The sequence below is a fragment of the Paralichthys olivaceus genome, chromosome 16, assembly GCF_024713975.1.
Source record: "Paralichthys olivaceus isolate ysfri-2021 chromosome 16, ASM2471397v2, whole genome shotgun sequence".
In the NCBI taxonomy this organism is placed as follows: domain Eukaryota; kingdom Metazoa; phylum Chordata; class Actinopteri; order Pleuronectiformes; family Paralichthyidae; genus Paralichthys; species Paralichthys olivaceus.
The window spans coordinates 21,137,890-21,264,423 of NC_091108.1; the positions used below are offsets into that span (position 1 = coordinate 21,137,890).

The 126,534-nt window shown below is 40.2% G+C and overlaps 1 protein-coding gene and 1 long non-coding RNA gene across 2 annotated transcripts; both read right to left on the reverse strand.

Moving 5' to 3' along the window:
* Positions 1 to 5,887: 5,887 nt before the first annotated feature.
* On the reverse strand, positions 5,888 to 82,279 carry LOC109640994 (cadherin-12-like). The gene is made up of 13 exons (XM_069511711.1): positions 82,069 to 82,279; positions 56,016 to 56,648; positions 39,562 to 39,686; positions 36,661 to 36,830; positions 33,054 to 33,173; positions 31,277 to 31,444; positions 30,973 to 31,160; positions 20,944 to 21,197; positions 18,476 to 18,612; positions 16,361 to 16,482; positions 15,966 to 16,080; positions 11,580 to 11,831; positions 5,888 to 6,801 (listed from the first exon to the last, which is right to left on the reverse strand). The coding sequence occupies exons 2-13, from the start codon at positions 56,310 to 56,312 to the stop codon at positions 6,188 to 6,190; spliced, it is 2,562 nt and encodes an 853-aa protein (XP_069367812.1). The 5' UTR covers positions 56,313 to 56,648; positions 82,069 to 82,279; the 3' UTR covers positions 5,888 to 6,187.
* Positions 82,280 to 108,622: 26,343 nt separating this feature from the next.
* Positions 108,623 to 111,263, reverse strand: LOC138405080 (uncharacterized). Its single transcript, XR_011238764.1, has 2 exons — positions 109,550 to 111,263; positions 108,623 to 109,395 (listed from the first exon to the last, which is right to left on the reverse strand). It is a non-coding gene; the product is annotated as an uncharacterized lncRNA (long non-coding RNA).
* Positions 111,264 to 126,534: the final 15,271 nt, after the last annotated feature.

A 126,534-nucleotide genomic window follows, 5' to 3' on the forward strand; every position in this document is an offset into this window, starting at 1 on the left:
GAAAAAAGGAAAATGTTAAATGTTTAGCCAACATGCTGCAGCCTCATGTCTGCATGTGTGTCTCTGGGTGCTCTGGCTTCCTCACACAATCCAGAGGTGTCATCTGGTCACATTGTCAATCACAAAAAAAAATCACATAATTAGGTTATTAAAGGTACAGTGTGTAGAATTTTGTGATATCTCGTGTTGAAGTTGCATGTTGCAGCTGAACACCCCTCACCTCACCCTCTCCTTCCAAACATGAAAAAGAACCTGTGGTAGCTTCAGTTGTCATAAAAACTCAGAAGGTGTTTAGTTTGTTCAGTCTGGACTAATGTAAAAATAAAGTATATAAATATAAAGAGCAGTTTCTGGTGTAAAGAAAACTACAATTCATACGATTTAGTTGAAACGAACTAGTGAAAACATCAATAGTTTCCTTTCACCTAAATCTTACACACTGGACCTTTAAGATTTGATTCCGATTTTTAGCAAGCAGGGCACACGCACATTTTCTGAAATTAAGAAAAGGGTTTGAAAATAGGTGCAATATTTCCAAGTGTTAGCTTTGCTTCTAGTGGGCCCAAAGTGCAGAACACAAACACAGCAGATAGATGGTAATAAAAGCAAAAAGTTTATCGCTGGGGCTGGGGCGTGTTGGCGCGAGAACAAACAGGTGGACGCTGCACAGCTGGTTCTGTGACAAAAGGGAGCATGGGCTAAGTTTGCAGCAAAAAGCAAGGCACACAAAAATCTCACTCGAAGATAGAAGTAGAATCACTAAGCCGAGATGTGTTACCTCACTGGTGGATGGATGAAGACTGCAGAGATGAGCTGGGGTTTTGTAGACTGAGGAGAGGTGGAGTGGATGAGGAAATGAAGCTCAGCTGTGCAGGTAAACAGGAGACCCCCGCCCAGCTCCAGGTGAGTCACACAGGGAAGGAGGTGAACAAGAAACAGCGGGGGAAGGGAAAACACAGGGCAAGAAGAGGAAGTAGAAAACCTGGTCCTTACACCAAGTACATCTGCACTCGAGAAAATGTTTCTACATATTGATAGATTCATGCATTTTAACACCTTCAGAGGTTAAAAATAAATGCATCTTTCACCAATGCTTCTATATGCAGAAGATATCACACACACCTCTCATTCACTGTCAGTAGTTCAGAATCTTGTCCAAGAAATGCAGACTGGAGGAGCCAGGGATCAAACCATCAACCTTTTTAGTTAGTGGACGAACCTCTCTACCTCCCGAGGCATCGGCTGATGCTGATTGATAAGTAATTTTATAGTCAGTAATATTGCTTCTGATACCTCTCATAGAGGTCAAAATAAAGTATTGACACTTGCTGTCATCAATAGTTCTTCTTTTCATGAAACGTTTGTGAGCGTGTTTGAATTGTAGTAGTAGGTCACCAGTGTTTTGGTCGCCCCTTTACATTACCGATTAAAAGGGAACAAGATGGATTGGACCTGTTCTATTAGTTCTCTCCTCTTTACATGTATGTTTTATGCTGAAACTTTTTAGTGAGAAATGCATTAATGAGAGGTCTGAAGGAAATATCTGTTGGATCTGATGTAACCCATTTCTGGGATTCTGATTCAATCTTCCATTTTATTGGCAGATTTAAATCATAAGCTGGGTCTCAGTTCTGGGGCCACATCCTTCAGTCGCTTTAATTGACGACCGATGCAAGTTCACTCACATGGAAGTGCATGCTTCACAGTTCTATAACTACAGATGACTTTTTATTCCAGTCAATCACACCTTCTCAAACTAAGCCTTTTCATTTTTACAATGTGATACATTAATTTCAGAGGAAATTCAAGGACTTTATTTAAAAACCTATTAGGTGGCAGGTGACCCGCAGACCGTCTTCACATGAAAATAATTATCATCACCGGTGGCTCAGATGATGGACTGGCATGTCAGAGACTTCATAGATCATTGCTTTGTAAGTTTGTTTTACCTCATTTCTTGTAACAATGCCAGTGAGAGACACAGTCACATTATCTCTCTCTCTTTCTCTCTCTTACACACGCACATAGATATTGACAAAAGGGCAAAGAGCACTACACAGAGCTCTACATCGATGCAACAACAAAGAAAAAATGCTAAGTTAGTTTTGTAGATGAAACTACATTTGGCCAGTCATCTTGTTGATTAGCAACATCCGTTTTCTCTTCAAAATCAGTTTGAATAATTTGGGGTTTGGCTTGTTTTTGGCTGCTTGTGTTTCCTGACATGCTGGACTTCATCATTATCTATAGAAGTGATGCAGGGATGATGATGGTTGTAATTAAGCAGATGTGTGCAGAGGGCTTGGAACTTCTGAACACTGCTGTTCGTGAAATGCTGCGTGTATTATGGAATCGCTGTGGCTATTTTTGTGCGGTGAACCTCTGCATCAACGTCTCACTCCATGAGAGAAATTGCTCAATAAGCTAAAATCTGAATGCTTGGGAACTTTCTTCAGACCATTTTTATTTTCAGTACCAGAAAACTCCCTCTTGCATTGACAACGCTGAAGCGGTTTTGCTTCGTCTTCCACATTTTCCTCCAAGTACAGCTCAGTGTGCTGTGCTTCATCCGGTCCTCTATTAAGTCGGCTGGGAAATAGATTTGACCATCTTCAATATAAATCCAAAGGCATTTCACATCCCATATATCAATCTTTTCCCCATCCCGGCATGTTCTGATTGGAACGATCATACTGGGGCTATAATTTACCTTCCGAATCAAAATGAGCTCAGGAGTGAATTGACGCCATCCTGCCAAGCTGACTGTTATCCATTGTCACAGCTGAGATCGAGGCTTGATAAAGTGAAGGTCATCCCCACTGTCTGAGGCTATCAGTTACGCCGTAGCAATCAACAAAATCTATTTTCCATCACAGCGGCTGCATAGGAGAAGATGGATTTGATGCACATAGACAGGTATTGATTTGGCAATTTCCAAGGGACAAACAAAATGGCCTCCCAACTGTTTAACTGTTTTTATTTGCCTCAGAGTAATGTCTCAGCCCTGGTGGGAGTTTCATATACCCTTTAATTACAAATGAGTCTTTTGGATGGGTTGTAGGTAAATGGCAGCGTCAGTGACTGGAAGCTGTAAATTTCTGAAATAACAAGTTATTCAGACGAAAGACAGCTGATGTCCAGCTGTCTAAACTCTGCAGTCCATATGAGACACAATGAGACAGCTACTATATATCCTAAGCTTAAAACTGGTAGTTAAACACCTGCTGTCTGTCCTACTAGCTGTACTCCATTTAAGCTTGAGACACATTTCTGCAATACATTTGCAACACTTTGCTGTTCTGGATTACCCATCTACAATGTTATCGAGGTGTTATTGTCCTATTCACCTTGTCGGAAATATTGTGTCAGGAAATGTTTCACAATAAAAGTCCTGTGAAGAGATGGAGGGTTTGCGTTCACTGAAAGGAAGTGTTGAGTTGGTATCAACAGTAGTTAATGTAATGCATTAACTTAAACTGGAACAGATTAGCATGAGCCCTCATATGTAAGTACGGCAAATTCTACTAATCAAACAGAGGGAATTAGAATTAAAAACATGTTACCTTGTGTAGGAAATCCAGCAGGTTTCATTATAACTGCAGTAGCATTTGTTCCTGGTCTTCCTTAAATGTTATTGTACATAAAGCAGTATTCCATTTATTTAACCTCAATATGATATTGAGTGTATCATATATCATATTGAGTGAGAGAGGATGACTTGGACTTCCTAATGATGATCTTGTGCTGATAGAAAACTGAATTCCCTACTCTACTCTTTTTTATCACTTTGCATCATGTTCGCTAGAGGTCATGTCCGATGTACAGTAGGGATTCCTGGTCACACTGTGCAGTCTGGTCTGAGGGGACATAAATTAAGACATGAAACTGCCTGAGCTCAAGTTTAATGCCTTATGGAAAGTGCAGTAATATTAATTTGGCCTTATCAATTAAATTGAGTGTGTAGACTGTGCACAGGCTAAACACGTGTGTGTGTGTGTGTGTGTGTGTGTGTGTGTGTGTGTGTGTGTGTGTGTGTCTTTGTCATACACACACACACACAGTCCTGCTGCCTGCTTTCAAAGAAAGTGGAGAGAAGGATGAAACTGAGCAGCCTAAACAAACAACATCAAAAATCAAGATTTCCTTTCATAAAATCGACGAGATGGAGCGTCAGGCACTTCACCAATGAAAGTAGAGATCTGTTAGGTTGAGAGAAAAGCAGGAGAAAGAGAGAACAAAACTGGAGAATCTGGAGACCTAAAGAAGTTGCAGAAGTGGAGCGACCCTGAAACCCTCAGCACCACAAAGATTGCCACTCTTATTAAATGATCTTATTATCACCCAGCAGAGGTTCAGGAGGGAGCTACAGGCTGAGAGGGATTAAAACCAGGTTCTCCAAGAAGATCTGGAGAGGCATCATTCTGGTGAGGCAGCAGGTGGACAACCTGAAGTGTCGGCTTGAGAAAGAAGTCAAGTCTCACGCAGAGTATCACAGGACAGGCTCTTGATGCAAATCTGCACAAAGGCTGCTGAGCAGGAAATGCTTTTGTGGAGAGGTGGAGGAGCTGACAACTTGACTCAACATTCAGCTCTCACTCAAAGAGGAGAGAGAGGGAAATTGAGCCGCCTGACAAAAAGTATCACGAGAAGACTACAAAAACAATCAGCAGTATAGTCCTGACATAAAGCTCTCCCTGCCTCTGAAACTGTTGAGAATGAGGTGCCTGAGAAGATCCCGAAGGCTAAAAGATGGCTTCAGTCTAGAGGAATATCGCATTGCTCAAGACTAGTGTAGTGCCGGTTCTAAACCTGCCTGTTTGGAATGGACTGTTTGCTTGGCCTGTGTTGTTGCTCCAGGGCTGCTTCAGAGTTTTTCATTGTCATTAATCACTTTTTATTGTTTTTGTGCTGGATGTTGTGTGCAGAGCTTTTTTATAAGCAGTCTGTGGTGCAGAGTGAAGTTAGAAAACTTTTTGTTCATCCTACCTGGTTTATCTGTAATTAGTGTAGTTGTTGTAGTACTCATTTCTTGTTCACATGTGGATTATGTGTAAGTTGATTTACTTAATCGTTTTTTTTTTCATATCAGCAACTTCAGACATCTGTTATTAACTTAAACCCAAGTTCACAACCTTTCAAATTAAAAACTGTTCTTCAGCTCAACATAACACGTCAGCAACAAAATGAATACTATTATAATAATATTATTATTTTACTTTGAAGATAAATTCTGCACTCTCAACGGAAAATTCTCAACATTTCAATAGTTGAATGAAAAACGTTACATCTATAAAAAAGTAAAAAAGCTTTTCCTTATATTCCAAATCCCCCTACATAATGCAAAACTTCACTGTGAAACATTTTTTCTATAAATACGTTATTGTTGTCTGCTGATGGTGGCCCAATGAATATACAGTACCAGGTGCCCTTAATATTTTTACACTCATTCTTATCCTACACTTGGCTCAGCATCTCTCTGTGACCTGTAAAAGAACAAGAATTCTCCACTTCCATCCTAAGTGAAGTCATTTCCCCAGACTGATGACTCAGAGTTTTTCAAATGCACTCTCGTCCATTGAGCTCTGTTTTAATTATCATTCTGTTTTGTCTTGCTTTGCCTCATGGCTGCCATTTCAAAATATTCCCTGAAGAGTCAGTGTGGCTGCAGCAAAAAGTTAATGCAAAAAGATGGTTAAAAAGAAGTAAGTGGCAGTGTTTAAAAAGTAATGAATGCAATAATAAATGAATTAAATCTGTGAAACCCCACCTCAAATAAGAAGATTTATTAAAATAAATGAAACGGTGGACTGACTGAGTGATCAATCGTCACCTTAAGTGACCTGAGCACAGCCTCAAAACCTAGCATTCAAATGTTGAAATCAAAACATCGGTTTGAGATGTTTTTTATTAAGTGACATGAATCAAAAGACATGTAAACATACAGTACCTCAGGCACTTTGAGGAGCTATCAAGTTTACCTTTTCATGCACCTGTAGCTAGACTCACTGCTCTCTAGCTAACTGGCGCTGCCATAACTCTACCTCACATGAACAGTTTCTATCGGCTCAACATCATCTCACATCCTTCTAACCAGTGCCTGTCACAGTAAAAAAAAAAAAACATGTCTAAAAAAAGTAAGCTAATTCCCACATGGCTGCTCAGTGTCTCTCCGCTCTTCAACTTCCTCTCAGCTCTCCTTAGACAGAGTGGGTGGCTGTCTGTCCAGGATGCTGGCCAGTGTTTTGAACGGCTGTCCCCAGTCACCAAGATAACTAAAATCCCCTGAACTGTCAATTACCCATGACTCCTCTATGGAGCTGAGCGAACCCGCCACGGAGCCGTCGCCCTCGTAGGCGTAGGTTGCTAATGAATCGTAGGGCGGAGCGGCATAACCCTTGTGGCTCTCCTCCAACCGGTGTTCGATAAACTCCCTGATCGTCTCAGCATCGCCCTCAGTCGCTCTGCCACAGGAAGGGAGTGGGGCCTTGTCGTTCACGGAAACAATAATGCTGGCTGTTTGACGATGGATGTCAGGTGACCTGACATTATCGCTGCGGCTGGTGAGATGCAGCAGAACCCCGTCCCCATAGCCATTCTTCTCTATCTTGGAGACGGCACTGTGGGATTTGGCGTGCTGTGAGTGTGTGTTGCGCAGGGTGCCCATGTCGAAGGCATGAGTGTCCGCCTCGCCCCCGCCCTCGTCGTCGTAGTGAATGACATTGTCACGGATGTCCTCTTTTGATGTCATTAGAGTTTCTTTCTCTTTGTTGCGCCTCTGGCTCATGTACAGCGCTGCCATAACTGCAGGACACAAAGAGAATAAGGTGATGGGTTAGTTAAAAATGATTAATGCTAGGTGTCAGCATGTTGGAGGTGTCAGCACTTGACAACAACTGTGTCCGCTAGCCGTTTCTTTTTGGAACAAACTTTCCCAAATCCAGTTGTTCCATCATGTATTTTATGAGCTGCTCACAGTTGTAAGTTTCCTGATGGCAGGCTTTAATAGGGTTACACTTCACTCCCAGGTCAGATCCAGGGTAATTTGCTCTGCTCTCAGTTGGTGTCTGCATGTGCACATGATGTGAGGGATACAAACTGCCAAAACTGAGCACAGGCAGCTTTGAAGATGGCGAGAGCAGGAAGCCCTGCTGCTCCCACAAATCTCACAAGTCCTCTTACGGGCACAAAACATTGATTACACTCACACTTGTGTCCTGGACTGCTCTCTAAAGTTCTTCTGTGTTTACTTATCCACTGAGGCACTCTCCCACCTTCTGACATTAGCACACCACATTTCAGATAATGTATGAGGAAGATTTGTGGGAAGCAGTCACTACTTATTCATCTGATGACTTCAATTCCTAACATAACAATGGCTGGCAATCAATGTAGATACTGACTACATCAATATGCTTTCTAGTAGAGGACAATCTTGTTCTGTTTTAGCATTTGCATGATGTTGTGCTGGGAAAACAAATGGCCACATTTGTGCCACTGTTTCACAATTGCATGTTGTAGACAGACGGTGTGAAGAGGATGATAATGAAATGATGCAAACAAGTCTCCAAATCAGCTGTAAATGATTTTTCAAATTTGTTTTTATTTATTATTATTTTGCAACCTGAAATACTGTGTATTTTACTCAAAGTGGTTTGGATAGCAGATTGAAGTTTTAAATCCCCAGCCACATGAAATGGACTACCTCAGTGGCTGGAGTTCACACACTGCTATTTCAATGTAAATGGAGTAAACATTATCCACAGAGAAATACCATCAGTTTGCATAAAGTAAAATGTCTCCCCTCCTGTACCAGGATATTAACTGTTTGTCTAGGGTCTATGGTGAAATAAATATTAATTTGATGTTGTATTTTCGGATCCCAGTAAAGAGTAATTGGGCAACATACTGAACTATAAATGAATGCAGTCTATTTAAATCATGCTGTTACGTTATTTCATGACTTTCAATGAACACAGAAGCCATAATGTCAGACACACACAAGTTAGACATACATTTGTGTATAAGAATGAAAGCCCTATTTGCTGCTAAAAGTCGTCATTGAAAACTATATGCAGATGTGGTGTCACAACCCCCACCCCCCTACCCCATCAGTGCACAGAGAAGGAAAAACAACAATATTCCCTTGGGGTAGTGCATGTGCTATAGAAACTAAACAAGGTCATAGTGTAGACTAGGGTTTGGGCTAATGGGAGCTGCTGATATGCACAGGAGTATATTGATGTTTCAGCATGTTCAGCTCTTTGGGAGACCTAATAGACAGAGTCTCCTGACTGCATCGGGCGTGCCGCTGGAGGAAACGGTACGGTACAACTGAGGGTTGTGAAAAAGCTTAGTGATAACAGTGACACATGGGTCAGAGGGGGCTTTGACTGTGAGGACACACTGTCTGCAGCTTCTCTGTGAAACATCCATCCACTGGAAGCCAAGCGCTCTTTATCGGCTTCTTTTGTGATTCAAGTTAAAACCGATTGTTGGTCCGCCTCACGAGACAGTAGCACGTGTCACGTGTAGCAAGTGTCAGTATAGGAAAACAAACAATGAAAGGCACAGTAGAAAGAGCAGAATAATGTAAAATCATACAGGAGTTTCTGATTCAGCAGGATCGGCAGCAGTGGTGTGTTGTGCTGCAGGTGGGAGAATAATACTGTGTTAGCATTAGAGGGGAATTTATTTAGTGTTGCGAGAAAAGGAGCCGGAGATGGAGTTGTTGGCCTGGTAAATTAATGAAATCTTTCCAGGGGGTTTTGGAGCAGAGAGCTGTTTTCTAACCTGAGAGACAAACAAACAGCATCTTGTTTAGCTCGACCAAAGCGTTATTTTGCCATCAAAATAGAGAAAAAGCATTTCTGTTTAAGAACTGACTAAAGATTCCTTAACACATGTTTAAAATGCAGTAAATATGACACTTTTCAAGCATTGTTCAAAATATGGCATATGAGCAGTGTGGAAAATACAAAATTCCTCAAATCCAAAAATGACAGGATCTAACTTTCAACTAATTTCAAGTTTTACTAAAACAGTACAATAAGAATATAATGTAATCAACACATTTGAATAACAGAATGCCATTTACAATGTGTCTGCTGTGATGTGCAGATGCACAGCACAAGCTTACCAATTCAACTTGAATTTTGCAAAAGCTGCTAACAGTGCTATTGTGAGCTTAAATTGTCCAAGAAGAAGACAAACTACATTCATCAGAGTAGGGTTTGCCAACCAAGAGGTAAATTCACCAAAGGGAAAACAGGTGTCCCTGTGCCATTTAGGAATTATTTAGGACATTTTGGCTTAATCAAATAAAGCAGTTTAGATGTGGTTTGGCTTCTTCGTTTTTCAACCAGTTCTGGTCATGTGTCATGTACAACACAGTTCTTTACTCTTGGATCGTCATAAAATAGCTGCTGCTGAAAGAGATGAGATTTTAACCAAGAAACAGGGTTTTAAACCAAATTCGCCTCCTGATAACTTTATAAGCCTGAAATTCTTGGAGAACATCTTTTCTCGCTGTGTCAAAATCCTGACAGAAAACCAAAAGTGAATTAATCAGTGTTTTCTTCGGAGCTGCTTTGCCCCGTCTCAGGAGACAGGAATCTTTTTGAAAAACATTCGTTCAATTTCTTTTCTGTCAGATTTGGTTTTATTTGTGAACAAGAAGCTCCAGCAATTCTTAAATTGGAGAAAAATACCAATTGTCTCAACTCTGGTCTAGTGTTAGATTACAAGTTGAGGAGATCAGGTGACTGACAGAAAATAAACTGTTGATAAACAGTTAAATTATCTTTTTAGGTATTTTATCAAAACATTGAAAAACCTATATTTGGCCTCTGTTTTATATTATTCTAAAAGGAATGTGTTTAGTTCGTCAGACAAAACAAGCAATTAGGGAGGTAGCGCTCCATCCATCCATCCATCCATCCATCCATCGTGATGCCAGTATTCATTTGGTGTTTTCTAATATTCTGCTCCCAAATTATATATCACTGGCCAGTTTGTATATTTTATTTTTGGCATATTTCTCCCGAGCTTGCTTGCTGCTGTTGTGCTTCTGCCCTGAGGGTAACAAGAGCTAACAGGAAGTTAATAAAACAGTAGGAGATGCCAAGTCGAAGACCATTCCCCAGGGAGGACACAGAGCTGTGAAAAACCTCTGCCATTGTTCTGTTGTTCACCAGGACAAAGAGTTGCTATTTCACCTTTGTATCTATTGAAGGCAAACCCTATATCGTTTAAACATCCCATGTAAAGATGGTCGCACTTTATACATTTACACTAAGTCATGCAGGCTTCCTCTACACCTGCCTTTACTCTTCAAAGTGCAATATTACTGCCAGGAAATATGGAAATGTCTCTTTCTTTCGGGCAGGAGACAGAAGTGGATGTTATGTGTTAGCACCTATTAGCCCATCCTCCCTTCCCTTTTTTATGTCCTCTTTCAGTTATCCTCTCTCTCCACAGAGGACACCAATAAAGAAGGCACAATGCCCTCAGGAGGCTGCGATTCTTCTCTGACATACCATCAGTCAGTCCACACAAACACACACACACACACACAAACACGTGCACACAGAAAGAAGGAGATAGGGTGAATCAGATATAAAGGAGGGATAAAGAGCTGCTTTCACACACCTTTCTTTTCATTTCTTCTTTCTGAATAATGCACCACATGTCTTAAGAAAAATATGTGCCTACACACACACACACATAATGAGAGCTGTCCATTGTGTTTCTTCTGTGGTTGGACAAGTGGTTATATAAATCTCTGCAACAGACTCAAAAATGAAAGGAGATGTTGGAACAAGAACAAAAATGCAGTAAATGAGGAATAATTGATCTCCTCAAAAAACAAACAAACATGATCATTAGAGCATGTTGTGGGTTGTTGGCACCATCTAGTGTAACAGCAAGAGCATCAATTCTTTGGTGAAAGTGCCTCTGCCTGTCATCATCAGGTGAAAGTGCAATGACCTCAAACTCAACAAGAACTCAAATGTTAAAACACTTGAAAGAGCTCTCTGGATATACACTGTGTTTCTCTACAGGCCACTAAACTGACTAAACAGTGTTAACTTACTCATAAAAAAACCTTGGACTATGAACCTTCTAATACACTATTTAAAGGTGGGAACAACATAAGGTACAATTAAAATGAAATACATTAGTGAACCAGGGGAGACATTCATTTTTATGTGGTGTTTATAAGGTATTCAGATTCACATCAGATGAATAGAACATTTTAGCCATTTTATACAAAACTCCCAGATATAGGGGACAAATAAAGTTATTTTCATGAATTGCTTTTGGGGGCATGTGGGGGGCAGAACTAAATTCAGAACAAGTTAGAAGAACCAGGTTTTTCTCTTCTTTTAACATACCGTTGTGTTTTAATTAATTATATATAATCATTAATTTTTAGCTCTGTTTTGGTCTCAACCAATACTCAAAATGGCTTTTTAGCGTCTAAATGCAGCAGCATGTTCTGCAAGGCTCTCTCTAGATCATCTCTGGCTTATGTCTGTGTGTTGGTGTTTGTATATCCCTGTGTTGTAGGCGGAGCTTACCAATCAACAGAGCTACACACAGCAGAATAGCCATCAGGGCCCCGGTGCTGAGGCCCACAGGCAGGAAGATGGCCTCGGCTGAACAGGTCAGCAGAGAGCCCCCCATCTCACAGGAGCACACTCGGATGGTGAGGGTGGCCGTGCTGCTCTGAGCAGGGTAACCGCTGTCTTCGACCACGACAGGAAGAACGTAGACGTCCTGCAGCCGCCGCTGAAAGCCGGAGCGCCTGGTCACAATACCCGCAGTGTTGTCTGGAAGCCAACAGAGGATGATGTAACGTCACAACAATATCCTTGATATCAAGTGTTTGCTGGCTGGCAGCCATCACACCACCGTCTGAGAAATCTGATCAAACCTGAAGGATTGCACTCACAGTATGCTGGATGCACTGAGGCTGAAGTGTTTGCCCTGTAGGATAGGGCTGGTGTTATTTTATATGTTTTACTTCAAATTGGATGAAGAAAAACTAAACCAACTATGTGTTTGTCCCTCAGTTCTTTCCCTACCCTGCCTGGAGTGTGTGGTGCAGGCCACCAAGCCTGTTGGTTTCTACTGAAGAAAACAGCCCCCGATCTATAATTTCATCTTTTGTAAATAGCTCATTTTCTAAAGCAGTTGGCCACTTTAGCATTTCTCCAAGGAATAAACACAAGAAACTAGTGCATTTGTTCCATGTGCTAATTTCAGAAGTTGATTAATCCACATTTGGTGCCCAAGTGAGTATTTATGGGGACTTTAATCAAATAAATAAATAAATAAACCTTAAGTTTCTACAGGGTTGTGTGTACATGCTTATGAAGAATCGGGTCACCAAGTAGAGCTGTGGCTCACTGATGTGTTTTTAAAAGTTTGTGGCCAACACTGATGTTCTATTTTAATGGAGGTATAAGTCTATTAGTCTTATAATATATATGTAATACCTGTCAGCAGGAAACATTGTTTACTTGGCTCTGCCACCAGACTTATCCTTTAAGACAAATGCTTCACAACACAGACTCTAAAGTAAAAACCCAGGAAGTAATGAAAGAATCATCCTTGACCTTGTTTCTAGTAAACGAGCTGATTCTGTCATTTGTCTCAGAGGAGAATGTCAAAAAATAAATAAAAATAAACTGCATCATTTTAAACCTCAGCGGAGACTGTAGCCTGTGCCTCAAAATATAAATTCGATTTTTAGATGCACCACACAGCACAGGAGGAAGCTCTGCCACTTCAACCCTGTCTGCCAGAATTTAAGTTTCTATACAACTAATCTGCAGCAGCAAATTTGTACAAAATATAATTTAGTTCAGAGGCAACTTTTTGTTTTTAATGGATGGAGTGCTATATTTGTGAGATCTCATGAGGTATCATGAGATCTCATGAGGTATCATGAGGTCGTTTGGGTGGATGGTGGACATGCAGAGAGCACAACTGTCACACAGAGACCAGGGCCCTGTACTATGAAGCAGGATTTGGGCTCTTCGAGGTAACTTCAGGGTCAATTCGGGGTTTCTGGTTCTACAAACCTCGTTCAAGTCTTTTTAGGGCAAATCACCATGGCAATCAATGCTAAATGGCTAACCTGTTTCAGAGCAGGTTAAGTTGCAGATACCAATCAATTCCTTTGAAACATGACATCAGCGTTCTTACAGGATCCCGTGGAGCTCGGTGTGCAGATAGTTAGAGTACTATCCCTTGAGATAATGTGATGAGTATCTTTATGAAAGATATAGATTCTCATCAGAGGCAATGATAAACCTTTGTTATCTGCTGGAGCCGAACATTAGCAACCTGACACGTAGGAGCAATGTGCTCCCAGTAAGGGTCTTGTTAGTACATATTCATGTCTTTTGGCCCCGAGTTATTAATCTCATTCTTACATTATTATGGCATCATGGAATACATTTTTTCCCCAAAGTCACCTGGAGGCTCCGTAAATTACACATTTACACAATTTGAGATTTTTTACCAGCTGTTCTTTCTGTATTAAGCAGCTGTCACTTTTGTTTGTCTGGATAATGTGTTTGTCCTCCTCGTATTTTTCTAATTTAACAGTTTGCTCTATATATATATATATATATTCATATGAATTCAGCTATTTTGGTTTCCATCAAAAAGTCCTACATCTATTGATAATATCTTTAGTCAAAGTGCAATAAATTAGAACTGAAGCTACTCTTATGCAGTCGTTCAAGTTGAAACTGAACGTGTTTGTATAGGTTTTACTCAGTGAACACATCATCTTTGAACATAATCTGGTGAATAATTATGTGTTTGGGAAAAGTAATTATCCATTTGTAAAAATAACTTCAAGGAGATATGGTTTGAAGTTAAAATTCTTTTTAAGTAGGAAAGTTTTTGTCCCAGAAAATAGGTTTTCAGAGCTGAAGGTCAATGTATCCCCAAACTCTTGCATACTTACTATGGCGTGCTCTGTATCTACTAAGCCTATACCTTCCCAGCATGCACCACAGCCTCGCATTTTAGGCTGGAGCAGAATATTTAGATTTCAATACATGCACTTAGAAAGTGAACTGAAGAAAGTGTGCTTAAAGGTTTAGAGGCAAAGTGCTTGTTTAAATTTTAATAACATTAAATAACACGCTATTGTTCCAAGAGATACAGGGAAACACAAGAGAGAAAATGTCCTTTGAAATAATTTGCATATTAAATGATTAGATTAAATAAAAAACCTTTAAACTGCTCCCGCATAACTATTTTATTTTACTGATTCATATATATATGGTGTTGCTGATACAGTTTGAAGAAATTAAATCCAGTTTTCAAGGAAAGTGTATTTCTCAATTGTAAGAATCTGTCTGACAGAAAATGTTCTGCGGGGCAGAGACAACCAATGAGAAGAGGAAATGGGATCATTTATAACTTGAACAATTTATGTGAAATCTATTTTGATGCAAATATTCAGCACAAATCGGTTTGCAGCAGATGTGTGTGCGTGTGTTTAGTGTGTGTGTGTGTCAGGAAAGATCTGTTCTCCCCTCAGTGGACAGAGATGTAGCTTGACAAGGTAGAGACCATTAAGGCACCTTGTTCCTGTTACACACACACACACACACACGCTCTAGTTCCCCTCGGTGGCTGCAGGCCTGTGTGTCCAACTCTATCAGACGTGATGCTGACCATACAGGTACAAATATACAAAAATACTGCAGTGCGTGTTTGCTTCCTGTTGAGGTGTTGCAGGGGGAAACAGGAAATGTCAGGGGAGAACTTGCGAGACAAACACACTCTTCACTCAACAGGGAAGGAAATGTATAAAAGAAGATGTTAAATAGCTGCAATGACAACTCTGTCACATGATCATTAAACCAGAGAAAAGCTTATTTGATCCTTCAAGCTGACATTCTGATTCTGTGAGTGGGAAGCTTACAAAAGTTGTAATCCTTGATGCTGCACCAGTGCCACCTACTGGTTTGTTGTGATCCCTGCACATTAATGAATGGAACTCTGTGAAGTGAGTGACAGTAGCTCACAAGAAAGTGTGTGTCACAAAGGAAGCACACATCCGTCTGCAATGAGCAGTGACACTGACTGTAGCACATGTGTAACTTGGGAGGCAATGGGATGTGTTGATTAAAATGTGTCAAGTTTAGAGGATTACTGTGTGCACATAATTCTGGCTCTCTGTGCCTACAGGTCCACAAAGTGTGAAATGACACAGTCCAGTCTGTTTGTTGTGGGATGCCTATATGTCGCTTTGTCTTCCCATTCCTACATCAGAAGCAGGTAGAATTAAACTGGCCTCTATGTCAGTTACTCTGTGCCAACCACTTAGTGATTGACCGCCTGACCAGCCTGGGTCATTACCACATAAGACTGGCTGCAAAACCTCCATACATTTAAACTGTTCACAGGAAAACTGCAGACAGTATCAGCATTAAAAAATAGAATTACTTTGCATTGCTGATTAGCACTATGTTTTTTAGGTCTACTCCATCTTATCAACACTCTTGGGAGATGATTGTACAGAAAATGTGGCCCTCTAAATTACATGACAATATTTTCTTTAGCAGAAGAATAATTTAATTTCATGCAGGTAGACGGGTGAAAAATAAAGTTCATTCAAAGGAAGATGTTTTGTTAGTAACCCTAATAAGATCAGTATTGTCACTGTTACTACACCAATTATGGTAGTATAGAATACAGGATAGTAAATGTATAGTAAATATACGCTATCCATATATAAACTATCCATCTATACACTATCTATCTGAAATAAAACGCTGTATGTGTGGGATCACCTTTTAAATATGACCATTTCAGAGGTTCTCTGATATTTAGATAATCAGCTGAAACTTGCTTTGCTACATTCACGTGATAATTCTCTGTGAACAAACCCTCTCACATTGTCACTTTATAATTGCGTCCTCCCTTTTACTTACTTCCAAAATCTCGCACAGTAAAGTTTCTGTTGCGGAGCTCCTTGGGGATCTTGAAGAAGAACCTCTGGCCGACAGGGGGAAGATCCTTGTCCACAGCACTGACCGTCTGGATCACCTGGTCAGAGAGCCGTCAGAGGGAGAACAATGACTCAGGGAACCCTCGAGAGAAGAGCTGGCAGCTCGTACTAAAAAATTGCTTGTTCAAGTCAGTTGGCTGGAATGGGAAATGTCAGGAGGGAAAGTCTGTCATTGTGTTATATGATAAACCACTTGGCTAAAAATGATTCCTGTCCTAACTGGTGTTGTGCGTAGACATTGTTAATATTTAGCAATTGAAAGTGTTTGGTATGTTATGACATGAGACGGACAGACAGATGCAGCACAGTTCACTTCACCTGTCCGATTCTGGAGTTCTCACACACAAAGGATTCTGAAGGAACAGCCAGCTCAGGTGGAAACTCGTTCACATCCAGGATGTTGACTGTCACTGACACTTTGGTGGACAGCAGTGGGTTGTCTGTAAGGGTCAAGAGAAATCATATATGACTGTGGTAACACAGACAGAAGTATAATGTAAAACATTTCTAAAGAAGCAACACTCAGGCTGAAGTTTGAAAGGAAACATCCACAGGCATCAGTTATTAAACTTTTAATGCCAAATCTTTTTCATAAGGACTATGTTGGTGTGTTTTTTTGCTTAAACTTCCCTTTTCTTCCACCTGTCAACATGTAAGCTAGTTTATGTTCCTTGAATGGAGTTACTCCTCTACTTCTGCATCCTGCTATGTGTCTGGGCTTAGGTCCTGTTCCCTGTGTTCCTGGCCTCAGCCATCACAGAAGCAGCTCTGGGTCAAATGTGCACAGTGGCATTGTCTCAGAGTGAATCAGAGCATCCATGCAAAGCTTTAGCACACAGAACCATACTGTCACTTTTTATTCAAAATGCAAACATTAATTCAGCCCATAGCACAAACCAAGTCATTGATGGCAGTAACTGATAATTAATTGAAGTCAAAGTGGTTTCAATAATCATCGTAATCATCAGACCATTTGTCAAAAGTTAAATAAAATAGAATTTTATCCCTTGATTAATTTTATCAAAACATTTGCATCTAAAGCATTTTATATTAGACGTGATTTTCAGATGCCTGATCTTGATTCATAAAGAACGTGCTATCTTACATTTTACACCACAAGTCACATTGACCCATTTGCACAAGCATTCAAACAGCATATCTGCACACAATGCCTTTTCTCACTCATTGACAGAACTGCTGTCAGAGGCTTTTAGGGTTCTTGCCCCCAAGGACACTTTGGCATGCTGACTGGAGGGGCCTGGGATCAAACCACCGACCACCAAACCCTGCTCTACTTCCTCTGCCACACGTGCCACAAGGAGAATGTTGAAATTGACAATTGAGTTAATTCAGGGGGTGGGTTTCCTCGTCGGAACTTTAATGTTGAAACGACAGTATAAAAATGACTTGATTAGCATTTGTTTGGTAGTGACACATGTATCAAACTCTCATCTAATCAGGGAGGTGCTGGATTTTACCAGTACAGATATTTCTGAAATATGTTTTAATAGCTTTTACATTCACAGTAAGATACAAACTGTAGAGAAAATAGCACTTACTATTCTTACTCGTCATATTATTCATCCAAACCCAAATGTGGTTGCAGTGTTGGCCACTAGATGGCGCTAGACACTAAACAAATATTTTAATTGTCACAGGCTTTCTCTCTCTCTCTCTCTCTCTCTCTCTGTGTGTGTGTGGATGTATGTTCCAGGTATAACTGGACCTAAATCAGTGTTTATAGTCACATTATTGGGTCTCATTCCATTTTACAGTGAAGACATGTTTTACAGCTTAGATTATGGTTATGGTCAGACAAGTAGTAATAGTAGTGTGTTTCTGTGTGTGTGTGTGTGTGTGTGTTTCACCCTCATCTCCAAACACCTGTCAGATAACCTTGTCCAGTCATTTTGAATCATCCTGCCATTTAGCGTGCACAATCTTGTGTTTCCATCAGCTGTGACGGATACAGAGGATTTGTATTGTTGCTCAGTCTAATGAGGAGTAGTTGGCAGGTCTGTGACTCAGCAGCCCATTGCCTCCTCAAGGAGCTTACAGGAGGAAATCATATGGTGATGGTGCACATGGAGTCCGGATGAGTTAAGCTGCTTGCCTGATTTGACTAAATTTAGTATCCAGAGTTGATGCAGCTGCAGCCGCACTCCAACCAAATAGAAAACTGGGGTCCCGATGTAATGGACTGAACATCTCTCAGAAAATGTGCCACAGTGGCTTGTCTTTGTTTAATTGTATATCGTGACTTTTAAACCGAATTATGCAGTTGTATAATTTGACCTTAAAGGACTATAACACACTGTCAATCAAAATCCTACTGGCCACCAATAAAAAAAAAGTAGTACTAAAAACAGTATTAAAATATAAAAACTGCATGCTTGCTCTGGATGCAGGACTTTTGTGTTGTGTAATACTTACTAACTTTGGTTGCCACCACTTTGATCTTGTGCTGGACTGCTGTCTCTCTGTCCAGGTATTCATTAGTGGAAATAGTTCCCTCAACGGTGTCAATGTCAAAACAGCTGTCAGACTCTGTGTCCCATTCCAGTGAGTACCTGCAGAGATGAGAGCAGTCCACATAAAGGGGAACAGGTTAAAGTGGTGAGCTGGGTGCACCATTGTCAAAGGAGCCGCAGAAAAGCTCTCATGTAGCAGACAAACTTTTGTCACAGGAGAACCCATTAAAAACAGAAATGTTTTGCCTTTTTGACAGAGACGTTGAAAGAGAGACAGGAAACAGAGTAAGACACTTGGGGGCCTGCTGGGAGTGGAGCCCGAACCCCCTCACCCCGACCGCTCTACCCCCTTAGCCTCAGGCCCGCTACTCAAGGTGAACATGCATCCTGATAATTCAGCTGTCAGGTCGCCATCAAAATAAACTGCAATTGTAAGTTGATGAATATGGATGGATACGTTAGAGACACCTGTTACTATAAACTATTTACATTAACACAAGAACAGCTGTAATTATTTTAAAGCCAGAGCTCATGTTTATCAAGTTCTTAACAATTAAGTGTCACTTGAGTACCAACACAAGAGCACAAACATTCTAAGACACGTTCCTCAGACGATTCCCTCCTCCCTTTTTCCTCACCCTTGCTGAGGGTTAAGATCCGAGGAGGTTGCATCTTGTTATTTGTGAATGAGCTATTTAAAACTATTTTGATGCAGTGACTGGTCCCTCTCTTCCCATCCAGAAAAAAGAGAATAAAAATGCCCCCCTCACACTTCACATTCAAAATCTTGTCATCATCTTTGACCCTTTGGTGACTCTCAACAAATACATCAACACTGTCGCTTAATGTTGTTACTTTTAACAAAGGAATATTGCAGAACTTAAAGCCTTCCTCTCTTTCAATGACTTTAAGATTTCATATTGATTTCATATTAATGCAAAGTGAGTTTTGCAATGTCCTCCTTTTGGGCATTAGCAAGTCATCCCTGTTTTCTTTTTCAATGGAAGAAGTTTTCTGTCCATAGATCTGTTGGTGGGCGACAGCTGTAATGGCAGGACTAGCTTCTTTCAGGATCTGTCCAGAATTTTCTTTACCAGAACAGAAAAAAACGGTACTGTTCAGTGATAAACTTCAAAACTGGCCAGAAAATCACTGCATAACATAAAAACACAACACCATAGGAAGTCTAATTAGCACATACATCAAGTACCTGGTCCAAATACACAATATGCTCAGGTGAGCAGCATCAACCCTTTAAATCGAGCAACTGAGCAAAGAACAGAGCCCTGCTTCATCAAACATATCGTCCCTTCCAGCCACTCTATAAATAACCCACTCATTTTACTTAACAACTCTTCATTCTTTGAAAGTGGACTAGGTGGCAGATTCCCAGAAGCACGCAGTTATCCTGCATCCTGCTGACAGAGCTACACTGCACCATGGTACAAGTCCAAAGAAACATACCATGAGAGTTTTGATCAAGTAGGAAATGATTTCACGTAAAATATATTTGCACCAGAGTTCCCACCTTTCTGCTACATCTCCAACACATATCAAAACGTCTCTCTCTCTATTTAAAATTTAGTCGTGAGTGAGAAAACCATAAAATGAAGAGTTTTTCTTTTTAATTTTGGAATCTCCTGTTCCAGTTCCTATCCCATTCTCATTTTAGTGTCCCATTTTGAGTGAAAGTTCCTGAATCCCTATTGTACCTTGCAAAATATGTTTTGTACTTAAAACAAATCAGTATCTAACGGACAGAAATCTCCATAATTCTGAGATACTTCAATGATACACATTATAAATTATGTTCTGTCCCTGAGCAGAAGACTGTCTCTCACTGTCCTTCTCTTGACAAAACCAATATCACCACAAGATCCCTTTAAATGTTCTTGATTTTGATTATAACTTCACCACATTTTAAGCTGACATAAAATGATTATATTCCTATTTCCATTTTCTGAGCCACAGATTGATTGATAGATTTTTTTTACTGCTGCAGTCCATGTCAAGAATGAAGTTTCAATCAATATGTTTAATTGGGGCTGAGTATTTTTTTACAGCACAAGAATGATTAGTTGCTTTTTATCTCAAACACAGGATTATATCTGGCCGAATACACTAGAGCTATCGGACTAACTACACGTGTGTGCTGTTTAATTATTGGTCAAATGTATCCATTTTTAAAGATGCCTTAAAGCAGCTCATGTTAAATTCACTTGTGAAATCAAAACTATTGACACTGTAGAACAATAATATTCCTGAAAGGATTCACAGCTCGCCAAAATTGTCTGCAAGTTAAAAGATCAGTACAGTCACAAAGATTATTTTATGAGGCTGTGAATAAACATTGTTAAATATTAACACCAAATCAGCACCACACTATGTTTGTGTTGTCTCGCAGTGCAGGGTGCTGTTAATATTGACTACCTGACAGCGCTGCTGCTGGCATCCAGGTCGTGGGCGGTTACTGAGCCAATGATGTTCCCTGGAGGAGTGTCCTCATACACATCCATGGAGTAGAAGGGCTTGGTGAAGACGGGAGGCTCCTCCATGTCCAGGACAGTCACCTTCACCGTTGCAGAGTCCTTGAAGGGCCCTAGGTGGAGAAAACGGGGGTCCAGTTGTGCGTTGGATGCCTCAACCTTGAAAGTGTACGATTTCTTTGTTTCATAGTCAAGATTCTGCAGAAACACAAAAAGAAAAGAGATGGGTGGACAGGGAGAGTATCAAGTATCATTATTGTAATATAGCTCAGAATAGTATTTTAATTAACATGTGTAATAGTTCAGATATACATTTTACCCTTGTTACTTATTTCCCACAAAAACAAAAAACAACCCTTGTTTTCAAGAATAACTTCTAAAATGAGTTTTGAAAGTATTTTTGTATTATTTTCCTAATCAAGGTTATTGTGCCAAAATTTGATAAATGAATCATTTTAATCAGGCAGTGAGAATATTTGTTACTTTTGAATGTCGAAGGTGACAGCAAATAAACTTTAACATGAGCTGTTTCCATAGTTTCCAATGAGGCACATACAGGAACTTGTCCAAGCAGTGTTTTGACTGAATGCTAACATGTCTTTTTAATTTTAAAATCACTGAAAAAAAAACCTTCCTTTGACCTGCTCACTGTACATTTAGACACATTAAAATAAAATAGGTATAAGCATAAAAAATGACTTTAAATGCTGATCTTCACTATCACAGCCGATGCTAAGGTAGCCAAAACCTTCAACTGTACAATTACACGATAAGCTTCTTATAATCTTAACACAATTAAAAGATAATGTCTCTTTTTCTTATTGTGAACGCAGTTTGCTTCCATATGTAATGAAATGATAATTACACACCTCTCGTTACATTTAGCAGGCACCTTGGCACCACATCGACTGTTACCAGTATTTACCTTCACTCTCCTATTGATTTGCATCTACTTGCTAATGGCATGTAGCTGACACACACTGCTATTGACTGACACCTCTGTGGATAAAGAATTGTTTAGAAACACCTGAGACACCCGATGTGGGCCGGCCTCACTGTAAATCAGTCAGCAGCTGTAACCGTGACTGACCTCTGTCACCATGACACTCATTTTCTTCATTGGTTCTGGATACAGTCTACCACATATATAAAATAGGAGTCTTAATATATACTAGGTTCTAGTGCTGTTCCGATTTTCAATTGTACATTTTACCCAATATAAAACAGTTGCAAGGCAAACCAAAATGTAGTCTGCAGGAGCTGTAGCCCACATAGACTGAGTTAGACCAACACACATTGCAGCCTGTGTCAAGAGCTGCCAAAGCTGCCAAAGCTGCCAAAGCTGCAGAAGAAGAAGCTCCATTAGACATGACAAAGAGATGGGAAGAGAGAGAGAGTTATAGGTTCGTACTCAGCAATTGGATAGGTATCAACGCATTAGATTATGATAACGCTTAGATATGCACAGGCTGTAAAATGAACGTGGCTGCTACTGTTATATAAACTAGTTTAGACTAAGTGATACATTACATTGATACGTAATACTTTTACATTCATGAAAGACTTGCACATGAGCTGTAACAGTTATTCTCGTGTGTTTTTGTCAAGATTATCTATCAGTGTAACAGTAAAGTACCAGAAATGTATCAACAACTGTCTGCACTTATCCCCTAGAGTATAATATGGAGAAAACACCATACAGTGAGTGACGATGTAAAGACACACACATACACACACTGAATTCAATATTCCCCCTTTCATTTCAAGAATGAAGCCGGGATGCCCTGCCTTATTGTTGCATAGCAACCATGACTGCATCCTGATACATGAATTCCTCATAGTAGGGACTTCAAAGAGCAGCATGCTTGGTTACTGATGTCCAATCACTCCGATGAATGCACCACTCACTGATCGATTTGGACACAGAAGGGTCGATTTCCATTCTTCCCCCCACGCCTATCTGTTTGTGAACGCACAGGAGAGCGATGCAGGAGACGCACACTTTGATATGGAAATGTAGCCGCAAACTGTACCAAGACATATTCATATTCATATCAAACTCAGTTTGTCTCATGATGCTGAAGCAAATTCACATTCCTTTGCTCAACTCTTGCTGTCAACGGTATCAAAATAAAACCACTTGGGTGTTTTGGCTCTACCAGAACTCTTCTTTAAGAGGAGAATTGAAGCTCAGTGACTGTCATTGCAACGAATGCTGCAGAGGAGGTGCTTCAAGTTGAGAGAAAAGTGTCTTTCAACACACACAGATCCAAACATGTGCACCTAATCTCCAACCCACACAAACACACATTTAACTCCTTTGCTTTCATCCATGCACTCCCACTGACCTTGTGGGAAACAAATATACTGTTGTTTCCCATGAATATCCCTCCATTGATAGAGAGATAGATAAAGACGTGTGGATGTCCCCCATAGCTCGTACATGTTTGTGGAAACCCTGTGCATCTTTGTGAACCCAACATAAGAGAAAATACTTCAAAAGAAAATCACAACGCAGTGGGAGGTTCTCTGCTCAGAGATCTGGATCTGTTGCGTGTGTGAACCTATTTTGAGCTTGAATTCAGTATTGAGCTAGTTTGGAACAGGTTAGCAGACTGCTAACTTAGTTCTGCAACAACCAAGAGTTGTCCACTGGACCATTTCTGTTTATGGATATGTTTATCTGGCTTTCTAGTCTAAGAGTAAGATTTTCCGGTAACACTTTAGTTTAGGGAACACAATGTTAGCCACTAATACATGAGTAATAAGTGTTAATGATCAATAAGATCTGCATTAAGCATCACTACATATGTATTAGGTATTTATTCAACAATTTCTTATTCTTACTGAATAGGTCATTTATTCTTGACAAACCCTTAATAAGCAGCTAGTTAGTCTTGAGGTTAAGTTGCTGATATATAGTATGGATCAAAGTAGACTCCTAATACATTGTGGCAATATGTTATTTCTCTGTCTCAATTGGTAGTATATTAAGACAGTGTATAAGGAGTCTATAGCCTCTTTATTTTGACCCATACTAAATACTAATAACTTACGATCATGGCCAACTAGTGGCCTTCTAAGGATTTACCAAGAATAAACCAGTTGTTAAGCAAAAATAAGAATGTGTTCAATTAAGACCTAATACATGTATGCAGATGCTTAATAAAAACCTTACTAAGCACTAATAGATATCCTTATTAGTTATGTATTCATGACTAATATTGTGTTCCCTAAACTAAAGTGCTACCGATTTTCCAATATTCTTTTCCTCCACTTTAAAAGCTGAAGTGACATAGAAAAACAACACAAAACATATACAGTTTTTGTTTTTTTTGTACATTAGGTTCAGCAAATTTTACTTTGATTTCTGATAAATAACCTGTCCTCAACAACATTGACAGAAAGAGAGAATGAAAATAAGGATTTCCAAAATTCCGTTGTATTGTTGTAGATGATCTCTATTTGTGTATTTGTGACCTACTGAAGTCATGAAACCATGAACGGCAACTCCATGATGGTTCAAAATGGTGGATTTCAATTGGACACAGCACACCAGCTGAAGAATATCGTTGCGAGGCAGAAACACCCGATGACACAATGATTTGTCCACAACTTAACCCCCCCCACCTGTCAATCAAACATTCTCAAAAACAAGGCTTATCTTGTGGAGAGTGCTGAACACCTTTTGGCACAGTTTTTGAAATCATGCCCTATATTTTTGATTCTGATGGTTCAAAACAATTATCTTACACACTCTCTGTGCTCCCCAGTCTTCTTTGTCAGCACGTCTGTTTGATTCCCGCTCTGTTCCCTGGTGTTTCCTGTCCATGTTCCTGAGTTTCTCCTATGTTTTGCTGCATGAGTTTTGAGTTTTGGAAATCCTGAGTTTCTTTGTGCCTGTCTGTTCCTTATCAAATATTCTTTCTGCACCTACCTACCCTGTCTGACATCTGCTTTTTGGGGTCCAATAAAATACTGCAATTCCCAACTAAAAGAAAGCATGTGAGTTTGCAGAGCGACAAGCCACATTTTGCCAAAATGCAGAGCCCTTTTCCACTTTCACTGATTAGTAAGTGAGGACTGGTCGATAGTGGTTCAGAAACTGTGCTGTAGCAACTGCTGAATCAGTATCACTTAAAAAAAAGAACCTGATGTACAAGTGAATGTGTTTAGCAGTTTGGCAGCTAAATATGCTGGCCCTGTTACTTGACCCACAGTGGAACTCCTTAACATAACAGTGAGGAGACCTGCATCAAAGGGAGGAGAGGTGAGCAAGAGGAGGGAAAAACAAGTTCTCACGTCAATGAAATTCTCAAATACCCGAGCTACAGAGTTTCCTAACTGACTTGAATTGGATTTGTGATTTGAAGATGATTTAAAAAAGGAGGGAGAGTTAAACCCTCTCTTGGATCAATAAAGTTCAGTGTGCTACATCGGGCTGACACCGACTTGTAGGGTTAAGTGAGGGGGAAAAGAAGTGGGCTGATTGGCAGCGAGGGAGCCTGGGAGGATTTAAGTGATTGGCATCGTGCCACAGACAGTACAAAGAAACAGAGTGGAGAGAGGAGAGATTAGGGTCTGTGATATGCTACTTTCCCCATCACAATAATTATATTAGTGTGCATGTGCAACCTGCGGGACCTTGTCTCACTTTTGTCAGAACTGTCTGAAGCTCTCTTTTCAGTGGTTTAACAATGTGGCTTGTGCATGGATATGGTCAACAGTAACATCTTAACAACAGTTAATTTGCTCTATTTATTGTCTGCCTCTTAACAACCGATGTGGTTTTATAGATTCTGTCCAATATAAACACTAAAAAAAATAATTTGGTTTTATGATCACAAGTAGGTCAGAGGAGACACATTCATGATGCATATTGTCAGATGGGAACTGATGAACTTCAAATCATTCAAGGCGTACTTTACTTTGAACTGAGGAACATGGAGCCATTTATTTGCGGTGAGATCACCGGAGGCAGATGTGGAGACACATTCTAATGCACAACTGTGAGCTGAAGAACATGATTTCACGTCAATTGATTGTGAAATGTATTCATTCAAATGGATAAAGCCCGAGTTGCACCAACTCAGTTGAGAGGCATGTTAATATCAGGTGAGAACAGGTCCTCTGACTTACTGATAAAATCCCTTAATGCGTTCTCATGTAATAGCACATCACACCTACAGCTAGAAAGATAGATGCAATTATTCTTATTTTAGTTCAGTGAAATGTGCATGTATAGAGGGAAATTATTGATTGGGTTGACATTAAAGACATTTTTTCTCTGTGTGTGGCAGGAGATGACATTCAGGGTGATGTGGATGAAAAGGTATTGTGATATGCAGAGAACAGGATTGACAGGTCATTCCTATAGTCCACCTCTGACCCTGACAGGCAGACTATATATGTGCAAACTACTGTATATAGGGGAAAGATTTCTATTTTGTATATTTGTAATTAAATGTTCTTCTGAGTAATTGAATGTATTGTATTTCTTATTCTTTTGAATTACACCATATGAGAACAAAAGGAACAATCAAGTAAAACCCATTGGAGAATACTGTTGCTATGGTGATTTGTTTCTTTATGATACATTCTTTTAAATTGTGATTTACAATTGTTAATGTCGTTTTTTCAATACAATAAAACATAGTTTTCTGTATAATTACCACACTCAGTCATGACTCCTATGAGAGGCTTATGTTTCATTGGCAGCTTGGCTTGAAATATGTGTGAATGTACTTAGAGGAGAGGGACATATATATTTTGTAATTCTCCGAGATGTTTGTCTTTTTTGTTCATAGTGCATTGAGAGACAAACTTATGTTAGATAGCATATGCTTTATGGCAGCATGAGTCATTTAACCCGTGCTCAGGTTCCTGTTTTAAAAGCAAACTCTATGAAGAGTTGTATGAAGAGTTTTGGAAAAGGGCAAGTGGTATTAGAAAAAGTCAAGAACCAGAGGAATTCCATTACATGTCATTTAACTTTTAACCAAAGCAACTTAAATTAGTGCATTCATCATCTATGAGGGGCCTGGCTCTACTCTGCCTTTTTCTCCTGGCGTCCGAACTCCTCACATTATCTCTTAGGCTGAGCCCAGCTATCCCACCCAAAAGATTAATCTTGGCCATTTGTCTGATCACGTTCTTTCGGTCTAAGTAACTACAGAGAGCTCATGACCATAAATGAGTGTTGGTTAGAATAACTGGTAAACCAGTCTTCATCATAACGGTCCAGTATAATGGCTATATTACTGCTGACACAACACTGACCTGCCTGTCCATCTCCCACTCCACCTACTCCTCACTCGTGAACAAGACCCCACGATACTTGAAACCCTTCACTTGGGGCAGCAGCCCAACCCAGAGAGAGCAATCCACCATCTTAAAAGATATGACTGGCTAAAAGGCCTGAACATAAATCCCGTAAAAGCAGTAAAGTGGACTGATGGGTCCTGACTTCATGTCCTCATATTGTCACCATATTAAACTGTAATCTGCAGTAAAGTGACTGAGGGGGTTCCTCGGGTACTGTATGTCCTCAGAACACCTGTATGCTGTGGCTCATTACTGAATCAGTAGGGGTGCACTAAGGGCTAAATCTGGTTAGTGAGACAATGAGTGCAGGAGATTAGGTGAAGCAGTCAAAATCGAGTCGGCTGCGTACAGTGCGTCTGCTGAATGAATGTGACATGGTCTGGTCTTCCTATTGTGTCACCAGCTTGTCCCGCTGTTACAGCCGTCTCCTAAGGACCAAAACGTTTTTACGGTTGATTCCAAATTTTAACTAACATGTGTTAGCTGTTTGATTGAGTATGTACATTTAAAATAAGTACTCTGGATGTTTTCTCCTGACTTTTTGCCGCTATTACTTCTTTGAAAAACAGTTTGTCACTGAAGTGCAATGAATCATGGGACATGATGTAAGGATCCATCCAGCGGAGCCTCCGTTGCTTGGGGCTGGAAGGACACATTCGTTGGCCACATTCGGAGGAGCCTTTGAATTGTGACTAGTCTTACCGCTATGACGCAGTCAGTCTACAAATGTAGTTTATGAAGGATGCAGCCTCTAAATTAAGACACAGCTAATGTCTAACCTGTCTTTCAAGTGGTTGACAGAACCATGGTAACATTCTGTATTTGACAGGTAACGTGTCGGCTGGTGCTTGAGACAACAGGAGGATCAGCACTAACGTTCTTATTCTCATCAGAGGAGGATGCCTCCTAATCCTTCTCCACTCTATCCTCTGACATATTCTCCTCTTTGTCATTTTCACTGTCAAATAGCTGAGACAAAAGCTCACTGGCAGAAAACCTTTTCTTAGATGTTATATTTAATTGAGAGTGGGCATGAAGAGAAAGCACACAGAGCACCAGGAGAGATGGTTTCCCATGTCGGCTGAACCATCAGTGGTTCTTGCACTACAGGTTATGTTGGGATATTGGCAGAGAGATGTTTTTTGAAGAATATTCAATTACAAGTTATAGTGATCTCAATATCATCCTAAGCAACCTAAATAAATGTGTCATATGTTTTTTTCTTTTACCAGTTTCTCTTCTCTAATGTTTCATACATATTTTTTGTGTATATAGAAGGTCTGTAAAATTAAAACGCCTGTGGTGAACTCCTCTCTTCCACAGAAAACATTGCTCCTTTGTCAGTAGTTCCACGCCTGGTTGCCTATTCTGGCACACCACTAACAAAGCCAGGTAAAGCAAGAGCGGAGCGCGACATTTCCTACCAGCACTGGATTGTTGTTGAACAATCACAACAAAGTGGGTCAGCTGGCCAATCAGAGAAGACCGAGTTTTATTGGGAGGAGGCCTTAAAGAGACAGGAGCAAAAACCAAGCATTTCAGACAGAGGCTGAAAAGAGGAGCTGCTGCAATAAACAGAATGAGGAAAGTGATCTGTTTTCAGAGCAAATTAATATAATTAACCTGATCATGGGCATAATATATCTAAAATATTATATAAAAATAACAAGTTTGTTCTCCTTTTGATAGAGAAGGATTTGATTAATTTAAACTCTGGAACGTGATTTAAACCATTATTAAAACAATAACTGAATAAGATGATCCTCTTGTGCAAATGTATCCTCCTCTGTGATACGTGAAATGACTTCACAGCATACTTCAGACCTGGTACTACTAAAGGTGTCCAGTTCAAATCTCTGCTTTTAAATTCAGGATTTAAAAAAAAAAGAGTCAGGTCAAATGTTTCACACGGGTGAATCAGATTCTTTAAATGCGTGACAACTTCATGAAAATAATGGACCTGGGACCAAATGTTAGCACTGAAAGCAACTGATTTATGGCTTTTCTCATTTGTAAAATAAGTGTCATAGCTGAGAAAGTTTTGTGCTCGGAAAGTATCTGTCATGACTGTTCCAGTTTAGAGGACAGTCTGAAATTAGCCCTGTGATGTTAAAAGTTTGATGTGATATGAAATGGGTGCTGTGTGCTCCAGAGTGTCCTTTCTCTGCATGTGGATGTTTATGGGAGTGTGATATGAGGTGTTTCTAGTTGCAGCATTAAATGGAGTATACATTTTATGAGTCCTTTTAAGAAGAGCTTCTCCTTGTGGTCTGACTTCCTGCCAAAACCTTTATAAAGAGATCAAATCTGAAACTGAATGCAGTGGTCCACCAGGAGGAAGTGTCATGTTTTCTAATCAATGTTTTCAGTAAAAAGAGAACTGTTGAAAATTGTACCTCAAACAATCCTACAACATCACCACCCCCTCATAGTCTGTATCCTCTTCTTTCCTCCTTCTTCTTCCTGTTACCTTCCATTCTTCCGGATCTCCCATCAGCAGGGGAACCCAGTGGCTGACACTGCAAAGTGAAGGGTGTTTTGTGTGCAGCAGAGTGTGTTAGCATGCCGGCGTGTAAAAGGCATTATCCAGCCTAATAAGCTGGTTCAGTGGAAGGTTAAGAGGCAGATTGATTGGGATCACAGCCAGATCAGCACATTCTTCCCACCCTTAGATCACTGACAGCACATCACCAGTGAAATGCTGATGATTCAAAAATGTGCCTTTCCTTTTAAAGTATTTTTTATAGGGGTCATACAGTCACAAACCGCATGTGCAGTACTGCATGATTATTATTAGCTGTTTTCACTGTGTGTATTTTTTTCATATATTTTCTCAAATTTTCCAATGATTTATAATTCCCTTGTTAAACATATATACTTAGTCATACTTTAGGCTTGAGCACGGTTAAACTTCACACATTACACTGTTGATACAAACTCACCACCTATATCCATTTCAAATTAAAAACCCTCTTGACTGACAGGGCTTTAATTGCGAAAAATCTGCTGGCACAATATATAAAACAACAGATGGGTGGGGGTAAAGACAATAAAGTGTACACATACACCCAAGGTTGTGGAAACACCCAGATTAATTAATTAAATAAAAGGGTTGGAAATTTACATTTCTCTTAAAGGTTCAGTGTGTAGAATTTAGTGACATCTAGAGGTGAAGTTGCATCTTGAAGCAGAACACCCCTCACCTCACCCTCCCCTTCCCAACATGAAAGAAAACATGTGGTGAACTTCAGTTGTCATGAAAACTCAAAAGGTTTTAGTTTCTCAAGTTTGGACGAAAGTAAAAAAACATGGCGGCCTCCACAGAGTAAATATAAAGTATTTCAATATAAAGGGCCCAAAGAAAACAACAATTCATACGATTTAGATGAAACACACCAGTGAAAACATCACTAGGATTATTTAATATTAAATTTCTGCCAACAATCCCTTTCACCTAACTCTTACACACTGAACCTTTAATTGACGTGTACTTTATAAACCGTTAGCAGGATTTTATCCACACCCAGTTTTTTTTGTCAGTGCTAACTATACCTTTGTGCATTAGAGGAGAATCAGCTTTTATTTTTATGGGCAACAGGTAATGTATGTCAGCTGTCATGAGTGTGTGGGTTGTTGTGAGCCTACGTACCCTTTTCAAGACTACGACTCCCTCTTGACTTTGGCCATCAGAGATAATTTCAAACATGTTGCCCTCATCTCCTGGAACAATGGTATAATCCACCTCTGCATTGCTCCCGGCATCCAAATCGTGGGCCCGAATCCGACCCACCGCTGAGCCAACAAGTGCAGACTCTGGCACCCGTAAGTGGAATATACCTGAGCACACGAGAGACTGGTTTAATACATCCATTTCAACAGACAAAGCAGTCAAAGATCCAGAGACCCATCTTAACAATCCAACTAATCAAACGTCACTGCTGAGACGATCTTACTCTTAGCAAAGCGGGGCGGGTTGTCGTTGACATCGCTGAGGGTGATATTGATGGTGGTGGTGGACGCCAGCCCCCCAAGCTGACCTCCCATGTCTTTGGCCTGGAGAAGAACCTGGTACTCCTCTTTCACCTCGCGGTCCATGTTGGCTAGTGCTGTCCTGATAACTCCTAGAGGAGGTGGACAAGCAGAGGGGTGTAGAGAAGTGATTATATTATTGATTCATAATATTTTAGTAATATATACTTCATTAGTCCAAAGTATTACATATAAAAAGTGCCCCCTGTTCATCCACAGAATAGAAGAAGGAGCAGCTTTGTTTCAGGCAAAGACAGTCAGATATTCAGCAGGAGCCAGGACGGAATGGTCTGAAAGGATCCTAGTTTTCAGTTACAGCTAGATTTCTTGGTTTCTTGAGGTGATCAGCTAGAAGCTGCAGTGCTCTGACCAGCTAATCAGACAGAAAACCTTGTATTCTGACATCCTTCAACTCAATTTGCATTTTCTTTTTTGTCAGAGCTGTCTGAATTTAAATTTCATTATATGATGCAGTTGAAATTCAAAAAGCAAAATTTCAAGTGATGACACTAGAAACACACACGTGACAGTATAATTATTCCAAGGCATTAACAAACTCATCAGTCAGTGATCCTAAGTGGTGCTGTGCACAGTATTTGGTAGGAATCTGTACATCTTGAGCAGTAGTGTGAACATATTTGCATCTAAATGTGTGAAACATCAATGTCGGTATAAACTGTTTATACAGATTTTTGCTACAATCATTGTGGCACTATGGACATTCCAGTGAATGTTACTTAGTGCACAATGATGTTCTTATCCACTGGATTTCTTTTGGTGAGGTTGGTACATCCTAGACTTGGGTTACCCAATTATATAATGTATAAATGTTGGTGTCAAAAGGTCAATGCGGAAAAGCTCTGAACATGTTCTAGCTATAAATCGGATCCTTTTAGTGTTGCCTTTCCATCTTAGTCTACACATCTGTGAGAGTGGTTTCTGAGTGGTTCTTTTTTGTGCTGCCGCTGACCTGTTTGGGTATCTACTGTTTTTAAGTGTATTCTTGGAAACAATTGTTTAGGGTCACCCTCTGCTCTACTCAGATTGCGTCAACATGACATTATGGTTATTGTAGTTTCCATTCATTTACCTAAATACACAGGTCACATGTAAATGAAGCTTGATTTAAACTGAAACTGTTTTTTTTTAATGTAATGCCTCTCTGACGTGACACCATGATTAAATTGGAAAGGCTTGTAAAGGTCCCCACTGTAACGATAAACTGGTCTCAGTTGCTGATGTCTCTTTACATTATTTTCCAAGTTTGATACTTTCCCCAGTAAAACCAGCTTTGTTTGAAGACTCTGTGGTTGATGCAGCCTGCGTACATGAAGAGACTGGATGGAGAGGCATGCTGCTCCTCAGGGGGAAAATCAAACATGACACTCCATGTTCAGAGCAATTACTGCTCCGCTGAGATGTCTGTTAAAGGACTGAAAATCTTTATGTTCCTTTCAATGCCTCTTTTAGCAACCAGCAGCATGGACCAGAGAGGAACTCACTCTCAGAACCACTCACTGTGCCCTTACCGGTTGAATATCACGCTTTTGTTAGGAGGGAACACAGCTGGGGGTCTGAGTGGTGGGTTCACGGAGAAGTCACAGATCTGTTATAAAACTCTGTGAGTAACTTTTGGTTTATTGTGGTATAAGTTTTAATGGGAAAGTTCTAAAACAGGTGATGCCATGCTGCTCTCCTCACCTGTCTTGGGGTCCACAGAGAAGTAGGGCTGTCCGTGAAGGATGCTGTAGACGATGCGGGCGCTGTTGCCATATGTGGGGTCATCTGCATCTGTGGCAGTCACCTGTGTCACATAGGCTCCTGAACGAATACACACAGAAATGTCCCATTTACAACCAGCTTATTACACAACATTGGAGCAATGGAGTAAGTTAGGTGACATAGCATAAAGAAAGACAAGAAGGTCCACTAACATTATCAAAATCCTTATTTTAACTTTCTTACTTTCCTGCACATAACCATAATTGTGCCAAAGGGTTTTCACACCTGCACATTAGAGCTCAGATGAATAAGAATAGGTTTTTTTTCTCCTTTGGTTCTTTGGCCTGGTGCACACTTTTAACTGTTTTTATAAATGTCAGACCACAGACATAATGACAGATGTTATTAATGTTATTATCAGAATGCACACTCTAGATGATTTGACCACAGAAAAGCTGTTTATGGGACATTTTTTCACAGTGGAAATTGAAGAGGCGTGAAATCACAAAGAATGGCAATTGCGAGCTTCTGAGTTGTCAGTTGGAGACAATTATTGTAAATATGTGTTTGATATTTTCACATCAAGATTGGGGATCACTCCAACACAATCTGTTGCATTAAGAGTTTTTTTTTAATACCCTCACACTTCAGGATTATATAATCAGCTCCAACTGGCCACTAATCTGGAATGTCCCTGTTAGTCGAAAGGGGCAAATCAGGTCTAAAATCTGCCCGATTATCCTTAAGTGTGCACCAGCCCTTAGTGATTTATTCAGCATATGTGAACAGAATAATTAAACTCTGTCGTGGACCAAAATAACCACACCTGTAGAGGAGGCAGCCTCAAACAAACTGAAGTGCGTTGTTGGGACATGATCTAAACTCGACCCAACAAACAGGTGTACAATAGAAGTATAAGCTAAATAGCTCCTGCAGGTGGGTGTGATTTATATTCTGGAGAGTACAACTGTGGCAGCCTGTGTAGTAATAGCTCCATTTTAAATTGTTTTTTAAATCTTTTAAATCTCCCATGGTGTGTAGTGATGTGTCTTGGTTAACCTTTCTCTATATTTCTACTGGTTGGATTACCAACTTAAATTTCTGATGAGATACCAGCAGAAACTGATGATATTCCCATCAACTGCACTTTATGTTTAGTACTACAACTAATAAATGTTGAACTTTGCAAACGTTACATTATACTGTGCTATCAGGATTGAAATAAGGACACAGGATGAATGGACAACTGTAAACATGTAAATGACTGTGTAAATACGTTCTATTATTAGCCATTTCCTAACAACAGCAATTAAACATCCTGTTGTTATTGTCTCTCAATAAAAAGTACATAGGCCTTTACAGCAGACAAAGAACTCAGCTATAGCCAGGGAATATACAACCAACACATCTCTGCCTTTCAGTAGGCTACACAGGGATTTATTCTGGATTCTTTTTTATCCTAGTGTCTTTAGTATTAATGGTAATGTTTTCAATATAAAACATATGGCTATTTAACTGATCCAAGAAGATCAATGAGTATGTTTACATGGACCAGCAGAGAATGTAGATATATTATGAGCAAACATTACAACCTCCACCACACAATTTTGCTAAATTAATTCTGCAATTTGATAAATAAAATAAATGACGAATGTATTTTTCTCTCATATGGGAGGTCTTACCCTTACCCTGTTAATGCTCTGTGTTCTTACTGAAAATATACCACAAAACAATTTGAACTATGTATCATACCGAATTTATTACGTACCCCACCGCAACCACAAAACATCAGAGCTAGGGTTGGTAATCCTGGAAAGGCAAGAGACTACACTTAAAAAAAAAAATGTAATCTAGAAATCTCACCCACTCCCATCGGCCCCTCTTGACAAGCTATGCCTCCAAAACACATGAAGGTGCACTGCCTGACAACTGCTTAAAGTCCTTTCCTCTACTCGCTCACTGACTTCTGGCTCGGTCATTCACAGTGGGAGCACGGGCAGTGGGCACGAAGGCAGCCATGTCGGTTCGTGACAGATGAGTGTGCCTTATCATTTAAGTTGGACTGAATGACACCACCTTTTTTATTTTTGTTACAGGACTTTATTGATGGCAATTGGGATGTGAAGAGGACTTCAACAAATAAGATAGGAAGTGTTGTAGAAACAACCACCCTACCTTTAAGCACTGGAGATAAATTATTAATATGGTGTAAATATCTGATCTCAGACGATCAGAGGCACCCTCTGAGGGGAAATAAACAGGCAACTCTGGAACAGGCTATGCCAGAACAAGCCATCTTAGGTGTCCTCTTTGCATTCTAATATATTTTTTTATAATATTTTATAGTATATTAGGCTTTTATAGTTAAGCCTAAAGCATGTGCAGTATGAGGCAAGTGTTGAAAGTATATCTGAAACTCTATGACAAGTCGTAGATTAGACCATGTTCTTTGAATTGAGAAAACTCTTCTTAGCAGTGGACTTCTCATAGACAGGATTATGTTTTATTATATGGACGCTTGTGCTGTTTGCTCCCATAGCTAATCTGCTACACCGTTTGTTGCCGTATTTCAGTGTAACAGAGACACACTGGGGTCAAGCTTCCCTCAGAGCACTTTGGTCCTCAGCTGAAGCATTAACAGCTTAAAGCATAAAGACCTTGACTGTTAAATTACCTCTCAGTAATGGTATTTAGCAGACAGATGGGCCACTAAGTCTGGCTTAGTGTGTGTGTGTGTGTGTGTGTGTGTGTGTGTTACAACTACAACTTAATATGTCCAGGCATATTGCAAAGTGAAACTTAACAGGAAAGCTGAAATAAAAAGCCTACACACATTTATTCTGTATATGGATTTCAGATTTTAGAATGTAAGTGCACCAAAACATAGGGTTGGTTACAGGCGGAATCTTAAAAAGATATTTATGTTGTCATTGTTTATTTTTACACCTCCACTGAAACGTCACAGCCCATTCTGCCTCTATGTCCTGTCCTTTTCCACCTGCCCACCAGTTGCTGTTCCGGCTGGTTCTCATTCCTAACCACTGGACCTCCCCACACATATTTTTATTTCCCTTTGTTTCCTCCCTTGTATTTATACCAACTCCTTGTATCCCCAGTTAGTTACCAGACAATTACCTTCTCCATGTAGGTTTAGGTTTTGTCTGTGTTTGTTTGTACGTCTCTAAACTATTCGTTATGCTAAAACAACAAGATGACCTGTTCATGTGTTGTTCAGGTCAGTTTCTTCTGCAGAGTATTCTCTCTTATGTTGTGCCAAGTAAGCCATTTTGCCAATCTGGATTCGAGTGTAGGTTATTTTAGTTTGGATCATTATTTTGAAAGCCCACAGTACACTCATCAAGCAAAGTTCCAATTAATATTGCAACTTCTATACTTGTCAAAAGCATCATCCAATTTGTCCTGGATACTTCACATTTTGCTCATTCTCTGTGGCCTCATTGTTCTTCTATTGGGGAATTGAAGCGGGTCATTAAATATTTATCAAATGTAGAATATAACAGTACATACAGTATATTTAGAAAGGCTTCTTTTGTCCTCTCCTCTCAGCCGCTGACAGCCTTCTTACCTGTTGGGGACATCTCCGGGACACTGCCGCTGTACGGTCCATCTGGGAATCGTGGCTCATTGTCGTTGATGTCCTGCACCTTGATGATGAACTCCGACTCCGGTTCCAGAGGGAGACCTGTGTGGATGTCAACAGCCTGGGCCCTCAGCGTGTAGTAGGACTTTTCCTCCCTGAGAAACAAAATATGACACACAGTAATGAAAATATTTTCAAGCTAGAAAAAGTGAAGTCAGCTGGTCTGTAACGTGATATTCAGGTGTCCACATGTCTTTTTGTGAGCTTGTGTTTACACCAACACTGTGAGTTTTAGCAAACAATACACACACACATCAATCACACAGACCTCAGATTATGCGTTTTCAGTGGATTTGGGTCATGGGAGTCAAGACACTTGGGGCGTGAGTACATGTCTTAGAATCTTATTGTCATGGCAACACCTCACCTATTCACCTCACTACTCCTTTACCTTTGACCTTTAGATATTAATAACTTGAAGTTCAGCTTTTTAAGTGTGTTCACCATTTCAGCAGTAGGAAATATGTCTGTATACGCTTAATGGGAGATTCAAGTTACCCTGCAATTCAAGATAAACTGTATCGTAACTGATGGTCACATACCATTTTGCATTGAGGCAGATTGAATAGAAACTCAGTTTGAATACTTCTGGATGAGAAGAATGATACGAGTATAATTGAAGTCTGACACAGAATATACTTGGGATTTATACAGACATGGCTGAAAGCACTAGTTCTGTTATTACTCATTGAACCAACGTTTTGTTCCTCCTGACAAGTGGAGGAATTAAAGGCTGTTTTGACATGCATACCTCCATGCATTTGGAATTCATGAGAATGGCCCTCCTGTTGGTCGTCTTTGGTCAGTGAGACAGGATTTAGCTCACAGAGGAAATCATAAAAACAAATAAAGCAAAACAGGAATGAAGGCTTCTAATGACGAAATAACATTCTATGTTTTGTGTGTATTTACACACATGCAATATAAGGAGATATTGAAATAAACATAGGCATATACTGTAAATGAGTATATAGACTATTATGATTATATAATCTGTGCTGTACATACCTATGTCTACATATGAATATATATGAATGTTTGTGAATTCTCTGTAGTATATAATATGATGTCAATATGGTATGCAAGTACATATAAAATATAATATATTATACTTGGTATACATTATATAGATAAAGTGCAAGACGGTATGTATGTGCAAAATGACATTTTTATGAAAACTAGTATGAGTAATGGTAAGTACAGTAGTTGATATATGGAGACAAAATAGTGCAGCATTTATTTTGTAGAGTCTGACAGCAGTGGGGATGACTGCAGAAGGGTTCGTTTTTTACACAGTCCGCTTCTGAAATATGCAAGCCAATGCATTTGCAATGTGATGTCATCGTCAGAATAATGTCTTAGTTAAGATGGGAGTGATTGCCGATCTGACAGAACATGTGAACCATAACTACTGTGCATTCGTTGCCTAATTATAACTGTGATTTTTCCATAAAACCCACTCACACCTAACCCACAGAGGATTTTTGGGTTATTTTGTTTACACTGACAAGGGACTTTTTGAATGCACATGTGTACATCTATGAGGCTGTTGGAAGTTTCCCACCTCTGCTCCTCACTTGAGACAGCCTGCTATGTAACCTGCCCTCAGCTGTTTCCCATTAGCTCACTGCTTTGGCTTATTAGTTTGTTAATCTGAAAATTATGCAGCATCTGTCAGTAGAGAATCGTATATCAAATAATACACCATTAACATACTAACATACTATTACAATACATTCGCTTTATTAAACCTAGCTAAATGGTTCAGTTTGCAATCTAGCCAAGGTTACCGGCAGAAAACATTGTATATGCACTTTAAGCTAGAGACAAGAAAGGATGGGGCAATAACTTGGAAGTGGAGACTTTATGCTGACTGTGTTTGCTGTGTCTTATTTCCTAACATAAAGCAAACTAAATGCATTCTGTGATTACTTAGTGCTATACAGAGGTAACGGAGCATAGTGATGCAGAAATACAGATCATATCATACGTCATTTGGTCGGAATGGAATTACAGTGTTCATATTCGATAAAGATGCCTCAGTGGACTGGAAACAGCAGTGCATTAAAAAATAACAAGGGGCTGCATCACTTGGGCCTGTTGCTTTGTGTAGTGGTGAGACAGTAAATATATGACAAGAATATGTATTTACAGTTTTGTATCTTATCAGATCCCTTACAGAATACATACTGTGAGTGTGAAAACTGTGTTTTATGACTCTGTTATGACTGTGACATTCACAAAGTAAAGCTAATGAATATAAATATGTCATTCACGTCACACGGGTAATGTCAGGGGGGCTGTGTTTTATCACACAGAGACATATCATTGGTCAGCTTCAACCAAGTTCTATTTCAAAACCCCCATCAATTTCTATCACTGTAGAGCTGAAGCTCACAGTAAGAGCACTTGAAAAGTGAATTGCATGAGTTATTATCTCTGAAAGGTTTTTATTTTCCTCACTCATCATCATTGTAAATTAAATCCTCATAGCTCATAGAAGGTTGTTGATAGAGCACTGTTCCGCTTCTCTACTGCTTTACTAGATCATTAACTGTAACATTATCTTAATTTTGTCCTAGATAACAAAGTGTCTAGTTCGCCTAGAGAAATAAAATACCTACTTTTAAAACTTTTAAACTGGCATAATATTTTGGACAGAATTGCTAAGTTCATTCAAAGACCGGGAGCATCATGTGATATTACACATAATGTACTGTATTTACAATGTAGATCAATCCTTGTTCATTACTGCAGATGCCAGTAATGTATGTATTAGAAATAAACAATATTACCATATTGTAATTGTTATTTATGAGTACTGACCTGTCAAGCCCCACCAGGGCATGAATATCTCCTGTAATTTGATCGATGGTGAAGATGGACCCAGCTCCTTCTCCTGACAGAGTGTACTTCACTGCACTGTCTCCATGGTCCATGTCTGTGTGGAGCTGCAGGAGGAAGAAACATACACATATGGCTCCAACTGTAGCAGCAATCACTCACAATAAAGCACAATTTATTGCCAAGGTCAATGTCATTTATGATTCTATGTAAATTAATGAGGAAAACAGAGCCTGTGCTGTTTACTAAGAGCTCTCATTAAAAAATAAATAGGGGAAAGATCCAAACAAATTTTTTTTTACACATGTTGTGTTTATGATGGATACATGATACATATATATTTTCCTAACCATAACTAAATAAATGTGTGGCTAAATCTAACCAAACCTATAACCTATGGAACCTATGGAACCTGGCTCCAGGAGTTTAACTGTGTTTTTGATTACAGTTTCGTGGCTGAATGTGTTTGTTCTGTTAATAAAGTCATCCAGTTTCACACCTCACCATGTTAGTTGTCTGATGCCCCTCAGTCAGTCAACTTATTAAACCCATCAGGTGGCAGGGTGGACATAAACTTGCTGAATGGTCTTTTTCTATGCTTATTCCCGGTTGACCACCTACCAGTTACCCAGGATTTATAAAATACTAGTAATGTTGTTTTCCACTGTCCAAGCATTTAAGTAAATGGAAGTATTTTTCTGGTACTTTATTCATCAAATGAAATTACAGAGCGCATTGCAAGTTGTATCATAAAGTGTTACCAGACTTTATTATGAGTTTTAGTCCCTAGTTTGGAAAACCCCAAAAAAAGCCTTCAAACCAAAAAGCAACTGGATACGTCTTCAGACTATTTTCAGACCTGCAGACTTTGTTGCAATGTGTTCAAGCCCTGAAATGACCATGATAACATTTAAATGGTATCATTAAGGTTATTTTCTCTGTTTACTGGCTGGGAAGTTCATTGTGACTTTGACATGTACAATTGGAGTTCGTCTTTGAGCCTGCTGGTGCATGGACTTCAATGTAAGCTGAGTGAGTGCCCGCTCCCACAGCACCAGAGTGGAAACACGACAGATAGATGATGAATCATAAAATGCAGGGCACTCTAAGAGGTGCTACACGCTCTACAGTTGGCTGTGAAATGACACATGCCACATGATAAAGACATGCTCTGTCTTATAGACTCTAGCTCTTTAATGTGAGGTCATAACATTACATGGTGCAAATGATTAAAAGTCAGTGTGTGATCCTCTCCACTGTCTACCCAGGAGCTGAATCCTTAAGAATCATCAGCAGGACCACACTCCAATTACATGATTTATTAATGCAATGCTTCAGCCAGACACCATTTCCCAGCATGCAAACCAGCCAATGTTTAATCAATGTGAAGGCTGTCCTGCTGGTAATTTTCTACACTGATCTCAGTCTAGCAAGAGCAAAGAAATCACTCGTCCTCCTGCTAGATAGCTGACCTTAGAGACTTTAAACAATTCAATATCTAATATTGTTGAAGTTATTAACCATAAAAAAATACATTGTTATATCCACAAAATAATCTCTAAAAGATGCAGTCGTTTTCAAACCACATACATTTTCAACAGGAAGGAGAAGGGATGATTCCCAACAGTGAATTCATTATATTTCTCCGAAAGGGATCCAAACACTGATGTGAAAGGTAACAACTAACCAGCCAAGACCCAGTTGGCTCCGAACACTAATGCGAAAGGACCTGAATACTGATGTAATTTAATTATGATCCAGTGGAGCTGAAATGTTGACGTGAACGCAAATAAGGACCAGAACAACATGAGACATTACACAGTCCTCCATATGAGGTCAGTGCACAGCAGAACTGCTGTGAAATCACAGTGACATGGTCTAACATAGCTTTTGAAAACATTAATTGTTAAATACATACTTGAAATGGTAATGTACAATTCTGGGACATGGAGTAGTGAGGCTTGAGTTTCGTCATGTATATGATTATTTTTAATGCAGGCGGGTTTAGCACAGCTTGACGTGTCCTGTGAAGGGAGTTCATGTGCATATGATAGAGGCTGCAGCAGAAATCTCTGAAGGGTGAAGCCTACGCAGTCAGAAACAATTCTGAACAAGTTCTTATTTCTACAGATCTGTTATTCACACTCAAGACTCTGACATGATTTTAGAATTCTGGAAAGCTATCAAAGTCAACAATATGAATATTAGGTTCATGAAACGAATGAACCGGGAATCGATGGTGGCATGTGTTTCATTTGCCAATGCAGCAAATTGCCAGGTAATGTTGCATTGCAGCAAATGTTGAGCCAGGTTTAATTTTTTTATGGAGCCCTCTGCATTGGGACCCCTGCTGTGTTGCTAGAGTGGCCTCATTCAAATAAATGAGGAGGCGGTTTTTTCCATGTCAGGGCTAATCATGGTGTGAATGTATCTCAGTCTAACCATCCAAATCAAAACAAGGTTTTAAAGAGGAGCAAAAAAGCAAGGAAAGTGCAGATCATCGTGCTCCCTCTGTATCCCTGTGAACCCATTCACAATTTCTCAATGAAACATTTATCCAACTACACTCAGTCAGAATGAGCCAGTTGGTTAGGGAGTATACAGGCAACACAAACGTGTTGGTTGCCTCTTATACTGCAGGAAAGGACAGATCAGATGCCTGGTTCAGAAAGTGGCTCCTCATGTCATTGGTTCATCATTAACTTGATTATTTGACTTGGTCATCAACACCAACTTGATACAAACCACGCCCCCATGTCCCACAAACATTTAAAATAAAGATGATGTATTAGAAGAAACACACATACACACACACAATTCATTGCACAGTTGATTTAAGTGCAAACAGAACTGCCTTCAAAGTTAACATAAAGGGTTGTGAGCTTAAAATCCTTTTGGTTCTTCACACTTGACATTTACTTTGAAGTAAGTGTTTTCAGCACAGCAGTCAGCTTTGAGAAACTTTTAATCGCATTTGCATGCACTTGCTCTTTACTTCTGCTTTGGGAAGCACACACGAAAAATAAAGACATGTCACATAAACGCTTGTAACTTTTAAGATTAATCTTTATTAGGAAAGAAGGTCCAGGTTTGACCATTAAATGTTTCACCATTGCATTGTAGCCGTGCAGTGACACAGTCTGTATGTTTATCTGTCAAATTCTGAGCTTTTTGATTTACTTTAATTCTACTAAACACATGTGCGTGCAACCTCCTGAACTGTTTGTACCCCCATGCTATATTAATACATGCCAACTTAATGAGGACCATCAGTCTAATACGCCCTCATCTGCTCCTTTTCCTCTTACCAAAGGACATTGATTATAAATGGCATCTTTAAATTTCCATAAGGCAAATCCAAGTCATTAGTGAACTACCATCCAATGGTACATAGGATTAGAATATGTGGATATTATCTGTAGAGAAATCATAAATAGACCGCATTTTAAGTGTTTTTGATAATACAATTCCACTTGAATACATTTTTACATTTTCGTTTTTTAGTTGGTGAGCAGAGAGCCAAGCAGTGCTGAAAGGAGAAGACACCTATTAGCTGTACTGCTTATCCTTTGGGGGTCACAGGGTTAATGGAGCCAATCCCAGCTAATACTAGGCAAGAGGCAGGGAGCAGGTCCCACAGCCGACCACAGAGCTCAGACATACCAATTAACCTGCACATCTATGGACTGTGGGAGGAAGCTGCAGTGTAGAGAAAACCCACACAGGCACAAGGAGAACACGCAAACGCCACACAGTAAGGCCCCAGGCGGCAGGTTTGAATACACAACTTTTTTGCTAATTAGTAAAGGCTCAGTATGTTTCTCATTAGACCTGTGTAAGGAAACAGACTCAGCCTTCTGTCTCTGCATTCTTTTGTGTACATTTTGTCAAAGCTTACAAATGAAAACTTTGACAGAATATCCAGCACCACTGGAAATCACAGGGGTTTAGCCAATATCGTAAACAAGACAACCGTAGGACATGAAGAAGAAATTTCAACTACTTTCTGATGAGAGACTTGTTGCGTTATTAAGAAACTACAAGATTTTAGCTTGCACAATGTTTACAAAGTGGCTGGATTACTTAACAACCATGAAAGACACAAGGAAGTATGTGGGCAGTGACATTGTTTGAAACAGATTGATATCTTGAGTACATAAAGGGGGCATGAATGAGGCTCAACAGAAATTACAGTGTAGTACGATCAGTGCCTTCATAAAGACTTTTATCCCACAACTGCTAATCTGCTTTAGTAGCAATGGTATCTAATAACCTACATGCATTTCTCTTATTAAATGGTAAATGGTGTGTGTTTATATTGTGCTTTTTTAGTTTTGATGAAATTCACACCTAGTGCATCTATGGGCAGCACTAATGAGGGGCAATTCGGGGTCCAATGACACTTCAGCAAGCAGATAGAGAGAACTGGGATCAAACTGCCTACCTTCTCGTTACCCCTCAGACACAGCCATTATTATAAATGCTGTTGTTATTAGTTCCTCACCGAAATACTGCAGTGGTATTGCACTGTCAAAAGAGCCAACAGTGGCTAGCTTGTGGTCATATTTAGTGGCTGAAGAGCATGGCCTTTTTCTCAGGGGTTGGTGAAGACCAAACCGAGGTAAAAGGTGGATGTATACTTGACTCACATTAAACAGGCGGACAAAGACGTGTCTCTAAATAAATACTAATATTGCTTCATGTTTACTAATGCATCACCTGCCAACCTGATAAACCTGCAGACAAACCCACCATTACTTCCAATAATTGATTCTCAGGGGACTGCGTCCTGGCATTAATAAACTTAAACATCAACTCTTCATCAGCAGCTCTGATGCTCAGATAATCAGTAGCCTCTCAAGCCAACAACTTCCATCAGTTAATCTTAATCTTTAATCGGTCTGTTATACTTACATGTTTGTCATGACAGACATATTAGAAATTGACACCATTGATTGTAGGGATCACGTGGAATGATTTCAGAGGTGAGCATTGGTATTCTTTGGGTGATTAACTGGAGTTGGAATAAAAACATCAATTTGTCTGACGTCTTTATTAGTCTATGTATCAAGGACCCTGGTTTTAACTGACCCATTCCATTATGTTCTGATACTTGTGTTTTGACTTGCTGCATCCATTTCTCTTTTACTATAGATGCTGCTGCGGCTGTTATTAGTTACTCACCCAAACACTGCAAAGTGGCCAAAAGAGTCATGCTTGCTACTTATGTAGGCTGACGACCAGACAGTATGCTCCAGAGTGGTCATCTGGCCTTATACCATGACAGATGGAGGTGTCACTGCAAAGGTCAGGCAGGCATACTGTATGTAATGAGGGAAATGAGGTGATATATCTTCACAACCCCAAAAGGCCATAAGAGATACACACACATCCAGCTAATACACAAAGAAACATGCAGTCTCTACATCGTGCCTGCAGCAAACCAACAAACCAACTCTGCAATTTCAGGGAAAGTTCAATATGAAGATAGTAGACTGGTGTGACTTTTCACAAATCTTCGAATGTTTTACATGTTTACACATACAGTATAATCCAATACACATCAATTGATCATCAATCATAGCACTTATGATTCGTCTTAATCTGGCTTGAGGTCATGGTTTAGCCTACTTATCTCATCACATGCTGAATATAAGGTCAATCCAGACAGTTTCAGGTATAACAGATGTTAAGGTTTATGAGGCAAATTATGATTTGTGTATATGGGCTATACAAATAAAATTTGATGATTTGAAAAATGTTTGGGATAAACTAAGTAAGCATATACTTGCATGTCCCTTCTAAAACGTAATAATGGTACTGATGATAACTAATAACATCCATTTGCTGGGGTGGTAACTTCCAAAGCTTAAATCCCATGTGAGAATCATTGTCACTCTATTCATTGGTGAATCTGTGTCAGGAAGCGAACACAAGATAGAGAAGGTCCAATCTGTTCAAATACCAAGTCACAACCATGTACTTTGTTGCTTGTCAAAGTCAGACCTCAAGTCATTCTCTGGCTGAGAGAGGACGTTTCTTCAAATGGACTCAAGAATAAATTGATTAGTATTTTAGACAAATGTCTAACTGGATAAAATGATGTCTCAATGTATTTACCTTTATTTCCTGGATTTTAACCCTAACCGTTACTACTATTTCCCCAACCATATTGCTTATCCCATAACCTAACCCTAATAAAAAACTTCACCCATCTCTTAACCTCCTCCAATGTTTTCCTATTCAATTGAAACAATTTGCCATTTGTGGACTTGTTTTTTTCCCCCATACTGAATAGAAGTCAACATAACTTAACTGTATGAACCGATTTAGGTCCCTAGAGCAAGATAAGTACCTAGACCACACACACCCACACACACACACACACACACACACACAGTTCTACTGGGCTTGCACTCTGGAATATATAACCTTATTTGTCACAGATGACCAGTGAAGAGAGAAATCCAAGGAGCTTCCACCTCAGTCTATACCCAGGATGTATTCAGCTGCATGTCAGTGTACGTGAGCATGGCACATGACTTTTCCACAGATAGAATTCTGTCTCAGTAGAATGACTCTGTTCGGCCCGAGGTAAAAAAAAAAGCCTTCCTCTAGGGATGTTTATGCAATGGAAGAACAACCCTGTGAGTTTCACAGCCCTACTTACTCTGTCACAACTCGCCATTCTTCACTCTTCTCTCATGATGGATTTCACCTGCCTGTGATTTAAAGGTACAGTGTGTTGAATTTAGTGACATCTAGTGGTGACATTGCATGTGGCAGCTGAAAACCCGTCACCTTACTCTCCCCTTCCAAACATGACAGAAAACCTGTAGAAGCCTTCAGTAAAAAAAAACTCAAAAGGCGTTATGTTTTTCCTGTCTGGACTACCGTAAAAAACATGGCAGCCTCCGTAGAGCGGACCCCCTCGATGTAAATATTAAGTATTTAAATATACAGGGTCCCTTCTGAGGTATAGAAAACAACAATTAATACAATTTTGCTGAAACTAACTAATCACTAGGGTTATTTTATATTCAATTTGTGCCAATAGATTATTTTCTCCTAAATCTCACACACTGAACCTTTAAAGCAGTTCTGTAATTAAAAATCCCAATAAGTCCACAATTGTTTAGGTTTTAATATAATAATATAATAGTATTCACTTTTCAGAGAGCGTTCCATTTAGAAGACCCGCTTATTTATGTAATTATACAATCTACCATCATCATGTGGCAGCAGTGACATGTGTATTTCAGTTACTTTGACCATGACATGATTGTTGGTGTCAGACGGGCTGGTGTGAGTATTTCTGAAACTACTGATCCCCTGAGATTTTCATACACAACAGTTTGAACTCAGAATGGAGCTAAAACCAACAAAAACTGTCCCCTGAGCAGCAGTTCTTTGGACAGAAACACCTGGTTGATGAGGTCAGAAGAGAATGAACAAAATCGTCCAACCTTGAGGTGGATGAACTACAACAGAAGAGACAACGTCGGGTTGTCTGGGAAATGTTAGGGAAACGAGATACAGTACATGACAAAGAACAAGGCATTCTGAAATAAACTGAAGTCAAAATAAAAAGGGAATCCATAGCTTGAGACTTGGGGTTGGAGAAGCCTTTTACTGTGATGTCTGACATCAAGAGCATCCCCTCAGTCCCAGCCGAGAACGGAAATGTGAGGCTGCTGTGACACAAACTCATCAACACTGTTGTGAACTGAAAAACACAGCCTGGTCTGATGAATGTAGGTTTCTGCTGAGGCTGCAGATGGTAGAGTCACAATCTGGAGTCAACAGCATGAATCCATGGAACCAACCTGCCTTGTGTCAAAAACCCAGGTTGCTGCACAAGGTGCGATGGTGTGAGGAATGTTTTATTGACTTTGGGCCTTATTACCAAATAATTAGGATTTCTATCTACTTTCTGTCTTTGGTTAGCAATAACCATGCTTATGCCGGTATAACCATCTTCTAATGGCTTCTTCCAGCAGGATCTAAAACTGGTCTTCTGAACATGACAGTGATCTCCTCAGTCACCAGATCTGAATCCAGTAGAACAACTTTGGTAACAGGCGATTGGCAGCATGAATATGATGTGACGTCAATATGGAGCAGAATCTCCAATGAATGCCATGAAGAACTGAAACTGTTTGTGCACAAAGGGAGGCTCTACCCAGTATTAGTATAGTCACGCACTGCAGCAGCACTGTGCTGAATTGTGTAAACTGCGTTGTACAAAGGTAATTTAATTGCATCAAAAATACGTGCACTGGTCGGACGTTTATTAGACTTTCAGGTTTTGCTCCTTCAGTGGGTGTGGCGCTTTGCTTGTAATGGTATTGTTAACGAGACAGTTTGGGTGTAGCAGCTCAACATCCCACTGGTGAAGAGGAGAAATGATCATTTGCTGTATGTTTAACATTAGCATCTCCAGTGTGTGTGATGAATTAGCTGTTTGATGGTCCAGCTGTGCTGTGGGAATAAGCAGAGCAGTGAAGAAACAGAGGTAGCTGGGTTCTTTTTTGCATCTCCTACAATAATTTTCTTGATGCTTTTATTACACCACTTGTAAACATTCACAGCTGCAGTCTTCAGTAACAGCCATATTACATTACATTACATTATGTGCATCACAGGGGAGCATTTTCATTGCAGCTCACAAATATACCTATACAGTTTTTATTTATTTGTATGCATGTGTGTGTCATGTTTTGCCATTATCAATATCTAAGAACTTACATCATCTTTACGTCTAAACTGCAACAACAAAGATGTTTTTTATGAAACATAATAATTGGATGGATTACATACATATATATTATATACATATAATCACACATATATGCAACATATACTGTATATTTGAAATGAAATAGGAGCTGGATTTATTAACAGCAGCAGAGTTGCCAGAGGTATAGGGATGGACAGCAGCTGACAACCTTCACCAATATTACACCAAAGAATATAGAGGTTTTCATCCTGACTCATGACTGTGGCTAGGACACAAAAAAACTTTGGTGAGGTTTAGGGAAAGACGGATTTGGCTTGTGTCTGAAGTCAGTCTGAATTTATTCTGGATTAAACCAGGCCAGGATCTTGTATGAGCCTTAACCAGGTGCTGTGAGAGTCTGAACTTAACCACAACAACTGTTTAATAGTTTAGTTTCATTTAACTGTACTCACTACAAGTGGACATGGTGCTGCTTGATCAGATATATTTGGTGGGAAACGAATTTGATGTCTGTTAACACTTCACTTTGCATCTTGCCAAATATATAACTTAACAATAAATGATCAATATAAAACATAGTTGCTGTTGTATATATATTATAACATCATTTTTAGGAGTCAGAACTGGCCCAGGCTATAGAAATCACACATACATTAGATCACAGCTAAACATTTTGCAAACAGTGCTTCCATTTGTATCTGTACCATATGAAAGTTTACTAAAGTCCTTAGTCCTTCACTGATGCTTTTAGTAATGCCCAACCAAACATTTATGAATGTATCCCACTGAGTATTACTTTTTGGTTTGTGTGTATAAAAGCATGATACATCTTATTCCTCTGTGCCACGCAGCTCCGTTGTTTCCAAAAATCTATTAAAACACAGCAATGAGCCACACTGTTGCACAGGGAGACAACAATGTATTTGTTGACAGGAATTAAAAATACATTCAAGCCAGCTTTATCCTTTAAAATGGTGTTCTCATTTGTGACAGCTAGAGTAATGTTTTATGAGATGAATAAATCTGTACTTTAACTGGAGCATTTCCACTTGTCAGTGATGCAACATTCGATACAGTATGATTTGAATTAGGTCAAACGTAATGGCTTAAAACTGAAGTGTTAAGAGTTGATTGATTTTCATGCCAAGCTATTCATAAAATTATTGTATATCAGGAAGTATCTAACCAAAGCAGCTCAACTATTTAAATGGTGATGTGATGTGCCTGCCAAACATTTGCCCAAGTTCACCTTAGTTACCATTTTTTCTCTGGATATAGGTTTTCGGAAGATGTGATTTCAGAAAATAAGCCAGAGCAACCTCCTGACCTTCGAACATGCAAGACTTTATCTAACTTCATTATCCAATGATTTAGCCCAGCATGTGGCCTATAGACAATCTGTGCGTGATGCAGTTCAGGTGTTATGAGGGATTACAGTGTTTTTAGGACAATAGCACAGTCTCCACTGAAGATTTTTCTTCATTTGTGGAGCCTGTTTGCCTCTCAGAAGTAAATTGGTAACTGGAGAGTTGTGTTAATCTATCATGTTTATTGATGTTATATTTAGTAAACTCCCCCTTTTTTATTTTACTCCCCCCTAAAATATTTTATTTTAACTTCAGCAGACTGCTACCAAAAAACATTTCATGTAACTGATTTTAACAATTAACTCTGGGAAGATGCAAGATTAGTTCTAATACAAACTCTTGCAAGATGAGTTATTCAGAAGTCTGCAAAAATCATAAATCTTCACTGTCAAAAGACCCCTGTAAACCTGCAGAATAGGGGTAGAATTGCCAAACTTCTGGTTAATGGGGGATCCACTCTACCTCCTGATTCACAGCCACCTAACATGGTAGGGCTGTCAGGACTGTGTTGATCTTAACAACAGCAATTACACTCGACAGCTAGCTTTCCATGCAAAGCTGAAGAGAAGCACATGGGAAATAAACTCCACAACAAGATGAACACACACCAGCTGCCTTTGCATCCTCTCCCCAGGCTCATTTTGATGTTTGATGATATTTTTGTGAAAGTGATTTGATTGGCTGCTGCCGCTTGAAAAGTTGGGCTTTTCTCAACTTCTTCCACATGCCACACAAGCATAAGGAAGCAATGGAACCACAATGCAGTTCTGTTACACATGACATTACCCTATTCAAAGTGCATTACCATCCATAATGAACCAAAACAAATAATCCTGTCTTCAGTAAAATATTTACTTACGTAGCTGACTGGGCGTCTTACTTTTAGTGAGACTACATTTTCAATAAACAATGTCCAGTTGTGATTCATATTCTTAATACCACTCCCTTTGTAGTTGGATTAATATGGCTTTTTAGATATTTTTATAAATTATATAGCATCCTAACATTTGCTGCCATCTCATCTTATCGTAAGTATTAGGGGAAAAAATGTAATTGATTAACATACTTGGTCATAGTTTTTATTTATGAAATCGGTACATATGAGACCTGCATGTGTCCGGATGCAGCTACTCTGATCCTTGCAGGCCTCCTGCTATGCCTCAAGCCGATAAACCTGCCTCCACAGATCCCGCCAGAGGTTGTATCACTTAAAGACTAAAACTCCAAGTGGTATAAGGTCATCTGATTCCTTCTGCCCCCCTCCTTCCTCACAGCCTTGTCTCCTCCTGTGATAATAAAGCTGTAACCCTGCTATTAGCACCAACAGCAGATTAATCAGGAGCCCCTGGGCACGAGACCTCTCTGGCTGGGCATGATTAGAGCCTGGTTTATTTAGCCTGACTGCCTCTTTAACTCCTGCACGTGTTCCTTCTACTGCCAGTAGTTGGGCCAACAGAGGACTACAGAGCTTAGAGAAGTTTGCTTGCAAGTGCACTCTCTTCATTTGCAACTACAGTCCATTGTGTAAAAGTCATGCACGCTTATCAGCCTCAAAAGACGTAGTAGTGATGGTCATGGTGCTAGCTCACCTTTGAAATTTGTGAGTTTAGACTATGTAGACCTTTTAAATAAGTATCAAGTCAAGCTGAATCCAGATCGTTATGTACATATACACTTGTTTTTGAGTGTGCATAGTGTGTGACATGTGTTGCACAACTACACTGTGCTGTCAGTGCTTCATTTTCTATGTTTCCTTTAATGCTAATATGTATTATATCCCTATCGCAGCAGCAGAACCACTCTGAAGGTTTACAAGCAAATGGGACGGCTGCAGAATGGACACACGGATGTGTTCCACACTCCAGCTCTGATATAAAGCATGTAACATTACCACAGCTGCTTGACCAATGACACCACGCCTCATTGCCTTCATTTGGCAGTTTAACACTGAATGTCCAAGTGCAAGCCTGACAAGCAGCCACACTCTGTACAGCTTTAGCTGAAGGAACACTGTGGCTTATTACAACTTGTGTTCCGCAATCATCTCTATTGTTTATGATAACATGATGCTCACCAAAGGCAGTGCTGAATCTAGCAGCATTATCACTGAATATAAAATTGGCTCCAATGGTACAAGATGCACAAGTGAGATGCTAAGTCACAGGTTATAAATCTGATCTAAATCACTTTATTTTAATGTGTATCCGCTTTATTGACTTAAAATCTGAACAGTCAAAACTGATCCCTCAGTGAAGTGTTTAATCTGTTATTGATGTTGTCAATTGCCAGTCTGTTTAACAATGTGAGTGTTCACCTTCATTTTCTCTTCCATTTATGTTTGAGCTGAAGTTTTTTCTTCCAACCTGTCTAATCATCTCACTGCTCCCATTTCTCCACGTCTTACATATAAAACCCCAGTGATGCAGCAGCAACTGTTCACTGTCTAAACTGTCCAACTTTAAATACATCAGGTACTGAATACATATATAACACCAGAAGAAGGATGCATTAATTGTTGTGTGTTAGTCGGCATGTGCTCCCTTCGCATGCAACAGCACAACTTTTGCATTTGCAATGACTATAGCTTATAATGGAACAAAGTGAACTCAAATCTTTGAAGGATATTAATTCATTATTGGCTCATAGTGTTTGTAAATGTGCATATAGATATTAACCTTTACTATCAAATGAGATAAAAACATTGTAATGCACAAACCAATAGCAATTGTATTTATATGTATTTAGTTCCTTTGTTCAACAAAGTTGGAACTCTGTGCAGTACTGTACAGAATGTGATCATTATGTTAATGAAGACCATTTCGGTTCTTAGGTATTTTATTTTCATCTTCTGCAGATTCAATAGAAATAGAAATAAGTGATTTAAAGTGTTAGAGACGATACTTGACGGTTGTTTTTATGTGAAGGTCATTCACACTGGATAGCAGCACTGAGCTGTAGCAGGAGAGAACGCGGCTGCTGATCAGAGTCTGGACAGAGGAAGTAAACACATACTGGCCTTGATTGTAAAGTGTTGATTGGGGACTGGATCATTATGCTGTGCTTCACCCTCCATGCTGTTACTGATTATGAGTGAACAGCAGAAACTGGCCTGTTGCTAAATGGTCACAGTGAATCACAGAGAGAAATGGATTTGTCAGCCAAGCAGTTTTTTTTTTCTAATTAGTCTGTCTCTGAATCGCTCACAGCATCCTGCTGCACATGAGTAAGACCATATGCCTTGAAATCCTCCTTCCCTCTTTCCAGCTGAAGAACCACCATTCACTCATTCTATTATTGAGCTGGTTGTAAAAAACATTTTATGATCAAATGTATGTCTTTCCTTATATGGAATGGTCTCCATCGCAGAATATTTTTCAATAAAACGACTGCTTTGAATAAAACACTGCACATACAACACAACACTAAACAGGGAGAAGGACAAAGATATCTCACAGCCAATGGAAAGTTTTAACCAGAACGGAAACAATCTAATCTCATAGACCTTCATCAGAATACAATCTCAATAATCTTTATAAGGACATTTATAAATTACCTTACAGGTACCTTATCATTTAATTACACATTCGAAATGCTGTTCACAATTGTATGTATGTAGGAACCTACATAAATGCAACTTGCATTCCAAAGGATGATTATTATTGTGTTGCGCAGACTGTCCAGACAGAATCTCATTAAACATGTGATGGATTGCTGTGAAATTTGAAACACAAATGTTCAGGGTTTTCAGTATTTGATATTATCCAATACTCACAGCCTGCTGTGCGTGGGTTCTAATTAGGGATAAACAATTCCAGGATTCAAGCAATGTGGACTGCTGAGCTGAAACAGTAGGTAGTGCTGCTAGCAAATCCTCTCTATAGCTGGCCAACTAGCATGTACCACAAAGCACCAGTACTCGAGGGCGGCCTCTCAGAGCTGCTAGCATGGCAGTAGAGTCTTCGTCTTGCAACTAATATTAGACCAGACAAGATAGAACTTTACTGATCCACACAGTAAAATTCACTTGTTACAGCAGCAGGCAGGTCAGAAAAGGTGTAGACAGGAGAATAAAGAAATATAAAAAGGACAATCTTCTATTCAACTTTTCCCATTGTGCTATCAGGGAGGTGTCTGATGAATTCATTCAGCAGCAGGACAATGAGCCCAAACACAAGACTAGATTAATGAAGAACGAGGAGTCCTGTATCAGAACCCTGATGTCATCATCATTGAGTCATTCTGGGATCACATGGAGGGACACATGGCATTGAAACTGAATTGACAGGACAACTATGAAAGGTTCTCCAAGATGCTCTGAACCAAGCCTCCTATCAAGTACTGTGAAACGTGTAGGTGCACAAAGAAGAACCTATGCTATTTTACAGACAAAGGCTGTTCACCACAAATATTAGATTGAGTTTTCCTGTTTCCCTGAGCTCTATTAGCTTATCCTGTGTTTCTTATCCTTCTGGTGTGGACACAGTTTGACACAACCTCAGGTTATTTCTTTCTCTGCCTCTTGCTCTTTCTTTACCTCTCTATCATACACACATGCACATGCTCTCTCTCTCTCTCTATCTCTCTCTCCCTCACTGTGTTTGCCAGCTGGAGGTTCCAGACTTCCTGCAGAGAAAAACCTGCTGCCACTCTACAGTGGAGAGCTGCTGGCAAGTCAGTCTGCCAGAGTGATCACATCCACAGCCACATCCTGAGCTTCGTCATGTGGAGTATGTGTGAGTCTCTCCCTGGTTAGATGGTTAGAAAATAAAGTGCTGAGAAAAACCCATAAAGGCAGAGATTGTTTTTACATCGCTGTAAAGCTATGTATCTACATTCCCAGGACAAATCTCAAGTTCCAAATATTTTTCTCAAAAATGTAAATTACTGCAAAAACACTGTTGAGACGTGGCATTTTAGATTCCTACTGTACAATAGATTTTTAAAAAGCAAGCTGTTCCTTCTTTAGCTCTTAAATCAACCTCACTTCTCACTTCGCGGCATTCATTTCACAAGATCTTAGAAACAATCCAGAAAGATTCTGCTCCACGTTTACATCAAGGTAACGACTCACCTGACCACACTTTTTCAATCAATTATCAAACTTTATTTGTAAAGCCCATATTCATTAATCGCAATTTGTCTCATAGGGCTTAACAAGGTGAGACATCCTCTGTCCTTGATCCTCGACAAGAGTCAGGGAAGAAAAGATATTAACAGGGGAAAAAAACGGAGAAACCTCAGAGAGAGTCACTTGTGAGGGATCTCTCTCCCAGGATGGACAGAATTGCAAAAGATGCCACGTGTAACTGAACGCATCAACAAAATAAAAGTATTTACAATGTTGATTAGAAGAAACAGTTTGTAACATAATGGAGAAGTGTGTCAATTTTTAAAGTATTCGTACATGAGAAAATGTCTGATAGGGATGAAGGGAGCAGCATGAATTAATGGTAAAATATGTGAGTAGGAATATTGAGTTCAGCTGCCAGCAATATCAGGAACAACCAACAGTATGCCTCTGATGGGAGTAGGTGCATTTGCTATTCATATAATGCAGGTGCTGCACAGGAACAAAGGTTTGAAACTAGCAAAGATACTTGGTTTGCACTTGGCATCACTTTGCTGTTATTGTAAAATAGGACCCGAAGTCGTACTCCTCTTTGCTGTTCCGTATAGAAGGTATGAATATGGAATGGAGGGCATTGCTATTCAGACTTTAAACAAAGAACCATCCTAACAGCAATATTGCAGGTTATTGTTAAATGAACAATACAAAAATACAGCATGTAGGTAGGAAGGAGGTCAGGATGACAAGCATCAGTGGTTCCATATTTGCAGAGTAATGGTGAGAGGATTCCGATCTAGATGACCACTCTGTGTGACTATGAATATGATTGGATGATAGCTATCTGGTAGTAACATATCAGGGAATGAGCCTGTGACTGTTCATTGATGGATGCAAATCAGCTAATGCAAGTACTCTACTGAATTAGCACTATATGCTACATTATAATAACACAAATAATACCCTTATTAAATTGTGGCATTTGCATATTTCAAAATTAAAACTAAATCTATTTTTAAAATGGTACACTAAAAATAAGTGACGCAATATGTTTATAAACTGGGGACTTTTATTTCTGGCATTATATGTTATCCTGACTTTTGTAATGGGTTCTTATTGCTGTAGTATAGAAAACATTGTACACAATGACCCATGCAAATTATATACACAATACAAACTTAAACATAAACTGGGTTAGTTTGTGGTGAATTGAATGTGGGATATAACATGCTTGGATATTGAATTTAATATTGAGGCTTCTTACCTTTCCAACATATTGCGGTTCAGATCCCATATACTCCTCCAGGACGAAGAACTGGTTCCACACCCATCCTCTTTTAATACGTTGGGCTCTTGACCTTCCATGTCTCCTATGCCTCGTCCTACCCTGTACTGATGTCACTTCACCAACAGACACCCTCATGGTTTTGGGTCCAGTTGCCCCCCTACCTGACATCATCGCACCCTTAGTTCTGCTCTGGAGCTGAGAACTTTGGGAGCTGTAGTCCAACAGGAAACAAGAGCCCACCAAAAACAGAGTGACATATTCCCTTGTGATCATCAGGGAGTGTTGATGTCAAAGAAAAAAAATATGCTACTGTAAACTTTAGAAATATGGCTTCTTCCAGGTTGGAAATGGACATGCATCCACAACTGGATCCAAATCCCTATATTCCAGTATGATCCAAGATGATAACAGGGAACAATGTTATTGTTGTGCCCTCTCTGCAATTTGCAAGTCACGAAAGAACATTATCGTGGGTGCAGGAGTCACCACTTTAGTTTGATGTCAGCTAGCAGTCCCTCAAAGAACTTGAGTAAAGCTGGCGGTTGTGTGCTGATATTTGAAGTCCTCTGTTCAACTTGTCTTTGTCATGTTAGTCGTCACATTCGGCACCTGCAAGAAGAAATGAAGATAATAAGCTCGAGTGTGAAAGTTTATTCTTGACCTTAAAAACAGTAAAGAAAAGAAAACAAAGAAGTCTTATCTTAAACATCTAGTTTGTTTGGTTGTCATACATATGACAAACTGACCAAAGTTTCATACCCTCTCACTTTCCCATTATGACAGTGGTATTCCTATGACAAATGTAATATTCCCTGTACAAGAAACATCAAGTTGACTTAATGAACTACAAACTGTCAATAGTATGAAGCTTTGCTGGCTCTGTTTAATATTTGGAGTACGGAGTGGCCAATAGTGGATTTATCAGTTGGTAAGTAATGTGGACATCCACATGATGTCCTTAGGGTTAATTATATATATATATATACCATGCATGAAAACCTGTAGTTATTACACACATTAATATATGCAAGACATCTGAGAGTCTCTGTCAGTTGCTGGAGCCATTGTCAACAACATATCAGGCCAAGGACCAAGGGAAGGATCTCAGATCAGATCAGAGGGCTCTAATTAGAAAAAGGCTTTAGTATGCAAGGTTGGCAGCCTTGCTTGATTAGACTGACAGCTGATGCATAGTACTTGCACGTGCAGAAGGGGCTGTTTGCTAATGCAGGGCAATGTTAGAAAGCCTCATTAGCCGTGTCATCTATAATGGGATAAGATTGCTGTGTTTTGCATTGCAATATACCAGAGTGTGGAACTCAACAGAAGAAATGGAGGACTGCAAGGCAGAGTGTTTTTCAACAAGTGCCCCATTTATAAACAGCAGTTGAGTCGCCAATGGTTATTGGGGTGTATGATGGGTGTAAGTGTATGACTGTCACACCACATGCCAAGCCTCACTAGAGTAACAGCCTGTGGTTGGGTTTAGGCAACTTAAGTGCTTTGGGTAAGATTAGGGAAAGACGGTGGTTTTGCTTGCATGTTTATATACATGAGGTGACTGTTTTTTTTCCCTGTATAAACCCAGAACTGGATCTTTTAATAATCTTAATCCAGTGTCGTGAAAGTCTAAACATAACCTCAAACAAGTTTAATAATTCTGTAGTCACGACAAGTGTACTACAAGTGCAAGATCCATTATTTTGCTGTTGCAGCTGAGTTTCATTTCATGAACCGCTAACCTTATGGTTTGTGGATGACTCCCTCTAACTCCTGAGCGGCAGCCACCCTGGAGCAGTATAAACAATGATATCTTTGCAAAGTGTCAGTCACACTCAAGTTACAGATATACAAAGTCTCAAAAGGTGTGTTCAACTGCACTGTTCCAAACTCTTTTAACATTGGTCTCTTTTCTCCAAGAACTACTCCTCTCAGTAGAGGCGCTTTGCATTCAGAATACATACTGTTGAGTGTTACAGGAGAGGCACATAGTGAAGATGCTGGCTACTAAAGACTAAGTAATTCCTCCATTCCAGTTCTTGCTTCAGTTTGTCTCGTAGCGGCTCCGGAACCCTCCTAGGAGCATGGACGACTGCCTCTGCCTCCTCTTTTAGCTGTATGTTGTAGGTGAAAGGTAAGACACCAAACCCTTTTGAATATGTCTGGGTACTGATCCACAATGGACTCTACACTGTTCTGAGGATTTGTGTTGATGCAGTAGACCCTCTCGACTAGGCCTAGTTTTTCATTTGCTTCATCACCTAGCAATGTATCATGTCTGTCTGAAACAACTACAAACATGAGCAGGGCTAATGCACTGTTATGGCATATCTACACAGCTCCAGTTAAGGTACTGTCTCACTTGAGATAAGATAAACTGTATTGATCCACACACCAGGGAAATTCAATTGTTACAGCAGCAGGGAAGTCAGAATGAGGTAGACAACAGAATAAAGAAATGTAAAAAAAAGTCAATAGATTAAAAAACAATTTATTAAATAAAAAAATGCTGAGTATGTACATTATATAAAATATTGTTAACAATCTCTATCTCACATTTTTGTCATTTATTAAAAACACAAGTTGATCACAGTGTGTTGGATGTTTTAATTTTAAGTTCAAAAAAAGCATCGGAGCTCTCACCAGGCTGCTGCATGCGTGAACAAAACACACACCTTTCATGCTCATCAAAGTTCTGTACAACTATGGGACATTAATATTTGCCAAGCCCAATAAACTATCTAAAGACATCTGTTATACTTATTTCAGATACAAGAGACATAGATCAGGCTAATGTTTTTACGCAATTTCTAAAGCGTTGGGAGTTGAACACTGGCCTGAATAATTGTGAAATGGAAGTAGTTTGGCTAAACTGGGGAGCTGGGCAGAAAGACTTGGTCAGGGAGGTGAGACTAAGAAACCAGCAATCACTCTTATCAGTTTCAGAAGTCCTCAGCAGAGATGAAAGAACTGGCCTTTTATAATGAATGTTTGGATGCTATTAAGATTATTAGATGGCTGGCAACTGGAAAACTCTTATAATTGATCCTGAAATGTTACCCAGCAGTATGCTGTTGACCTCCTCCTCACTCGTATGGCCAATCAGGCTCTTAGATCTTGTGAGCAAAAATTACTGGCTGTTCTCCGAACCCGCTATATAACCTAAGGCTACCATGTTTTTCAAGCTGTTGCACCTAATTTATCAGATGCTCTCCCCGTGCTGCCCAACACTGCTGTGATGACTTTATGAAGCAGTTGAAAATTCCAAAGGCTTATGGTTAGCTTCTCTGAAACGCTGCTTTTCTTTTTACTGGCTTTTCCTCGTCTGTTTTCAGGGCTTCCTTTTTTGTGGCTCTGTCCTCATTTATTTTTTTGTGATTTTAAACTCTGCATGTTTTAATAAAATATTTTAATACAAGTGTATTTTTATTGATGGATAGCACTTTGTGATTTATGTATCTGTGAAAAACAAACACACCTCATACTTTTAAAATGAATTATTACCTCCTTTTAAAAACTGACAATTGTAGGACAATTTAGCAAAACCCCATCTAACCTCCAATGCTAACATTAAGTGGACTGGCTTTATATAATATCTGCATGTGGCAACTCCAGGATGGTTGAGGTTAGCAAGAGAACATGAAGCTAATAACAACCTTCACATTAAGTAAAGGTCTGTGACAGGAGGTGAATGCTGCCTTCCTGAATGAATGTCTGACAGTCATTCTACATCCCAACCCTCTTTTTCTGTCTCTCTGCATGAAGGACAAATGAGTTTCTGCAGACAAAGGATTATACAGATGATTTTAAAAGACATAAATATTGACTGGATTGAGATGTAGCGCAAACATATCTACAACAAACTGTGATGACTTGTACGGAGGGATTTTTTCCCTTATATACACTTGGATCCCTCTGACTATTAAACATGTATTCAAGTTAGTTAAAGCATCTAATTAATCTCTAAATAAAAGACATATTGTGGCTAGTTGCTGTCACATTGTCAGACATCACAACAGGGCCGGGTCTAGACAGGCATGTATGAGGGGGCAGCCACAAATCTTGAGGGGGCATTGTGCGAAACATGACATGAGAAACAACTTGATATATTTTATATTTGAGGGGGCAAGCAAGACATTAAGACATTAAGAAGTGGAGCGGAGGAGAGAAGCATGAGATAATAAAAAATATATGAAATTTAATATATTTTGGGGGATTTAGTTTTAAGGGGGCACAACATTTATTTGAGGGGGCCAGGCCCCCTCTTGCCCCTGCCTAGACCCGGCCCTGCATCACAAGATAATTTGGGGGAAATTACACTGATTAGTTTTAACATTGATGTGTATTATAAATCTGTTATGTAGAGTGTATTTATGGAAAACTGCCCTCTTCACTCCAGGATCTCTCCTGGACACAGATTAGTACAGTTGTCTGTAAGTTATGGAAAACATGAGGTGCTGCAACCAATCACCATCCCCAGTGACTTGGTCTACAGAAAATAACTGAACTGAAAAAACAAAGATCATTTGATATAAAAAAAAAGACTCTCAAGCCCTAGCATTTTATAAATTGGAATAAATTGGAAAATTTAACCAAATGTATATTTTGTCTTTCACTTGAGGACATCATGAGGAGATTCTAGTTTTCATTGTAAAAGTTTACAGGCCAAAAACATTAATGCCAGCTTTGTCCCTGTTAACCGTAGACTAACTGCTGCAGGGCGTAGATCTATCAGACTCAAGCTCTGCCACAGAAATTCATTTGTTTCCAGTGCAGTGGCTGTGTACAGCACGGCTTTTCTGTTACAGCTGAGAGGAGGTGGGAGCTATGAGGCTTTCTATTCATTCCATTCTATTCTCCTAATGCACAATCAGTGTTGAAGCTGCACTGCAGACTTAAATTGAACTGACAAAGTAAAATCAAAGATAAGTACAGAATATTGTCATGCAGAACAATATTGTTACCCCAAAAAAAAAAAAATCTCTATTCATCTTTAGGTCATGAGAGGCGTTTCTGTGCTCCAATGCCTTTTTGATCATCACACGACCAGGCTGTCATGGATCAGTGCTCCCTGAAACAGGAGATGGTAAAAATGCCTCTTAGGGGAGGCTTTGTGTGTGTGTGTGTGTGTGTGTGTGTGTGTGTGTGTGTGTGTGTGTGTGTGTGTGTGTGTGTGTGTGTGTGTGTGTTTGTGCGCGCTCCAGAGAGCCTTTAGCCCAGTCAGGCACATAACCTCAAACAGTATTAGAATAATTTTTTATAGTAAAATGAAAGTGGAGTGCTACTTCAGAGCAGATAACCTAGTTGCAGCTCTCAGTGACCTGGAACTTTCAAGCGTGTTACACAATTGGCTTCCACTACGGTCACTGAAAATATTTTTCACTTGGTCAAAACCCGAACTTTTCTTGTGTGTTTTCACAGAAGGTCCTTGAAGCCTAATGAATAGCAATCTGCTGCATCAAGACACAAATGTGTTGATCATTTCCAACCTGCCATGTTTCGCCTGTTGTCTGATGCCTCTGTGCCACTGACTGCCACCGTCAGTCCCACTCTCTCTGAAAGTAAGTGCTGACCCACCCCTATACTGTTTGCTGCTTATAGGCTGATGATGATGTTCACCACTGAGGACTGATGAATCCACACCTGTGTTGCCATGTGCCAAAAACTCAAATACATAAAAAGAGTCCCGGATTATTGAATCTGTAGTTTTTGAGGGAACTTTTTGACACATTCAGATCCAGACTGTGGTGCAGCCAGAGCTGTAATTAAAAATGCGTGAATGATTTCAGACGACAGTTTATATTATATATTCAAGCTTGTGTGCAACACTGAACAAAAGATGTAAAACAGAGGCTGTGAGTGCAGACAGTGGCTGTCTCACAAGATCTTAATGAGGTTGTCTTCACGAGGCATAATCAACAAGGCTGATTTCCCTCTCATGAAATACAACTTGTGTTTAATCAGTTTTTGGATTATTAAACATACATTCGACACAGAGCAATATGTATAGTCCATGTGACAGCACATCTGATCTGCAGCTATGTTTATTAAATCATAAACCTTCTAATATCATTCATTTTTGCAGATCATTTGTGGTTTTGCATTCAATGTAGGATTGGAAGTGCAGTGGGGAAGTAAACCCCACTGATTGCCACCTGAGTCATGGAAAACTCCCAGTTTTGAATACATTAAATTTTATATTCATTTGTTACAACAGAAATACCCTAAGGCTACGAGTGCTGGAGCTCCTAACTGGACAATTTAAGAGAAACTCATGAACAACTAAGGGCCTGTCGGTTCACCAACAGAAACAAACTCTGGAGACAGTTTACACAGCTGGAGCTCTCTAATTCTACTTAGTCATCACACCACGTGAGAAATATTTAGTTTCACAATCTCTGACTCCTCGTCTGTCAAACAGTAATCATTGTGGACACAGTGAGGAACTCAGCCCTTCAGCAGCTTTGTGAAAAGACTTTAAGAGCCAACTCTCAGGCTACGTCCACACTCATGTCTTTGTGTTTTAGTCTAGACTGACAGAAACTGAGACTGTTAAATAATAATTTAGATGCCAGCTTCCTGATCGCCTCTTATCAACTACGAGTGCTGCTAACACTTTGCAGTGTCTCTGCCCTTTCTTCCCACTTTGTAGAATTGTTTTGGCCCCAATTTGGCCTACACTGTCACACTGTCATGTGGCCCACATACAGCATGGAATGATGGTACCTGTTTGCCAGATCTGGGCAACAAGTAAGCCATAGCAATACTGCATGTCAACGAAATGTGCCAAAGGTGACCCAAATGAGTTTTGTTCTATTTGGACCATATTCATCATTTACCACGTGGGACACATTAGGCACACATCCAATTTGTGTTCAAAAGTGTTCTCACTGTAGAACTTTCTTCAGCTCATGTGCTCTGCATGTGCATGACCAGTGCACACGAATGGTCAATGGATATGAGTTTCCAGGTGTGTTAATTTGGATGAAGATTATTTCTGGATAGGAATGATTGTTGTTCAAGATTCAAGGGTTTATTGTCATATGCAATAACAATTACATTTAGCAGCTGCTGGCAATTCAATGCTTTAGTTCCAGGGTCCCCTTTAGCCATGCTCAGAAATTACACAAGAAATAAAATAGAAATAAAATATAAAATATAAAAAATGAAATAGAATATATAAAATATTTTTTTTTATCAGGTGCAGAGGGACAAATTATGGCAAATCTTATGGCCTGGGGGATGAAACTGTCTCTGAGCCTGGTGGTGCGGGCCTGGATGCTGTGGTGGTACCATCGTTTTAAAACTACAAAGTATTAATGTTGTTTTACGAATGTTTAAAAGGCAAATATCCTTATTTCATGAACCCAATGATCACCTGTTAAGTTGCCATAAAATCCAACCACGAAAGTCTAGAAAACCAATAGAAATGGTCTGTATTTATATAGCGCTTTTCTAGTCTTATATTAGAAGAGGACCGCTCTACCCCCTCGATGTAAAACAAATATTCACAAAAAAACTGAGGTGCATCTCGTTCAACAAGTTTCACCTTTTAAAGTGGTTTAGTTGTTTTAGTAAAGTACACATTTGACATAAAATCATCGAAACTGTGCTACATACAAAGATGTGAATGGTTCCGATCAGAGGTGGGGCATCAGGAGCAGAGGCAAATACTGATCCTGTGCTTGTTGAAAAGGATTTATGGTAAAGGGAATTATTCACACTCCTGCAGAGAAAAAAACGAAAACAAGACAAGAGATTGAAACAAAACACAGAAAGTTTGTGGAGAGAAACCCCCTTCTACAGTCCAAAGAACTGAGCAGTTTTCCAGAGAATTCCCAGTGGCTTTGAGTCTTCTTGTTGTGGGGCAATTGTACTCTGTTGAACCTCTGAGCCGCCCCAATGGATTCAGCTATTCTTGGATGCTATTGATTTCTTTGGCCTGTTGTCTGACTGCTGAAATACTCTGCTTACACTTGATTGTTTCATCTCCTCCATAGGTGAAAATTCACACAGCGGGAATGAAAGGCTCCAAACATTTCAAAAACATGTTTCAATCTTATTGTAATAGGAAATCCTAGAACCTTGAAACCTTTTAAATACATTTGTATTTGTTCCACCTCGTCCATGACTAAACCTACAATAGAACTCAAGCCTGACATGTGTTATGGCTCTGAGACATATTGCGTGTGTCTGTGTTTAAGTGTTGTGTTGTTCTCCCTCCCTGCATGGGGGTGGTGTTGTTTCTTCTGTCTGTGTTTCAGGTCCGGCAGGGGATTGGAGGATGGCCTGATGGAGCCCATTTTAAAAAGGCTCACCTGACGTTGCCGGTGGCCTCTGTTCTTTTTTCCGGCTCCCGAGGCGACGGTGCCGTTGCTTTACATCAGACTGATTGTTGAAGTGTTGTTGATTGCTGTTCTGATTAATGTCTGAAGCAGTCCTGAGTAGTGGTAGGGAAGAGAAGCCTTTTTGTTTTTTGCATCCTTTTCTCCTGTTTTGGTTAGGTAAGCAGGTAAGAACCCTGTATTTCCTTTTCGTCTTTTCTTTTAAAGTAGGGAAGTTAGTTTGCTGTTATAGATTGTTTTGTTTGTTATTTTGGCTGTGCTCTTCCTGACGTTTAAAAAAAATATGTAATAATATAATATATATATATATATATATATATATATATATATATATATAATAATTTGTAAAAATAAATCATTTGTTTGGACTGCAAAACAATCTGCGTGGCACTGGTTATGCTTGGGAGTGGGGGCAAAGGGAAGCTGTTTATGTTATGCTCCGGTAGCTCCTAGACCGGGCTTAACAACATGTCATACAGAACAAACCTTTAAGACTTAACATGTTACTAGTGGGTCCAATTTTTGTTACAGTGCTGTTACGTAATTCCTTGGCCATAGTGAAACATAAAAGTATGTCCCTTCATTTTCTTTGCATAACTACAGTGATTGTGTCTTGGGCTCTGGGTGCTGACAAGATGCAGGTCACTGTGCCTGAATGAGTGTTATTTGTGCATCAGCTGGAGGCAGCTACAAGTCTAATTCTTTTTGCACTTGACAAACAATTTGGAGAAGACGTTCCAATGAGAGATTTGCACTTCAGAAACACTATGTTTTGGTTTTACAAGGAGTTGCCAAAGGGGCCTCTTTTTAAAATAGGTAGTGTGCTAAATGTACAGTATATCACCAAAACAGACCAGCACACAGCTGCTTCCTATACAATGATTGAACTGCAGGACATTATTTAGGGAAGACCCAGTCCAACCAGTTTCCATCTGTCCTGCAGACATGTCACTTACCAATCACAATCGTCTGTCTAAGAGGAGATGGGTTAGATTTGATTACTGACAGAGGAGCATCACTGAAGCAGACCCTGGCTGCTGTGGAGGTCTGCTCAATCGAATATTAAGACAGTTTAAAACTAACTGGGTGTTTAATAGAAGAACTGCACTAATCGTGTTTGTTGCTACACTAAGTCACTAAGTCATATTTGACTTTACTCTGATTGGTTCTAGGTCTATACAGGAATTTTGGTCTGAGACTTTTAATAACACCTCTTTTGTAATTTGAGGTGGGCAGCTCTAGAACCGTTCAGAAATGTGAATTGGGCTGGCAATGTGACACTTACATAGCTGATAACATTAACTAAGCTACCCCACTTAAATGCTACATGCATGTTAATGAATACAGTATACCAAATAATTGTATATTTTGCTGCAGATGAGGGTACTTCTACTTTTCAAGTATTTGAAGCTAATAGTACTTTTGAAAGTTTCATACAACACACTGCCTCACTCATTGTCTATCCTGATGGGGTCTAAGCACCAAATTATCAAATGAAGCATTGAGTTCATGCAAGACACGGAGTCATGTGCTCAGCTGTCATAAGCCGTCAACTACTGATAGGTTTACGGGTGCTCGTCAGTTACTAACCAATCACAGCCCATTCTCTCAACAAAGTGATCCCTTAAATATGACCTCCTCCTCACCGATCCCTGCTCAGCAACACTGCCACCCACGCCCTGCTGCCGGCAACTTGCCTCCACCTTTTAGCACCTTTAGTCCAAACATGGTCGTGGTAAACGATATTCATATTAAACAAATGTACCTTGCCTGCTAGCCCACCGGGGGGTTCGCACATGTTCCCTATTTTATCTTAGCAAGCTGCTCGGCTAATCCAGGGAACATCCAAAGAAATGGAGCCTTCAGCGCCAATCATAACTGTATTCCCACTGTGCAATAAATGGATAAATCATGACAAAGTGTTCCTGCCTGAATTGAAGTCTTTGCTTATTTAAATGCTATGTATGAGGCGAAAGTTTAAATGGAATCAAGTGTTTCAAAGTACCACCCAGGATGGTTAGGCTGTTTATACACAAAATATATCTAAACAGATCAAATAAATAGAAGTCAACCACGTAAATGTTCTAGAGAGGTTGGGGAAGACACTGAAGAGTGGCCTGAATGCAATAATTCATTTACTGACATGCGCTGACAGAGTGTGAACGTACATGAGAAATGCCACTGCAGCACAGGCCGCTTGGGCTTTTTGGTGAAAACTTTTCCGCCAAATGGACAGGTGTCTCCTGTAATATTCCATGCAGCACTGAACACTAACTGGCTAATTAATGACCCTGTCAATCACACATCAGAGACGACACCCAGGGAGGAGCAGTGCAGTGTACCATGTCTGCAAACTTCCCCCATCTTCTCAGCGTTTCAACCAGGAAATAGTGAGGAAAATATAAGAGGAAACAGCAGGAAGGTCAGAATCAGCTGCTGTTGACATTTAGTTGGAGTTGGAGGAATTTCCAAAGTCACCTATCAATTTTTTTGTGCATATTATAATAAGTTTATTAAAATAAAAACAGAAGCTGTGCTGACCAGGACATATAAGAAAATCACCAAGGTTTATTACATGATAATGATAATCAATATATTTTTATGCAGTGCCGGTTCTAAACCTGCCTGTTTATATATATATATATATGTGTGTGTGTGTGTGTTTGAATGATTTACTATACTGGTTTTTCATTCATTGCATGAGATTTCATTGCAGGGATGTTTTAAGCAAGCTTTAGAACCAGGTTCAACACTGTTCTCAAACTCTGCAGCTATATTTAAAGCATGGCCACAAACAAAACAAACACTCTGCTTTTTTTGTTGTTGCTATTGAACATATCATGTCTCCACATCGCACCAAACTCGACACTGCACGACCCTTGGCCTTTAACAATACATATACCAGGTGTGGCACCGATAAGTTTAACAGTTCTCACATACAGTTGGAAAGACAGAGAGACCTTTGTGGGTTCCTACTGATGACACAAAGATTTAAAAACATCTCACAAATATACTGGTTCATATATCAGTGTTAGTATGAGTGTTGCCGCATTGTAATCACATGACTCAGCAGAGTGCTTTCAATTGGAAACAACATATACAAGGAGCGGACAAGCAGTGGCTGCATCTCTTTAACATGAATATATTTTTTAAAACAATGTATATAACCCTGAACTTGATCACTGTAGTTTACATATAAGTAATGAATAAATGGATATTGTTGGGGAGGTGTGTGTGTGTGTGTGTGTGTGTGTGTGTGTGTGTGTGTGTGTGTGTGTGTGTGTGTGCGAGCGCATGTAAGTGCATGTCACCAACTGCAATAGTTTCTCAGTGATGTGCTTTTCGTTTTTCAAGTATATTTTGTAAACTTTTATCTTCACTAGATACTGATAGTGAAGGACTTGCAGTTAAACCAGAGACCTGCTGCTTTAGGGCATGTACAGTATATGCTCATGTGGTACATGGCATGGCCATTCCCTGATCTGTGCCCTGCACTATTTGTGCTTATCTTTCCCTTTAAGTAGGTATATCCTCTGAAATTAAATATGTATTAGGAATGGGGGATTGATAGTTAACACATTTACCTTGACCGTGACACCTCTCATCCCTCCCCTCTCTCTCTCTCTGAGACTCAAACAGCCAGCCCTCACCAAAATGACACTACATGCGGTTCACACTCTCTTTATAGGGAAGGATATGGGAAGTGTAAAACAATGTCTGGTTGGTTAAGTTGATCTCTGTTGCTATTACACCCAATACATCTCAATCTCTCCCTGTTTCAAGATGTGCTGGGTGCATCCCATAATACAAAAAGTGCACAGTCATGTTCCGGGCTGTTCTTCCTGCATTTAGCAGCTGTAACTGCTTCTTTTAGTCTGGATAATGAGTTGGTTCTCCTTGAATTTTTTCGAATATAACAGTTTGTTGTCATTGTGAAATATGCGGCTCTGCTGTCAGTTCACTTGTCCAGGTCTGTGATTGGTCATACGCAGCAAACAGCGCCCTGTTTATGTGCACACGCTCAGATCTTGATGAGGCAAACCTGGGTTGACTTAACGATAACCAGCTTCGTGTGACCACTTAACCTGATTGTTAGGTGAAGTTCACCCAGATACCGGAGAGATAGCCTGGGTATGTGGAACTCCCTTCGTGGTACAGACCCAGATCCAGAGCAATGTGTTTTTAGACACCAGTGGAAGTCTATGGCCCAAATGAAGGGGAATCAGACATTTACTGTGTATAACAAGTATTGTGAGTGTGTTTAGCAGGCTTTTATTTGGGGGCATGATCACACTTATCCCTCAAGACCACTTTCTTAAATAGAAATTTTTGTGATCGATGTTTTGGAGAGAACGGAAAATGAGTCTCAAGTGTTTCTTCCATTTTTCTGAGTAACATACAGCAGCTCTTTATCATGACTGACTCACTGTAGACTGCTGCAATAAGCCACCCACTGGCCAGCTGCTGCGTTTCATTTCAGTCCACTCTCATTCCGGTCATTTTCCTCATCTTGCGACAATTTCCACGGGTGCTCAAGCCAGTGATGAAAATGATGATTTAATTGCGCATTAAAACATAATTCACCCAGAACATTCGACATTCTTACGAGACAATCAAGCAGCTATTGTGTGAGCCACATGCAAAGCAGTCCATAATAACATACCTACTCACACAGTCATTAGCCCCACACACATCTGCACAAACAATGTAGGAAAAGCTAAAAGGGTGTGAGTTCTTTGAGTGTTAAGTGGGATCATTATTTGGTTGTGTGAAAGTGATCTCAATATAATGTGAGTGAGTGTTCACACTTGTTAACACTAAGAAGAGCTGACTGGAAGGATTAACATATTGAAAACCGTGTTGTTGCAGCCACATTACCAGTAGAAATACAAACAGGCTTTAAGTGGGGTTTGTCCTGAGGGTGGTGTTCAAAGAAAAGCTATTACATCATTAAAATGAGAGTGTATTTGAATTTCATTCCACAGTCAAGTACAGTACTTCAAACAGGTTTTTGATGGACGCAAATGTAGGACAGACTTGTAATTTTATGGCCTGTATTGAATTTCTGCATAGGATCAGGTCCAGATTAGGATTTCTATCAAGTCAAAGTATTTATCATTTTATTCTCTTTTAGAAAGTTCATCATACAATCCTGTTTATATTTTATTTAACAACTATTTTACACTGCAAATTGAATTAAAGCAACTGATTAAAAATTAGTGAGATTCTATGAGGTGAATGAGCTCATGAGTCATTAGTGTGTTGAGGTTGAAAATAAAGTTGATGTGTTTAGGTACTATAACATCACTGCGTGTTGTCTGAAGCTTCTGTCTTGAGTTCTACTGTAAAATAAAAGTTTTACCCACACTTTATAAATGCGAGGTAACTTGGGTTGCATCATTTAAACTCACTCTGAGGAGTTAGTTCCCTGTTTAGCAGAAAGAACTGTGTCCAGTGACTTATTTGTTCAATTATAACTTTACAGGGGTAATTTGATGCTACTCTTCATTCTAGTTAACTTTGTCTTCACAGTCATAAGGAGAAACTTGACTTGAAGGTCCGGTGTGTAAGATTGAGGTGAAAGGGATCTATTGGCTGAAATTGAATGTAGAATAATCCATTTGATGTTTTCACGAATGTGTTTCATCTAAATTGTATGAATGGTTGTTTTCTTTACTTTAGAATGGGCCCTTTATATTTAAATACTTTATATTTTCATGAAGGGGGTCCTCTCTACAGAGGCCACCATGTTTTTTATAGTTGTTCAAGCTCTACAAACTAAACACATTTTGAGTTTGTTTGACAACTGAAGGCTACCACAGGTTCTCTCTCATGTTTGGAGGGGGAGGGTGACGTGAGGGATATTCAGCTGCAACATGCAACTTCACCACTAGATGGCACTAAATTCTACACACTGTACCTTTAAAGACACAAGGCAGGTTTCTTTAAGTAGGTCCTAACACAATTTTATTAAATCACTGCACCTGAAATTCCTTTTTTTAATTTAATTTGAAATAAGTAAGAATTATAAGTAGCATGAATGATTGTGATTGTATTACTGCAAATTATTATGCTTCACAAAAATAACAAAATAACTGGATTTAAAGTAGTGTGTGTGTGTGTGTAGTGTTGTAGTGGAGTGGAGTATCAGGGCACAGTTCCACTGCAGTGATCTTTAAAGAGCCAGACAGCGTCACATTGATTCAGACTCAGCAGTCACCAGGCAGCAGCTGCAATTTATAATTTTTTTAGCTAAGAAAAGGATAGAGAGGTTTAACAACACAACTGGATATGAAGTAGTGTAAGTGTGTGTGTAAAAGTGCAGACACTCTGAAGATTCCTCCAAGAATTTGCAGTTTCACTCTGATTTCCTTTGCATATTTCATTCCAATCTAAATTTAGATTCTCCCCACGTTCAGCAGCATCATCACATACTGTACCAACTGAAAAACAATGCTACGACTTTTCCAGCTAAAGCAGATTTTATTACATATACCAGCAGATTAGTTTGGTGTTATGGTCATCACTTTACTTCTACTTTATTTTCTGTTTGCTACAGTAGGAAAGTAGAAGGACAGTACAAGGCTCTGACTACTATTATATAAGTATGTGATTCAGCCTTTATTTCTGTTGAAACAATCACATGCAAAATTGCTACAGTAACTTGGAATATATATTGAAATTTAGATTTAGACCCAAGTAGGAGTAAAGATATTTTAGATGCTTATAGATAATGTGGCAGCAGCCTAAACTATGATATAAGAAATGAAAACAAATCAGTATCTCTTCACTGGCTGACTAGACTGTAACAGTAAAGACTCTAATGATGTGGCACGGAAAAGAAGGAAGCCTGAAAACATTGTCAGTATATTTGCCCAATAACAAGTCAAACCTGCTCCTCACAATCACCACTACTGCAGCTTCTTAGTAAACTGCAAATGACCAACAACAGGACAGATTCAGGATGCTCTCCAAGTTCATCGAATGGGCTCTTTTAACCTTTGCTCACTACGTGGCAATGATTCCAGAAGATGTTGGCAATGCTGTTGTCAGACAGGGTTTCCCGCAGTGCTTTATAGTTAAGGCGGCCGCCTTGACAACAATGGCACCCCGCCTTGACTACGTCCCCCCGAAAATAAATAAATAAATAAATATTCCGCATCCCCGCATGCATAGACAGTAGGTTAAAATAAGGCAGCATCGCAATGAGGCGGAATAGCGGCATCCCCCCCCCCCCCCCTCCCCCCTGCTCACCACCTAGACTGACTAATATTCTGCGGGAATCACTGTCAGACATGAACTGTCCAGAGAATCCGGTCCAGAGTTTCTCCGGTGTTTGCTTTTCACACTTGAACATCGTAGCAAGAGTGTTATATTTGTTTTTTTTTAGTTTTTCCATTTCATGCAAGTTAGAAAAACTTCATCAACACGTCCAGTTTTTTTGCACTGAATCCTCCAGAAGATCTCCTGCTATGTTCTCACATGTGCTTGAATTTTAGGACATTATTTAGACAGGTGTGCAGACTGTGCACCTTCCTAAACTATGTGCAGTTGGCCACAGGTGGTCTCAAGGCAGGTTATAAACATATCCAAAAGATAATAAGTCAAGATTGTGCACATTTTGAATTGCACTTGGAGAAACTCCAAATGCACTTGCTTCATTGTACTTTAGTCAATGAGCTTAGACCCCCATGTCAGTAAAATGTCCCAAAAAGATGACATAAGCTGAAGAGTAAATTTTCACATTTACTATTTATCAGTGAGTCATGAAAGCTTCTGTATTTTGTTCATCTAAACACAAAATCCTGGTTGTTCCCTTCTTTGTCCTCCTGTTTTTCCCCATGACAACAGAAAGCTCCTAAAGAGGGAAGTAAACATTTCAGTGCGACTAATATGAAATGACTCCTCACAACAGCTGTGGTGATGTAACTGATTTTAACACAGGCCCTGTTAGCCATTCCATTTCCATTTTGTCTCAGCTCTGCATCCTTTTGATTTAACAGGTAGTGTGGGCTTCTACTCAGCACAATGTTCACGTAAAACATGAGCGCGGACCTTTATTGGGTGAATACAGTCGCCATGCACGGTTAAACATGTAAATATTATGAAATACCAGCAAGCAACTCTGCTAACAGGCTCCTCAAGGTGATCTCTGCATGTATGAGTGAAAACACAGTGTGTTGGTTTGGCTAAGACAGTCAGAGAATGATTGACAACAAAGAAGCAGAGTAAGAGGAGTCAAGGATTGAGAGAGTCAAAGGAAAGAAATAGAATAGTTGAATAGAAGAATGTTTGCATGTAATAAAAGTTTTGTTATCTGATAATACCTTATATTAATAAATCATCACCCCATTATTTCCATTTCTATATTCTATATTTGTTGCAGAGTGCTAAAGCTGTGGTTGATATTTATATGACAGTTACTTCTTCGGAATGCTAAATAGGGGCTGTTTAAATAGTGTGTTGAGCAAATATACTTTTAAAAAATACATTAAAACAAAGTAAATATTGATGTGTTGCACAGCATGATCCCTCATAAACATTTAATAATGACAATAAAGTCGCTGAGCAGAAGCGGGGAGAGCGTAGGAGGGAGAGATGGGAGACGTGGGGGGGGGGGGGGGTGCAGCAGAAACAGGTGCAATCCCAGAAAACCCAGAAGTCATCAATCTTCCACTGAGGTGGAACAAGGCGGGCTGCCCCAGTTGGAGCCACACAGCAACTCTCCACACACACAGCCAATGTATTACTCTCATTCATTTCCATCTACCAGCAGCTCTTCCTTCACGATGGCAACAGCAATATGACAGGAAAAATAAATTCTTACTTATTTATTGATTCAGGGTCAGATTTTTTTTTTTTCACTTTTAGTTTGTTGCAACTTTCAATCAAAATAGAATTTTACGCCTTAACTTTGCACTCTCGCCACAAAAACTCATTACAATCCAACGACAACGTCCCTCCTGTAGTTCACACTTATAAAGAACTAGTTCAAGGCTCAATTCATACAAATGAAAATTCCAAAAATGAACGAGTACCAGTCACCAATTTGATGAAAAATGGCTTTTCGACCTTTGTCAAAGGCTGCAGATCTCCCTCAGTGAAGTCCAGTACAAGCGTGTCCACTCATTTTTGGGACAAGAAGGATACAGGTTACAAAATGCTGCAAGCTTTATTTGGGTGGATGAACTTTAAGATTGTTGCTTCATAGTGTAACCCTTCGTTGAAGATTTCTTGTGCTCATCATTAAGTCACAGGTATTCCCCAAGACTGCTCCGATGCTTAACTCGATGTGTCCTCTTAAATTTTGAGACGAGGCTGAAAAACTTGTTCATAAACCTGCTTCTAATGCTCAAACAAAGTGGCTTCAGCAGTAGTAGATGTGTCTGTACTGCTAATGCCAGCCATGCTGGGCCCGGTATACTGTATGTAACATCATGCAGAGTGCCATAAAAAAGTTAAGGTTCATCATGTGTAAACTGATTCATTCAGTTCAGCGTTCACAAAAAATATGTTCAATGAACGCATCCATGCACAACATTGCTCCTGTACATAAAGTATAAATTCAAACTTCTCAGGTCATCACAGGACAAATCAAGCTATGACGTCTGAGAATGAAATACCGTCAAAAGCTTTGTCTACATACCAAGGTGAGAATTCAGTGGCACACAGACATCAACAAGAATATTTTCTTTACAGACGCACAGAAGGTCTCACAATTAGCCGGAGGATTGAATGCACACTGACCTCCGCAGGGGAAAAAAAGAGGGAAGAGAAAAAAGCTCATTCGACACAGCTCAGTAGTTAACTTGGGCCTTTTTCCACACTTTGATATTTTGCCAAGCAAACTTTTCCCCGTGTGTTTGGGCCTTTCGTCCACAAACAAACAGCATTTTAAGTCACCAAACTTTTTCTCAAAAGCCTTCCAATGTGCAGATTCTCAACACGTTTCTGTTGTGCACATGTAAAATGGAACATTTAAGAAACAATTTGCCCAGTGCAAACACTGTTCATTTTACTTTATGTATGTATCTGTAGGCTACTGGGTGTATTTTATCTGAGTATGAACACAGGAAGCAGCTTTCTGTGAGACAATGTGATTGTTTGCTTTTTCTTGCTTGTTTGTGTTTTTCCCTCACAAACCACAGCCAACCTGCTTAGCAACATAGCTCCTCTGGAATGTTTTATGACAACAGTTGATGTTTGTCAATCATGGTATGAAACATGTTGCGTCCATGCAGTGATTCAAAACAACCTGTCGTAACGAAGTGTGTCTCAAATGTCTACATCTAGCTTTAGACAAGCTGCTCTGGATACATCTCTAGTTTTAACCACTGCTTTTGCATTAGAATGTGTTTTCTGTAAAGTCCATGCAGGAAGTGTTGAGTTTTAGTAATGCAAGCAAATTATCAAAGCAGAACAGAAAAGTGCATCCCAATAAAGGTAAATACAAACTGAAATAAAATCCAGCCTAATTCACAGAAGCCACCTGACTACCATTCAGTGATGTCACAACATGAACTATACATCATATATCTCCATATCCTGCTGCCAGTTGATTTAGTTGGGATCAGACATTGATGGTCACCAGAGGAAAAACCCCACTGAGACTGGAGATCCCCACACCCCCATTCCCTGGCTTTTCCTCTACCACTGGCGAGAGGTTGACATGGTTTGGAGTTAAAAGTTCTGCCACGCAACTTGTATGAGACACTCATAATTTCATTAAAGGAATAATTAAGACAACTTTCCATCTTGCAGCATGATCTGATCAAAATGCAAATCTGTCCAGTACTTTGGTTTGAGACCAAACACCTGCAAAACCAATGACTCTCCGGCCAACCTTTTTTTCTGTCCAAGCTGGAGGGGCATGTCTCTGTCTGTGTTTGACCTGGCCTGCAGGCAGCAGGTGTTGACAGTGATTGTTAATAGATTGAGCCGCACTAGCATCGAAGCAAACCCAAATGACTTTGCCAACAAGTTTGCTTTTTATTATGCTGCAGCTGAGCAGCTGTTGAGCCTACAAACTGATGCTACCAGTTCATTCCCCTTAATAAATGTCTGGTGGCTCCTCCAACAAGCTACGCTTCAGGACGAGATGTTTTCACAGGAAAGCTTTTGTTGCTGATCAAGGTTTGTGACTATTACGACATTACTATAACTGTCTCCTGTGCCTGTGATAGAAAGCCATCATTATGCCTAATACTGACTTTACTTCTTCATGCAATATTTGATTTGCTGTATCAATATATGGTCTTTATCTATATTGACAGACACCAGTTTAGATTTAAATAAAGAGATGCGATCATGAGTCGCCAAAGTGCTGCTCATTGTGGGAACTGTTGCGTTCCTCTAAAATATTTAAGGTCTTGACCTTCTATGTAAAGCTATCAAGATTTGAAATGTGTTCACGTGGTTTGTGGTCTATAAAACATACTCTAATCCACAACATGTCATATATTTTTATATAAACACTAGATGTTAAGTGATCAAAAGACTCATTGTAAAATCATGCTGCCTCATTGTGAAGGCAGTAGAATGAGTTGAGGGGCTTTGAGGCTTGGAGACAGTGTTCTCTGAGTTGGATGTTAGCTACGATCCTTCTGTTCCAGGCTTACTATTTCCCAGGAGATGTCCCACTTGTTCTCTGCAGCCACAGCTGAAGCTCCAGTCAACCAGCTGAGCTTCAGGAGATAACTAGTGATTTGCGATTCAAGTGTTTCCTCACACAGAGGCTGCTCCTCCCGGGAGGCTGACGATGCTGCTGAGGGTGAACAAAAATACGACGGTAGGTCACACTGTGTTATTATTAGTGATGCTGAATTGTCTTAGTCGAACAAAAATTAATTCCATCGTTTAAAACCACTTCTGCTGCTGTGGGTAAGCGCTGCTGAATTAGCAGCAACATCACTGCTGCTCACGTAAAGCTCGTCCTCTGGGGCATGAAGTCAGAATCTTTACATTTAAATGAGTGTAGTGTAGACACTATATGATAAACAGTGTGTTATAATGTATTGCTGTTACATTGAGGGTGAGCAGTATCTACTTCTCTTTCACTATTCGTTACTCCCTCTATTAAAAAGGTCATTGGGATCATTCGGGGCGTGTTTACACCTTCTTCCAAGATTGAATACATTCAGTGTTATCTGATGCTGTACGTGTACGATGAGGAACTGAACCACATTTATGCTTTAAATTTGTGCAAAAAGGTCTTGTCTAAACACACATATCATATTTATTTTTGGTCATTGCAAGAGCAATGGTAAATGGACTGTATTTACTTTCCTCATGACCACTCACAGCTCTTTACATTACAGTTTTGCTATTCACACATTCACACACAGTTTAATGAAGTGCATCTATGTGTGTTAATTATCTTGACAAAGTAAACTTTGGCATGCGGAATGGGGGCGGCAGGGATCGAACCGCTGACCTTCTAGTTGTTAGACGACCCCTGAGCTACAGCTCGTCAGGTAGCAGCAGCTGTAGCAGTAGCAGATTGCAACCAGGTCTCTCTTTCCTTTTCTTTTGTTGCCTTTAAATGTGATTTATGCATTGCAGGCTTCTAAACATGCCTCAGAAAGCAGTAGCTAAAATTGTTATTTCTGCTTGCCATGCATCCATTGCAGATGGAGATTTGCCGATGTGGCCTCTGGGCGTAGCTGTAACGCTGCTGACTCTTGGCAATGAGTCTCGTATACGACATAGATTTTGTGGAAATTAATGAATGAGGCAACATGATGGAGGCAGCTGGTTAGATAATCAGACAATAGACCTTTGCTGTCACAGACTCAGACTCACACCAACAAAAAAATAACCTTTAGTGCAGATACTTCAGTGTAAGTCTTTGCTTTCTTAATTCCAGTAATGAGGACTCTTACATACATGACATTACAGACAATAAGATTCTTTGATTTATGCGTTGGAACATTGTGTTTGTCCATTTCCAGCTCCATAAAGAAAGAGTTTTTTTAATCCCAGTTTGTTGTGAAATATTGTCTGGACCACCCTGCACCTTTGTGATGAGCTGGAACAGCCCTATTGGTCAACACAGTAATTCCACTAGACAGAAAATTCCAACAATACGTATCCATTTACGCGGTTTTGCTGCAAACCAGACCCTCTCCTGGTTACAGTTTGCTTTTCAAGACCTCCAGTCCCTTTGAACTAATTTCATCTCGAACCATAGTAGGACAAGTGTATTTGTTTCACAAGAGTACCAAGCTGCTCCTACTCTGTTCTCATCTTATATATAATATAAATAGTAAAATCAACATTCTGAAACTAAGTATAACTTAAAATAACAGCTTCAAAAAGATTTTTTATGTTACACTGACTTGTAACAGGGAGAATGGTGCCTTCGTCAATCCCCTATTCCCTCGAAACCGCTGTTCTTGCTGGATCAGGTCCAGCAAGTTCAAGAGTAATGTGGAACTGTAGATCAGTTAAACAGACTTAGAATTAATGAATAAAACAATGTTTATATTCAATATTCAGCAAGTTACTTAGAATATCAATAATTTAAGTTCATTTGAGTTTGGTGTATTTACAGTATTTGTGCTTTTGTAAGCCAGGGATGGGGAAGAATATTCACTATTTGGCCATGTGTCAGTTCAGTGGGTCTCAGTCAAATGATTGATAGGGTTTGTTTTCTGTACATGAAAACCGCTTGACTCTTTGGACTCTGAGCACAACAGAATTAAGTACCAGCTGTGACTGCAGGCCTTTGCAAAATAACATTGATATGCTTTTTAAAGTATTGGGGTATAAACAGGTGGTCTCATACAACTCATGGTGAACAGCTTGCTCAACAACTAAAAATTCAAATGGGATTCTGAAACCAGAACAGCTCGTGTTTTTCCAAACAGAAAATCTATTCTACAGTCCACCTCACTATACATCATCTAAACTGGATGATGGAGAGATCCTGCATGCTCATGTTGCTGCCACTACCACTGGCATCTACCACACTACATCTAGCACAGTGACATCCAATGCATCACTACAGACAGCCCCAACTGTGAGTGTGTGTTGGCTTAAGTTTTAAAGATCGAAGTCTATTCATCACCTTAGAAAAAGTAGTTTGACACACAAATCCCAACCCAAGGCTCCTTCCTGACTAGTCCTCAAAATGTGATGGGTAAAAGATTACTTCTACTGCTCAGATCATATGTCGACAGATCCCCATGGCAACTGAGAGAACTTCATTTGTTGAAGAGTGCGTGATATTGTGGATGACGCTGTAAAAGAGGAGTAAGAGAGAGTGGAGGCTGTTTCAGCGAGCCCTTGCCCATTGCTGCCTTCAATAAGGTCCAAAGGTTAAATCCACTTCCACCGACAGACTCAAGCTCACAATACTGTACCATAGTCAATACACAAATCCACAAACCTTCAACAAACACAATGATAAAGAAATGTCAGTACTCTGGTAAAACTGCCTGTTGACCATAAGCATTCAGAGAAACAGCATCTCTTCATGTTCAAGAAGCTGAAGCTAACAAACGTTAAGCATTGCTGATAGATAAACATGTTATCAAATGCTACAGTTGCGGACAGTTGCCTTTTAACTGATTTATGAAATAATCAAAATCTGACTTTGTTGTGTTTGAGGACTTTTTATAGCTCTTGGCTGTGTAAATGTTTTTCATTATAACTGCCAACTGAATGTTAACACATAAAATCATTGAAAAATCGATTTGAACTCATTTGCATGGAAGAAAAGAAACATAAATGCTCATCTCAGCACAGTAAGAGTGGCAATTAATAAAGCAAAGACAAGGGATTTCACTTGGAGAGAATAAAGACAAGAGGTGAGTTTATTCATTAGAAATGTGTGGGTTCAGCAGGTCTTTTTTTTTATTTCGGGGCTGTAGCGGAGCTTTAAAAGAGTTTTCACTCTCACTGTTATCTAGTGATGTGGAAGCCAAGCTGTCTCCTCCAAAGACAATGCGTAATGAGGTGTTTTCATTTATTTGCTTTGTGTGTTTGTGCAATAAAGATTTTTATTTGATTTAAATGTCAAAGATGCGTGTAAAGTGACATAAGTGGAGCACAGTCTGGGACATTTCATTCTTTGTAGTTTGATATTTGAAGATCTGAGGAAAATTTAAAGCCTAAAACATGCACATATTTGATGTGCTGCACAAATAAAAACATTTTATTTAAATATGAATGGAAAGAGGACCATCACCAGGCTGCAGTTCCCCTCAGCTAAGGGAAACAATTTAGAACCTTTTAGTATATTATTTTGGCCACTGTGCACAACGTACTCAATGCCAAAGCTGAGTCACAGGAAACAATAAGCTGGTGATGTTGGTGGTACATTTAGGCTACATCCAAGATTTTGATTAAACACATCATATTTGCTCCATTAACACCTGGTGTCCTGGGATTTTCCTGCCCATAAAAACACTTTTGGAAAAATATCACCTATGCAAAATATCCTTCCCGGATTTTTCAGGCTTCTCTTACATGATGTATTAGCCTCTCCTAGCATTGGGTTAGTGTTTGAGGTTACCACTCAATGCAACATGGATAACACATTACAAGCAATGCTGATTATTTCTTATGTATATTAGTGTGGACATAGTCTAAGCAGAGGCAATTCCTCAGAAGTCCAAATCAGAGCAAAACGTACAGTAGTAAATGTAACTGAGTGAAACAAAAACACAACTCAAAATGAATGCTAATGTTGCTCACTGTCTGCCTGTGACATATCAACTTCATAAGGTGGTGAAGTTTTGTTTATAGCTTTTTGCAGTAGTCCAAAAGAAAATCAATTTCCGAGAATGTAAAAAACACTAAACATATCTGAATCATGTATAAATAATAAAGCAAAAATTGAAAAATGGACGTTGATGAAACAAAGTCGTGTGACCAACAAAACATTAAATAACAACTTATTGTGCATGAATAATTATTCTTACAGAATATAACTCTACAGAAGCTTAACTATTCACTGCAGGGGAACTTTTCTGGCACCCCATGTTGGCAGGAGCATGTGGGTGGAAAACAAACACAATTCCTAGTGTCATGATATATAAGTCTGAGCTGTAACTCATTGAGGAAAATGTTTATTTGCACCACAAGTCCAAAGAACGCAACTTTCTTTAAATTTTGTAGAATATACTTAACTGAAAGAAAGGTAATGTACAATGGTGACTTTACAGTGCACCAAAAAGAAAGGATGGGACCCAGTGAATCATAGATTTATCATATTTGTAGGATAATTTAGCCCTCTGTACGATGCACAATCAATAATGCATGATGTACGATAATTTGATCATTTTGTGACATTTAGTTTTATCAGTTGTAATCTGGAAAGTTATTGTTAAAGCATTTCCTCTCACTTGACGTCTTTCCAGCCAATCACGTGACAGCCACATTATGAAGTCCTTGTGTTATGTTGAGCCTTGTTTCTTGAAGAGGAGCGTTTCTGAACACTTAATTGCTTTGGAATCTTGGCAGCCTTGAAACGCCTGAAATGAGTCCTATCCCTGCTCCAGTCGTGTATGATCATTTTGAGCTTCTGTTACCATATTTCAACATTTCCCATCGGGCATTGCTGATCATAAATGATAATACTGGATAAAAGCATAAACTCATAATGGCAAAATATGAAACTATCCAGGCCTTGCTTTGTCTCAAGGTTTTCCCACAGTATTGTAATCTTCTTTGTTCTTAGTTAAATTAAAGGGTTTAAACCAGCCACCCAATAATCAATAAACTTTGTTTTATCAACCAATTTGCTTACAGGCTGACACTTATTTGTTCAACTCACTACCTTCCCATTCTTACCACTGATTTATATCCGTAAAGACAGACTCCACTTCACTGCGTCACATCCAATAAATCCCTGTGCAAAACACTGCACACAGAAATTAATCTCCTCTTAGAGACAGCAGGATTCTAACAGTCACTATGTTTACGAGGATAACGGTCCTCACTTGTTAGGTGAGTCATTGTACAACAGTGCAATGAAACAAGATTAATGTGTCAACACGATGATGATGATGATGGGATCCCAAGTAAGTCAAGAGATAATGCGGCAATGTAAGTTTATTAATGAAAGAGTGCAAATATGTTAATGTATATGTGTAAAGATGAACTTCAATATCAATGTTGTGAGGCAGTTCCATGCAGTCAAGTTGTAACAGACCAACAGTCAGGGTTGACATTTTCTTTAAAACCAAGCAAAATAATAGTTTAAGTGCAACATTAGATTTCTATGAGCATCACGTTTGTGTTAGTTCACCACGCAAACAGCTACATTCGACTCTTCAGTAACTTCTCTCAACTGTTATCAAGCCTCGTAGCAGGAAATCATCAAGTGATCAAAGGGCTCAAACCACACGTGTGTTTCCCCAGGAAAGTGAACAGTCTTTCCCTGTTTAGGAATGCGCAACATGTCCTTATTGCAGCTCTACTGTAGCTGTCACTTCTTTAATTGATTTAAGAGAGCCTTGAGTCACCCCCCCCCCCCAACCATCGCCACCAACCTACCCCTAAACCCTCCCAGGCTTACTGTCCCACGTCTCCCGTTTAACGCTTGAGCAAAACACCTCTGCAACGCCTGAAATAAACCATCAGTAAGTATCACAGAGACTTGGTTTGAACTGATGAGGAGTAACATTTCCTCATTAATAAGCAGTGTTAGGAGTGGGGGAAAAAAGCAGAGCAGTTACCTCACACAAGCCTCCCAGTGTCCCCCCCTCCTGAGCTGCTGCTGCTGCTGCTGCTGCTGCTGAGTAGAGTAAGTCCAGATATTTCACGTGAACTCTCTGTGGTGATTTCTCGCTGCCTCTGTTAGTTCACCCTGTTGAACTGAAACCACGCTCTAGCTGCCTTATTCCCTTTTCCTTACTCTTCTCCTCTCTGTGTATCCTCGCAGCTCTCTCTCTCTCTCTCTCTCTCTGTCCCTCTAAGTCCCTCCCTCCCTCAGCCTCTTTCCCTCTCACACATCCCTTGACCCCCCCCCCCTTTTCTCTCTCTCTCTCAGTCCCTTGCTTTATTTCCATCCTGTACTCTCCCGATTTGTGGTCCCTGACATTCACTTTCCAGGATTTTTCTCTCACATTTTTTTTACTGGCAGATCCATTTACAATTATGGAGTATTCTTGTACAGTGATGATAGTGTAAAAATGTTTCACTTAATACAGAGGAACACACTTGTTTGTTTTCTTTTTCAGGGTGAGGTGAAAGGATCGATCTCCACCATGCCTTCCAGAAATTGTAGAGATAATTTGAAACAGCTAAATTTCTAAGGAAACATAATTGCAGATTACATTTTCTTTTAATGTTGGTATTGATCATGTCAGTAAAAATTACAATTGAGATAAAAACTGTACTTTCCAAATCCTGCACTTAATTGTGGGGAATACCAAGTAAAAAAAGAGATAAATACGAAAAGCATTATTGGGAATGCGTTTTTTGAATGTCAGTGGTCTGAATGAAATCAACATGAAGACAATATACAGTTTGTATGTGTGTGCGTGCTTGTGAGATAAATATAAAATAGCTCCCATTAACACTGCAGTATAGGGAACATTAGCAAAATTAGCTTTTTGTCATATTTGCTAAAATTGTCACGATGACCTGAAATTTGCAAACGAAACAGGTAATATTAGAAAAATCGTGCTCCTTTGGCTCCACCTACAGCTTATGACGCAACCTACATCCAATGCTTCTGTTTCTAAACCACCAATCAGAGCCAGGAGGAGTGTCTAAGTGGGAATCACTGCATGTTTACAAAAGCCCCAACCCAACCCCCGTGTGCATAGTCAGGCTGACTTGCTTTATTAGCTTGTTTTCAATTATAACTCTTCATGGTTAGCGTTATATTATTATATTTGCAATGTTTCTGAAAATGTTCTTGTGAAAAGCCAGAATAGTCTCTTTGTTTTTTTCTTCTGGTTGTTGCGGTTGCAGATCCTTTGTTGCTCCGCAGCATTACTGTGAGGGACCTTTGAAACAATTTCGCAGCTCAGTGTTCTCTCCTCTCTTTTTTTGAAATCCTCACAACTGCAGCTTTAATGTCTGCTTTATAAAATTATGAGGAACCAAAATGAATTGTTCCCAATATGTGTTTAGGGAGCAAATGAAAACATTACTCAAGGGACTATAGAGGGAACCCTCCTTGGATGTCTGATTGCATCACATTCTACCTGTAATGACGATTATGAGTTTATTTAGCTGTAATGTGATTTTGTTGCCTCAACAGGTGAGACTCTGGATGCAAAACTAGTCTCTGACCACTCTGGACATCTGCGTATGACTACCACCAACGCTGCTGAAAATGTTTTTTGAATAATTATTAATTCATTTAAATTATTCTGGATAAAAGTTGCTCCAGGCTGGAGTCAGAGACAAAGCTGACTTCTTCTCTCCATAGTGGCCACCTGTTTGCTCATTGAACTGTTGGGTTCCTCTTAAGTGTTGTCAGGTCTTGACCTTACTGTATGAAAAAGCATCTATCAATTAGTTACTGGAGGGCACATTACTCGAAACCAATATCAAAGATATGTTGATGTGTTTTAGCAATTACAGTGCTAAATTAATTCTCTTTGCATTAATCTGACCATGAAAAATATATGCAAGCAATGTGCACTTTTGACCCTAATTTTGTATTTCCCCTTTCCTCATTCCAGTTGGTGGTTTTCTCATGTGAGCAGTTTTTTGAACTAATTTGCTAACATTAAAAGACTAATTTAAGTTGTCAAATGTGAATTAAGTTAATATATATTTGCAAGCTAGTCTGCTAGTTTACCAGGTATTTCAGTTTGAAAATTAAGTAAGAATTTCTGTCTCATTAATGGTTGAATGTCACCTATCATACATTAATGATAATGTAATAGAAATAAGCAGAGCAGATTAAGGCACCAGCTCAAAAAACCTGTCAAGTACTCAAACCTCAAGGTTCAGTACATTACTTTGCAAGTAATTCTGGCTCTCAGATTCCATAGTTTGAGTTCACAATAAAGGTAAGGGACCTTTATTGTGAAGGAGACTATGTATGAAAATTGTTGCAATTCCTAAACCCTTCCTCCAATTTTGATGTATATACCCTCAAATTAAAGGTGAAAGTCTGGACTTCAATAGCATCTCAAATGTTTCATTTTAAATTGTGAAAATTTGTGTCGCTGTCTAAATATTTCCGTATACTGTATAAGCAACAGCTAAGACAATGATATATTGACTGATTGACACAGTTTGCAGCCTATGTAAGAAAAAACAAGTATAATTTAATTGTGGTAAAAACTAAGGCAATTTAATGTTATACAGTTGTATGGACTTGGGACAATCCTGGTTATTTGGTTAGCATTATTTTTTATACTGCTGTTAAAGTAACAATCGCTTTAATGTATATCAAGAGGTAGCTTTATTTTATTTTTAACCTTGTTACCCATGTTCTTATATATATATATATATATGTATGTATATGCATTCTCAGTGTTGTATATTTCTCTCTTCCACTGGCAGAGTCTCTGCTTTTGCCTCTTCTCTTTTTTTCATTTTATCTTATTCCCTTGTTCTCTTCCTCTCCTCTACCTCCCCCCACTCTCCCCCACAGCCATCCCTCCCAGTAAAGATAGTTCAGAGTTGTTGACAGAGTATCAGTCGGGAAGGTTCCAGGCAAACAGTCTGTCTCTCTGCTGGCTTTTTCCGCTGTATTGTAGCTGAGACGATATCCGACTGCATCTCCCCCGAGCTTTTCAAGCAGGGCTCTCTCCCAGCACTTAATCACAACACACACACACACACACAGTCTTCCAAGCATGTCTGTTATGACAGCCAACTGTGACTCCTGCATAAATATAAACACAAACAGGGTGACTTCACCCGCAAGTTTGGTTGTATGTGAAAAGAAATAATGAAAGAAATCAATGGCATGTATGTACAGCAACAAATTTAGGCACACACACAAGTTGTCCCTCCACAGATGCAGGAACAAAAAAAAAAAACAAGTCCCACTGTTCAACTTTCAAGTTTAAACAGGAACAGTGTACAATTCTCTCACGCACACACTTTCTGACGTGACCTGCATTCATGACCAAACATGCAGCAGGTGAACACACATAACCCCCCCTCCACCACGACCACCACACACACACACACATGCACACACACACACAAACATGCACAAACACAAAGACTAAATTGTGGATTAGCATCACCCTCCCTCCCCCATCTTAAAGCTCGAAGCTGCAGGGGTCTCTGCTGCTGCAAAGACCCTCATCTGATTTCTATCTTAACCAATTACAGACTTAACATGTGATGAGATGCAGTGTTGGTGCATCTATGTGTGTTTACCCGGAAACCTGTCACTTTCAGAAATGTGTGCGTGTCATGGCAAATCACACGCAGCCGCGTGACAACAGTGCGCAGCTCGGTCTCCTTGGCGAGTTTGACAGATGATCAGAGATGTTCTGTATATGTCTTTAATCTAACGGCTAATCAGGAAAGCTGCAGCTTTTGCATTTTTGATAGAGCCTTGATGGATGAATGTCCCTCACTGCTGACTGACCTACATACAAACTCTTCAACCTCTCTTGTATTGCTCCTGCTATTTCTCTGTTTGACTTTCTTTCTGCTTTAATCTCACTGATGGACCATCCTGGTGTCCCTGCCAGCGTTACCTCCACAGTGTTTGGCTCTTATCATGCTCACCCTCTGTGCTTTTTTCTGATCTGAAGAAGAGTAAAAATAAAAAATAAAAAACTGCTGAAAAGGACACATACATTTCAAGTGGAAATATGGATCTCAACAGCCTCTCAAACAGAGATGATCCTGTGATTGCAAGGGTTATTATAGGGCTTGAAATGATGTTCAGGAGGAGGAACCCTCAAACCTTTAATCTTTATCAGTCTATCATGTTGCCATGCTCTGTGTCCCCAAACAGAAATGATTGCCAAGAGGCATATTCTGTACAATACTAATTGAACTTAATAACAAACAGCATATAAATAATTTAAAATACCAGAGGCATGAGGTAGGTAACACGATAACAGACTAGTTAAATGGTGAACACCGGAGTTTGCTCTCTTCTTTGTGGGAAGGTTGGGTTTTGCTGGTGCGCACCGTCCGACCAGACAACTGTGGGAGACAATAGAGAGGAGACAGCAAGCCGAACACAGCAACATGCTACACAATTAATATTAATAATAAAAGTTAATGCAATATTGAAGTTAAGGATACACACCACTAACAAAGTGTCACCCAGTGCAGCCCCACCACAGAAGGGAGACTGTGTCAGCACGCACCTGGCCTTTTATTGCGTCCACTATGGCCACAGAAAGCAGACTCGTTACATAGAATCACCATGAAAGAAAAATCCCCTACATCCTAACTTACTAAAAGTAAGTCTCAATACATGATATAAATCAGTAAAAAGTATCTATAGGATGGGCATCTACTGAACCCAGCAAGCAGACAGCTGGCCTGGTCCTTTCAAAAATATACATGCTCCCATACCACAATAATGCAGTAAGAATGCAGAATTCAATTTTATATATATATATAATCATATATACTGTACACAATAAGAACACTGCATATCAAGTTATATTACTGCAAATACTGTGAGTAGACAACAATTTTTAACACACGCAATTTTGTATGTACACCTCTTAAAATGAATTTTGATACCCTGCAGTACTTAGTAATATCCAGCTTATAAACACTCTTTGTTGCAGTCTATCAGTCATAGTTCTGTGTTTTCTTGCACTTGTCTTGCATGTGCTGCTCTTTTGAGGCCAGTCCACAGATATTGGATGATGTTGAGGTTGGGGAACTGTCAGGGCCTTTGCAAAACCTTCAGCCAATCCCTTTTGAGGAAGTCCATTTTGGTTTTTGAAGCGTGTTAAGGATGATAATCTGTTACTCTTACAACTGCTGTAGCCATCCTCTTTTCATATTCAGCTTTTTCACACACATCTCAGTGTTGTTTGCTTCCAGAGCCGTCTGGTATTTAATAAAATCCCTTCTTCACTCACAAGTAAAGTGTTCTCTAGCCGAAACACAAGTCCCAAGCAATATCAATCAATGCCTATTCTGAACACCTTAAGAGGCATTCAGAAATCTTTTCTTCTCCAAACTAACCTAGATCATTGGGGCCAAAAAGTTCTCTCTTAACCTGATGAATCCACAGTGCCTTTGCACACTTCTGATGCTGAATGTTGTGATGGACTTTCTTCTGATGATTGTTCCATCCAGCCATTATCTATACTGCTTATTCTATGAGGGTTGGGGGCGGGGGACAGGAGCGAATCCCAATGGACATTGGGTGAGAGGCGAGGCACACCCTGGACAGGTCATTGTCTTTGTCAGAAGTCTGTTAAATGCTCTTGAAGGTCTGTTGCAGTCAAACAGGGGGTTCTGATTTGCCTTCAGACCTTTGAGCTGTTTCATCTGGATGATTTCTTGACATTGACTATGAGCACTGACCCTAACAAGCTAATTAAGGTCTGACATCTTTGTGAATTATACCACAGAGCTCCAATCAATCTTAACCTTTTTCTCTTCCTTTCCTTTTTATTACGACAAATATATTACACCAATTTCGCTTAAATTTTTGCAAAGAATCTTCAATCTTTTATTTTTTTCTTAATTTATCTTCTACTCAGTTAATGACAGGTGTACCCAAACTGAAATATGCACTTAATGATGGGGCAAAAGGACCATACATCCATTATCTAAAGGGCTTATCCTTTGGGTCGCCAGGACCATTCCCAGTGGAGCTTGATAATATATTGCATATTATTATTATATTTGCATGTCCAACTAATAGATTTCATTATGTGTATTCTTAAAGACTTAATTTCTTAATGCACTGTAAATTACTAAATTCTTGAAAAATGTGTGAAATATTTCACAGAGATCTTAATGAAGGAAAATAGAATACAAATAAATATTTTGCTTAATTTCCTGAAGTTAGCGTTCCAAAATCCCAATTTACAGCCAAATTTACACCCAAGCTTTACTGAATCCAGTGAGTGGTTTTGTTTTTGAATATCCCGATAACTACAAACACTGCACAAATCCTGTTGAAGCGAGTAAATATAAAAATGCCCGGTCATAATCTTCACATTACATTCTTCTGTACCAACAACTGGGGCCGTTCAGCATGCAGACTGAATAAGAGCTGCATGCAGCATATTGCATTGTTATAGCAGTCAAGAGGGCTGAAATTTGACCAGCCTGTAAAATCCACTTCTGCAGTCTCCACCCTGAGAGTTCTTGGGCCATAGTAGCAAGAGCATTCTTGGTGATAGATGCTAATGCAACACTAGGCTTCCTGGGGACAAAGTGAAAGCAAAACTTTAGATTTTCTAAAGATGAAGTCCCTGCAAAGCTGAAGTGTGATACCGTCTTCCGAATGACATGGACAGAAACACATGATGTTGACTTTCAAAGAGATTTTGAAGACACTATGTTGAAAGCATGTGTGAAAGGTGCCAGCCAAAAGTATTTTACGGCTGACATTAAGAAATAAACATCACCGAGGTCTCAAGGCCAAAAATAGACTATTATGGGAAAGCTAGTATTGGGGAAAAAATCGAAATAAATGAACAGAATTCAACTGAGAAATGACAAAGTCCATTTCTGCCTCTTTCATAATCCCGCTGTCAGTCTGTTCCATATTCTATAATTAAGAGTAATCCCTCCTCTTAATTAGGTCCAGCCAAACAGTTGATTTTGCAAATAAACATACACACAAAAAGTCAAGCACAGTAGCAAGTCATCCATCATATGTGGTACAGTACGTATTAAGTAATTCCATAGCATAGTACAGTAGGTTGCTGTTACTGGCAGAAGCATTATATATCTCTGAAAGCCATTAGTCAATCAAATACACTCTCTCCTCCATCAGCACAAATGAATTATAAGCAGCCTGAAGCTCACAAGTCCCACTACAGTCCCTGCTGACGAGTGTGTGTGTGTGTGTGTGTGTGTGTTAGAGAGAGGGAGAGCATTTTGCACTTCAAATGTACATGTTCAGTAATGTCTGAGATTGAGCATGCAGTCATAACCATATAACATGCATACACTTTGTTGTTGTTTTGTCTTCACCGCAAGTCAATTAGGACCCTGTACTATTTGTGAGTATAGACTCAACAATGCAAATGACTGTGTGTGTGCGTGTTCATTCTTTGTACCGCCCCTGCACAGATGGTATGGCATGCCCCTTTAGAGATGCACAACTTAATCCCTCACACACATGGTGGGCTTAAACAGAGTGTGTGTTTGTGTGTGTGTGTGTGTGTCAGGATCAGGGAAAGACAGTGTGTAAATGTCACAAGAAATAACGTGTGTGTGTGTTTGGAGGGGTAGAATGTGGACAGAATGCAGCACAATAAAAACATATGAGCTGTCTTATATTGTCCTCTTAAGATTTATTAATTAGATTTTTCCCACCCAACCACATGCATGCATACACACAGTTTTCAATTTTTTCATAGGTTACATAGGTTTCATTGATAAAACATGTAAATCCTCTGATGTAGTAGCAACAGCACATCCACAGCTTTGATCTCAGAATTCAGAACTGCCATTGTGGGAACCATGCAATGGAATCATGAACGGTTAACACAAAAAATGTCAGTGGGATGTGGTCATATGCTAATGTATAGAACAAATTACGAAAATCCATCTTAATAAGTGCTGCAAAGTCCAAAGTGGCAGTCGCTTAACTTTCCCATCTCTGAAATCGTGCAATACCATTAGCTTAATTATATGGCACAACTTGAATGAATAAGTGGGTAAATACGTCACAATCATCGTCACAAGTTCAGCTATTCCTGTTCGAAACTGTCTGAATGTCAGTTAGTTACTGGGTCACAGGGCAGTAATTGTACACCGTCTATTCAACAAATGTATTTGTTCCACCATCCCAGTGGTGTAATGGTGCCTGGAGAAGTGGCTACCCACCCAGCAGCGGAATACGGTTGTGTGTAATATTCACTGACTAAGACTTCTATTGCATTAGTTCACCCAATGTGCCCATAGTATTTGCACACTGTCACTTAACTTCTGATGCAGATTTTGCATCACCTCTTTTTCGACCGATGCATTTTGAATTAACTAAGTAGTCTTTGGGCCTAAACTGTCACTTGGATCAGTTGATTTGCAACAGACAGTGTGTAGGCCATTATAACATTAACATTATTTGTCATGGGGCAGTTAACAAATATCAGTTTATAAATATTACGGTTTGCAAATATCACAAATATTACTGTATAAATAAGTCCAGTGCATGTTATTAAGATAAATTACAAGTTTCTGCCATTAAAAGTACTCGTTCGGGTTGACCTCTTTACTTTAACTTTACTTTACTTTGGCACAAGGTCATTTCTGCTGAGATCTTTGTTTGGGTTGTTCACTTAATGTTTGAATTTCATTAAATGCTGAATTTAGTTGGGTTTTGTAATGAATTCTGATTATCAGGACGTCAGGTACTGGATTTCAGGACACAAATGAATGATGCGCACCAGAGGTGATTTAGCAATGCGTATTTAAAAATAAAAATAAGTGGGTGTATGCTGTATACCTGTGTATAGCCTGCACCACATGACTGCTCTAGCCCAAGCCAACTGCAAAATATGTCTGTTGAGCAGATATTGCTCAGATGGAGTTGAATAATGATTATTGGGGCATATAGCCGGAACAACAGTCCACCAAATTGGAGCAGGATGGAATTAGATTGTTTAAAGTTGTGGAGTTGTGTGTCTATGCTACACATTTACACATTTAACATCTTGACAGGCAATATTGATCACTGGGATTTATTTGTTCCCCATGTGCTTTTCCTGATCCAGCCAAACTGTCTGTCCCTCAGAGCACTGCTCAGCTTAAAATCCTTTGATGAAGCATTGTACAAGCACTCAGTTAATCAGGCCTCACAGGTAACTTGGGAGTGTGTTAACATGCATGGTTACATCCTGGTCAGCTGAGTATTGTCTGGGGCTCTTTCAACCAGGAGACTCTTAGAAACTAATGAGAAAGAGTAAATTAGAGTAATTTCTTGTGAACAGGTATTGGTTAGGAGCTTCTGCCCTGAAGGAGACTTCCCTGGTGGTGATGAGGGATGAAGCACGGAGTTGGAACATTCATGATGAGCTTCAGGATTATATGCTTTGAGCAGATGACCAGGAAACACTGCGTGTGGCCTTTGGCAAGACTTGTGTGCAGTGTTTCTGGTGTGTGCGTGTGAACACGAACGTGTCTCAGAGGAGAACATTTAGGCTAAAAATATAGTGTAATTGATGCTGTTTCGAGTCAAATTTGGATTTCGTGGCTTCCTGGCACTTGCTGACACCTCAGGAGCAGCATAGAGGCATGTTATACTTTTTTTGTGTTGTTTTTAGACGTTTGAAAAATTTATCACCAATTACTTCAATTTTACTGGATTTGGCTGCAATGATGTTTGCCGTGTTTTGTGGACTCAAACACTTCACCCACTTTGCCATCGGCATAGTGGTTAGTAGATAATGGGTGAATTTTCAATTTCCGGTGAACTATCCCTTTAAGCTTGATCGGCACAAGGTGATTGGAACATCACAGCCTGACGTGCCCTGACATCTTCTTGACTGAACCTTCGCTTAGATTAATTTGTTTAAGTACTGGAGCACCCCCGTAATAAGTGCATAATAATGGTATGTGTCTAATTCTGAAGCTTGTGTAACCCCTGTTCCTGTGTTGACAGTTTATTGGTCGACAGCAGATGAGCACAAGAACAAATATTGACTGACTTTATGAATAGCTTCATCATAGTGAGAATATTACACAGGCCTGTGCATTCATTTGCAGTTTTACAAGTTGTATAGTGAAATTCTCCCTTTAGGTAAGTATTGCATAATTTCCAATAAATACGCCAGTCAGCTTGTTCCTTCATCCAACGTACAAAGAAAGTTGAGGAAACCGAGAGATGGAAACAGCCTTTCGGGTTGTGAGGTGCATTAGCTGAAGTGTTCAATTTGAAGAGAGCTAAACTATATAAATAAACTAGCTTAATGACTGAAGATAATAACTGACTTACAGCAATATGTTCTGAAACTTACGTGACACTTGCATTTTGACACAATGAGCCAGGGCTTTGTTTTAGTGGTTATTAAGATGTGTCTGTTGTGGAGAGGATGACTTTCACTCAATGTCTCTATGGGCGAAGGCTGATAATACCTTTGGTTGTGAGGAGGATGTTACCTTTGAGTCATGCTCTGCTTTGGGACTTCTTATCATTCAGCTTGTGTGTGTCATCGATTTACCTATGACAGACTGTTTCCCATGTCTGTATTTCTTTACAGGTCTAATGAAGAAGACTGCCAACACTTGTTACTTAGCAACAATATTAGGATTGTCAGGTTATTTTTTCCAAGGCTTTGAGTCTCTTAAGGAATCTGCACTGTGTTCACATACAACACATAACCACGGATGTTTATAGCGTGGAACAGTTGGATTCAACTACAGTCAAAACCAAAAATAAGAGCGATGGGATTTAACCAGACTTCAAAAATAGTAGTCCAGTAGTTTTTACATAATCCTGCTTATACATAAATAAACAGCAATGGGAACTCTACCTTCTCAGTAATAAACTGGATAAATAACATTGAAGGACAGTGGAAATTGGCATTACAGATATGAGAGAAACTGATGAAAAATATTAGTTTCTTAAATAGACGCGCATCTCACTTCCCCTGAATGTACAGACGTTAACCCAGAATAGCCTGGACAGAGTCTGGGCAGAATATTGAGTAATGATTTGGTAATAATTGAGTAGAACCACTGGTACACGTGCTCAACTTGCAATTCAATATCAGCTGTCAATCAAACCTGTTATCTTGTTTTTATATCAACAATGATCATGTCCAATCTGCTAACAAGGAGGAGCCAGAATTTATGACCTATACTTCAACCAGCCACTCCAGAGGCACAGGCAATCCAGATTGTTAGGCTTCACTCTTGGCCGGTGTCATGTTGTTCTAAAACTGTTAACTTTGAATGCACCAGTGTTGTGTCTCACTTGTTGGTTTGTACTTTTATTAATAGTAAACATTCTTAAGTTGTAGTTACTTCCTGCTTTGTGTCACATTAATCACTGCCTCAGTTATTTTAGGCCACAGTGCTATTATGATATTCTCTCATGCCAGAACACAATTTCTTCCATGTTACCTTTCCATGTTTGCTCAATCCTCACGTACCTCTCCTCCATATCTGTCTCTCCAAATTTCTCTGTATATCCATGACCGAGTCTCACTTGTCTTGTTCTTTACCTGTCTCTCCTTCCGGACCAAAAGAAGCCTGCCTCTGTCCCTGCAGACACAGTGACAACCTGATGGACGAGCTCTCTCACCTCAGTTATTGTGCTTTGTGGTGCACACAGTCATGGGATGGGAGTAAACATACCCTTTATGTTGTTATGATTCAGTTGTTCATCACGCCAGACATAGTTATGTCTTATTTCCATGAACTCCCACACAGGTTCACATTTTATCAGTCTTTCTTGTATTGAGACGCCTTTTCAAGGGGGAGGTTGTCTTCAACCTTTGATGCCTGTGCATTTCTGTGCGGTTTCTTTTGTATATCAGGACAAAATGTCTGGGGAGAAAATGAGTATTGTCATTTTATTAATAGTACTGCAGAGAAAGACAAGTAATGCAGTGACTGAGAGCCTCATGTTATCTCATCATAAGGATGTGGTGTAAAAAAACAGAGCCTTTTCCTACCTCTGTCTAAGAGATGAGACAAATTATCAGTCAACACCATGGCTGAGTCTTTACAGGTTCAGACACACAAATCACTTCACCATAGCAGACCTCAGATACCCCTTGTTTTCTTTACATTATAAATGGTATCATATGAGAATCCAGTTATTTATTGGTATATTGCAAGCTGAATATACCGAGCTAAAGTATAAGTTGAGCTGGTGATCAGTATCAAGGTTTGTAAAATGTTAACAATATGTTATTAGTCATATAATATGCATATATACTATACATATGAACAAATAATTTAGGTTTCAACATGTCTGCCTGTATTAATCAGTCATCGGGGGCAACTGTGGCTCAGAAGGTAGAACAGAACAGAGCACTAACCAAAGAATCGGTGGTTCGGTCTCCAACACATACAGATGTGTCCTTGGGTGAGATACTGAACACAAATTGTCCCTGATGGCTGTGCTGACAGTGTGTGAGTCATGTATGATAGAAAATGTGCTGCACATAGATGCACTATATATGTGTGTGTGTGTGTGTGAATGGCAAAACTGTACAGTAAAGTGCTTTGACTGGTCATAAAAGACTAGACATGTCATGCACAGGACTCAGAGAGAGGACTCGGACGCAGAGTTTGGAGAGAGCTGACAAGGTTCAGGCTTTAATCGTCAAACACAAGACAATAAACTGGCAAACAGAGGGCGCCTCGAAAAAGAGGGAATGCTTACAAAATTACAAATGAAAATCCTACCTTCTGAGGGAATAAGCAAAAAACAACACTTAACTGAAATCTCCTCCGAAGAGGGAAAAAGCTATGAAAAGGTACAAAATAAATCTCCTCCTAAAAGAGACAAGCTATAAACAGTTACAAAATAGATCTCCTCCGAAGAGGGACAAGAGCAAGAGGTAACTAAACTAAACTACACTAACCAAGAGAGATATGAAAACTACTAGGCAAGAGACACTCTTAACGAGGCAAGCGACTGTGACTATGAACCACTGACTGTGACGTGGCGATAAGCCTGGTGGCACTTGACGAGAGGACAAGACACACTGGCACAGGACAAAGGGAGAAGCAGACTATAAGCACACATGGAGGTAATGGGAAACAGGTGAGCACAATCAGGATCGGGGAAGACAATCAGACCGAGGGACATGAGGAAGGGCAAGTGTCCTGAAACGAGAGGAGAGTTACTTTCCAATATAAAACAGGAAATCACAATACAAACATGGAGACAGGACAAAAACTTAACTTGACCTCAAGAAAAGCACTATATAAACACAGACTACTTAGTTACAGTAGCAAAACCGAAAACAAGCAGAGCTTTGTGATTGATGAGAACATGCAAAGCTGCAGTCGAGTACAAATTTGCTCTGCACATTCATTTTTGAATATTATAATAAGCAACAGTATATATTTACATCAAAGACATGTTAAAGCCATTAATGGATTTTGAGGTGAGGAATAGAGGTGCGTTTTTCTGGAGTTTATTCAGTTTACATTTCACTTTCCAAATATCATTGGCTTGGATTGGATCGTGGTTTCATTTTGAGAGAAAAAAAACCTTCCCTACGGTGTTCTCCAGATGAGGAATACTAATGCTTGGTATTTTTATTTTATTTGGTATATCGCTTTTTAATCAGTAAATAAACTGCTAGTTGGTTTTATATTGGTCAAGAAATGTTTCTTTTGTGAGCAGCTTTTTTTATTTTCTTTATTATCTTAAGTGATTACTTTGGACAATCTCACACACATTATTTAGTTTTTATAATATAAAAGCATAATAATAATAACTAAATAATAATAATACACTTATAATATTCATATAGCACCTTTAAAAACAGAGTTTACAAAGCAACCACAAGAGAAATAACAATCGGCAGGATGCAATGTGACAAGAAAGCCAGACATCAACATTACGGTGGTAGTGTTCAATTAAATAAATAAATAAAGGACTATGTCACATGAAAACAAATCAGAAATAAGCAGTAAATGCACAATAAAAATTATTGAAAAAATAAAGGTGATAAGAAACCAATAAAAAGACATCATCACGTGAAAGCAAGTCTAAAGTCTAAAATGGGTTTGAAGAATGGATTTAAAAGAAGTCACTCCTCAGGTAGATCTGTTCAAAGTCAGGGGACCCTGGAGGCAATAACACAGTCGCCTTTAATTTTCAGCCTCTACTTTGGAACAGCCTGGCACAATAGGGGTCAACCTTCCTCTGATGTAGCTTGGGGCCGGACCCCAGGATGGTTTGAAAGTGATCAGTAAAATCTTAAAAACAAATTCCCTAAATGGACAGGGAGCCAATGGAGTGAAGCAAGGATCTGGGTGATGTGATGTTTTCCATTCTAGAGAAAAATAGTGTGGGATGCACTTTCCCAAAAAAGGTGTGAAATGATGGGTTTGATTTTTGAGATGGCTCAGTTAAACCTTGAATCAGACACTTCTTGTTTTTTCTGGGTTTCTGTGGCAACAGGATTTCACATTGATCGACCTGGAGCCAAGGCTCCAATGGGATTGATGTTTTGTGGATTGAATATTATTTCTGAGCTTTTCAATTGTTCATAGTTTTGTGCCTTCCAATTGTTAACATTGTGAACAGAGGATGATAAATAAATTATTATATATATATGTAACGTCTCGTCAGTTATGTTAAGTTTATTCATGTTTTAAGTTATGTCATGCCTGTGTTTAGTTCATGTTTAGTCTTGTGTGTTTTGAGCACTCTGTGTTAAGGTAAACTTCACTCATGTCTTGTCTCGTCGTGCACTTCCTGTTTTATTTTGTACTCACCTTTTCCCTCTCGTTTCAGACCCTGACTTCCTCCCTCTGTGTGATTTTCCCGCCTTGGTGATCGTCTTCCCCGCCCCTGATTGGTTTCACCTGTTTTCCCCTTCCTCAGGTATAAATAGTCCTCGTCTCCCTTTGTCCTGTGCCAGTTCGTCTTGTTCTGTCCAAGAGAGTTTAGCTGCCAAGTTTCTGTGCTTTTTCAAGTTTATGAACTTTTGTTTGACTCACAGTTGTGCAAGTGTTTTGTTTTGTTACTTTTTTCATCCTCCAAGAGAGCGCTTTTTGTTTGTGCTCTTTCAGACCAGAAATAAACCTTTTTTATATTCACTACCTGATATTGAGTCGTGCATTTGAGTCCACCAGCACTCGTGTCTGAGGGCGTTTCAATATATCATTGTCAAACACTGAACTTGAACACAAACTGTTAGACATGAACCAGCAGCATCAAACAGTCCAGATGTTAAACATCTGAACAGAGTGGAACAGTTTTCTTTCCTGGTCACCCTGTTGAGCAGATGCGCTCCACGTCCACAGCAGCCGGCTGTTCTCTTTGCAGTGAGCGTACTGTGCACTGTGTTGTACAGAACACTACAATACACTCTCCACAGAAGGAGAGGGGTCAAATGTATTTGCAGTGGCAAAATTCAGTAGTTGCAAAGTGTCTAAACAATGTAACACTTTGTTTCATTTAGTGACAGGATAAGATTAGTAACTTAATTCCACTGTAATTCGTCGTGTGTGACCGAAATGACCTGCTTCAAATTGGCACGGCACCATATATCAAACATGCTTCTGGTAAAGTTTTTAAATAAATGCAATAGGAAGGCTATACTGAGCTACACATGACTATCACCTAATTGACCTAACCATACAAATCCAATTACTGCTATGGCTCCTACTTTCTTAATGGATATTTACTTATCTGATTCTCCCCTGTTCTTATAGAACTCCTTCTTCTTTTGCCTGTATCTGTTTACATTACCATCACTGCCTCTTTACCGCTGCCTGCCAGACTTTCCCCTGTAGTTGTTTGCTGGGTCTTTTCATGGCAGAAACTCTGTCTGTTTCTATTTTTTTCTTTACATATCCTGTTCCTCACATGCCTCGTGTCAGCAACTGTAATACGACACATTTACAGTAAGCTTAGTTGTATGCTGGCTCTGTTTATTTATAATTTCAATTGGATTTTGACCAAGACCCCAGTGAGCTGATCATCTTGTTGCAGTCACAATGTAAATCTTGTTCTTTCTCTGCTTCTGTCAGCTGTCAGATTGATGTCACCTACCCGCACCTCCAGTTTCCACCCTCCAGTGACCTTTACTGTGTAGACTTCATTCTCCAATCTCAAAATCCACTCAGCTCTTTAACTTTCCCTGATGTGCATGCGATTTCAAATCAGTTCATTTGATTCTAATGTAGTCCTTCCAAATTGATATATGACTCATGCTGGTGTTAGCAAACCTGTCTCCCTAGAAACTGGCAAATTAAATTACGAGTGAATTATTTTTTCTTGTTTAGCAGGTCTACTGATTTATGTAACCATGTTTTATGGTTCTCTCTAAAACAGCACTTGCTTGATGTTAGGGAAAGATTCTGATCTTGTTTTATGCATAAAACATTTACTATTCAACAAACTACCATCATTCAATATCTTAAAAGTACCTTTTTTGCTGCCTAAACCACAGACAGGACCACGGTGTGACAATTATTTCGTTTGCAGTTTAGTTGTTAATAAAGAATAATTAATTTTTTTACAATTTATTATGTTGTACTATAGGGGTTTATGCTTATGTAATGGCCTTATATGGTTCTGGCCTGCAGTTGTTAATATCATCAGAAATCTGTGTGTAATATTGATACATGGTCAAGACTTTGTACCCTTCAGCACATTCATTTAACAAGTTATACTTTTTTACTTATTCTGCTTCATTACAGTTGATAAAAAAATATATGTACATAGGTTTGTATTGTCAGCTACTTAACGGGTAAAACTTTAAATTCTAAATTTCGAGTAGTATATTGGTAAGCTTACTCTGCAACAGTTTGTCTGTCAGCTTGCTCGAGGCATTCTGGGAAGGCAGCAGAATAGCCTTGAGGGCAGATGGAGCTTGACAGAAAAAGTATATCTATAAAACCCCACTTCTTTCACTGGAAAATAGTTTCTATCTCTTGGACTTCACAGATGTCTCTGGGTGAGTCAGCACTGAGCCTTACCACATCTTGCCACACAGCTCACCTCTGGGACTGAACCCAGGGCTGATGGGAGCTGTGTTTGGAGCAGGTCCTCTGTGACTAGAGCCTGTGGGCCAGATGCTTTCACAGCTGGGCAACAAATTATTTCCCTCAGCCAAATGCAAGCCATTTCTATTGTCACTGTGATGATGTCACCCTCAATTTATGCTCTACAATCAGGGAGAGTGAATCATTTGGCACCAAAAGCAGATGTTAAGGTCAGCACTCGCTTTCGCAAGTATATTGTTTGGTTGTTTATCCACTCATCCATCCATTGTGTTATCCTTTTAGAGTCGTTGGGAAGCTGGAGCAAATCCCAGCTGACATTGGGAAAGACGTCATGCCAGTGTAACGTCAAAATATAACATATTCTATAATAAAGAATTAAATAGCAGATGATAACAGATGTAATTCTGTTTTATTTTCATAGTGCCAAATTATAACTGTCATAACAAATCTTCTCAAGGCAGTTTACATATTAAGGTCGACACCTTACAGGAGCAAAATTCCTGTAAGAAACCTTTCGCAGAAGTAGACACACTTTCACTCTTACAGCCAATTTAGAGTCTCCAGTTAACTTAACCTGCATCTGCATGACTTTAGCAGCTCGAGAGAACCGACACAGACAGGGAGAACATGCTAACTCCACAGAACCAAACCAAAAATACTATTATTTAGTATTTACTTAAATGGTTTGGTGGTGGAACTGGAGCAGGACATTTTAAAACTGCAAGTGCAGTGGTTTGACCATCAAATTCTTTGGCATAAAGCAATGTAGTACATTATTGCGAAAATATAATTTCAATCATGCTTGATATGTTTGACATTTTAGGTTTGGTAAAGACAAAGATTTGACTTTGTTGTATTCACTGTTACGCCCGGGCCACACTGGCTGCAACTTGGAACAGCTTGCTTTTCATGTGCACCTCCCATGTTAACAGATTAGAGTTGCCACACAGGCGGCAGTACAGCCTCGGTTCAGCCAGGCTGCTCCTCTAGAGATTCAAAGGTCTCACAGATTGTGTGGGTTCCGCGCACAGTTCACAACAGAATAGATAGAGAAAATGATCTTTCACCACAATGAATGTCACGAACGTTGCAACACTTCCTGTAGCCTACCTGTTTCAAAATTAAAGCACTCCAGCGATTCTGTTGGCTGAATCAATTACATTTTTTAAAGGATTTTAATGTGAAGTGGAAGATGCACAGCTTCATGATGTATAAAATTGTTATTTATTTGAATGTACAGGACTACTTTATACAAGGAAATATAGTAGTTATACCAGACACCCCAAAAAGGCTGTCGTTATATAGATGATGGGTAGTATTGTCTCTCAATCGCTCGCTCGAGCATTCACTCACTCACACACACACATCCATTTTCAAAGGAAACCCTGTGTAAGAACATAGTGGTGCCAGTAGTAGCCTTGGGCTGAACTGCGCACAACCAGTGTAATCAACTGACAACCGGGACACACAGCTACATAATGACAGATTTATTCTATTATTAATATTATAATCATCATACTAGACAATTTGGCCAGAACGTCACACCACACACTTGCCACAAATAGGAACAATTTCAGAGGCTTGGAATCTCACTCACATGATCAAACGTGACCTCAGAAGAAAAACACATCCGGAGGAGGATCAACATTGTCATCTTGCACGCTTTTGTACTGTTTTGCAGCGAAAAACAAAAAAAACGAAAAGATTATGGATAAAGCCATGGCTATGAAGTCTGAATAAGCTTTACCGTGAGCTGCAGGTGGGTTGGAAATGTATTCTTGTTTTTCTGTCATACAAGTATGCAACACCCTTTTAGATACGCTTACGGGTTTACTAATTATGGTAAAGATTTATTTGCAATTGCAGAGGTTTTGACTCAATCAGTAGCATTAAGATTATTTTGTAAACCCCTCACACTTCAAGATTATTCGGGTAGATAATTGGCTCTGAGTGGCCTCTAATCAGGAACACACCCCCTGTGAAAGTAGGAAGGGTCTTAATTAGGCATGATTCTCCGATAGTGTGCACCGGCCCTTTGTACAAGTCAGATTGTTGTTAAGTAGCCAGAGTGCATATCAAACTGATCATTTTGAATAATTATTCTACAGTTTCTTTTGCAATCCTAGCATGTTCACACATGACAAAAAGTATCCTAGATGAATTAACACATCTCTGCTCAAACTGTAACTCCCTCAGTATGGCTCCTGCTTTCTTCTTCCATAACCATTGCAGATAGCGGGGGAAAAACGACTGCACTGCCTTTTCACTTTAATTATAAAAAAAGATCAAATTAAATTGCATACTATTATGCATGGAAAACATGACAAGTGTTTGATCTTCAACATGTGGACTCAGCTTCAGAGGACTCAACATCTGATCTTGGGGAAATATCTGAGTATTCATACTTGAAAATCCCAGAAGTAATATGTTTCCTTTGAGAAAATCTCTTGACAGGATTACCTAAACCAGTGCATCACGATGAGCAGAGATCTGATGATTTAAAGGGAATGATGGTAGAATGTGATGGGCCATGATTGCCAAAACCTCCAACACATACACTCACCAGCCACTTAATTAGGTACACCTTGCTAGTACCAGGATGGCTTTTGAACAACCATGCCAGGTTCAAAGTCACTTAAATGCCCTTTCTTCCCCATTGTGATGCTCAGTTTGAGCTTCAGCAAGTCGTCTTCACCACGTCTAGATGCCTAAATGCATTGAGTTGCTGCCATGTCATTGGCTGATTAGATATTTGTCCTAACAAGCAATTGAACAGGTGTGCCTAATAAAGTTGCAGGTGAGAGTATGTGTATAATTGAAGATTATACATTCTGTCTGATACCAAGTGTGTGAAAGTGTGTCACTGGAGCTCCAGGTGGACTTGGCCATGAACATACTAACAGGGTGTCTGCCACTACCCAAACACCACTGAGCATGTTCATTGATCACTCATGTTTTTGGTGAACAGTGACCTGAGCATTATTAATCCTCAACAACACTCACTAACCCCAGAATTTATGGCAACCTGAAATGTGTCCATGTGGACATTGCTGGCAATTCAAAGCGAAGCAGCTAACAGTCCTGCTGAAACCAGTTCCAATATATACACTGCTCAGAAAAATGAACACTTAATTGTCACAGCACTACAGCAAACCAGTTAAACTTCAGGAATATCAATCTGTCCATTTAGGAATCACAAGTGATTGTGAATCACTTTCACCTGCTTTGGTGCAAATGAAAGTGACAACAGGTGCAATGGAGGCAAAAGTAAGACAACCTCCAAAAAGGGAATGGTTTTATATGTGGTGGCTACAGACAACTGCTCTCTACTTATCCCTCCTGACTGATTCTTCTCTAGTTTTGTGTTCTGCTTGTGTTCTTACCTGCAGCCCAATCAGGTTGCACAGGTAGTGCAGCTCCTCCAGGATGGAGGATCCAGCTCTGGGAGGTGAAGCCCCAGGACACCATCCACCGACTCATCAGGAGCATGCCGAAGTGTGTGCATAAAGACAGGCGGAGCCCACACACACACTACTGAGTCACAATATGAGTTGCCGTGTTGAAATTCACGCTAGTTGGACCAGTTGTGATTTAAATTTTTTACTTCAGACCATTGATGATTGTGGTTTTCACTGACCATTCTTATGTAATTTTGTTCTCAAACATGTTATACATTGTACATCAGTAGATTTTCAACTTGAATAATATAATTTCTTCATCAAGATCTGAAGTGTTCCCTTTTTGTGTACATTTTGCTTACAAAAACAAACAAAAAAAAAGCTGCTGCTTCTCCACAATGAGAACATGGTCCAATCTATCTATCAATGTAGACATGTGGCAAATATTAATAACCGGCAAAAAGTTTTTCTAAAGGGAGAGAGAATCCTCTGGGTTGGGCTTGGTTGCCAACTTTTTGATTTGTGTCACAAAAACTTTGTCTTTAATGATGAAAGGATTAAATTGTTAATATATGCAATGGGGTAGATGAGGCAGCAGACCTTTGTGGGTCTACATCAACATTTGGATTTGATTGACACTGTTATTGTCATCCTCACACAATAACCCAGGGGGAAGAACGTTTGTGCAACTTGTTCAGACTTCTAAATGGACAAAAATGAAAGTTGGTTGAAACTGTGGAAGCCATCACATCCATCCTTACATAACGTAATTGGCATAGTGAGGGGTATTTTTTTCTCTCTCTTATTTTCCTACCTTTCATAGATAAAGCTAAATTATAAATGTCACTGCACTTCCAGCTGCATTTCCAAATGGTTTCAGTGTTTTGCACATGGTTTGCTCAACTGAATCACCATCCATGGCTGTGTGGTGGGGGCACTACATGGATTAATTTGGTTTGCACAACAAAGCCACCTGGGGGGATTGGCACCACAGATCTATAGTTTCAAAGTCCTTCTCTGTACAACAATCAATTACACGAGTTCTTACTGTTAAGAGGAAGAGACATGTGTCTTTATCAACAAAGAATATTTTATTGAAACAACCCAAAATAATAGTAGGGTCTGGAACTGAAAGGGAAAAACAGCAAACAGGTGCATAAACTCATTCACCTGGTTCACCATGTCTGATGGTGACTTGCCTGTGCGCCTCAGCTCATGAAGCACAGACTTGCAAATGGCTGTCTTGTATGTCAGGAATGCTGAGACAATGTTTGTGAAACGCTTTGGCAGTTTATCCAGCCACCGAGGACTATCAGCAAACCAGATCCTCTTGCACATCCTGCAGAAAAAGGCGCAACGCAAAGATGTAATACTGTCCACTGGTGCCAACAATCATTCTAGGCCTACCTACACCAGCTGAGACTACATCTGGGTTTGAACAACCATGAAGGCATGGGAGTATATAATTATTTCTCAGTCGCACCATCATTCCACTCTCAGGCTTCCAAATAAAAGATGAATAGAGCTGAAAGAAATTGCAGTATGGAACCGTTGACACAGAGTCAATGAGTTCTGCCTGAGGAGGGAGACGCCACAATGAAATAGCTTTTCCTGGCTTGATTCTATGGTGGAACCTGGGCCACAATCCCAGAGATCGGAGCTCTGTCCTCATCCACACCTTCTGATGATGAGAACAGGTCCAACTGTTTACATCCCGATCTGGTTTATGTGTAAAAGCAGATGACTCAGCTGAGAGAATGTGGATTACAAAAAAGACAATTAGTGAGTTGTAGTCATTTTCACACATTTTATTATCAGAGATTGTATCATAAATAAAAATGTTTTCGGGGCCAAGTAACAGGCACAGGTCTTCTCACTGTAGATGAGGAGGTGGCTAAGGTGAACAGACAACCACATAATAAAATGTATTTTTTAATACATGATTGATACACCACTGATATTACTACAGTGCATAAGATAATTATGGTAAAACATGAATTTATAGAAGATGGAGAAATAAGTTACATTAACCATCTACTTGTGGCTCGCACAGTTTTCTTTCAATGTCAGCAGGTGGTCTGGATAGTGAGGCAGATGGCACTACAGACAATATATCATTAAAAACATGACACAATCAGCCTTACTAAAAGGAAAAATCAGTAAAATATTAATTCACCTGCTGTCTTATTAATCCAATGGGTACTGTTATGACCCTGAGTCATCATTTGTATCTAATTTTGTGATTTTGTTGTGTCCCCCTGTAAATTTACTTACAACACTCAACCAGTTCTTTGGTGGGTGATATGCTTTGCAATGCTCTCTCCAGCTCCTCCATCATCATCCATCACTGTGACAAAGACAGAAAGAGATAAGAGCATTGCAAAAATGTATTTCCACATTTTATTTTGGTTATAATAATCATGTTACATGACTGCATTGTATTTTGACATTTATAATAACTGTATTTGTATAGCACTTATCTAAACAAAGTTACAAAGTGCTTCACAAGAAAAATAATAAAATCCATGGCTAGAAGAAGAATAAATTATAATAAAATGTATTCAATTCAGTTCAATTATTTGGGCCACAGGGCAATTTAACCATCACATTTGAGCTCTGTAAGACTGGCTGTTGTAATGAAAATAATATCCAATTGTACCTTGGTGTAATCAAGTGTTTCAGCCTAGGCTAAAGGAAAATCGGACTGGCTACTGGCTTGTATGGCAGTGCTATGAAAGCCAAGTGGCCCACTCAGTAGATCAGATGTCATTACCTCTTTGCCTTTGTTATTGTGTTTATTTATTTTTAAACAAGATTTAACTAAATACCTACTCTCATTGGTAGCAGAGTCAGAATCTGTTATATTTAAACCCAACAGTTCCCACAATGAGCAAGCCCTTTGGTGACTGTGGAGAGGAAAAACTCCCTCTTTAACTGGGAGAAAACTCTGGCAGAACCAGACTCAGTGTGGGTGGCCATCTGCCTCGACTAGTTGGGGTGAGTGGAGAAAAATGGAGAAGAGAGGGGGTGAGTGGAGAAAAATGGAGAAGAGAGGAGGTGGGTGGCAATGAGGGAGTAGGATAGAGAGTGAGATGGGGTGGTGGGGTCAGGAGAGAGAGCTCAGAACATCATTTGTGAACTCTATAAGTCTGATTATTGTAGTGAAAGTGTGTAATTACAAGTCACATGTTAGAAATGGTTTCTTGTAAAAATAAGTTTTGACCAGTGATTTAAAGATCGGTATTGAGTTTGTGAGCCTAATTTCATCCGCCAGGGAGTTCCAGAGGCTCTGGGCCCTGACTGAAAAAGCCCAGTCACCCTGAGTAGCCAGCCTTGACCTAGGGACAGCCAACAAGGACAGGCTGGTTACGACCAGTATTATAAGGAGTATAATGTAGTTTACAAAATGTAGTTTGGGGCCAGCCCATGTTGGGCTTTAAAAGTTATTAGAAGAATCTTAAAATCAATCCTGAATTTAATTGGTAACCAATGAAGAATGCAAGAATTGGCGTGATATGAAACCTACAGTTTGTATTTTTTTAAATACGAGCAGCAGTGTTCTGAACAAGCTGCAAACAAGTTACCACAGTTTGGCTGAGGCATGTATACAGGGCGTTGCAATAATCCAGACGGGAGAAAACAAAGGCATGTATTACCTTTTCTAAATCAGAGAGGGATAGAACCGATTTGATTTTATAAATATTAGATGGAAGTAGCAAGATTTAATAATTTTATTAACATATGTTTTGAAGATTAGATGGGGATCGATTTTTAGCTGTTGTTTTAATATTGGCTGCCAGGGGACCAAGAAATGATTGGGGTTTACCTGCTAGCTGGTCGGGACTGGAGATAATTTCGGTTTTATTTGAGTTTAATTGAAGGAAGTTAAGTGACATCCATTCCTTAATAAAAATGTTTATATCGATAATTTTTACCTGATTCCCTTCCAAGAAACAACAGGAATCTAGGAAACTTCACCTGCACTGTCCAGTAATCAGGTATTTATTTCAGTCAGTTGAATTTTTGGCTAAAAAGATACTGAATCGATTTCAAGTCGCTGAATCGTATCGTTCTAAATTAACCAATATCGTCCTTGAATCATATTGGCAACTACGAATCGTGATACGAATCGAATCGTTGTTAAAACGAATCGTTACACCCCTAGTTTAAGACATTGAAAGATAAAAGTAAAGAGAATTCGGGGACAAAATTAACATTTAGTTTGGGAGCATTGTAGACAGCGCTTCAGCCCGAGTTTTGGCCATGTCCTTCAACCAAACAATGGCAGTAGATTACTGGCGGCTGTGGAACTTCCCAAACTGCATTGGAAGTCTCGATGGTAAACACGTTACCATAAACGCACCGCCAAATGCAGGAAGCGACTACTTCAACTACAAAGGGCCTCACTCCATTGTGCTGATGGCAACATGCGATTCCAGGTAATTCCTATCGAGCTAAATAATTTAAGACATGTTTGATCTATGGGTCCATGTAATACCTGTGTACAATTCCACAGGAAAAAAACAACAACATTAACAACATTGATGTCCTTTACAGATACAATTTCACAATGGTGGACGTGGGAGGATATGGAAGAGAGAGCGATGGTGGCATTTTCAAAGAGAACAAGTTTGGGTCGACCACAAACTCAATCTGCCCCCACCATCTGAACTTCCAGGAACTGGAGTCCAGATCAATGATGTCATCATTGCTGATGCTGCCTTTCCCCTGCACTGCAACTTGATGCGTCCCTTTCCAGTCAAGTATTACCTACATATATCTAGTTATCTATCTATATATATGCAGCTCTAATAATGTGTTATATGTATATACCATTGAAGTTAAACAGTACGTTATGACTTCCTATACAGGAGTAGGTAGGCATGACCATGGACAAGCAGGTCTACAACTACCACCACTCCAGGGCCAAGCGGGTAATTAAAAATACATTCGGCATCATGGCTGTGCGGTGGAGAATTCTTGGGAGACCAATAGAGTTTCGGCCTGAAAAAGCTGTGGATGTCGTCAAAGCCTGTGTGGTCCTACACAACTATCTCACCTACACAGATGAGGTGAGGCCCCCAGACAGCAGATACATCCCGCCGCATTTTGTGGACACTGACAGTTGTGGATCAGTGCAGCCTGGCGAGTGGAGAAAAGTGGTGGCCAATGACTCGAACTTCGTCGAATCTATGGATCCCACACTGATGTCCAGGGCCCGTTCCACCAGAGCGGCATTGGCTATTCGGAATGACCTGATGGCTTTCTTTCATTCACCTCAAGGAACCGTGCCATGGCAAAACGAGATGGTGTCTCGAGGCACACTCAATCAGTGATGTTTGCGGGCTGTGTTCCATCAGTGATGTAAATGACCTATACATTGTGTGGAAACTGTGCATGTGTTGTGCAGTGTGTGCTGAAAATAAATATCAGAACAACTGTTTGAAAACAAACCTGTGTGCTTTATTGTAATATAAACAGTATAAATATAAAAAGGTATAATTTAAAAAAATAAGGGCAAAGTGCACCCAAAAAAATACAACACACACTTCAAATATTTACAAAAAAAACTATATACAATACAAAGTTCAAAGCTGTGGGCTCTTTTACAGTCTATTGTCATGTATCAGCCCATGGACTTTGTACATCACATCAGGTCTCTGGTCCTCTGGCACCCTCAGAAGCAAGTCGGCCACCGTTTGCCCGAACCTGGAGCACCCCCTGCAGTAGCTGCTGCTGTAGCTCCACCCTACGGTCTTCCATGTTTGCCATCTGCTTTGCCAACTGCTCGTCCTGCTGGTCCCTCTTCCTTTTGGGCAGAGACACCGGGGACTCCACTGTGGCAAAAGCTGGTGGCCTGCTAGGAGTTGCAGGGGGAGCTGGCAAATCCGGTGTGGCTGTGGTAGAGGCCTTGTCGCTGTCTGACGAACTGCACGACGTCTGTTTTTAATGAAAGAGTGGATGCTTGATTAGTCAATGTGTTTGTTTAAAACCAGTAGTCAATATTACATGTTGTTAATGTTTTACGTTACACATAAGCACACACATAACCGATGATGTAGCATTTGTCACGACCTGGACAAAAGATTGGCAAACAGCAGTTCAACTAATGATTTATTTTAACAAAGGATAATAAATCAATCAAAACTTAAACCAAAAGTTACAATGAGGTGTGATTATCAGTAAAGTCAGTAGTGTGGGTGGGTGTATGCATGAGTGTAGCTGTAATGTGAAAAGAAGATGTGTGTCCGCAAACAAAGCAACAAAGGCATCAAAAGGAGAGAGCGCCATGCTCCAGGTAGGCGGGGTTATATAGTTAGAGAGCACCGGGCCCAGGTGCTCGCAACTATCATCAGTGGCACTCCGCCTCCCAGGTACCTGTTACAAAAGAACACAGGACATGATTTATAAACAGTCAGGGGACCGTCACACAGTAGTAACAGAAAACACATACCTTTGCCTCGTAGTGTGACTCTGTTTCGCGGTGTCAGCCATGTTAAAAATGATAAAAAGCAGGGACTTTTTGGCCGCCTGGGTCGCCACTTTTTGTTGCAAGTTTTTTCCGCAGGTTCTTCCATCTTTTTGTGCACTCCGCAACCTCCAGCCCCGTGTTTTGGGCGATTTCTCACCATGAGTTGTTTGTCATTTGGCAGTCTTTGTAGTTCTTAGAAGAGGTATTGTAAAGGTGGTCGTACTTTCTGACCTCCTCGATGAGTCGTTCCTCCAGTTGGTCCATTGCTGCTACCGGTCCACAAGAACTTTAAAAATGGCGGTGTAGGAAGAAAGACCGGAAAAAGCAACTCCCAGAAATTATGTTCTGAGCGGATCAATCACAGCGCTTGCGGTCCGCGTCAACGCGGAATAGAAAATCTAAATTAGATGAAGAAATGAGGTTGTTCAGTAGAAAAGATTTGTTAGAAAGGGACCTCACATTGAGGAGGGCCAGTCGCACAGGTACACTCTGGCCAGCAAAGGGGGATAAGGGGACAGAGTCCCTGAAATGCATCATGAAGAAATTTCTTACCCTGTGTCTGAAAGTGTTGGATCAGGTGAGTGTTGGCTTTGCAGTCAGGCATAATGCTGGACTTATGATGGGAGAGTCGGATCAGGTGAGTGTTGGCTTTGCAGTCAGGCATAATGCTGGACTTATGATGGGAGAGTCGGATCAGGTGAGTGTTGGCTTTGCAGTCAGGCATAATGCTGGACTTATGATGGGAGAGTCGGGTTTTTAAGGAGCTACGTGTTTCCCCCACATACTGCATGTGACATTTTTGACACTGTATGATATACAGAGTTGGAGTGTGTCATGGAGATATTTTGTGGTAGTGGGTAAACTGCTCCTGTTGTTTGGTTTTTGGCCACGTTGAGGTCCCTTTGTCTGTCTGGACATCGGTGATGTAAGTTTGGCCCTGACTAGTATATCTTTTTTTTTTCTATAGGCCGATATTACTTTACTTTTAATGATCTCCCAGTGGGGTGTTTGCTAACGTCTCTTGGAAATTCCTTTTGATTCTGTAGTTGGCCTGTCTGGTAAATTTGGAGTAGACTGAGATCAAGGGGATGATTTATTGTTCTTCTTCCCTTGGAGTCCTTGTGGTCTCTGGGTCCTGGTGGAACTGGTTGTTTATTCTCCGAAAAAGGGACCTGTAGTAGCCCCTCTGCCTTAATGTCTGAAAGAGGGTTTTTTCTGCCTCAACTCGATCTTCCTGTCTGGAACAAATCCTGTTGAATCTCAATATGTCAGGAAAGGAGGGGGGGTAGTGGGACACAGGTGCAGACCCAGGGGTTTCTCTCAGCTATCCCAAGGGGATAACCACAAAAATCGCAGTAGCGATAGATTGGAAATGGGGGAAAAACAAAACACCAAAATTGTATAGAGCCACTACAGGCTTCCTTAAAGAAACAATGCACCACAAATGATTAACAAAACCACCACTGCCAAGCAGCTGACTAAAACCTAAAATTGTCCAGGAGACCCAGAAAACTCTAAATGAAAGGCAAAGGCTGGAGTCACAGCAAACTCTTCAGCACCAACTTATTCACAGAGAAAACTACAGGCACAATTCTTAGTGGTGTGTTTTCAGACACACTGACAACGGGGAGAAGCTCTCACTGCCTCTGAAGGTGAGACAATGAGTCAGCACAGGGCACTGGAGACTCAGGGTATATGAAGGCTCCCAACACCTGGGCTCAATCACCGCCATCAGTGCCACACACACCTGATTGCAGTGAGTTGATTCTCTCACCACTCTTAGAGCAAGATTGTGTGCCCTCACACAATAATTGAGATTTGACGATTCCTGGGAAGACATGTTTTGGGTGGAAGCTCTGTTTGTGCAACAGCGCATAACCATGCCTTTCACTTGATGGTAATATTTTCCGTTGAACTGGAAGTCATTCCTGTTTAGACTTAATTGTAGCAGAAGAAAAAATGGTCGGGTCGCCCTTCTTCTGGATATTTTCTCATCCATTTTTTGATGGCTCTCATGCAGTGTTGTAGTCAAGACCACCTAAACCGAGACCAAGACATGACCAAGACCACAGTGTATCAAGACCAAGACAATACCAAGACTTTGAGGGGTCGAGACCGAGACAAGACCAAGACCGAGGCAGGGCGAGACCGAGTCAAGACCAAGGCCAGTCCAGTGTCCCACACTGCATGACACACTTATGATAAAATGTTGAACATGCAAACCATAGGCACCCCTCAAATAGATCTGTAAATAATCCACATTCCCATAAAATCACCCACAGAAAACAAAGATTCTTGTTCATTCACCTCTTTTGTTGACCTATATTATATGTCTGTATATTTGATAAAATAATCAAAAGGCACTGCAGAGATGAATTTCATGTGGGAATTTTCCTTTGTTTTTTATAAGCAAACAAATACAAACACTAAGAAGCTGAAATCAACTTAACCATCTTTATTTAACACTGTACTAAATGATTTACCATCCATCTAATACAGTACATTTTTTTGTGCAAGCAGTTTCAAAAATGATGACATATGTCAAACCAGAACAAACTGCAGTGCTGAAACATTTAAGTCCATGCGCACCATGAATGATAAACATGACATGGACATTGAAGTCCACATTTTTGTGGTCTTTCACAAAGTAGAGTTTGGTTGCATTTTAGAAATTTCAGAGACTGCAACATTCTGTGACCTAAATGTGCACGATGGGGTGTCATTATGATGCCACCTCTACTAAAAACCCTCTCCACTGGTGCCGAGGAGGCAGGGACTTCAGCACCTTCTGTGGTGATTCTGGTGTTGGTGTGTTGTGTTTGTCTCCCCCTTCTGTTCTGATCCTGCAGGTGGTGTGTGTGGCAGGGGGTGTGGCTGGCTGCAGCTAACAAGGCACACCTGCAATCATTCACCCATCATCCCCTCCATAAAAGCCTGGTCCTGACTCCACTACTCTGCCAGTTAATTCCGTCTAGTCCGGTAGCGTAAAGCGATGCCAACCGTGGATTCTTGCTTCTCGTTTTCTTTGTGTGTTTTGCATTTAACCCGTTTTATTTTCTTTTCCTACACAGACTCCTCGGTGTGCCTTGTTGCTGCTCTTCAGTTTTTGTTTTCCCTCGTGCTTGTTGTCCGGTGGATAGTTTGGCCAGCCAGCACCCTGCCTCCACAGCCTGCCCGTTTTTGTTTTTGGTGGAAATAAACTTTTCATTAACATTGTAACTATTCTCAGTGTCTGCTTTGGGGTCCAACAAAGAACCCCCCGTAACAGAATTAACTGGCCAAAATGGACCCCGCAGATGCTGAGAAAGTTAAACAGGCTCTTTCGAACCAAGGAGTTCGCATGGGTCAGCACGAGACAGCTCTAAAAGAGATTATGGAGGCGCTCCAGAATCTCTCCTCCAATATGGCACAAGTCGGTGGCCGCTTGGACCAGCTGTCTACTCACCTCGCCACGACGACGGTTCCCGTCCACACTCCAGCTCCGGTTCCAGCTCCAGTTCCAGCACCACCACCACTTCCCATCGCTCATTCTGCACAACCCCGGGAACCCTTCATCCCCACGCCCGTCAGGTATTCAGGAGAATTAGGGTCATGTAGACAGTTTCTTCACCAGTGCAGTCTTGTTTTTGATCAGCAACCACTCACATATTCCTCAGACCAGTCGCGGACCGCCTTTGTAATGAGTCTCCTGTCGGAGCGCGCCGCGGCTTGGTCTGTTGCCATTTCACACGCTAACTCACCCATCTGCGATTCCTTTCAGTCATTCTCCGCCGAATTTCTCAGGGTCTTCGACCATCCCCTACGTAGCAAGGAGGCTAGTAGTCGGCTCCTTTCGCTACGCCAAGGACAGAATTCAGTCGCGACTCATTCCATCGATTTCCGCATTCTCGCAATCGAGAGCGGGTGGGATGAGTGAGCCCTACAGGCGGTTTTCCTCCGGGGTTTGCGGGAGGAGTTAAGGGATGAATTAGCGGTTCGGGACGAGACCGCCTCTCTGGATGACTTAATTTCTTTAGCCATTCGCTTAGATAGTCGGCTCCGTGAGAGACGTAGGGAGAGATCAGAGAGAGAGAGACACGCACCTCCCGTGAGACAGACAATGAGCTCTCACCATCGGGGTTCTCCGGAATCTTCTCGTCCGCCATCTCCTCCCCACGGGACTCCTCCGCGGACAACCTCTTCTCCTCTCTGCCCCGAGGAGCCCATGCAACTGGGGCGGATGAGGCTCACTCAGACGGAACGTCAGCGTCGTCGCCTCCAGAGGCTCTGCATGTACTGTGGTCAGGGGGATCATCAGATGGCTCATTGCCCTGTTTTGCCAAAAGGGGGGGCTCATCAGCCACAGGAGGAGCGCTGGTGAGCCACTCATCTGTTATGTTGTCTCCTCCTCGCCTGCTACTTAAGGGCACCGTTTCATGGTCGCAGGTTTCCTTACCCCTGTCCGTCCTTATTGACTCCGGTGCAGATGACAATTTTATTGACTCTGACTTTATTATTCAATCCAACATTCCTTCTGAGCCCCTTCCTCAGCCTAAGGATGTGTTTGCACTTGATGGTAGGCTCCTGGCTCGTGTCACTCACCGCACTGTTTCCATGTCACTACTACTCTCCGGTAACCATCACGAAATTATATCCCTTTACATTATCCCATCTCCCACGTCTCCGCTAGTGTTAGGTCTCCCCTGGCTAAAACTCCATAACCCACACATTGACTGGTCTACCTCCTCCATAACCAATTGGAGTCTTTTTTGTCACTCCCATTGTTTACATTCTGCCATTCCCTCCAGAGGAGCGACCACACCATCTCCACCCAAGCCGGTCGATCTTACCTCTGTTCCCTCTGTTTATCATCATCTCCAAGATGTATTTAATAAGGATCATGCCTTGTCCCTTCCCCCTCATAGACCCTATGATTGCAGTATCAATTTGCTTTCTGGTGCCCCCTATCCGTCCAGTAAACTGTACAATTTGTCCAAACCGGAGAGAGATGCCATGGAGGCATATATCACGGATTCTCTCAAGACCGGTCTCATTCGACCCTCCTCTTCACCAATGGGAGCTGGCTTCTTCTTCGTAGCCAAGAAGGACAAGTCGCTCCGCCCCTGTATTGACTATCGAGGCTTAAACGACATAACTATCAAGAATAAATATCCCCTCCCTCTGATTGACTCAGCCTTCGGGCCCTTACACGAAGCGACCATCTTCACAAAATTGGATCTTCGTAATGCATATCATTTGGTCAGAGTCAAGGAGGGGGATGAGTGGAAGACCGGTTTTAACACTCCTTTAGGACATTTCGAGTATCTGGTTATGCCTTTCGGTCTCACAAACGCACCTGCTGTTTTCCAAACACTTATTAATGATGTATTGCGGGATATGTTGAATAGATTTGTTTTTGTTTATCTGGATGACATTTTGATTTTCTCACGCAATATCAAGGAACATGTTCAGCACGTTGCACTGGTGCTGAAGAGACTACTGGAGAACAAGCTATATGTTAAGGCAGAAAAATGTACATTTCATGTTCCATCGGTAAGTTTTCTGGGTTTTATTGTGGAGAAGGGACAAATTAAGACCGACCCTGCCAAGGTTCAGGCAGTGGCCGAATGGCCCACTCCTACATCTAGGAAGCAACTTCAGAGGTTTTTAGGATTTGCAAATTTTTACCGTAGATTTATCCGGGACTATAGCAAAGTTGCCACACCTCTGACCAAGTTGACTTCAGTCAAGATCCCTTTCGAATGGTCAACGGCAGCAGAGGCGGCGTTTTCGAGACTGAAATTTTTGTTTTCCTCTGCACCTGTACTAATACATCCTGACTCTGCAGTTCAGTTCGTGGTGGAGGTGGATGCTTCGGACTCCGGTGTGGGGGCGGTTCTTTCCCAGCGAACCGCCTCCGACCAGAAGCTGCACCCCTGTGCCTTTTTTTTCCCGCCAGCTCTCCTCTGCAGAGAAAAATTATGATGTTGGAAACCGGGAGCTATTAGCGGTCGTCCTGGCCCTCCAGGAGTGGAGGCACTGGCTTGAGGGCTCTATTCACCCATTTATAGTCTGGTCTGACCATAAGAATCTCTCATACCTCCGCTCTGCCCGTAGGCTTAACTCACGCCAGGCTCGGTGGGCCTTGTTCCTGGGACGTTTTAACTTCACTCTCACCTTCAGACCCGGCACCAGGAACATCAAACCGGATGCCTTGTCCCGTCAGTTCGCCCCTCCGGTGGAGGATTCTGCGGGGAGTACCATCTTGCCTTCCTCCTGTGTGGTCGGAGCAGCTGGGTGGGAGATCGAGGGAGTGGTCCAGGGAGCCCAGAAGGACCAACCAGTTCCTCATGGGTGTCCACCCAACCGTCTGTTTGTTCCTCCAGCTGCCAGATCCTCAGTTCCCCAGTGGGGGCATTCCTCCAGGATTTCGTGCCACCCTGGTTCCCATCGGACTCTGACCCTCATACAACAACGTTTTTGGTGGCCCTCGATGGCTGCAGACACCAAGCTGTTTGTTTCCGCCTGTTCTGTCTGCGCCCGGAGTAAGGCTTCCCATCAGGCTCCTGCCGGCCTGCTCCGTCCCCTGCCCATTCCCCACCGGCCATGGTCCCACATCGCGGTGGACTTCATCACAGGCCTGCCGCCTTCGGAGGGGAACACTGTTGTACTTACCATCGTCGACCGCTTCTCCAAGGCGGCACATTTCATTCCCCTGTCTAAGCTGCCATCCGCCCTTGAGACGGCCATTCTTCTGGTCCAGCATGTGTTCCGTCTCCACGGCATCCCGGTGGACATTGTATCGGACAGGGGTCCGCAGTTCTCTGCCCGTGTATGGAGAGCCTTTTGCCAGGCATTGGGGGCGTCGGCCAGCCTATCGTCTGGTTACCACCCTCAGACGAACGGTCAGACGGAACGGGCAAATCAGGACCTAGGGGCGGCCCTGCGTTGCGTCTCATCCTGCCATCCGGCTTCCTGGTCCACCCACCTCCCCTGGGTAGAATACGCCCACAACTCCCTGGTCTGCTCCGCCACAGGTATGTCCCCGTTTATGGCTGCTAACGGATACCAACCTCCACTCTTCCCAGCTCAGGAGACGGACGTGGCGGTGCCCTCGGTGCAGAGTCATCTCCGGCGTGCTCGTCGAGTCTGGCGTGAGGCCCGGGCAGCCCTCATCCGTACCGCTGCTCGCAATCAGAGAGTAGCGGACCGTCATCGCACCCCGGCCCCTAATTACCAGCCTGGTCAGAGAGTATGGTTATCTTCCCGGGACTTACCACTTCAAACGGAATCCCGGAAACTGACACCCAAATTTATTGGCCCGTACGAGATTGACCGGGTCATCAACCCCTGTGTTATGAGGCTTAAGCTTCCCCCCTCACTTAATATCCACCCAGCTTTCCATGTCTCTCTCCTCAAGCCAGTGTCTACCAGCCCGCTAAGCCCTCCGGCCGAGCCCCCGCCACCCACCCGGAGTATTGATGACCACCCTGCCTATACGGTAACTAAGATATTGGACGTACGTCGGCGAGGCAGGGGGTTTCAGTATCTGGTGGATTGGGAGGGTTATGGGCCGGAGGAGCGGCAGTGGATTTCCCGCTCCCTCATTCTGGACCCCACACTCCTCCATGACTTTTATTCTCAGTTCCCGGACAAGCCTGGTAGGCCACCAGGAGGTGTCCCTTGAGGGGGGGGTACTGTGGTGATTCTGGTGTTGGTGTGTTGTGTTTGTCTCCCCCTTCTGTTCTGATCCTGCAGGTGGTGTGTGTGGCAGGGGGTGTGGCTGGCTGCAGCTAACAAGGCACACCTGCAATCATTCACCCATCATCCCCTCCATAAAAGCCTGGTCCTGACTCCACTACTCTGCCAGTTAATTCCGTCTAGTCCGGTAGCGTAAAGCGATGCCAACCGTGGATTCTTGCTTCTCGTTTTCTTTGTGTGTTTTGCATTTAACCCGTTTTATTTTCTTTTCCTACACAGACTCCTCGGTGTGCCTTGTTGCTGCTCTTCAGTTTTTGTTTTCCCTCGTGCTTGTTGTCCGGTGGATAGTTTGGCCAGCCAGCACCCTGCCTCCACAGCCTGCCCGTTTTTGTTTTTGGTGGAAATAAACTTTTCATTAACATTGTAACTATTCTCAGTGTCTGCTTTGGGGTCCAACAAAGAACCCCCCGTAACACCTTCAGTGCCAACTTGTGGAGTTGTGGGAATCAGTCATGGTTTTTGGCCCAGAAGATGAGTGCATTGTCAGTGTCAATTTCAAATGATAAATGAGTCAAGTTATTGGTTGTACTCGAAGCAATACGTTTTTAAGCAAAATCACAGATATCACAAATAACAAGTAAATCCAAAAATGCACAGGCAATTTATTGATATCCCCACAGTTGTGGTCTTGAAATAAAATCAAGAGTCCGCTTTGTCCGAGACAGAGACAAGACCAAGTAAAAATGCAGTCGATTATGAGACGAGACCGAGACCTTCAAAAAGTGACCGGTCTCGAGACCACGACCGATCTCGAGTACTACAACACTGCTGTCATGCCTAATGGTGTGTCGATGTTGCTGTAGAGACTGTTGACGTACATTGTAAACAATATATAGGTTTCTTGTAGGTGCATGTTTCATATATGTTGAATGAAATCCTGTGTATTTTTAAGGTAGCTAGAGTGTTTGGTTGACAATGGGGTCAGAAAGGAATCGTTGTATTCTGTGATGCCTTAACTTTCACTTCCATAGTCAGAGACAATAGGGCATCCAGACAAGAGGCTGTATGGAACAGTCCACTTCTGGATTTTGGTAAGGAGGTAAAAGTACCTTAGTCTTGGAGGGCCTTCCCCTTTTAAGGAGGAGATCTGCTCCTTCTTCAGTATTTTTTTGCTATACAGGATGTCTAAGAATTCAGAGATTATTTTAGCTGTTTCCAAATACATGGATTGTTCTAAAGTTTTGTAATAGGTTGTTTCCTCTAGTTGGCGTAGGGCTTCATGAACATATTTGGTCCTGTCCATAATGACTGTGGCACTGCCTTTGTCTGCTGGCTTAATCACAGCGCTTGTGTTGTTCATTCATTGTTTTAGAGCTCGTTTCTATTCTGGCATGAGTTGGCATTTTGTCCTTTTTTGTTTCAGGGATTTCAATGTTGACTTGGCTAATTTATTCTGTAAGGTTGATCAGTGGGGAGTCTCTTTCAAGATGGTACAAATGATAAGCCTCTCTTTAAGAGTTGTCTTTGGGTTGGTGTTAAGTCGTATTGGGTTGATAAATTAATGACCTCCTTATCTAGTTTTTCAGTCCCCTCCTGGGGTTGTTTTAGCCTAAAAAAGCTTTCCATGCTCGCCACATTTTCTGGCCCGTTCTTGGTGTCCAATGTATGAGGTCCCTTTCTGTGCAGAAATCATTCCTTTCAAGGCAGGGTATGTGTTTGCCTGTTTCCTTGATTATGAAGTTGAGGGACTTGATGTTGTTCTTAATGTTCTCTGGTACTCGATCCGAACAGTTAATGATAGGAATAAAGATATCTGCTTGGGGAGAGATGATGGTAGGTGCTATAAGCATAGAGTGTAAGTCCTTTCTGAGTATGAGTGGCGTTAGGATGGCCGTGTAGCGGCTGTACTTTCAAAAAAGGAGGCTTGAGGCAGAGGTTAGGTGCATACCAACCAGGTGTTTATTTCACCCACAAATAAGACTTCTGCCTCTCACCTCACATTCAAACTACACCAACACAACAAATACATTACTTACATCATTTTGGTAAAGGTAATATTACAATGACCACATTATGTTGAGATAACCAACTAGCCAAACTACGTGCATATGTTTGTCTTCATAAATTCCACTGAGAGGCAGCTACCATATCTCCTCTCCATCCATTCGTAAAACTCTCTGAAAAACAGTGTCCGGCAAAATTGTGTAGTTCAGTGTAGATCTAGTATACATATTACAGTACAGTAGAAAACTGAGACAGTATGCAAGATCACACTGCTAAAGTGAATACATACCTCTGCATAATCATGCCGCAGTCGTTTCACCCTTTCGGAATTGCGCTCGAAAGGCACTCGATAAATTTGCTTCATTTGAATATGTCTATTTTTTAGGATGTGTGCCAGTGTTGATGTTGAGACCTGATGGATATCGTTGAAAATGGAGAAGTTATTGACAATGTTAGCTTGGAGCTGCTTGAGTGTTATAGCATTGTTGGCCAAAACCATGTTCACTATCTCCCTCTCTTGCTGTTCTGTGAACATAGGAGGCCTTGCCCCTTGTCGTCCCTGACCCTCAATCCTATGTAGATGTTCCTAATGTTACTGACCACCAAAAGATACTCTGACAAGTGGTAACATCAATACATCTTTCACTCCAAACAGTAGCATTCATGAAACACCTGTTGCCCCCTCACCCGTAGATGATAACACGTGCCCCTTAACACGTCTTTAATTTACTGCACGCACACAGACCGTTCCTTTAACAAGTCGACCAATATGTAAACGTAATAATTTTTTATGTGTATGTATACTGTAGCTTTCATAGAGGAATTGCCGAGTAAGTCTGTAAACTGACGTAAGTTAGTTAACTTGCTCCGATAAGCTAACGTTACACCATCCAAACATAAATATTACATCAACGTTAACTTACTTGAAGGTCGCACGTGAGTGTCGTCACAGTTACTTGTAGCCTTTTCCCACAATCACTGCAGAAGTTCGGTTTTTCCTTGAACTCTTTGCCATAGTTTTGGCAATACATCGCGGCGTGTTCGTTTGTTTTTGCTTGTCTGGTGGTGTTGTCCTTCCGGTTCAAACGACGGACCAGCAGTCCAATCAGCGACGATTCATGTCGCCCGAGGGTACCTAACTTTTCCTTTTTGAATTTGCTATTGTGTTTTTTGATTTGCTGTTGTGTTCTTTGATTTGCTATTGTGTTTTTGAATTTGCTATTGTGTTCTTTGATTTGCTATTGTGTTTTGGAATTTGCTGTTGTGTTTTTTGATTTGCTATTGTGTTTTTTGATTTGCTATTGTGTTTTTTGATTTGCTGTTGTGTTTTGCACTTCAGGGCCACTGTAGGTTTGACCTTATCTTGTGAATGGCATGTTTAAAATGACCCGACAATTGCAGTACAAAAAATGTTGGTTAAAAAAAAAAGAAAATAAGAGGGAAATGGAAATGCTGGCCTGAAACAAAAGAAAAACTCAATTGGAACTCAAACAAAATTAAAATCTGACCTCAGTAATGTCATCCACCTTCCTTTGTTTTAATATACTGTAGTATACAACACCCACCTTCAACATCATCATGGTGTGTTGCATCGTGTTGGTAGCTTGGTTGTCTCAAATATCACGTTCGTGAGTTCAGAAAGACACGTTTCAACTTTGACTATGCGCACCTAATGCAAGGAGAGTTTGCAAAAATGTTTTATAACGTTACATACAAACAAATGCGAACAGTTAATTTACGTTATGCCCTAAAATGTTAAGAGTCCTTAGGTGTTGATGCTAACCGTTAAAGTTAACTTTGAAGTCATCTAACTTGCATCATTAAATGACTTCCATAACGCTACTATTTTACAGCACCTATATTAACGAAGAACACAAGAAACCATGCATTTACTTTCTGTGGATAATAAAAAATCTCCAACTCGGGGCACACGCTCACACGCTGGTCTCTCTCGAATTAAAAGGCTGGTGAAAAATGTCCCCACTCACTCCAAAGTGCCTTGCAATAATGTATGTTGTAATTTGCTGCTATACAAATACAATTGAATTTAACTGAATTGAATGGCTGTGTTGGACAAAGGAATGAAAATAAGACCCATGTTGTGATAAAGATGTAAACACTGAACAGTTGATATCCCTGGGCTTTTTATTTTCTTGGCGCTGTAAGCAAATGTCAATATAGTCCTGTCTCCAACTGATTAAACACACAGCAACAGGGAAATTATGTTCTGACAAATTCATAATGAGCAAAATAAACTTTTCCTTGAGGAAATAAAGTGTATACCAAGGTGTGTAGTAACATAGTGCAAACTGTTACTCTTACAGGAAGATTGCTTAGAATTGATCAAGCAAAGCTGAGTAAACTGACCTTTATGCAGTGATTGGTCCACTGTGCTGCAAGGAAGGGTTGTGAGCTCTCTCTCAAGCTCATTTACACTTTTTCACTTCCGTCACTTGACATGCATGCAGCTCAGTGCAACACTATGAATACTTGCAAGAAGACACAATCAAAAATGTGTGTTTCCTCTTTTACAACTCATAGTTTTATAACTGCAAACACACATTCTTTGTCATGACATCACACTTTGCAACCCTTTTATAAACACATTTTCCTTAATCTAATGGTAAGAAACTATTATATAATTAGAATTATTGCATCTCTGGTTTAGTGTCCAATATGAATACTATTTCATGACGCAAGTCAAAAGTGTAAGTGAAATTCAGTAATTCAAAATCATTATTAATTCCGCTAATGTCCATTACTATTACTAATATTTGGAGGGTGGGTTTGTCTGCTGTCATAGAGGAATTGGATGAATGATTTATATCAGTTTGCTCTGTGCGGTCTTGGGAGACTCAAGGCCTGAGGGCCACTTCTGGCCCGTGGTACAATTATATCCAGCCCGCGATGAAATATCATATGTCTTTCTTAAACAACAAGAAAAGATGCCAAACATCAGGCTCTGGCAAATATAGATAAAAGAATAATGTAGTCTACCTGAATGTGTTTTCTTTTTGCACTTTATCCAATATCCTGTCTAATCTGTTTAATAAATGTTGACCCTGTTTGCCCCTCGATGTAGTCCCAGTTTTTAATTTTTGCCCTCCAAGATAGAGTTTGACACCACTGCTCTTCCGCGTTACTCTGCACAAACTGAAAACTCCAAACTCTTTTTGAATATCTGAGTTCTCTTGTGTTTGGATCTAAAGACAGAGGTAAGGTCTTAAGTGAGAAATAGGTTCACTTCTCAATTATTTATTTAAAAAGCAATATAAAGTTAAATATAGTAGCACATCTCTGAAAAACGAACCAATTTATCTCATATACTCACACATTTGTTAAATACTCAACAGTTCACACAGAGGTAATGATGTCACGGCTCTGGCCGTTTCCAGGGTGTTTCTGTGTTTCTCTTTCCTGTGTGTGTGTGTGTGTGTGTGCGGTCTCTACTCCTGGCACCTGTTTCTTGACGTACGACTAACTTTGTTTCTCCTGTGCCTCAGGATCGCCAGAACGCCACCTGCCTGCTCTCGCCCCTGCTCACCCTCAGCCTGCCTTCAGCCCGTTGTCTGCCTGCCACGTACTATTCATTAAAATCCTGTTATCTCACAAACTGTTACTCTCTGTGTCTGCTTTTGGGTCCAGCCACAACAAGCTGTAACAAATGACCTCCTTTAGTTTCACTTGGTTTATCAAAAGACAACTAGAAACTATGTGTTTCTATGCTACTAGTTTATCTTCAGATTTCTAACTGACAGCACCAGGGAGAAGTTAATAGTTAATACAGAATTTTCAAACATTGCGCTTATAATTTAATTTTTTTTAATTTAATTTTTGCACAAGACTATAAATCATTTGAAGTACATTTTCTTAACTTTTCTCTTCTGCAGTGTGCATCTCACTCCTCAGCTTATTTTAAGTGTTTTCAGCCAGAAGCGAAGAGGTGAGTGAACCTCTTCCACCAAGACATTCTTCTTCTTCTTCTTCTTCTCCTCTACTGGTGCTTCAGGCAGTTCATTGGGGTGTTCACAGCTCACCTGTGGAGGATCAGGTGCTGGTACAGCACTCACATCCTTCACGTCATCCAGAGGCTTCTAGCTGCTCAGTCTGACCTGCCTCTCTAAAAGGTGCTGGATCTCTGAGAGCGTGTCAACATTCTCTATAGCTTTGCTTTGACCTCTCTGTATTTCTCCTGAAGTTTTCTCCAGTCCGTCTGTAAACTCAGCAGATTTGTCTGTGTTTCCCAGAGGTTGGTATTGAGTTCAGTAATGAAACCCTTCTGCTGTTCCATCAATTCAAAGAGCTCCAGATTTTCATTTTTCAGCTTTTCATTCTCCTGTCTGAGTTCAACTTCCCGCTCACTTGCCTCTAAAGTATAGTGTCATCAGCTACCTTTTTCTTATTTTTCAGTGTCGCACTGAACAGGAAGATTTTTTTAAATTTCTGAAGTAACATACTGCTCTTCTCTTCATTCTCCTTTGCCCTCAGTTTTTCAAGGTCCTTCATCTGCGCTGTTGAGTTTAGTTGTTCAGGTGATTACTCTGAATATGTACAGCTAAACAATTATTGTGACTTACTATTCAACTCCACCCATGGCTTTAAGCTCAAATAACGATGACAACATCACAAGGGATATTTCTCTCAGACTCAGAAAACCCACATATGACATATAATAACTGTTTTGAAAGGAGAGTAGCACTCATCATGATGATACTGTGGAAATATTTAATTTATACTTACTATTCAGATGATAAAATCATAGATCATAGATGTGTAGTACAAAACGTAATGTCCACTGAGCATTTGGATGAAATCAAACTGCAGTCATCAGTCTTGGCTAATCACATCATGTTTTTCTTTTAAAAGTGTTGTGCTCCCTGCTGTGGTGGTGCTCTGACAGTTTTGTAATGGATGAGCAGGCTGCAGTGGAAACGCTTCTCCCAAGAGGTAACTCATGTCCTTGGATGCAGATGGCATGGCGCCAAGGGCAAATGATGTTCTTTTTTGAGTTCAATTCATATTTCTGCAGGCACTGGATTTCCTGACATGTTTTGCATTCTTCTGTCATTTCCCTCCAGTTCATTTTAACATGACTGATTAAAAAGGTTACATTCATTTAATTCCTGACAACATAAACCCACAAGCAATAGTGCAGCAACAGACAATAATGAAAGGGAAGCTCATTGTCAGTATAAGATACTTGTATGATTTAGTTATTTAAAGATAACCCCACGATATGTTTTTGAGATTATGCAGTAGCAGTCCAGATGTACTTGTAGGGTCTTAAATGGATTCCACAAATCTAAAAGAAATTCAATTCTACCATGAACAGTTGTGGTGTTTGACACTCAAACACCTAAAATGACCAATATCTTCAATGTTTATTGGCAAATTACCCAGCAGGATCTATTGTCAGTGTCCTAATTTAGAGGATGGAAGGCAATGGCACAAATATAAATAACTCTTGGTAGATCTGTGATTATTCAGCTGCTACCATTCATCACTTTTTCAAGGGTGGATTTCAGGCAATTCTTATGGTAGGCTCTCTTCTGAAAGTCTTTATGAATTTTTTCACATTTCAAAATCCTCCACTGTAGAACATTTGACTGTGATGATTTAAGAGTATGCAACAAAATGACTACTACTGAGACCTATCCTAAAATCATATTATTATTATTATCATTATGTAATAAATACAATAAATAATTATCCCCATGTAAAAAGGTTATTATTAACTTCATTGGTGCAAATTCCCTATTAAAGGGATTACAAGGAACAGCCCATGATTGATATTCTCATCCTCTAAATTTAACATGTTAGCTAAGGCTGATGGGAATTGTGCATATTGGATAATTAATTGCTTATTACATATTTGTTCATTAGACAGTAAAAAATTTGACCTGATGGACCATCAAGGAAAATTAAGTGATCAAATATTAAATTTCCTGAGGTGGGGCATGACCATAATATGTATTTCATGGTAATCCATCAAATGTTTGTTGCCTGGAGCACATTGGTGGACCAATTGACATTGCTGGTGTGGCAGAAAGCAAAGTAACATACAATTAACCTGAGGTTCTGGCTGGCCTGTGTTCCTTAGCCCAGACTGTTTAACTAGCTGTAATTTATTATGCTGCTCCTTAACCTTTTATGGACACAATAATTAAATCCCGGATTTTTACTATGTGCTAAGGCCACCATGTTCATGCAGACTGCTGTAATATCCTGCTAACCCTAGGTGTTGACTCAAAAGGCCCAAGACTAATAACTCTGACCACTATGTCCGCCTGGGTGGAATTACTTTGACTTCATTGTGCATTGACCAGCAAGTAATAAAGTGTGAGTACTGATTTTTTACACATATATATATATATATATAATATTTACATATTACTGTCAGCTATGCTATAGTGAACCCTAAAAAAATTAGCACAAATAGCAAAGCACACACTGATATACAGGGCTATACACACAAATAGCTTACACTTGACTGACTAATATTTACAGAGTTAACTCAAATGTCCAAATTTATAGACACCATGTCCAAGCCTTTGTTTGACTTTCTCCTCACTGTTTCCATCTCTGTCATTTCAACATTTGCTCTGACATTTGAATTTTTGTCCTTTTCCAGCAGTGTTGAGTTTTTGCATTGTCCCGTTGTCTCTGAAAAGCGGCTGTTCACAATGTGTGAGTGCTCTCCCACTTCACTACCAACCTAATCCACTGCATCCCTTTCATCATGCACAACTGAGTTCTTGTGAGAGAAATCAACATGTGCTGTTACAGTCACATTTGGCTTCCCTTTGTTGCCGCTTCTTTCTTGCGCCAAAGCAGGCGTATATGTATGATGTGTGTTACAAAAAACACACCTTTTAGTTTTACTAAGATGGAGTTGTAGGACAAGTTAGCGGTTTCATTCATTTCATTTTCAAGTCTAATCAACGCATATGAGTTGTTCTAACCATACCATTTTATTCAAAGGGCAAATTGTCATCATGTCTCAGAACCTGTGATTGGTATGATGTTCTGTTATGAAGATAGCAAATGTTGATTGCTGTCTGTTTCTCCCTTTTTCTTTTACTGACAAAAGGATTCTTTCTCCCCATCACCAATAGCCAATTAGGTTTTTTTTGCTCTTCACCTCTATGCTTACCAAGATCTGTAGGGTCTCCTTAAGGAGATTCAGCCTCAGCTCTCAGCAGTTTTCAATTTTTCATAGCATGGAGGGGGCCATTGGGTAAGACAGTGTATTTGAAATAAATTGTCCGCTTTTAACTCTTGAGTTCACCATCGGTTTGTCTTATTAAATGGTCCACTTATAGGTCCCAAACGTGATTGCGGCTTTTCAACACACATAACAGCTCTCTCTTTTGTGCTAATTCCTGTCATTCTCTTTCTCGTTGACAGTCAATGCTGGCGTTGCACAGAGGCATGTTCACCGCTGTTTGCAGGGTTAATTTTAGTGTATAAGATTTATGTACCATTTGTTTGAAAGACATTCCACCAACTTCTAAGAGATGGGCCTCCTGGATTTTATCAACTAAGGGATGAGCAAGGTCATATATCCGTTATTGGGACCACTTCAGATCTCAGAGTCAGGTGAGTGTCAGATGTGAAGAGATCTGAGAGTCCGCATAGGGAACAAAGAGCTCCACTGGGAGTTGTACACATCTTTGACACTGCAGCGGTCACATAGGAGCTGGATGGAAAAACAAGCATTCAAATCATTACGGCCTTGATCTGAGTGGGCCCCAGTCAGATCTAGGCCTACTTAGAGGGGGTTTGTGAAACAGGGACCCATACTGGCTTAAAGGTCCAGTGTGTAAGATTTAGGCGAAAGTGAACTATTGCAG

What these genes read in the sequence shown, in the direction of transcription:
- LOC109640994 (XM_069511711.1), bottom strand. Translation starts at nt 56,312, where the DNA reads ATGATCACAAGGGAATATGTCACTCTGTTTTTGGTGGGCTCTTGTTTC. An exon ending in GCCAGCAGCAGCGCTGTCAG is followed by an intron (nt 18,613 to 20,943) that starts GTAGTCAATATT and finishes TCATCTCTGCAG; the next exon opens with GTACTCACTGGAATGGGACA. An exon ending in GTGTGTAGCTCTGTTGATTG is followed by an intron (nt 6,802 to 11,579) that starts GTAAGCTCCGCC and finishes TGTGTCCTGCAG; the next exon opens with TTATGGCAGCGCTGTACATG.